Genomic DNA, 144,179 nt, shown 5'->3' on the forward strand with positions numbered 1-144,179 from the left:
AGAACTAAACTGTAGAACCATGTGCTGAGAGGCAGTAGCACTAACCTCTGGAAAATATTTCTACTCCAAAAAAGAGACATTTTCAACTCTAATAGCACATACTTTTCACTTAAAACAATAAAGGAAAAAGGTAGAAATCCCATAATTGTCCATTAACAGAAAATAAAATACATAGCTGAAAATCCCATATTGGTCCATTAACAAAATGCACTAGAAAACAGAGATGATGCGATACATTTTATTGGACCAGCATAGGTTTACATTTACTCAAATTTTCAGACTAACATAATCCCTTTGTGAGGAACTAATAAGCTGCTGATATCAGATACAGTGATTTAATTCCCAGTTGTATCTGAAAAGGAAAGAAGACAGTTCATCATTTCTTTCCTATTGGCTAAACCAAATACTTTGAAAACTTCCAGTGGGAGAAAAAATCAAGCCATGGAATTCAGAGACAGAGCCTTCTGCACACTGGACTTTGCTTTTGTAGACTATTGTGATACAAAGAAGTGAGCTGTGATACTCACTAAGGGTCCATAATTCCTGTCCTGTTTTCTTGAATGACACACTAGAGGTCCTGGTGTATTAATGTATACCAGGTGCTCCTCTGCTCAGGACAGACAGATAACTCTGTTTTGCCTAGTAGCACTGCGGACCAATACTGTATAGGGTGGCATTGTACTGTGTACCTATCATACCAAGTAACTGCAGTACTTTCGATATAAACCTCACTTTCAGTACTCATAAACAATCCCAAGCTAATAAAGTCCTTTCAGAACTGATAACTTCACACAAGATTTCTAACTTACTTTCCCTTCAAACCAGACTGACTGCAGCCATAAATGTCCTCCTTCCAAGATGTGAATATGATCTTCCAATCACCGCTCTTTGCTCTTCTCTCATTACTGTAAGACTTTAAACCACTGAGAATAAAATCCTCAAATTCATTCATCTAGCTTGTAGGAGCACCATCATATCACTCTAGAGCATAATAACTGGCTACTCATCTCCCCTATAACCTCTTCTTCTTAATACCCTCACTTTTAAAATTCTTCACAAAAGGTACTGTCCCTCACTTCTCAATAAACTCAGTTATAGAAATCAAAGTTACTCCCTCAGGGAGAACAGTGGACCACAACAGCTAAGACCTTCTCACACTCTTTCCCTTTATGAGACAGCATTCTCTAAAATCACTCCTGCCTCCTGAAATGGCATTCCTGAATCAGTAATTCAATAGCGTACTATGTTGAAGAAGTTATTCAAAGAGCATCTTCTTAAAGTGAATACATGACAATGGTTGAACTCTGTAACACTCTGCATGACATGCAGATAGTCAGTACCTGTTCTTGTTCCTCTACTACCAGAAATATGTTTCTTCTAAATTCATGGCCTTTGTACTAAAGACCATTGTTATATATAAATATCGGGTATGCCTATTTTAAGAATATAGAGCTTAATGCATTAATCACAACCTGGTGTTTTTCTTTATGTCAGTTTGATTATTTCAGGGAACTTGGAAAAATAAACCACTGAAGGAAAATGCAGGCCATCCCAAAATTGAAATATATCTGTACCTAGTCTGCTTCAAGAATGATCTGGAACTGGGTCTGCTGGAATCTCTTCCTTTGATTTATTGTTATGATGTTCACTACAGAAGGCACAGCTCTGTACAGCTTGTTCAATAGGAGTTCACAAAACTGCTCAATGCATTATATCTGCCATCCATTTTTGCACTTCAGTATGTGTAGATTTGATTAATGCATCCAGTCCAGCATTTATCTCCTGATCAATTAGGATTTGTAGTTTTCTAAGATTTGAATGTCAAAACATAGCTATATTTTATTTTTCTGTGACTGAAAGTAGGGCTTTTTTCCTTACTGATGATTTTGTCTATACTATTGTTTTATTGCAATGTGTTTTAGTACCTGCATTTTTATATCAGTGGTAGTACATCTCTGAAATTATTTTACTTTTTCCTCAGTTGTGTGTAACTGTGGTATTTCCAAAAGAGTTGGTAGTTTATCCTCTAGCAATTTTTCATGCATTTATTTCATTGGCTTGCTTGTTTTTCTCTTTCAGGTCATAATTCTGTAGTTTAACTAACTTCCTCTGCAGTCTCAAATCTGCCTTGAACAGGCTTTGTCAATATGCTTGCATGAGTCTGTATTCTGTTTCATCTTGAAGTTCTTTATGAATTTGTCATAACCACACAGTAATTTTACTTGTTTATTTTCTGTTAAAGCTGTCACACTGCCAGCCCAGCTATCTAGAATTTTGTAAATAATTCTATGTAATTTGTAAATATTGATATGATTTATACAGAACTGCATGTTATGTACTGAGATTCAAGAATATAACCACATCATACCCTGCTGGAATATAGAAGATTAACTTGCAAAACTTAAGAATAATTGAGTTTAAGTTACTTTATAGCTGGGGTATAAGCAAAAGATGTTATCTCTCAGCTTCAGTACAGTAATAGACACAATGTCTAAAGCTAAAAGTTTTTTGTATTGTCTTGGAGAAAAGTAATTACTAGGTCAAAAATGTAAAAGTATTTTATTGTTTTATGACTTCTAAGATCTGAGCAAACATCTGAGAGATGTATATTTTTAACACAGAGATGTTAAAATTCTGTTTGTTTCTAGTTTACCTTGGGAACTAAAGTCAGGTGACAAAAGGTGATGTCATCCAAGCTAACCCAGCAGTAATATTTGATATTGATTTAAGAACTCTCTCAGAGAGAGACTGTGCATTTTGTATTTTGTCTTTGACCTGGAAACATCCATTCATCATCACCATCTGCATTTGCTTTGCTCTGTAGGTAAGTTTCTTAGGCCAAGTAACTCTTTTAGATATAGATAGAAATATAGTAAAGATTAGTTTAGATTTATTTTATTTATTTATTTATTTATTTATTTATTTGCAGTTTGTTTGCCAGGATGGTCCATTGGGCCACTAGGAGCTCATTTTCACTGGAGTCCTGGGGAGAAAAGCTCCAGTAAAATCAACAAATACAAGTTAATTAGAAAGCATGTTATAACAATTGATAGCACAGTAATACGGGTAATAAATGGCATTCGTGAAATGCAAAAGCAGGCATTCTTTAAAAAAGAAAACAAAAGTGTTATACAATCATATCTATATACAAAATCTGTTGATTCCAACAGATATTTATCAGAGTTAAGAAATCATAGGAGGAAGTTTGCAGGTGTACTGAATCCTGGGGAGTAGCTTAAGTTGGGGGACTTTATGCAGGATGGGAACAGGAGTATTTCCATTGGGATGTTAGGTGAGAGTGGAGTAAAGTTTTAAAGGAAGACAGGCTGCTAGTGGTACAGATTAGTGGAGGGAGAGAATTCCACAGGCGAGCTAGGGAGAAGGACAGAAGATGTTTGCCTGGTGGACAAGACGGTTTGTGTAATTCAATCAGATTTTGGGAGTTAGATCTTAGGGATCTATTGGGTAGATGCATTTTAAAGGTGGTGGCAAGGGAGAGGCAGAGAGAGGGGTTAAAGACATGTTTGTGTGCATGGGTAAGTTGAATATAGGTGAGGTACTTGGTTAGTTCTAGCCAATTAAGTTTGTGAAGGGCAGTGAAGTGGTGTGCAGAAGATCTGTGGCCTGTTGCAAATATTGAAATTTTATTGTAACAGGAGGAGAGTTTAGCTTTGAGGGAGGATTGTAGGTTAGTGAGGAGTGGGGCTTCATATAGGAGGGATGGGATAAGGTATGTTGTAGAGAGTAATAGTTTGATGGAGGGAGAGATATACTGATTGTGGCAATAGAGCATGCCAAGTTTCTTATGTGTTTTACTAATATTTGCTTGAAGGTGGATATCAAACTTGAGCTGGTCATTGATTAGGACTCCTAGTAGTTTTGCATTAGATACTAGTTTGAGGTGTGTGTTATTCTGGCTGGTGATAGTGAACGGGTTTTTTGTCTAGGATGGTGGTTTTTGAAGGTGTAAATAACATAAGTGTAGTTTATGTGGTGTTCAGTGCTACGTGGTTGTCTTGCATCCATTGTTCCATGAAGGAGAAGACATTTTGGGTTAGTTTAGTCAAAATGGGAATGGAGGTGGCAGAACAGACTATAGTGGAGTCATCGGCAATATTAGATGAGATGAGTGTTAGGGATGGTCTGATAGAAGTAATTTATGAAAATGTTAAATAGTAGAGGCCCTAGAATGGAACCCTTGGGTACTCGTGTGGGAGTATTGAGGAATGGGGAGGTAGTTTTTTTCCATCTGACTGCTTGTTGCCTGTTTGATAGATAACTGGTAAACCAGTTGGGGATAGGTTTAGTTTATAGAGTTTGGTGAGGAGAAGTTTGTGAGAGATGGTGTTGAAGGCCTTAGACAAGTCTAATAGGAGGGTGAACACAATATGACTGGAGCTGTGAGCTTTGTTAGTTTTTTTGAAGGAGAGGAGAGTGGTGGTGGTGCTGTGGCCAAGCCTGAATCCATGTTGTGTGGGGTTAGCAGTTGGTTATGTATGAGATAGAGTGTGGTGGTGGTGCTGTGGCCAGGCCTGGATCCATGCTGTGTGGGGGTTGGAAGTTGGCTATGTGTGAGGTAGGGTGTGATGGTGGTGCTGTGGCCAGGTGTGAATCCATGTTGTGTGGGGATTAGGAGTTGTTTATGTGTGAGGTAGGGTGCAGTGGTGGTGTTGTGGCCAGGCCTGAATCCATGTTGTGTAGGGGTTAAGAGTTGGTTATGTGTGAGGTAGGGTGCTGTGGTGGTGCTGTGGCCAGGCCTGAATCCATGTTGTCTGGGGGTAAGGAGTTGGTTATGTGGGATGTAGGGTGCAATGTTGGTACTGCGGTCAGGCCTGAATCCATGTTGTGTGGGAGTTAAGAGTTGGTTATGTATGAGGTAGGGTGCAGTGGTGGTGCCGTGGCCAGGCCTGAATGCATGTTCTGTGGAGGTTAGGAGTTGGTTATGTGTGAGGTAGGGTGTGATGGTGCTGCTGTGGTCAAGCCTGTATCCATGTTGTGTGCGGGTTAGGAGTTGGTTATGTGTGAGGTAGGGTGCAGTGGTGGTGCTGTGGCCAAGCCTGAATCCATGTTGCATGGGGGTTAGGAGTTGGTTATGTGTGAGGTAGGGTGCAATGGTGGTACTGTGGCCAGGCCTGAATCCATGTTGTGTGGGGCTTAAGAGTTGGTTATGTGTGAGATAGGGTGCGGGTGGTGGTGCTGTAGCCAGGCCTGAATCCATGTTGTCTGGGGGTAAGGAGTTGGTTATGTGTGGTGTAGGGTGCGATTGTGGTGCTGCGGTCAGGCCTGAATCCATGTTGTGTGGGAGTTAGGAGTTGGTTATGTATGAGGTAGGGTGCGGTGGTGGTGCTGTGGCCAGGCCTGAATGCATGTTCTGTGGGGGTTAGGAGTTGGTTGTGCATGAAGAACGGTGCAATGGTGCTGCTGTGGTCAGGCCTGTATTCATGTTGTGTGGGGGTTAGGAGTTGGTTATGTGTGAGATAAGGTGCAGTGGTGGTGCTGTGGCCAGGCCTGAATCCATGTTGTGTGGTGGTTAGAAGTTGGTTATGTGTGAGGTAGGGTACAGTGGTGATGCTGTGGCCAGGTCTGAATCCATGTTGTGTGGGGGTTAGGAGCTGGTTATGTGTGAGGTAGGGTGCGATGGTGGTGCTGTGGCCAGGCTTGAATCCATGTTGTGTGGGAGTTAGGAGTTGGTTATGTATGAGGTAGGGTGCAGTGGTGGTGCTGTGGTCAGGCCTGAATCCATGTTGTGTGGGAGTTCGGAGTTGGTTATTTGTGAGACAGTGTGTTGTGGTGGTGCTGTGGCCAGGCCTGAATCCATGTTGTGTGTTGGCTAGGAGTTGGTTAGGTGTGAGGTAGGGTGCGGTGGTGGTGCTGTGGTCATGACTGAATCCATGTTGTGTTGGAATTAGGAGTTGGTTGTGTTTATGGTAAGGTGCGGTGCTGGTGCTGTGACTAGGCCTGAATCCATGTTGTGTTGGGTCAAGTTGGTTATGTGTGAGATAGGGTGTTGTGGTGGTGCTGTGGTCAGGCCTGAATCCATGTTGTGTGAGGGTTAGGAGTTGGTTATGTGTGAGGTAGGTTGCAGTGGTGGTGCTGTGGCCAGGCTTGAATCCATGTTGTGTTGGGGTTAGGAGTTGATTATGTGTGAGGTAGGGTGTGGTGGTCGTGCTGTGGCCAGGCCAGAATCCATGTTGTGTGGAGGTTAGGAGTTGGTTATTTATGAGATAGGATGCGGTGTTGGTGCTGTGGCCAGGCCTGAATCCATGTTGTGTGGGAATTAGGAGTTGGTTGTGTGTGAGGTAGGATGTGGTGGTGGTGCTGTGACCAGGCCTGAATCCATGTTTGAGGGGGTTAAGAATTGGTTATTTATGAGATAGGATGTGGTGGTGGTGCTCTGGCCAGGCCTGAATCCATGTTGTGTGGGAATTAGTAGTTGGTTGTGTGTGAGGTAGGGTGTGATGGTGGTGCTGTGACCAGGCCTGAATCCATGTTTGTGGGGGTTAGGAGTTGGTTATGTTTGAAGTAGGGTGCGATGGTGGTGCTGTGGCCAGGCCAGAATCCATGTTGTGTGGGGGTTAGGAGTTGGTTATGTGTGAGGTAGGGTACAATGGTGGTGCTGTGGCCAGGCTTGAATCCATGTTGTGTTGGGGTTAGGAGTTGATTATGTGTGAGGTAGGGTGTGGTGGTCGTGCTGTGGCCAGGTCTGAATCCATGTTGTGTGGAGGTTAGGAGTTGGTTATTTATGAGATAGGATGCGGTGGTGATGCTGTGGCCAGGCCTGAATCCATGTTGTGTGGGAATTAGGAGTTGGTTGTGTGTGAGGTAGAATGTGGTGATGGTGCTGTGACCAGGCCTGAATCCATGTTTGTGGGGGTTAAGAATTGGTTATTTATGAGATAGGATGCGGTGGTGGTGCTGTGGCCAGGCCTGAATCCATGTTGTGTGGGAATTAGGAGTTGGTTGTGTGTGAGGTAGGGTGTAGTGGTGGTGCTGTGGCCAGGCCTGAATCCATGTTGTGTGGGAGTTAGGAGTTGGTTATGTGTGAGGTAGGGTAACAGTTGTAGGTGGATGCATTTTTCTAGCTGTTTGGAAATGGGGGATAGGATGGCAATTGGTCAGAAATTTGAGATGTTATTGCTGCTCCCACCCTTGTGAAGTGAAATAATAAAGGCCTTTACCAGGATTGGGGTACCTGACCTTCTGTGTGAGTACAGGACATTTGGACCCTGCTGATTCACCCCTGGACGATTCACCTCTGACCAGTTTGACCCTGGGTGGTTGGACCCCAGTAAAAAATGTAACATAAGTGAAGCTGAAGCACATCAAAGCAAAAATAGAAATGAAAGACTGTCTAAACATTCTTAAAATTGGTTTAGAAAGTATTTCTTTTCTATTTATGTGCTTCGACTACACTTACTTTAAACTAAGTGCAAATTGAAACTTTAATTATATATACAAAAACAGTAAGTGCCAAAAAAAAAGTTTGTTGACTAATCCGGAAGTTCACGGCATCAACTAGTCTGGAGCTTCCGTATAACGATAACGTCATTATTACATAAAAATAAAGAAAATTAGTGATAAAACAAGTAAGGATTAAAAATAAATGATATTTAAAAATGAAAACATAATGGGCAGTCATTTTGACAGATGTCTGCTTTGCTGTTCTATTTGTTTCCCTGCTGAAGTTAATGGGCTGTGGGTGTAAGCTGTAGAGGCACTGAGCATTGTGATAGTGAAATGGATGTTTGGTCCTAGAATTGCACTTCTAAGCTTTGAACTACTGGTTGATACTTTTTACAAATAAATTCTTGAGTCCTTAAAAACAGTGTTTTACTTAGGAATGTTTGTGCACTGTAGATAGATTAGACTTATTGTGTGTATGTTTGTCTTTGCACTCTGTCCTCTGCAGCACTGCACACCGTCAATGTTGCTGGAAATCAAGAGTGTGTGCATTTACTCGTACATCCATATCCACTTTCCCGAGGTTCTGATGTGCTTTGATGGTAGACGGTGGGAAATGGTTTAGATTGCATGTTGCTGCTTGAGCTTTGGTGGTGGTATAAATGTTTAAGATGAAGAAGGCATATTAACCTGAATAAAAATTGATTTCATTTAATTTTAAAGAAATTTTTTTATAGTAGATAATAGATTAGTTAACATAGCAACATAATATAAAATAAAAATATATATATTTAATTGATGGAAAACATATGTTATAAAGTAACAGTAGTCATAATATGTTAAAACATAACACTAGTTATTATATGTTAAAGATTTAAATGCTATATTTATACTAACCAATGTAATAATTAAATAAAAATATTAATAAAAATATATTTACAATGAAAATTTAACAGTGTTATTATTGAATAATTGATTAATTAATAACTTAATCATAAAGTACTTAAAAGAATATATTTGGGGTCAAATAGTCCGGAGTCATACTGTCCACTTAACAATCACATATACAATACATATAAATTTATACATGCAATTGTATAGAAATGCATTGGGGTCGAAACATCCGGGGTGAACAGTCCGGGGTCGAATAGTCCTGCTTCCTTCTGTGATTGACCTGATTATTAGGATACAGATGGGAAGGACTATGGCTTCTGAAGATATCGATATCTTTAAGAAGTAAAAGGGAATTTGGTCTGGGGCACTGGAACACGGTTTCAGCTTTTGTAGGAGTTTTTTAATAGTAGAGATAGAGATGGGTTGTATGGAGAAGGGAGGGAGTTCAGAGGTGAAGGTACTTGAGAAAGAAGAGGTACTAGAGGAGGAAGATGTAGGTGACTGTAGGGATATGAAGGTAGGATGGTTAGTGAAGGAGCTTGTTAGTTTGGCTATGGAATCAGTGAAGAAAGAGTTGAACTATGTAGCTAGGTCAATGTTGGGACCATTTGGGTCAGGACTGGGGTTTTCTTTTTTTACCAGGATTAAGGAGAGGAGATTCCATTCCAGAATTTTTGGGGGTTTGTATTGTGATTAGTTTGTATTGTAGAAAAATAAGATTTCTGATCTGAAGTAATTTGTTTTTTTAGTTTGTTACACAATAGTTTGTATTCATTAAGGGTGGTGGTAGTTTTGTTTTTCAGGTAGCATTTCCAAGCTTTGTCTTGGAGTCTCATAATGCCTAAGGTGTCTTTAGTTAACCATGCGATGGATTTACTTTTAATTTGTTTTGTTTTCAGGGGGGCCAGGGAGTCTAGCAAGTGTAGGAAAGTTGTACTGAAATAGGTAACAGCATTATCTAGGGATAAAGTTTTTAGTGGGTTCCAGTTTGTTTGTTTATGCAAGTTTGTAAATGTATTGGGGTTAAAGTTTGTTAGAGACTGGATAGAGATATAGGTATGGGTTGAGATGTAATGAGGATGAGATTCTAGAATCCAGTCAAGGGTACTTCCAGTACAGAAGTCCTTGAAAGGTCTAGCTGTGGTATTGATGAGCTGAGAGAAATTGTAGAGGTTTATATTTAGAGGGTTTGTGGGAGATTGAATAGTAGTGTCCGAGTTGATGTTTACATCACCCAAGAAGATGGTCTTGCTTTCTGTATTTATTTGAGACTATTCTGCAATGTTGTTTTAAAATATTTCCTCTGATTTTGAACTCTAAAGTTACTGTGTTGATTGAGTATTGTTTTGTTCTTTTATTATTTATTATTAAATATATTTAAACCTATCTTTGTGGCTGATATTTGTCAGACATATTTATGCTCTTAGTGTACTTGCATTTGTATTTGGTGACACTGTACAGGCCACTCCTAAATAGCCTTGCAAGTCTTGGTCAAAACTACCATTTGGATTAATAGTAACATTACACAGTAGGATTGTACACCCTTTGTAAGGGCATTATAGTAGCTGATAAGTAGGGGTTCTGGTGGCAGTGATAACTACCTTATAGTCTGGGTAGAAAGGGGCATAGCTAGTAAACCTGTACCAGCCATCCCCAAGTGTGTGTGTGTGTGTGTGTGTGTGTGTGTGTGTGTGTGTGTGTGTCTGTGTATATAAAACAAATCTCAAAGTGTGCGTGTCAGCTACTTGGGCAGGGACACGAAGCACTGGTTGGACAGCGAGAGTGTTGGAGGACTTGACTTGGAACTCTGGCTAAGGAGTCAACTCTATAGGTATACCAGTGGGGAGTCTTACTGGGGATCTGGAGAAAAAGGCAGAAACCAGCCCTAGACTGACTGTAGTCTATGTGCCCTCTTAAGAGAAATTGCACTTTACTGTGTGTGTACTTGTCATCCTCCCAGTGTGTAATCCCCCTAGCTGTTGCCAGTGGTGAGGATTGAGGCTCCTTGATTACTGGGCCAGTGCTGGGGCATCACAAAAGAATATCTGCTTTGCATTCTGTAAATCTCTTAACACAGGCAGCATCTATCCTTTTGAAAGATCACAGCTTCCATACCATTCTGAAATGCATCTACTTCCATCACAGCTAGCTTAGTCATATAATTACATTTTAATGTTAATGTACCTGTAACTAGTTTATTGAACATTTCAGAATATTTTTCCTATCATAGCTCAAATTCCTGGCTACATGTCACTCTAACAGCTTTTATAAGATATTAGTAATATGAATATAAATGTTGCACAATACATCATCCTTCCTAGAAACCAATGTATTGTCTACTTGTCTTCTTGTTTTGGCATTTCTACAGCTGTTCCCCATTCTTCTGCATCACGTTTCACTCCTTCTAATATTAGAATACAACACAGTCATTTCAGAATTATAATGCTGACTTCATGAGTGGAGGGCATGTTTTAAATATAGGTGAGTTAAGCTTCTCATCTTTCCTGGGAAAGGCTATGCCAGGAAACTGCAAAGGGGACTTTCTAATAGCTGACATCCTGATTCAGGAGAAGCAATGAGTCAATCAACTATCTGTGCTTCCACAGACATTAGAGAGTTATGGATGTTTGTCAGTGTTGTCTACATATGTTTGGCAGATATGGAAAATACATATGGTGTACACTCAGAACACCTTGTGGAAGATATTACAACAGCATGGAGATCTAAGGCATACCTCTCAACTGTCCAGATTTTTGTAGAATGTCCAGATGTTTGCCTTATATCTTTTGGTCTGTTCTGTATAAAATTTGTGGTTTTCTGCCATAGCACTGGGATGATTGCAGGACTGAATTCACTAAATAATTACATACATTTGATTTTCAGACTTCAAATCCTTCAGTACATGTATCTTAACACAAACCTTGTTATTCTAGCACATTTCTAAGTTTAAAAGAGCACATATGTATAATTTGTCCAAATTTCGGGGTCATTGTCCCCACATTATGTTTGGCTTTGTCCACGTTTCTTGAACTAAGAGGTTGAGAGCTATGACCTAATGGCATCACTGTTCACTATTCAATCCCTGCATCTTGAGAGCAAGAGTTGTGTCTGCATTGTTGATACTAAGTCAAGTTTGTTCACGGTGAGCATAGGACACTGCCAAAGATGTATCCTCTTCCCTCCTGTTTGTTATTTTCATGGACATAATGGCACAGCCAATTTCTGGAGAGTATCCAGTTTGCACACGCAAGTGCTGTGCCTTTGTTGTTTGCATGCAGTATTATCTTTTTGAACTCAAATGGCTATTGTCTCCAGCATGCACTACAACCGTTTACTGCTGAGTTTGAAGTGTTTAGGATAGTAATGAGCAATTCTAAACCAGAAATCATGACTTTTATTTTCCCCTAAAAGAGTGTAGACTGCATGGTAGTGGGGCATCTACCTCAAGCAGATGTGTTTAAGCATCTTGTGGTATAATTCGGAAGTGAGGATAGAGATTATTTGGAGAGGGACCAAAACTGGAGTGCAGTGGCATCAGTACTACAGGTATTGTACTGACCCATGGGGGTGAATAGCAGCTGTCTCCTAGGGAGAAGCTTTCGGATTACCAACCAGTCTAGGCCTTTTTCCTTTGTTATAGCCACAAGCTTAAAGAAAGAAGATACTACAGATATTAGTGGCCGATCTGAAGCTCATTTATAGGGCTTCTTGGTCTGAAGAGCTTGTAATCTGATGACCTGAAGAGCTTGTAATCCGAGAGGATCTCAAAATGTAGTTTACAAATATACATGCTGCAATTTTCTGTTTTTTGAGGCTGGTATAATGATTCCCACTTTTAAATTACACTTCTAAATTGCACTTTCTCGATGCAGGTTTTCTTTCTTACATAACAAAGATATTTTTATATGGTTTGCAAATGTTTGTGTGATTTTGGCATAGATGCAGTATATGGTGAATTATAGCACACATTTGCTTCTCTTGTCATTATGATTATGACATTTTCATCCTGAATTTTGCATTGAGTGTTCTTACATATTTTCCTTGGCACAGTCTGTTTATATATTGCCTAGCTTGCTTGGCTCACCATGTTCTATATTGTTAACCAGCTATCTACCTTAGTGTGTAACAGCAGTCTTTCTATTGGCTTTTTCCCATTTCCTTATGCATTCAGGGCTGTTCAGAGCTTCAAGGAAAACCAACATCTGTGGAGTTCTCCTTTTGTGACATTGTCTAGAGCTCTCTGAATTCATCCCATATAGGAAAGGTAAGCTGAATCAACATTATGTTTGCATCAGGGAATATAAATTATGACCCTTTAAAACGTATCAGTCCATCTAAATCATGTAGGAAATTCAAAAGTTAATTATATTTTGTCATGAAGTCTTCAACTGTGCATTTTACAAAATATTTTGATAAAGGTTAGTAATGTACTAGCTGTGCCTTTTTTAGGTTAAAATAATAAAGTCCATCTGTGCTGTGCTCTATGCAATAATCTTTTGCAGTTTTAGCTGACAGTTTTTGTATAAATTGGTATATATTCTTATTTTATTTTATTTCATTTTATTTTATTAATAAATGTGGTTTAGTGATGACCAACATCCAGAAGTGAAGCTATGTTGAAAATTATCACATTTATGTATTTCATGTTAATGGATTTGTAAAGTATTAATGACAACTTAATTATGATGAAGTAGTCATTTCATATCGATTTACTTCATGTATATACAGTTTATAAACCAGTTGGCATAATGGTTAAGGTCTTCTCCTCCCAGGAACAAGGTACAAGATTTGATCCAGCATGTTCACTCTGTGTCTCTGTGGGGTTCTTCCCACTTCCAAAAACAGGCTGTTTCCATCTCAAATCTCACCAATGACTGGAGGTGTGAGCAGCAATGCAAGACATATTAACCAATGTTGCCAAATGGGCATGGGTATTTGCTGGTGATAGCTGAGGACCCAGCCTACTCCAGCCTACACAAGGGACCCATGGTAATGTTGGGGGAGTGTATGTGCCCCTATTGGCCAGTGTGTGCCCACTGAGCAGTGTCCAGTTGCCCAGGGATAGTTCTGTTGCACGAAAGCTGGATGTAAACCAATCAACCTGCCAAACATGAATTAAGAATTGCTGCATTTGCTTTAGGTTCACTGACAGGTTGGAGCTTGGAAGTGGATAATATGACGGTATGGAGGAGGCTAGACATCCTATGTATGCAAAATGGAAGAGCAGCAAAACCACTTGTATTGGGAAACAGAGTACACTACTCAGGAGGAGGACAGGCTAGAAATTGTGTGTGGATTATGAGGAGAGAAAAGCTTCTGAAGGCAGTGAGGGATGTCATCACAATTAGTGACAGACTCATGGCAATCAGACTCCAGCCTAATGACAGGACAGTATTCATAATCCCAGCCTATACCCCACAGCAGGATTGTGATAGTGAAGAGAAAAGAAGACTACATTCGGACAGCAGTTGCAGGACCAGGTCAACAGGAACTGGTGTTGATAATGAGTGACCTGAATGCACATATTGGGACAGACAGAACAAGATATGAGGATTGCCTGGGTCCACATAGGTGGGACAATAGGAATAAAGAAAGAGAGGCTATTCTAGACATCTGTCTGGCAAATGGCTTGATGGTAACCAACACATGGTTCAGAAATAGAGACGGTCACAAGATTACATACAACAGTGGCCAATATGCAACTCAGGGAGACTTCCTCCTAGTAAGGAAAGAGCACTTCGGTAGAATCAATGGTTGCAAAGTCATCCTCGGTGAAACAGTCTGCTCTCAGCATAAACCAGTGTTTGCCACAATCAACTGCAACCAATGGTCAGAGACGGCTCTATGGTCAACAGAGGCCAGGCTGAACAGTTTAATGAATTACTCAAGACTCCAGCATCCTAAGAAGAGGAGGAAATATGTGGAGATGAAGAAGAATGGCAGCATCTCAAAACAGTATGTGTGAAGACTGCAGGACAGATATGTAGCCGAGCCAGGTATGAAAATAAGATACCTACGGAAAGTTAGTTGTGAAATGCAGACGTCCAGGAAGTCACCAAAAGAAAGAAGGAGTGCAGAAATAATGGGAGATAGAAAAGATGGACCAGGCTAAGAAGGAATATTGGTTTGCAAGACTTTATTGGGGTGACTACCTTTCCTTTAGAGGGGAAGTTAGAATAGAAAACATATTGTAAGCATTATGTTGTTGTGTCTTTCGGCTTTTCCCGGTTAGGGGTCGCCACAGTGGAACTCCGGTCCGCTAATGATTGGCAATAGATTTTTACGTACCGAGTTGCCAGTTCTGATGCACAACCTTCAATGAAGGTACGCCCATTCATGCATGTCTCCACACAGAAGACGCTTTAGCTGAGAATCGAACAGGACAACGTCTTACTGTGAGGTGACAACACTACCGCAGCACCACCACCGCAGATATTGTAAGCATTATATCTTCCTAAAAATGCTTGATACTCTAGCCCCTGTACGTACTAAAAGAGTTTTAAAAAAGTACTGCTCCATGGCTAACAAAACAATAAAAAAACTTATGTAACAAACAGACTTAGGCTTGGATACTTGGAAGCAAAATAAAAGTGAAGAAATCTCATCCATTTTATAGAACTATGCAACAACATAAAAAAGTTAGTGAACTCTCACCCTCAAAATGAACAGAAATCCAGTCCCACAAAATTCTGGCACTCCATATCACCCCTTCTTAACCCATACACAAATAAAGAACACTGCCCTGCACCACGTGCCCCCTCCATCCCTAGCAGCTGAAAACTTCAACAAGCACTTCATAAAATCTATAGGAGACCTACTAGCAAACAACTCTAATACCAGATCCTCCCACTTCACTAATAATTCCACCACCAATAGTTTCTGCCTAGTCAACTACACTCCTAGCCAGGATAACAGACATAAAGCCAATAATGACAACTCAACCACCTTCTCATTTCAGCACATACCTACACCTACCATTAAAAGACTACTGATAAAACTAAAACCCTGCTCCACCTCAGCGGGTAATCTCCCACCACATTACATTTAACTAGCCTCTGAATCCATCCCCTACCCAATCAGTATCCTAATCAATAGATTTATATCATAAATTCTGGTTTCTAGCATATGGAAAATGTCCCATATCATACCCATCCACAAAGGAGTGAACTCCACAGAACCTTCCAATTTCCACTCTATATCCATTCTGTCTCCTATTTCTAAAATACTAGAAAGATGTATACACCAAAAGCTAATGCAATACCTTCTGCAAAACAGTCTACTCACTCCAACTCAGCATGGTTTCCAACCTTATCATAGCACTTCAACTGCTTTAATAATGTTTACAGACACCATAAACAGGGATAAAGAAACAGGGAAGTATGTATGTGCAGTATTCTTCGACCTCTCTAAAGCCTTTGACACAGTTTCTCAACCCTTACTGTTAGAAACACTCTCCAACTTAAAACTTTCCCATAACACAGTACAGTGGTTTCAAAGTTACTTACAAAATTGGAAACAAGACATAAAATGGGAAAACAAACTTTCCGCCTTTCTCCATAATCCTACAGGAGTCCCACAAGACTCCATCCTCAGTGCCCTACTGTTTATTATATTCATAAATATTCTGCATACTTCCTCAGGCCCTGGAACTCTCATTCAATATGCAGACGATTCCACTATTCTCTGCACCTCCCGCACACTTTCTGAACTACTCTATGACACACAAAAGTCTTTTACTGCTGTTGAAACCTGGCTTACAAATACTCAACTATTCCTTAACCCTAAGAAAACCAAACTCAGCCTCTTTCACTGAAAATATCCAACTTCTGATATAAACAAATTCAAAATACACTCATCAGATAATACTACTATTTAGTACAGCATAACAAACTCCTTGGAATCATTATGGAAAATTCACTGAAATTTGACCTCCACATCTAGCACAATATAAAGAAAACTTACTAGAAATTAGGACTTCTCTACAGAAATAAACACTTCCTAAGCACTTCAAGCAAAATTACCCTGGCTAAAACTTTCCTGCTGCCCTTCCTTTTCTGCGGTGCCACTATTCTTACCAACCTACAAATTTCCATTATAACCAAGTTGGAACAGTGCTACAACATAAATACCAAACACATCACTGTAAATCACTAAAATAACTAAACTGCTTGAATTCTCCAACCAAGTCCACTATATCCAACTACAAACAGTGCACAAATTAATTTACAAACCCTCTGCCTGCCCAGCACTAAACAAATTAATTCAACTGTAGCAGCCTAAACAGAACCCTAAGATCTGAGGACAAAAAATTGCTGACAATGTCCAAACCTGCAAAAAAATCAGGACAGTGTCTCTATTCATACTCTGTCACCAAAATATGGCATTCTGTGCCCCCAGCTATTAGATCAATTCCCAGCCTACCAGCCTTCAAAGCTTCATTAAAACAATATCTAAATGACACATGGCTGTGCTCCTGTTATACCCCTGGCTAATCTTAACTTCTACTTCATATTCCATTCACTTGTACTGTTAAACTGATATATAGTATGCTTTTTTGTCTTGAGTCTGAACATATGCAATGATACTGTAAATTATGAGTGTTTTGCTTAATTACAAGTGTTATGCTTCAACGTCTTTTACATATATCTACATTTTGTCTGATTTTATTCTGAATTTATCTAGTGATACTGTAAGATATGAATGTTATTAATATATTGCCTGTTCATGGAACTTTTCTCCCCAGGCCTCTGCTGAAAATGGGTTCTGCTGACCCATTCAAACTATCCTGGTAAACAAATGTCAAATAGATACTACTGTAAATAAATAAGTAAATAAATATCTTCTTACATATTAAACTCCAGGATGATTTATATGATGGATTTTAGGGGTGAAGGGGTAAAGTGGCATGAGAATGGAAAAGGGATTGACTCAGCATAAAATGGAAATACTTCCATAATGAAATGTTGGGCAATTCACATACTTTCTGTAGCCCTTCAAAGGAGCCAAATATATGGTCACCCTCTACTTTCATAACTTAATCTGAAATACATTGAGGAGTTTTTTCCCCCAACTCAATGTCAAAATAGGGGGACCTTCTAGTAAGAGGTGTAGATTCCCCCAAAGAGGCATTGCAGATCCCATATCTCTGGCCAAGAAACAATTTTTTGAAAGAGTTTCAGGAGCTACATGAGTTTGTGATATACAGTGTCACAATTTCAAGTACTGAGGGAGAAACTTAGTTTTCCATATGGGGAAATTGAATGAAGTATTCTTCCTTCGGTTAAGGCCCACAAGAGGAGAGTTTCATGACTGAGACAAAAAGATGTGAAAGCATAAATGCTTTGGAATATAGATCCGCATCAGGAATCCCCATGCCTTAGAGCACTCTTTTATAAGATATAAAGTATTTTGGAAAGTAACAGTTTTCCTTAAAGAGAACATATACATTAAGAATACATTTCCCCTACCCAAAATAAATATTCACTCTTTAATTTTGTGATTACCAGCTTAATCCAGTTTAGGGTCATGGGGGAACTGAAGCCTACACTGGCAGTAAATGGGCACAAGGCAGAGAAGCTAGTTTTAGATGGGCAATGACTACAACCTATCGCAGGTTACTTAAACACATGTACACACACACACACACACACACACACACACACACACACACACACACACACACACACACACACACACACACACACACACACACATGTGCACACACACACACGTTGTGCACACAAGTGCACACACTCACACACATGTATGCATGCACACACATGCACAATCATGCCCATACATGTATACATGCTTTTACACACACACACACACACACACACACACACACACACACACACACACACACACACACACACACACACACAAACACGTGCATGCACGCATGGTTCCACTTAAAACCATCGAATGTTCAGAACATCGAAATTCTGATCATTGAGACCAGAACATCGATGTTCAGAACATTGAAGGTTCAAAGTGGAAGTGCCAGGTAAGTACAAATGTAAACTTTTGGGTGTGTATGCAGGGCAGCAAGGTGTCCTGCATGTTGCATGTGTGTGTGCCATCTGAGTGTTGGCATTGCAGGTAGTGTATGGGAAATCTCCTGTTTAGCGCTACCGCATATAGCGGTAACTGGGAGATTTCTCTTACCTACTGCAGTGTGATCTCGGAGTTGGAATATTAAAGTAGGGGGGTGTGGAGGCACAGCCCCCCACATAGGGGGTGCAGGGGGGTGAAGCCCCCCTGCATAAAATAGTTTTTGAAAGTTTATTTCTATTTGTGTGGTCCACTTTGAACCTTCGATGTTCTGAACATCAATGTTTTGGTCTCGATGATCAGAACTTCGATGTTCTGAACATTCAATGGTTTCAAGTGGAACTGTGAGAGCACGCACACACATACACACACACACACACACAATTGTAAAAGTCGCAACAGGGGAACAAGTGCTACACACATGACTGTCGGTATATTCATAGGAACCCGTGTAAATGCATGTGAAGATGCATGTCTATACATGTATGTTCTTTTTATTTTTATTCAGTTTTTATCAACAATCACAATATAACAAAACAAATATATTATTAAACATATAACTAGAAACTATTGGCAATCATCGATATCAAGGTTTTTAAGAATTAATACAAATATTATTTTTTAAGTAAATCACTCAATTTTTCCATGCAATATACTGATGTGTGATGTTAGGAGTTCTCATCTTAATGGCTAACAATTCTTTTTTTGTATGCACTTTTTGCTAAAATTAATTCAGAGAATAGTATGGCATTTTTATATTTCTAATTTAAAGTAATACCTTGCCTTGCAACTGCTAAAACTGACCATAAAAGAAACACTTGTGTTTCTGGAATAACTTCTGCAATTGGAGCATTAAACAATATTAATGGGTTCTTTATTATACATTTATCTGACCACAGTGTTTGTGAAAAAAATAGTCACTATTTCCAAAATGGAAATATTATTTTACATACTAATATCATATATAGCTAGTCTGCTTCTATATAATTCTCACTTCTCCAGAAATTAACATTTGATATTTTGTTTATTATTGTAACTTTATTGGTAATTATAAAATATCTATGCAGATATTTCCAAGTAAATAACTTCCCAGTAAGTGAAGATGTTTTATTAATTTAAGTAATGCTGTTTTATTCACCACAGAAAACTCTGCATTATTAACTCTTGTAGAGTAATCCCAAAATTTTACTTATACAAAGAAATAATCCATTATTAATATCCTATATATTTTTGATATATATGACCTATCCTTACCTATATTACTATTGATTTTAAATACAAATTCTAAAATATTTGAGACACTTTTTACAAGTGAGTATAAGGGCACTTTTAATTTATCATTTACAAAATCCTTACAACTTTGCAGACTTCAACCAATTATTCTTTTGGAAAATATACCTGGCTATAAATAATCAGCTGAATGTGTTTTATTACCAATTATAAACTGGTGCCAAAATATTAAACTACTATCTTTAAAATCAAGCATTTTTCTTAGATTTTGAGTTGTTAAACATTCAATAGTACTAGAGTAAATAATAAGAATGCAAGATCTTTTATTTTATAATTATTATTTGCATAGCTTCTAAATATTGATACAAGATAATCAATCAATGAGATAGAAAAGCATTTATTTTCACTACATAAACAATAATCTTTAATATCCAATAGAATTTATTGTAAACAATTTGTACACTTAGATCAATCACTAATTTATTATTACTTAATACTTTTTCTTGAATTAATGTCTACTTAGAATCATATGAATTACTTAACCATTCAGCTATAATTTGAATACTTGATGCTTTTAACTACAAATCAAAATTAGGGGAGCTAATACCATTGTCTTGTTAACTTTTCATATGTCATTCTAGTGAAATCCTATGTTTGTTAGGGAACCATAAAAATTTACGTAACATATAATTTATTTTTTATAAAAAACTTTTATTTGGGGATATGATTAAACACTGAATATAAAACAACATTTTTGGTAATATTATCATTTTTATTAGCATAAGTCTATTTTCCATAGTGAAGAATACTTTATTCCAACTAGAAGTTAGTTGTATAATCTTATTAGTTATATCGGTGTAGTTAACTAATATTATTTCTTTACTAGTAGAAGTTATAGTAACTCCCAAATATTTTATTTAATTTGATTGCTATCCTATCTAAAATTGCTATAGTTGTTTTAGGTCTTATTTTAAATATTTGTTAATTAACAATGTGTTTGTTTTGTTATGATTGAATTTCAATCTAGAAATAGGTTCAAAGCATTCCATGGCTTTGATTATATGTTGTAATGATGTATCAATATTACCAATAGTCAATAATATATCATCTGCAAATAACTGCATTTTAGAGGAGTAATTCTTGTTGATTGAAAAAGCTTTCATGTTTTTATTTGATCTGATGTGATTTGCAAGAGGTTCAATACATAAAGCAAATAGCAATGGAGAAAGTGGGCATCCCTGTTTTGTACCATTTAAATTCTAAAAGATTTAGATAAGAAATAACCTATTTTGATAAATGCAGACACATTATTATATAACATCTTGATTAAGTTTATAAATTCTACAGAAAAATAATATTCTTCAATAACTTAAAAAATAATTCCAGTATACAGAATCAAATACTTTATCCAAATCTAAACACAAAATTGAAAGTTATTTTTTCCTTTTGTCAGCAAAAACTATTAAGGTGTTAATTCTTATAATGTTATTATACAATCTCCTGTTTAATATAACGTCTTTTAGATCATTGTTAATTTCCTCCAAAATAGTATTTAGTCTCTTTTCCAGTGTTGATGTAAACATTTTATGATTTGTATTTAGAAGTGAAATAGGATGATATGAAGAACAAACCTTAGGGTCTTTATCTTGTTTTATTATTGGTGAAACAAGCAAAAATCTCCAAGAAAGGGTGCAGTTGATGTATATTTAAAATCATTAAATGCTTTCACCAAAATCTTTAATATATTTTCTGGCAAGAATTTGTATAGTTCAGGGATTAGTCCAGCCAAACCTGGGGTTTTATTTATTTTAAGATTTTTAATTTGATCATCAATTTCCTTATGTGAAAAATATTTATCAATGCTAATTCTTTGTTGTTTAGTTATCTTATTAGTAATTTTATTTTCAAAAATTTGCAAGAATATTGCTATTTATCATCTTACTATTATTATTATTATTCATTTGTTCATAATGATCCCTAAAACATTCTAATGTATCCCCTAAATCAGCAACTATTCTATTTTTGCTTCCATATTTATATGAAATCTCCTTGATATGATTTAATGTATTCATTTTATTCAATCTAATGGCTAATATGTGTAAACTTTTAGAATTTACTGAATGAGATTGTAATTTTATTTTTTCTAGATTTATAGAAATCTTATGACTAAGAATATCCACAATATTTGTGATTTAATGTTTTTAATTCTAAATTATTAGTTTGATCATTTGGTGTAGATTTTGTCTTTAAAATATCTTAGTTTATAACTTTTTAGTTACCTATCCCATTCTCTTCTTTTACATGCATGCCAGTTTTTAATTTTACTGTTTAAATGTGCTTTCAAAGAATCCCAAAGAATTATCTCAGTAATTTCTCCAGTGTTGTTAAACTCTAAGAAGGTGCTAATTTCAATAATAAACCAGTCCTTAAAACCCTTAAATTTTATTATATATGTAGGAAGTCTATTACATATTATTAGATTATCAGACTTCATTGTGAGATTAAACATGACTGGGTTGTGGTCAGTCAGTGGACAGGAAATAATGCATCTTCAGTTTTAGAGTATAAGTCAAATGAGACAAAAGTCTTGTATATATTAGTTTGAGTGCCAAATCTGAAAAATTAATGTACAAGTAAGAGATTAAGATAGTATTAAATCATAGATGTTTCTCAAGCTCATTTTATTAATGAAATGATTCAGATGTTTTGCAACTGATGACAACCTGTTTTCTGTTAGCAGTGATGTCATTTTCTGATAGCACACAATTAAAATCACCTGCTATAATTACGTCACCCTTCATATAAAGAGCTATAGTTCCTAAATACTTTGTAGAGACTTTTGCTCCAATCCCAATGATTCAGTAAGAGTTAACTAATGTATACTTTTTTAATTTCTATTACCACCAAACTTAACAACCATTCTTATCTAAATAGGAATCAATCACTTTTGGCATAGTCACTGAAATTTTCCATAATATGTGTGTCTCTTCTTTTTGTTCTAAGTGAGACCCAGCTAAGACAGAATAATATTTTAAAAACATTCTATCTACATCTTTGGATAGCAAGTGTGTTTCTTGCAAAAATTCAATATCAACTTTTATGAAGTTTCACGTATTTCAAAAGTCTACTTCTTTTTACTGGGTTATTTAAACCATTAATGTTCAATGACATACATTTATAACCTGACATTTATACTAGACAAAACTTCATGTATTAATATGACTGTAGATATAAAACAGATAACAATATTTCTATTTATAACATACCTTGACATGGACAACAACCTAATGACTAAAACTAAATAACTAATACTAAGAACAAAACTACCCCATCACAAAATAACATATTCTTACTTTGATGATGTAATCATACAAACTCCTCTTTAGACTTAACATAAACTATCTAACCTAAACGTATTGCTACTACTTCTAAATTAATGTTAACATCAATTTAAAATTATATATTCAAACTCACTCATTTTCAGTTAGTCCAAACGTATCTGCATTACTTCTGCATATATGTCTACTGTAGCTTAATGTGCTTAAAACTGCAAAATTACTCTTATATATAATATAAATATTATTCTATATCTACAGAAACCAAATGTATAAATAAGAATATTGTATTATTATTATTAAAGGATCTTTGGTATCACTAGCATGAAACATATAGGCTCGTTTCCTTTGCATTACTATGTTGTCAAAACCTCTTTTTAGATAATCATACAATGTAATCATAACATATTAGCTTCAGATCCTGAATTACCATTTGTAAGTAACACAGTCTTTTTCAACATCACAAAACCATGATTTCAGAATCTCATCTTATCTAATGGTACTATTCTGTTTTTTTTTCCTTTGGACTATGTAATTACCAGAATACCTGCAACCAAAATCATGGGAAATATAGAATTTATTACGATATAAAACCATAATGTGATAATCTCAGCTCTTTGAGACAGGTGTTAACAACTTTGAACAGATTACAAACCTTTTTTGACAGACATCAAACTATTTAGGAAGTTTCCCTATGTTTATGAAAAAGTGTTCTTTTTATCCATAGAGGGTATTGTGATTTAGCAATCAGGTAGCCAAGAGTCTGACTATGGGTATTAATTGTTCAGGATGTGATTTCCCTGCTCTCAGTGTAGTTTATACATTTTGAGACTGCCCTAAATTTTTTAAATTTTGGGTTATTACTGTTGGATGGTTTAACCACTGCATGGAAACATTGTTACTGTTCACTAAGCAGGTCTTATGGGAATGTATACCATACATTAAGGGTCTTCTGAAGGATAGCATGAAAATCTGACTACTACAGGCCACTTCTGTGGTTAGAGCATTTATTGATTGAGATTGGAAAATACCTCACTTTTGGTAGAAGGCATAAAATGGAGGTTTATCCACAAGGGTGGATGTTTGAACTGGCATATTTTAGGGAATATAGGGAGGGTTAAGGTAAAAGTAACTACAAGAACCATTAGTGGTACCACCTCTCCAGCATCTAAGTTGGTAGATGTCTTACAGTGATGATTACTGATCCTAAGGATTTTTATTAGATATCTGGATCCTGGCATCTGACTCTGAACAGAAAGTCGCATTATTTTTCTTTTCTATGTGGCAATGCGTAAATGCATATTGTGATGACTATTTTGTCTAGTTTTCCTTCTTACCCACGTACTCACCCACTCCATTAAGTTGTAAGTAGTTTATCAAATTGGACATAGTTTATTAATCTAATATCTAGTTGTTATCTAAGGATGCACTTTTTTTTCTTACTAATGTTGTAGTACATATTTGATATGAACTTGGTTTTCTCTCTGTGTTTGGTTATGGTTATATATGCATTTTTTGTTCTATTCATGTAAAATTAACAAAAACCTAAAAAAACACTTGTATAAAGACATAATTTTTGTATGTTTTGCGAACATATGTACAGCAGCATTTTAAATTCAAATTCTCAGACTTTTTCAGCCGTGTTTATGAATAAACAATCCATTATTCACACCGTGCTTTCTTTGGAAATATAAAATGAGCGAATGAACTTGAAGAAAAGTTATAGGAACATGTATGTATGTGAATAGTCTATAAATACATTTTTATATTAATTGTCTGTGAATTCTGTTATCTATCATCCCTAATCAAAAATAAATATATGACATCAAAATATATGCAAACATTAATGTTAGCAATTTTACTGATTTGAAAAGCAGTTACCCATACTTATGATGCATTAACAAAAATAAATATATTGCTGATTATAATACAGCCGTATGACAGCATTTTAAGGTTGTCGATTTTACACATTTATTGAGGTCAGAGTGCCTTTGCAGTATAGCTACACAATGGCAGACTGGTCATCTGCATTATTTAATAATGCAGTTTTTGCTAACAATAATCAACTGCTAACATATGAATGAAACTTTTTCCAGCCATCTATACTGTGACAGATAAAATCTTCCCTTCTGTGGAAAAGGACTGGTGGACTTGGGTATCTTTCATAGACCAGTGTAAAGCATAGACCAAACTATTCAAATTTCTCAGTTAAACAAACTTGGATTTTGGACAAACCCTCTCACCTGGTTAAATTTTTTTTGTCAGAAAGAACATGCCTAGTTCGGTCAGGCAACTTATATACAGGCACGGTTACTTTCTTGGCTGGAGTCCCTCATGTTTCCATTCAAGGTCCCATATTATTGTCTGTATGATAGTGACATGACCAACATAATCCATTTTGGTAGCATAACTTTATATGCTGATGACATCCACCCAAACTTTATTTCAGACTTATGTTCTCTTTTCAGTTTGATGACATGCAACAAATTCATTCTGAATGTCACCAAGACAAATCTTTATGCTTTTAGTACACAACACATATTCTTTTCACACCCCCTATCAATAAGAAATATAAACAGTGGCCATAGTTTCAGAGTAGTGAAGTACAAGCACATTGGCATTATTTTACACTGGTAACTATCATTTAAATACTACACTGACCTAGTGATTGCTAAAGCATCCACATAGCTCAGAGTCACTTATTCCATGTCAAATCACCTTACCAAGAAAGCCAAGCAGATCCTTGTTAAAAAAATGTAATCATAAAGAGGTAGAAATATGCACTCCCCATCATATCCTGCCACTCAGCCCACATTACCCTCCACATTCAAACAGCCATAAATTCCATCTATAGATTTATTATCCTGTCTCCCATTTGAACATTAATGATTACATTACAAAAGGCCAGCTGACTCAGTTACAGCATGATCCACCTTTCTCCCTCACTTACATTTACAGTCTAAAAATAACGCCTGCCTATCTGAAGCAAACTGCAAATCAGTTGCTCCCCATACATACTTAAAAACATGACAGTGATATGTTAACATTAGTCATATCCCCTTTTGGGCAGCCATCCAAAGGGGAAAAAACAGCAAAATTATGTGTACAAACTGGAACCATCTTCCAAGAGAAATTAGACAGATGATAAAATATTCAATTTTCAGGAAAAAGCTAGCAGAATATTTGAAAATAACAATTATTTATTTACTTGTTCTTTGTTGACCAGGTTAGTTCTATTAGGCTAGTAGCTTCTTTTCAGGGGAGACCCAAGGTGCTATTTATACCATTAGGAGAAATTTAGCCAGAGCATCAGGAGGAAGTTTCCCCCTACTCTTTTCAATAGGTGCCATGGGATCTTTTATATCCACCTGAGCTACCACCAACTCAAGCAGATTGGGTCTTGGTTTAAAGACACATGAAGGATGACATGGTCAGAAATGCAGCATTCTTCTTATGCTAGACTGCAGTGTTAGTAATCGATCTACCTGGTGTGGGAATAGAACCTTCAGCCTTCTAAACCAAAGGTGAGTGTGCTATCTATTGCAGTGCTGACATAACCAGTGTCATGTATGATACAATATACAGTTGTATATGTTTTCTTGACAAGGGCTAATCTCTACCCTGCATCAGTTGTCTGTGAAGTATTAACTTTTATCCCACCTTGTAGTTCTAAAATAAAGTATCTTCAACTAACCCTCGCACAAAGGGGAAATTCTCTTTCTGCAAATATGTTGTGACTTTTTATGAAATGTTAACAATGTTGGCTCGGTGGAATATCATGCATCTTTGTTATAACAGATAATCAGGAATAAAAAGTAGATTCACTGATAATATAATATGTTAGACAAAGTGAATTTACTTAATGTATAACAGTTGTTTTCAATAATGGAGATTTTCTGTATTTGAATTTTCATTTCTGTAATTGAATAAGTCTCATAACCAGAATTGTGGCTGAAAATGTTCCTCAGAGCAGCCCAACCAATTTGTCAACAAAGTTAAAATAAAATGAAATAACATAAATTAATTGTTCATGAGGATTAATTTTCCAATTGCTGTGTCCATTTTATAAGTATAATAGTGTGAGATGTGAGTTGTAGCCTCATAAAAATATGCATCCATGTGAAGCAGAGTTCCTCTCTAACCCAATTCAAGTGCAACCTGGACAATTGGATAGGAAACTGGAAATTCATCCCTGGTTTGGGACATATGTCTCTCATGCAAACAGGTAACCTATAAATGGTTCATCTACCAGGCCCATACTTATAATTATCAAGGGTATTAGAACTTGTCAGGGATTTGGGATGCATGGCTAGGCTTAAAAAGGCTCTTGTGGTCGTTAGCCTAGTAAAAACCTATGAACCTATGAACACATGGGTGTAGAAGACATTGATATAAGTGTCTTTTCTCTTAGAATGCACCTAGGCATGACATCATCAGGACATAACGCATACTCACTGACAGTTATTTCAGGGTCTACATCATATACTTGAATGATTAGCTTGTCGAACACTTAAACATCGACGGCTAAACAGTGAAAGCTTAAAACGACGTAGAGCCACGTCTGCAAATTCTTTCATAGGGAAAAAAAATGTTTGGCCATGGGACACTAAAATAAACTTTCAAACCCTAATTAAGTGGGGGTCTTCACCCCCCACACCCCCAATGTTGGGGCCTGTACCCCTTACCCCCCTAACTAAATATATCAACTCCGAGATTGCCCTACATTGGGGAAAGGGCAAATTCCTGATAATGGCCAAGCAATTTTTTTCCCTATGAAAAAATTTGCAGAAGTTGTTGTTCGCTGTTTAGCTATCATTGCTCAGGTGTTATACAAGCTAAGCCTTCAGTGCTCTAATATAAACCCTTATTTCAGACTATCCAACCAAGCAGGTGCAAACTGCTTTCAATTTATAACTTAATTTTACTATTGTAGAGGTATCCATCAAGGAGAACAAGTCGGAAGAATTTGCTCTGTATGTTCATAGGTTCATATGTGGTTACTATGCTAATGAAGTCAGGGTGCTTTTTAAGCCTAGCCATGCTTCCCAAGAATCAAACCCTGTACTTTGTGACTTTACGATAAACACCCTAACCATTATGCCAACCCTCATATGTTTCTGTCAGTAGAAACTCCCGTTGTCACAAAAAATAGAATATTTCACTCAAATTATATCCACCATCTCCCTTCCATTCAGAGAAATACGCCCAATTTCTTCTTCCCACATAAAATGTCTCCTAACTGCAAATATGCAGTTTTTCTCAAGGAGATTTATTTAGCTGTTAAAATGTATATCATTTACAACTGAATGAAATGACTGCCTCATCAGAGTCATATTGCCATTATCTATTACTTAATAACGCCATAACATGAAATATCGAAGTGTGATCATTTTCATAATAGCCTCACTTCTGGTAAAGTGCTATCATTAGCTTGCATTTATTTACAAATAAATCTAAAATTAGAATATATTCCAATTTATAGAACAATTGCACAGCTAAAACTACTATAATTATTACATATAATATAACATAGATGGATTTACTTATTTTTAGTCTAAAAAATATGCATTGATATATTACTGACTAGTAGCAAAATATTTTGTTAAATACACAGTTTAAGACTTCATGGTGCAATATAGTTAATTTTAAATTCCTGCAGTATTTACTCAGACTGTTAAGTTGTTAAGTTTTAAAAGTCTACAATTTATATTCTTTGATGCAAACATAATCATGATTCAGCTTACATTTTATTTATTTTATTTTACATTTGTTAACCAGGCTAGTCTAACTGGATATATTTCATTTTCAGTAGAGGCCCGGGGAGAAAAGCTCTGGCAATTATAGAATTACAACATTAAAAATTAAAAATTTAAAATTTAAAGAATTAAAAGTAGAAATTAACAGAAAAGATTGTAATAAAAATAAATTTGAAAACCATCTATAAATATTTATGATAGCCAGAAAAAACTGCAGGTAGGGGATGCAGTGTAGAAGTATAACATAAAAAGGATAAATCATTATAACAATCCAAGTCTTAAACTTTCCAGCCACCCAAGTATAAAGGCACAGGCATACTTACATCAGCAAACAACTTTATAAGACCTCCAGAATCCCCCTCCCCCCATTGCAAAGTGCACATGCGTAGCTACATTATGAAATAGTTCTAAATTGCCAAGCACCACTTTCTGTCATAGTCAGTAAGGCCAGTAGTCCTGTGAAGTGGCCTGCGTTCTGCCACTAATTTCAGCCATCTCTGCTGTCTTCTATCCATGACCATTGCTAAGGATAGGGATGTAGACTAGAGATCTCAGTCATTTGAGTACAAGAAGCTAAACAAACAAAATAAATAAGCAAAGAACAGAGATGCAGTCCTGATATCTAGAAACTGAATACTCTCCAATTCATGTCCGTGCCTTGAAAGCCTGTTCATGAAAATCATAAACAGGAGAGAAGAAAAGACATACCCTTCACAGAGTCCTATGCACATCTTGAATATATTTGCCTTCATAACAAAAATCCAAACACAGTTCTAATCCCTGTGCAGTTGCAGTACCTCCTGCAAGATAGTCTTGGATATACAGTCATATGCCTTCACCAATTGAACAAAGCACATCTAGACAGGACTGGAAAACACCCATAACCTCTACAATATCTGTGTAAGGACAAAGAAATGGTCCACTGTTGGACAGCCATGCTGGCCCATGGCCAGACTGCTCCATTGGCAGGATGGTATCCGCTTTGTTCCTCCTGAGTCAGGGAATTAACTGTCAGAAACTATTCTCCTTCCAGTACCAAAGACTAGGCTTTCCCAGGAAGAGTGAGGAGTATGAGCCATGTGTAATAAAAACTCACCCTCTTGTCTTATAGATTCATAGATTATTACTAGGCTAATTGCCCTTGCAAGCCATTTTAAGCCTAGCCAATTATCCCTTGGGAGACTCAAACCCTGCACCTTGTGTTTGTAAGGCAAACACCTTAACCATTAGGCCATCCTCCCACCCTTAGTTTTGGAGATAGGAACCGCCACTCCATGAAATCAGTTACAAGTCAAAAATATGTGCTTATGTGTTAATATCAAAAATATCATGACCTGATGCAGCAAAAGGGGAAGGAGCTGTGCAAAAGCCAACGTCAGAAGTACAGCCAGCCTTATAGTGATTTCTAGAAGTGGTGCAGTATCATAAAATGTTTATATTTATATTTCTGACATAACAATAAATCTAAGAAAACTGTTAGAACAATATACAGCCAAAGAAACAGATGCCAGCCTACCTAGTTCCAGATCATGCATGCTTTGGAATGCACAATACACTAATTAGAGTTGTGTTAACAATAAAATAAAATGATGTGAATAACATAGTTGTTTTACAAGGAAATGACATTCAGAAAGGTATAATGTCTATAATATTTCAGGAGAATTAACATTTACAGATGTATAAAAGAGGTATGTACCTTCAGTTATGAGAAAGTCCAAGAATGTGCCTAAGGTACAAAAAAGGTAGAAACAGACTACAAAACCCTCACAAAGCATATTCAGAAATATACAGAAGTTTGATATGAAAATAAAATATAAAAACAAGGAAAGAAGCTGCATGTATGATGAGCTGCTAGAGGAAGAACCACAGACTCTTTCAGTAATGCTACAGCTATCAATTACAAAGGAAAAAGTAAATGAACTTAAGAAATGTACTGCTACTGCTGTAGAAATGCAATTGCTGAAAGACATCACAATAAAATGTTTTAAGCAAAGTGAACAGTAAGGAAAAATGCTTCAATGAAAAAATAATTTGTACCTACAGTTTAGTGCTCAAAGCTAACACGACTATACTTTTCAATTAACTGAGTAAATAATGCTTGACAGTATATATGGTCTTAAAACTTCGTTGATGCGCTCAGTCACAATAATTTCCAAAAATCATGAAACCCAGGTAGTGTTCCAAAGCAACAAGCCTTTATTTGTCAGACAAGCGATCCTCAGTAACAGAAAATCAGAAATATTTTAACAATATTAAAGACATCGGGCAGGATTCACGAAGCCTCCGTGTAAGAGTTACAAGGCTTACACGGAGGCTGCAGTTAAACGGTGTGATGTCAGCATGTCATGCATATGCATAAGGGCATGCTGAATCACACCTAAGGCTTACACGGTCCGTGGAAGACAGTAGGGGGCATGTCTGTAGGCCGAGCCCTGCAAGCAGACACGCCCCCAGAAGAGTAAAAGTGCCTAAAGTAAACCCCCACGACAGAGTACATGGAAATGTGAATAAACATAACACAACACATGCCCCCACAGACTATGAACATAAAATTATATAAATGAACATGTTATATTTTTTTTAAATTGTAAAGATGTTTGCCCGTGAGTGTGCTCATTTGCGCGGGCGTGCCCATAGCTCAGCCACAGTTAGCAGTCAGTGGAAAAGCATATGAGAACTAACTATGCAAAGTAAGCCAAAAAGCAATAGCGTAGCAGTAGAGACAATGGCTAAAGAGCAGGCAGACATGGTTCGAGCCCCCACAACATCAATTTTTATTTTTACTGAAATAAGCACGAAACAAGTCCCTGACATATATGTACACATATAAAATTATATTTTATGTAAAATGTAATGAAATAGGCCATTTATTTTGAAGAAATGTGAGATAAAATAATAACAAATGCCAGATGTGCCTATAGCTGAGCTACAGTTTAACAAGGAGAGTGCATGTGCCCGTAGGTGAGCAGTGGTTTAACAGGTGCAAAATGAGTGCCCGTAGGTGAGCAGTGGTTTAAAAGGTGCAAAATGAGTGCCTGTAGGTGAGCAGTGGTTTAACAGGTGTAAAATGAGTGCCCGGGGTTGAGCAGCGTTTTAACACGCTGAAACTGTGTGCCTGTAGCTGAGCTGAGCGTAATATGTGTGCTAACAGCCAAATGAGGTGTAAACCAGCGTAACCCATTTGTGCGGAGCTGTGCACCGCGCCAACAAGCTAACCGACGGGCAACGTTGAGCAAGCTATAACAAAACTGCCTTTACACAGACACACCACATAGCCTGTCTAGACAGTCATAAAATATAAAAAGCAGTGGCCAGGTTTGAAACCAGGATACCATGCACCATAGTCAAGGTACTGAACCACTAAGCCATGACAGCTGTACTTAGAAATGCAGTAATAGCACATATATAGGAATGAATAGAAAGAGGAGCATGACAAAGCAGGTTTTGTGAAGCTGATACAATTCCAAAATGGCCAATCACAGATAAGTGCAGGAAAAACGGCATATATAAGCCCCATAGGTGGGAATACACAGCATAACCGATTGTAGAACTAACTTGCAGCCAGAATGTCAGGAGTAGGTGAGGGTAGTTGCTTCCGAGCACAGAGGTGGGGCATTGAGGAGTCCAGATATATGGTCTGGCTCCTTGTCCACAATCATGAGGCCCAACTCATGCAGGGCCAGGTCCTGTGGGGAGCATATAGGGCTGAGGCGTGGGACCGGTTGGCTCATGATATCACCAGTGCCACAGGGATTCCAAGGACTGGTGAGCAGGTCCGTCACCACCATGCGGACCTGAAGAAATGTAAGCAGGACCAACTGAACCTTTGGATCCAGGAGGCCTGGCAAAACATCTAATTATGTATGTAAGAAATTAACTTAGCTGATATTATGGAGATGTGTATTCCAATATTACTTTATTTATATTACAGCTGCAGTTGTTCATTCTGCGAACCACAGAGCCTATGGCGATAGGCTGATGCAGTTGCGCCACCAGACAGATCAGTAATCCTCTCCCTGTAACTGTAAATAAATATAAAAGTATGACAGTTTGCAAAAGAGTGCAGTGTAGTCACTAAGTAATAAAATATGCAAGTAACAGTGTAAGAGTGTTTGCAAGTATTGCTTGATTACAAAAGTGTGTTGCAGTCTGTAATCCAAACAGAAAAATGAAAATGTCTGAAATAAAGTCTGAAATAAAGATGACCCACCTGTAATATAATAGTACACAACCTGCAGCAGGCTGAAAAGTACAGCTGCAGAAGATGAGCAAATCACATGTGTGAAATATATCCCTGTTGAAATACTGAAACACGACAGAAGTGAGACTGTTGGAAAGGATTGTAATAACTACAGGTAAAACATGTCAATAAAGCCTAGAAGTAAGTACCATCCTGCATTGTAAAAATAAAACAAGTGAGAGAGTGTGAGAAAGAGTTATGAATCCACCAATAAAGTAGTATTAACCCCTGAATAAAGTATACTGCAGTCAGTACAGAATGAAATGAATGTGACAAGCAGAACCAAACTGCTACATGTGTTCAAAATGTTCCTGCAGCTGGAATGTGTACCTAAAACTGGATATGTTGAAATCAGTCTGCAATATGCAGATAGTATGATTGTCTGAAATACTAAACATCCACGGTTGTCTATAGTTATATAAAGCAAATGTAGCAGGATGATGTAGCTGAACAGAGCCAGATATGAACGTGTATGAATAAAAATAGATATGTATATTGATGTAGCAGTAACATTCCTATCACCAACTTGAAGTAGTTATCAGATAGGAAACTGTAGGCAGAACTGTAGTGTGTATATATCTGCAGCTATTAGAAATGTACAGCATATGTATTGGTATTTGAAGGTGTTAATTATATTTTCTTCACACTACCCTATAACCACATATAATCCATTCCACGCGAAATTGGTATGTGCAACACAATTAACACCCATGGACATTTGTCCTGTTGGGTCATACATATTTGCATGTACATTGATGCATCTGCCCTGTTCATACATCCAAACCTGATGGCCTGTTGCCATCAATCAACCCTGCATGTTTTGGACTATGTATTGCTGTTCAAATTATGCATGTGTTATGCTCGCTGTTCAATGGTGTGAATATCTGGGTGTTTGGTTAATGGGAATACTAATGCATGCTGTTACAACTAATTGCGAATGGTATTGTATGTTACTAACCCAAACTGTCATGACATAATGCAAAACATAGGACGACAGGGAAGGTGGGTTCCAGCAGACCCACCTCTCCCACCTCAGCTGGCGAGTGCACCTGGCAGTAGTGCCCAGTCCAGACCCTCCTCCGGTGGCCCTGTGCCACCTGCAGGTGGAAGCACTGCAGGGGATGGGGCTCGTCCCCCTCTGCAAGTGTGGCCAGAGGAGAACCACCATTCACCCTCCGTAGCGTCCGGTTTGTGGTGCGTAGGGAGATCCAGGAATCTGTTCTTGGGCCCCTATGCCAGCTTGAGGCACAGGTGGCACAACTAACGGGCATGCCTGTTGTCCGGCCTACACAGCCCCCAGCACAGTCCCGTCCTGGGCAGTGAAGGCACAGTGGCAACTGCCCATGGGTGGGGATATCAGTTCCACTGTTGCCATCTGTGGGCTCATGGGCTCTAGATATCCAAATATCCGTCCCCGTCATTTGTGTAACGCCCCACACGTGTCATACACCGCCCCTGTATGCGTCTTGTTTGTCTTGTCTGTTGACCTACCCAACCTACTTCCCCAGCTATACCAACTTCCTTTACTTGACATACCACTCTCACCTGAAAAAAAAAAAAAAAAAAAGGGCACGCTGTACCCACAAAAAAATTACGCCCCATACATAGCTGCCCATTTCGCACACATGTCTGCTGGACATGGAAACTGTCAATTACAACTGGCTGTACAACAAGTATTATTGTTGTCCTTACACCTCTCTCAGGGGTGGAAGGTTTCAAATGTCACACCAAATTACATACATATGCACAGCTGTTGCTGATGAAGAAATGGGCAGCTATGGGCCTTACCTACATCCCTCCTGCAAAACCCAAGCTTGTTTCCCTACTGTCTTACCCTCTTTGTGACCCCTTTTTCACCACTTTCCTTTCTCCCCATTTTCATTTCTTTCAAAGAAAATAGCGCGGGTGTGTGCATGAGTAAGCACTTTTAAGTGGTTGTAAGCAGGTGTGCGCGGAGCTGAACGCCAGTGCGCATGTGGGAGCTCCGCGCAAACCAGCACTAACCCAGTTACAACTGCATAAAAGTGCCTTAGTCACTCTGAATGACAGGTCCTGTAGTCAGTTCAAAAGCAAAATAATATCCCACTGTCAGTCCCGAACCCAGGAAACAGTAGTTTGCATGACTTACCACTAAGCCATGACTGTCATATAAGAACATTGAGCTACAATAAATATATCATGTAATAGTAGGAATGAATGTAAAGGGAATATAGGATGTGTAGTACACAAAGCATGTCATGTATATTTACTGTCAAATCTAGTGGATTTCTATAATAGTAGTGTGTGAACAGAAACAGCCATGCTAGTTGGTAGCTAGTAGGTAATAATGTCACTGTAGTACCTTGCAAGCCACACACCACAAGTCCCACAGGAAAGCACACACACCCATATTAACAGTAGTAGTAGTAGTTGTAGGTGTCAGTTTACATACACACTTAGTACAGGAAACAGGAAAGATGAATGGAGAAATGTTAATCTACAACACAGCCTGAATTATGAGAGAGATACTAACCTTTACACTCACAGAACAGTGTCCACAGCATACCAGCATGGTCCCCGCCCTTACAATCTGAAAGGTCAACACCTATCTCACATACCCTTTTATAGCACTGTCCTGAAATCACAGTGAGAACTGCAATCAGCACACAACTGGTTGCATGCACTCAGCAAATGCTGACTAACAACTGGTGCAGAGGCCATCACATGGACATATGCAGATACCTACAAAAGCATCCTGTACTTCCAGTCCACGCATGCAATACATTCATTGCACCGTCTGGAGGCAGAGAGAGAGAGAGAAAAAGAAAGAAAAAAAGAAAATAAAAACACAAACAAAAACTACACTTAAGAAAACTAAGTTGAAGCTGTCATCAGTGACAGTATCAAGCTGGGCTAGCAGCAGCAGGAACCTATACAAACAGTAACGCAATCAGCTGGGACAAACACAGGTAATGTAAAGTCACAATTTAATAGTCTACATACTGTGAACCCTCCATATGTGTTATTGGTCTGTATCTATATGTATGTCTATGTGATAAGTTGTGTGTATGTTGTTTTACCCAAAGGGGATGACTATACATTTCATGCCATTCAGTGTTAGGCCATGATTCTGGCACCAGTTGTCCGTTTCAGTGTGGCCTGTCTGTAGGATGTGTGTATCAGCTGGTGTATCGACTATGGCGACTAGTTTTCAGTCATCTGGGAACTTTGTCATCCACAGCCCGCCCATGTTTGCTTTCACATCTGAGAAGTAAATGCCAAACAAGAGGGGTCCTAGGACAGAGCCCTATGGGATACCACTTGTGACTGGCTTTGAGTCTGACATGGCTCCCGCAAGTTTGACTATATGGATTCTGTCGTTTAACCAGTTTGCAACCCATCATGTGACATATGTATTAACATTTAAGCTGATAAGCTTGTCTATGATGCCTGAGTGGGGTATTGTGTTGAAGGCCTTAGGCAAGTCCAGGTAGGCTGTATGGACTGCTTTGCCCTCATCAATGGCTGTAGTGACTGTTTTGAAAAGGTCAACCAGGTTCAAAAGGCAGGATCAGCCCTTCACAAAGCCAAACTGGGTGGGATCAAGTGTCTGTAGGTCCCCAATGTCGCTGTATATGAGTCCCATAATGAATCTTTCCATAGCTTTGCAGACCAGGCTGGTTAAGCTTATGGGGCGGTAGTTCCCAGGGTCTGTAGAAGTGCCTCCTTTGTGGAGTGGGACCACTGTTGCTGTACACCAGTGTTCAGGTACATATCCCGTAGTAAGGCTAAGGTGAAATATCACTTTTATATGCGGTTGTAGCTCCTCTTGGAGTTCACGTAGCACACATCCAGGGATACCATCAGGTCCCATTGATGCTGTGTGTTCTGCTTTGCTGAGGGCGGCCCTCACCTGGACATCTGAGATGACAGGGAGGTTACATTCAGATGTGATAAGTATTTCTTCTTTTGGGGGAGAGGGAGGGGGGTTATTTGCACTGAACCTGTCTGCCAGAATGTTGCCAATATCTGTGGGTTCATTGAATTTTATGTAGTTGCGTACTAACTCTGAGCATATATGAGGCTTTTGGTCCATGTTTCTAACAAAACTGAAGAAGGCCTTGTGGTTATCTTTAGTGTCCTTGGCCATTTTCCTCTCAGAGTTTGCCTTGGATGTTGTTATGAGAGAACTTATAGTGTTCGTGGCCATTTCCCTCCCAGAGTAGGCCGTGGATGTTGTTATGAGACACCGTAGCTTATTACCAGTGCTGACCACAAATGCCTTCCCTTTATGTGATTCTGCTCTGTCTTGCAGTAGCCTCCTTCTATCGTTATACAATTTGTCTTTGGCTGGGGTCCACCAGACAGGATGCTTAACATTTGTGCATAGGGTCTGGGTTAGAATTGTGTGTGCATGTTCCATGCATTCTTGGTGATGTCCGTGGGAAGCATTTGCAAAGGGGTCAGCATTGTGGGTTGTGGCTTCCACTGGCCCAGTGGGCTGCATGGATACCATCTCAGTCCTAACAAGTGAAAATCTGTCTATTCACATATATTTCAAAGTAGTCTACTGTGCTGGTGGTGGTGGTGGGATATGTATATCCAGGCCGATTAGTTTGTGTCCAGATCACACTAGTGGATGATGTTCCACATACAGTACCTTGTTATGAACCCCCAGAGTGAGGTGGTGCATTGGACCTGTCTCAGTGTGCTGACTGATGGGGCTTGGTACTGTGTTGTATGGAATGTGGCAGGTATTGTTGCACAGGTGTCGGCTGAGCACTGATATCTGGCCATGTACATGTGTATCCACCAAGAGACACACACGTGCTACATATGGGAGTAGTAGTATATCACTACAGTTGAGTATCGTGTATAGTATGTATGCCATATTTTGCTGTCATAGTTTGCTGATATCCTGTTTGTGTTCTCTTTTCAGGGACATGGCATGTCAGCGAAATCCTGCCTACTCTGCTGTAGAAGATGAAGAGATACACCAGAGCCTGGTGCGGGATTATGACATACTGTTTTCCCGCACCAGCCAGAATCAGCAGGAGAGGGCTGCACTGTGGCAAGACCTTGTCCGTAGGGTAAATGACATTGGCATGCATAATAGGACATATGAGCAGGTACGACATCACTGCAGTGATTTAATCAGAAATGTCCGTCAGCATGTGTCGGATATCCACAGGCAACAGGTCGCCACAGGAGGTGGGGTGGCCACACATCCCCCCTCACCAGACTGGAGGGGCTACTCCTAAGTGTTGTGGCTCCAGCCCAGGAACAACAACAGCAACACACCTGCATTATGATGGAAGCTGGAGCCACACAGCAACACGACATGGAGAGTGCAGGTAATATGCCATATGTACACTTGACTGTTCTGTACAATGTTAGGGTTGTGCAGGTGTGATATTGCCAATATCAGCAGCTGACATGTGAAAGGCAACTGTTGTACTACTGAACTGTATCATATGCAGTATCAATGGCACAGTTGTGCCCACTGACATTAATCCCCTCATTTCTGCAGGTCCCACCAGTATTACAGCAAGGCAGCCCATCCATGCTGGTGAGTGTGTATTAACAGTACCTATAATAGTCTTGACAGTGCTAATAATAACAGTGTAACTCAGTAGTGCTCTGTGTGTATACTGTGGGGTGTGCATGTGTGCATGTGTGTCCACATGTGCATGTTTGTGCATGTGTGCATGTGTGCATGTGTGCATGTGTCCACGTGTGCATGTGTGCATGTGTGCATCTGTGCATGTGTGCATGTGTGCGTGTGTCCATGTGTGCATGTGTGCACATGTGCACATGTGCATGTGTGCATGTGTGCATGTGTCCACGTGTGCATGTGTGCATGTGTGCATGTGTCCACGTGTGCATGTGTGCATCACTGGCAACATTGTGTAGACATAGTAAACTGTGTTTCCTGTCTTCCTCTCACAGGTTCTGGTGCTGCTCTGGTATCCTGCAGCAGGGAACCTGAATCTGGTGCCACAGGAACTGATAATGATGATATCTGTGTAATGGCACAGGAAGGTGTGTCAGGTCCATCATTGGTCAGCCAATTTACAGTACACAGCTGTCAACCCCATCATTGCGCACAGTCATCCTGCCAGTACATCCTATGTCACCAATGTCCCTAGGTGATGGACAGGATACAATGGGCATTGACCAGGGTAATGTGGTATCTGTGGCACATGCTTCCCCACACAGCAGCCATGGGCAGGGTCCTGAGATGGTACCACACAGACAGTTGCCCATGGGTTCTCGTGGGAGCATCCGTGTGCATACTGCCTCTGGCAGATGTGCCCAAAGAGGTCTGTCCTCAGCTATGTTTCGGGCTGTCATGCAGGCACAGTCACATATGGAAAGGTACACCAGACAGGGTCTGAGGGAGCTGAGAGCATGTCGCACATCCATGACTGACAGTATGCGTGACATTGCAGATGCTATCCGTAATTTCACCGATGTCATAGACAGACATTGTGGGGACTTATTACAGCAGTTCCACAACTACATGTCCATGAGCCAGGGCAATGGTGGACGGTTGCGGCGTCAACGTGGCCATATGCCAGCAACAGCAGCAGCTGGCAGTCGGTGCGGACGTCAACAGGCCCGCAGACTCCCCCATAGTGCCAGCAGCAGCCCCAGCAATGCTGGGTCTGTGCTGTCATCAGACCGCCCAAGGAGACCACGTGCAGGGACCTGTGTCCAGTGTCCAGTAAATGAACACTCGCTTCTGATGACAGTACCCAGTCTGGCTTAGTACCGGATACGGTCCGTAGCACCCCTGCCAGGCACAGGTACCGTGTCCGTGGCCACAGACCCTGATCTGTATGACCTGGCAGGTGCAGTCTGTGACTGTCCACAAACTCCAGTATATGGCAGCCATGAGGTGGAACTGTGTGCATGCATACACACATGGGAAATGTTAACACCTAGGGCCACCACATACATGCACACACTGCATCAACAGTGCCCTACCCTGTACTGCTGTCCCTCACCTACACACATACACATACATGTCAATTGGTGGTATCAGTGGCAGACTCAGGCATACCTAGTTCACACCCTGTGCATATGATGAAACTGTGCCACCTCCTGCAATCTCTAACATCAGTGCAGGAACAGGTCAACATGTTGCTGATGCACAGGGTGACTACATAGACGTGTATTAATAGTATCATGTTGGTAACAGTACAGTGTGCTGATATTATTGTGTGTATATCCCTGCATGCCTGATGCAGTAACTGTATGACTGTCCTGAATTGTTATCTACACCCATAGTAAGTACCATAGTGTAACAGCTGCACATTTTTGCATACTGGTGGTAAGGATGTCAACAGATAGCCACATACATAGGTAGCACAGGGGAGAAGGTAATGCAAGTAGTGATACTCAATGATGGACATGTACACTAATGGTGGCATGTTGCCCACAACGACTATGCAATGTGGATGTTTGCGCATGTTAATATGGGTGCAGCACCAATTTAATTCAAATTAAATTAAATTTTAAATAATTTCAGCTTTACCATGGACATCTGAGCTGTGCATTCCTGGGTACATGTTTATAGTGCCTGCATATTTGCACTGTTACCTACTGGAAGTGGTACCCCTTCTTTGTTGTACAATGGACTACTTCCAGCCCTGCTTACTGTAGCTTTGTTTGCATGCATGTTTGCTTGAGGTTCCCTGGAACACTGATTCCACCTGCAATGCAGATTTACAGAGCTTCTGTGGATTCCTAGTGACATCTGCATAGCTTACTATACGTATGTCAATGTCTCACTTGACAGAACGTCACTGTCTGTCCTGTTCGCATGTACGTTGCCTGTGACACATTGCATATGACTTACCTGGCATTTGCCCACGTGTGCAGTCATAAATGCCAGCGCTATGAAATCAGAAGCAGTACACCCACACATACTCACCTTCAGTATGTTGTTCCCCATTGGCCCTATGTGTTCGTAATCACATTGGCAATCGCACTACTATGTTAGCATGTGCAAAGGTAACTTGTGAATCACCTCTATAGTCCAGTTGTGGAATATGTGAGTCATGTGGCAATGTCACAGCTGCCACATGTATGCAGTCAACCCTCTCCCCTGGCCAGGAACGTACAACACATGTGTGAGATGCAACCACATAGCCAATCTGGGGACTGAGCACTCTGAACCCAGTACTAGCATACCCTGTCAGGTGGCATGACATACTACAGTGACTACAATACCAGTCTGACATAGACCTGCACTGACAGCAATCCAAACACATGAACACACTGGGGCATACTTGGTGCCTCAGAATAGCATCCTGCCTGAGCATCACACACCTCCGCAGCTGGCACACAGGCATACATTACGTCGGAACAGAGCACATGCCACACATGGCACACACAACCTGTAGGGCTACACAACACACCTGCAACAGATGTGTCAGGTACCTCTCTTGGCCGGTTCAGTGGGGTCCCGCTCAACAGGCTGTACATGGTGAAGGTCACAGTGATATGCCCGTGGGGCACTATGGTCCACCACATAACACATGCATACAGGTCAGTCAGAGGCATGGACACATATGACTCAGTCATTGTCCATGCCACTATGGATGACCTGAGATGTACCTCCCTGGACTACATGATAGGGAACATAGAAGGGCTCTCTCAGCATGTGGCACGGGCTGGTATGAGCCTGGCCTTGGTTGCCATCATACCCTCACCAGGTATGCTACCACAATATGTAGGAAGGGTGTTCTATGTCTACATTTTGCTCAGTCTCCAATGTCATTCATAGGGTATCCAATGGCTGTCAGCGTGTGCTTGCATGCTAGGGAAGCCACAATGATTTGCGAGGGGCAGCTTGCACGTGTCACCCATGGGCCATTGTATATTGACAAAGCGTCTTGATACACACATAGTGCCTTTTGATGCAGGGCTCAGATTACATAGCCACCTCCACAGGTATCACACGGAATAGGACACTAACAGTAATGCTACACAACACCAGCAATGTACACCGCAAGATGCATGCATTGGACACTGTCCTCAGCATGGTAAACTGCAATATCTGTGCAGTAGCAGATTCCTGATTCACGGCTCACAGGTGCAACCCATCACTGCCAGGTTATACCTCATACCATGCCTGTCGTCCCCTACACATGTACCACACATGTACAGGGGAGAGGTATCTCAAGGCACCACAGATACACACACCTCCAGGTTGTTGGCACAGCACAAAGCATCAGGGCCTATCCATGTGCAGCTAACAGTGTGTTGGACTGCCTTCTGGTTCATAGCCTGGCACACACAACCCTCCCATACACAGGAAACCCACCTGTCCTCCCTAACAACACTGGGAATATGACGGTCTCTACATATGTCTTTATATGTCTGGACTGCATCCATCCGAACATTGTGTGTGAGCATTACTGTAGCTACAACACACTAGCTGGAAGGTTCCTAGCATGTAGTCACTGCATTGCAGTGGAACAACATGTTACCACTCCCACAACAGGTGGGAACATGCAGCACCTGTTCATCAACTACATGTAGACTATATGGCCCAGACCAGATGTGTATCCCCCGCTGTTAGGATGATACCATATACAACTCACACTGTATACACACATACCGCATGCAGCCCCTGCACAGTAAGACACAGTCATAATGTTATGCAGTGCAAATACCATTTATACACTTGAGGCATGTGTCAGACATGGGAACTATTGAAGGTCACAGGTATATATGTGTATGTGGCACACACATACATCATATGTGCATTGCCATTGCTGGAATGTGTACCTAAAACTGGATATGTTGAAATCAGTCTGCAATATGCAGATAGTATGATTGTCTGAAATACTAAACATCCACAGTTGTCTATAGTTATATAAAGCAAATGTAGCAGGATGATGTAGCTGAACAGAGCCAGATATGAACGTGTATGAATAAAAATAGAAATGTATATTGATGTAGCAGTAACATTCCTATCACCAACTTGAAGTAGTTATCAGATAGGAAACTGTAGGCAGAACTGTAGTGTGTATATATCTGCAGCTATTAGAAATGTACAGCATATGTATTGGTATTTGAAGGTGTTAATTATATTTTCTTCACACTACCCTATAACCACATATAATCCATTCCACGCGAAATTGGTATGTGCAACACAATTAACACCCCTGGACATTAGTCCTGTTGGGTCATACATATTTGCATGTACATTGATGCATCTGCCCTGTTCATACATCCAAACCTGATGGCCTGTTGCCATCAATCAACCCTGCATGTTTTGGACTATGTATTGCTGTTCAAATTATGCATGTGTTATGCTCGCTGTTCAATGGTGTGAATATCTGGGTGTTTGGTTAATGGGAATACTAATGCATGCTGTTACAACTAATTGCGAATGGTATTGTATGTTACTAACCCAAACTGTCATGACATAATGCAAAACATAGGACGACAGGGAAGGCGGGTTCCAGCAGACCCACCTCTCCCACCTCAGCTGGCGAGTGCACCTGGCAGTAGTGCCCAGTCCAGACCCTCCTCCGGTGGCCCTGTGCCACCTGCAGGTGGAAGCACTGCAGGGGATGGGGCTCGTCCCCCTCTGCAAGTGTGGCCAGAGGAGAACCACCACTCACCCTCCGTAGCGTCCGGTTTGTGGTGCGTAGGGAGATCCAGGAATCTGTTCTTGGGCCCCTATGCCAGTTTGAGGCACAGGTGGCACAACTAACGGGCATGCCTGTTGCCTGGCCTACACAGCCCCCAGCATAGTCCCGTCCTGGGCAGTGAAGGCACAGTGGCAACTGCCCATGGGTGGGGTTATCAGTTCCACTGTTGCCATCTGTGGGCTCATGGGCTCTAGATATCCAAATATCCGTCCCCGTCATTTGTGTAATGCCCCACACGTGTCATACACTGCCCCTGTATGCATCTTGTTTGTCTTGTCTGTTGACCTACCCAACCTACTTCCCCAGCTATACCAACTTCCTTAACTTGACATACCACTCTCACCTGAAAAAAAAAAAAAAAAAAGGGCACGCTGTACCCACAAAAAAATTACGCCCCATACATAGCTGCCCATTTCGCACACATGTCTGCTGGACATGGAAACTGTCAATTACAACTGACTGTACAACAAGTATTATTGTTGTCCTTACACCTCTCTCAGGGGTGGAAGGTTTCAAATGTCACACCAAATTACATACATATGCACAGCTGTTGCCGATGAAGAAATGGGCAGCTATGGGCGTTACCTACATCCCTCCTGCAAAACCCAAGCTTGTTTCCCTACTGTCTTACCCTCTTTGTGACCCCTTTTTCACCACTTTCCTTTCTCCCCATTTTCATTTCTTTCAAAGAAAATAGCGCGGTTGTGTGCACGAGTAAGCACTTTTAAGTGGTTGTAAGCAGGTGTGCGCGGAGCTGAACACCAGTGCGCATGTGGGAGCTCCGCGGAAACCAGCACTAACCCGGTTACAACTGCTTAAAAGTGCCTTAGTCACTCTGAATGACAGGTCCTGTAGTCAGTTCAAAAGCAAAATAAAATCCCACTGTCAGTCCCGAACCCAGGACCTTGGAAACAGTAGTTTGCATGACTTACCACTAAGCCATGACTGTCATATAAGAACATTGAGCTACAATAAATATATCATGTAATAGTAGGAATGAATGTAAAGGGAATATAGGATGTGTAGTACACAAAGCATGTCATGTATATTTACTGTCAAATCTAGTGGATTTCTATAATAGTAGTGTGCGAACAGAAACAGCCATGCTAGTTGGTAGCTAGTAGGTAATAATGTCACTGTAGTACCTTGCAAGCCACACACCACAAGTCCCACAGGAAAGCACACACACCCATATTAACAGTAGTAGTAGTAGTTGTAGGTGTCAGTTTACATACACACTTAGTACAGGAAACAGGAAAGATGAATGGAGAAATGTTAATCTACAACACAGCCTGAATTATGAGAGAGATACTAACCTTTACACTCACAGAACAGTGTCCACAGCATACCAGCATGGTCCCCCTTACAATCTGAAAGGTCAACACCTATCTCACATACCCTTTTATAGCACTGTCCTGAAATCACAGTGAGAACTGCAATCAGCACACAACTGGTTGCATGCACTCAGCAAATGCTGACTAACAACTGGTGCAGAGGCCATCACATGGACATATGCAGATACCTACAAAAGCATCCTGTACTTCCAGTCCACGCATGCAATACATTCATTGCACCGTCTGGAGGCAGAGAGAGAGAGAAAAAGAAAGAAAAAAAGAAAATAAAAACACAAACAAAAACTACACTTAAGAAAACTAAGTTGAAGCTGTCATCAGTGACAGTATCAAGCTGGGCTAGCAGCAGCAGGAACCTATACAAACAGTAACGCAATCAGCTGGGACAAACACAGGTAATGTAAAGTCACAATTTAATAGTCTACATACTGTGAACCCTCCATATGTGTTATTGGTCTGTATCTATATGTATGTCTATGTGATAAGTTGTGTGTATGTTGTTTTACCCAAAGGGGATGACTATACATTTCATGCCATTCAGTGTTAGGCCATGATTCTGGCACCAGTTGTCTGTTTCAGTGAGGCCTGTCTGTAGGATGTGTGTATCAGCTGGTGTATCGACTATGGCGACTAGTTTTCAGTCATCTGGGAACTTTGTCATCCACAGCCCGCCCATGTTTGCTTTCACATCTGAGAAGTAAATGCCAAACAAGAGGGGTCCTAGGACAGAGCCCTATGGGATACCACTTGTGACTGGCTTTGAGTCTGACATGGCTCCCGCAAGTTTGACTATATGGATTCTGTCGTTTAACCAGTTTGCAACCCATCATGTGACATATGTATTAACATTTAAGCTGATAAGCTTGTCTATGATGCCTGAGTGGGGTATTGTGTTGAAGGCCTTAGGCAAGTCCAGGTAGGCTGTATGGACTGCTTTGCCCTCATCAATGGCTGTAGTGACTGTTTTGAAAAGGTCAACCAGGTTCAAAAGGCAGGATCAGCCCTTCACAAAGCCAAACTGGGTGGGATCAAGTGTCTGTAGGTCCCCAATGTCACTGTATATGAGTCCCATAATGAATCTTTCCATAGCTTTGCAGACCAGGCTGGTTAAGCTTATGGGGCGGTAGTTCCCAGGGTCTGTAGAGGTGTCTCCTTTGTGGAGTGGGACCACTGTTGCTGTACACCAGTGTTCAGGTACATATCCCGTAGTAAGGCTAAGGTGAAATATCACTTTTATATGCGGTTGTAGCTCCTCTTGGAGTTCACGTAGCGCACATCCAGGGATACCATCAGGTCCCATTGATGCTGTGTGTTCTGCTTTGCTGAGGGTGGCCCTCACCTGGACATCTGAGATGACAGGGAGGTTACATTCAGCTGTGATAAGTATTTGTTCTTTTGTGGGAGAGGGAGGGGGGATATTTGCACTGAACCTGTCTGCCAGAATGTTGCCAATATCTGTGGGTTCATTGAATTTTATGTAGTTGCGTACTAACTCTGAGCATATATGAGGCTTTTGGTCCATGTTTCTAACAAAACTGAAGAAGGCCTTGTGGTTATCTTTAGTGTCCTTGGCCATTTTCCTCTCAGAGTTGGCCTTGGATGTTGTTATGAGAGAACTTATAGTGTTCATGGCCATTTCCCTCCCAGAGTAGGCCGTGGATGTTGTTATGAGACACCGTAGCTTATTACCAGTGCTGACCACAGATGCCTTCCCTTTATGTGATTCTGCTCTGTCTTGCAGTAGCCTCCTTCTATCGTTATACAATTTGTCTTTGGCTGGGGTCCACCAGACAGGATGCTTAACATTTGTGCATAGGGTCTGGGTTAGAATTGTGTGTGCATGTTCCATGCATTCTTGGTGATGTCCGTGGGAAGCATTTGCAAAGGGGTCAGCATTGTGGGTTGTGGCTTCCACTGGCCCAGTGGGCTGCATGGATACCATCTCAGTCCTAACAAGTGAAAATCTGTCTATTCACATATATTTCAAAGTAGTCTACTGCGCTGGTGGTGGTGGTGGGATATGTATATCCAGGCCGATTAGTTTGTGTCCAGATCACACTAGTGGATGACGTTCCACATACAGTACCTTGTTATGAACCCCCAGAGTGAGGTGGTGCATTGGACCTGTCTCAGTGTGCTGACTGATGGGGCTTGGTACTGTGTTGTATGGAATGTGGCAGGTATTGTTGCACAGGTGTCGGCTGAGCACTGATATCTGGCCATGTACATGTGTATCCACCAAGAGACACACACGTGCTACATATGGGAGTAGTAGTATATCACTACAGTTGAGTATCGTGTATAGTATGTATGCCATATTTTGCTGTCATAGTTTGCTGATATCCTGTTTGTGTTCTCTTTTCAGGGACATGGCATGTCAGCGAAATCCTGCCTACTCTGCTGCAGAAGATGAAGAGATACACCAGAGCCTGGCGCGGGATTATGACATACTGTTTTCCCGCACCAGCCAGAATCAGCAGGAGAGGGCTGCACTGTGGCAAGACCTTGTCCATAGGCTAAATGACATTGGCATGCATAATAGGACATATGAGCAGGTACAACATCACTGCAGTGATTTAATCAGAAATGTCCGTCAGCATGCATCGGATATCCACAGGCAACAGGTCGCCACAGGAGGTGGGGTGGCCACACATCCCCCCCTCACCAGACTGGAGGGGCTACTCCTAAGTGTTGTGGCTCCAGCCCAGGAACAACAATAGCAACACACCTGCATTATGATGGAAGCTGGAGCCACACAGCAACACGACATGGAGAGTGCAGGTAATATGCCATATGTACACTTGACTGTTCTGTACAATGTTAGGGTTGTGCAGGTGTGATATTGCCAATATCAGCAGCTGACATGTGAAAGGCAACTGTTGTACTACTGAACTGTATCATATGCAGTATGAATGGCACAGTTGTGCCCACTGACATTAATCCCCTCATTTCTGCAGGTCTCACCAGTATTACAGCAAGGCAGCCCATCCATGCTGGTGAGTGTGTATTAACAGTACCTATAATAGTCTTGACAGTGCTAGTAATAATAGTGTAACTCAGTAGTGCTCTGTGTGTATACTGTGGGGTGTGCATGTGTGCATGTGTGCGTGTGTCCACATGTGCATCTTTGTGCATGTGTGCATGTGTGCGTGTGTCCACGTGTGCATGTGTGCATGTGTGCATCTGTGCATGTGTGCATGTGTGCGTGTGTCCATGTGTGCATGTGTGCACATGTGCACATGTGCACATGTGCATGTGTGCATGTGTGCATGTGTCCACATGTGCATGTGTGCATGTGTGCATGTGTGCATGTGTCCACGTGTGCATGTGTGCATGTGTGCATCACTGGCAACATTGTGTAGACATTGTAAACTGTGTTTCCTGTCTTCCTCCCACAGGTTCTGGTGCTGCTCTGGTGTCCTGCAGCAGGGAACCTGAATCTGGTGCCACAGGTACTGATAATGATGATATCTGTGTAATGGCACAGGAAGGTGTGTCAGGTCCATCATTGGTCAGCCAATTTACAGTACACAGCTGTCAACCCCATCATTGCGCACAGTCATCCTGCCAGTACATCCTATGACACCAATGTGCCTAGGTGATGGACAGGATACAATGGGCATTGACCAGGGTAATGTGGTATCTGTGGCACATGCTTCCCCACACAGCAGCCATGGGCAGGGTCCTGAGATGGTACCACACAGACAGTTGCCCATGGGTTCTCGTGGGAGCATCCGTGGGCGTACTGCCTCTGGCAGATGTGCCCAAAGAGGTCTGTCCTCAGCTATGTTTCGGGCTGTCATGCAGGCACAGTCACATATGGAAAGGTACACCAGACAGGGTCTGAGGGAGCTGAGAGCATGTCGCACATCCATGACTGACAGTATGCGTGACATTGCAGATGCTATCCGTAATTTCACCGATGTCATAGACAGACATTGTGGGGACATATTACAGCAGTTCCACAACTACATGTCCATGAGCCAGGGCAATGGTGGACGGTTGCGGCGTCAACGTGGCCATATGCCAGCAACAGCAGCAGCTGGCAGTCGGTGCGGATGACAACAGGCCCGCAGACTCCCCCATAGTGCCAGCAGCAGCCCCAGCAATGCTGGGTCTGTGCTGTCATCAGACCGCCCAAGGAGACCACGTGCAGGGACCTGTGTCCAGTGTCCAGTAAACGAACACTCGCTTCTGATGACAGTACCCAGTATGGCTTAGTACCGGATACGGTCCGTAGCACCCCTGCCAGGCACAGGTACCGTGTCCGTGGCCACAGACCCTGATCTGTATGACCTGGCAGGTGCAGTCTGTGGCTGTCCACAAACTCCAGTATATGGCAGCCATGAGGTGGAACTGTGTGCTTGCATACACACATGTGAAATGTTAACACCTAGGGCCACCACATACACGCACACACTGCATCAACAGTGCCCTACCCTGTACTGCTGTCCCTCACCTACACACATACACATACATGTCAATTGGTGGTATCAGTGGCAGACTCAGGCATACCTAGTTCACACCCTGTGCATATGATGAAACTGTGCCACCTCCTGCAATCTCTAACATCAGTGCAGGAACAGGTCAACATGTTGCTGATGCACAGGGTGACTACATAGACGTGTATTAATAGTATCATGTTGGTAACAGTACAGTGTGCTGATATTATTGTGTGTATATCCCTGCATGCCTGATGCAGTAACTGTATGACTGTCCTGAATTGTTATCTACACCCATAGTAAGTACCATAGTGTAACAGCTGCACATTTTTGCATACTGGTGGTAAGGATGTCAACAGATAGCCACATACATAGGTAGCACAGGGAGAAGGTAATGCAAGTAGTGATACTCAATGATGGACATGTACACTAATGGTGGCATGTTGCCCACAACGACTATGCAATGTGGATGTTTGCATGTTAATATGGGTGCAGCACCAATTTAATTCAAATTAAATTAAATTTTAAATAATTTCAGCTTTACCATGGACATCTGAGCTGTGCATTCCTGGGTACATGTTTATAGTGCCTGCATATTTGCACTGTTACCTACTGGAAGTGGTACCCTTCTTTGTTGTACAATGGACTACTTCCAGCCCTGCTTACTGTAGCTTTGTTTGCATGCATGTTTGCTTGAGGTTCCCTGGAACACTGATTCCACCTGCAATGCAGATTTACAGAGCTTCTGTGGATTCCTAGTGACATCTGCATAGCTTACTATACGTATGTCAATGTCTCACTTGACAGAACGTCACTGTCTGTCCTGTTCGCATGTACGTTGCCTGTGACACATTGCATATGACTTACCTGGCATTTGCCCACGTGTGCAGTCATAAATGCCAGCGCTTATGAAATCAGAAGCAGTACACCCACACATACTCACCTTCAGTATGTTGTTCCCCATTGGCCCTATGTGTTCGTAATCACATTGGCAATCGCACTACTATGTTAGCATGTGCAAAGGTAACTTGTGAATCACCTCTATAGTCCAGTTGTGGAATATGTGAGTCATGTGGCAATGTCACAGCTGCCACATGTATGCAGTCAACCCTCTCCCCTGGCCAGGAACGTACAACACATGTGTGAGATGCAACCACATAGCCAATCTGGGGACTGAGCACTCTGAACCCAGTACTAGCATACCCTGTCAGGTGGCATGACATACTACAGTGACTACAATACCAGTCTGACATAGACCTGCACTGACAGCAATCCAAACACATGAACACACTGGGGCATACTTGGTGCCTCAGAATAGCATCCTGCCTGAGCATCACACACCTCCGCAGCTGGCACACAGGCATACATTACGTCGGAACAGAGCACATGCCACACATGGCACACACAACCTGTAGGGCTACACAACACATCTGCAACAGATGTGTCAGGTACCTCTCTTGGCCGGTGCAGTGGGGTCCCGCTCAACAGGCTGTACATGGTGAAGGTCACAGTGATATGCCCGTGGGGCACTATGGTCCACCACATAACACATGCATACAGGTCAGTCAGAGGCATGGGCACATATGACTCAGTCATTGTCCATGCCACTATGGATGACCTGAGATGTCCCTCCCTGGACTACATGATAGGGAACATAGAAGGGCTCTCTCAGCATGTGGCACGGGCTGGTATGAGCCTGACCTTGGTTGCCATCATACCCTCACCAGGTATGCTACCACAATATGTAGGAAGGGTGTTCTATGTCTACATTTTGCTCAATCTCCAATGTCATTCATAGGGTATCCAATGGCTGTCAGCGTGTGCTTACATGCTAGGAAAGCCACAATGATTTGCGAGGGGCAGCTTGCACGTGTCACCCATGGGCCATTGTATATTGGCAAAGCGTCTTGATACACACATAGTGCCTTTTGATGCAGGGCTCAGATTACATAGCCACCTCCGCAGGTATCACATGGAATAGGACACTAACAGTAATGCTACACAACACCAGCAATGTACACCGCAAGATGCATGCATTGGACACTGTCCTCAGCATGGTAAACTGCAATATCTGTGCAGTAGCAGATTCCTGATTCACGGCTCACAGGTGCAACCCATCACTGCCAGGTTATACCTCATACCATGCCTGTCGTCCCCTACACATGTACCACACATGTACAGGGGAGAGGTATCTCAAGGCACCACAGATACACACACCTCCAGGTTGTTGGCACAGCACAAAGCATCAGGGCCTATCCATGTGCAGCTAACAGTGTGTTGGACTGCCTTCTGGTTCATAGCCTGGCACACACAACCCTCCCATACACAGGAAACCCACATGTCCTCCCTAACAACACTGGGAATATGACGGTCTCTACATATGTCTTTATATGTCTGGACTGCATCCAGCCGAACATTGTGTGTGAGCATTACTGTAGCTACAACACACTAGCTGAAAGGTTCCTAGCATGTAGTCACTGCATTGCAGTGGAACAACATGTTACCACTCCCACAACAGGTGGGAACATGCAGCACCTGTTCATCGACTACATGTAGACTATATGGCCCAGACCAGATGTGTATCCCCCGCTGTTAGGATGATACCATATACAACTCACACTGTATACACACATACCGCATGCAGCCCCTGCACAGTAAGACACAGTCATAATGTTATGCAGTGCAAATACCATTTATACACTTGAGGCACGTGTCAGACATGGGAACTATTGAAGGTCACAGGTATATATGTGTATGTGGCACACACATACATCATATGTGCATTGCCATTGCTGGTTTAAGCAATGTCATGCATTGTTATGAACAACAACCTACACATGGGCATTTTGTGTGACACAAACACACGTGGCAGTTGTGGGTTACCAAAACATACCTAACTGTGCATGACAGTAGTAAGAGACCCAGTAGCGGAGCTCACTATTTTCATTACTGGGCGATTTGCCCTGTTTGGCTGTACTTGTAGTGTGGTGACATCACATGTGTTTACTGGGAGAATATGCAGCATCTGGTGTATTGTAGTAGTTGCCAAAAGGAACTGTTTTCTCACACTTGCAATTACACACACCCTACTACCCCCACACACACACTTGTCATTTGCAGAATTCATATCCCTACCTAACTATGTTATGACATTTGAGAGAGATGCATTAGCCGAGAGCGCTATTCGAATTACTGGGAGATTTCTCCGGCTATACTTATAGGGTGCTGACATCATCAGTGTTTGGAAAGGGGAATGTGCATCATGTAGTGTGTTCTCCTAGTTGCCAAAAGGGACATTTTTTTCATACAGACTTGCACACGCACTAACCCCTCTCCACACATACTGGGCATTTGCAGGATTCAAACCCCTACCTAACTATGTTATGACACTCGAGACGGACGCACTAGCAGAGCTCGCTATTCACATTATTGGGAGGTTTCCCTTCTCCTGCTGTACTTATAGGGTGCTGACATCATCAGTGTTTAGAAAGGGGAATGTGCATCCTGTAATGTATTCTCCTAGTTGCCAAAAGTGACATTTCTTTCATACAGACTTACAAACACACTAAGCCCCCACCACACACACTAAACATTTGCAGGATTCAAACCCCTATCTAGCAATGTCATGAAACTCGAAATAGACACATTAGTGGAGCACGCTATTCACATTACTGGGAGGTTTTCCTTCTCCTGCTGTACTTATAGGGTGCTGACATCATCAGTATGTAGAAAGGGGAATGCACAACCTGTAGTGTGTTTTCTCAGTTGCCAAAAGGGACATTTCCCTCACACAGACTTGAACACACAACAACCCCACTCACCCACACTGAGCATTTGCAGAATTCAAACCCCTACCTATCTATATTATGACACTTGATAGAGACACATTTGCAGAGCGCACTATCCGAATTACTGGGTTTCTGTTCTGCACCTGCAGTATTTATAGGGTGCTGACATCATTATTTCTACAGAGGTATGTACATCTAGTACTACCTGTCAGGTGGGGGATAGCATATATATGCATTTGCAGTCACCTACTTCAGGGTCAGATATGCACTTCGCACTGGCAGGTATGTTCTATACCATGCTTCATGACCACAGGACCTGTAACACACAACACAACCAGTCCAGACCACCCCTCCCACATCCTGGACACACACTTTGCTTCCCTGGGAACAGTGCCAGGATATGCAGGTGTTCACATACACCATTCCAGTTGTTAATGTCAGGTACAGGCATATTGTGTGTGGGAACTACTCAGGCCTCTACAACATTACCCTACAGCCGCTACAATTTGTGAGTCCATGTGCTATGGCAGAACCACTCAACACAGCCACAAGGGGGAATACATATTGCACCTGACCATCTGCAACATGGGTACTCACTGTTCCACACCAGAGGTAGACCACCATTGTTGATATCTGACCAGACCCACCTTTCCCTGGACATCCATTTCCCATCCCCACCCCCAGGCAAAGTTGTCACTGCAAACAAACTGTATTTATCAAAAGCAGACTTTACACTTGTGAAGACTGGGGTGGAAGACTTCAAAGGACCCATGCTGGGGGAGTATACAGGCCACTCTGCATAATCCTTGACAATTGCATTCTATGAGCATGTGGAAGGTTTGCATTGATTATGCTATCCCAAATATACCCATGACTGCTCCACAACAGGACACCTGTCAGGTGTACACCAGCCATATATGAGCTGTCCAACAGACAGAGTGAGCTGATACATTGCAGAGCAGTAGCCCACAGAGGGAGGACATCTCTGAACAGTACCGTCACATCACTTCAATCCCTCATAATCATCACGACACAGTGTTGACAGTGAAATTGTCCAGACAATGCAGATAAGGCTCCCCTCAGTCTGTTATTGATGCCCACTTACTGTTAGAGGTCCTCAGCAACCCTCTTCCAGCACACACCAACAACATGGATGTGGCTTAGCAAATTCAAACCCTGGGATCTCCACTGTGTCTCTGCTTGACAGAGGCACAGCACACTAGCCTCACACGATGCCTTATGTGACCTACTTTACAGTGGCACAGCAGCCTACTGTACTGGGGAGGCAGACGCCAAGCACACTCTGGCTAAGCTGTCATTCCCTAGGGCAAACAGCCTAGTGTTGACCTCTACACCCATATGTTTAATTGTCAGATGCACATTATTTGTTGCTGATAGACTGTTTTCAGGTCTTTATTGCCATAGCATTCCCTGTTTGTATGAACAACTTGTGTATCTGTGGAAGATGTTTGCATATGGGAGGGATCCACTATATCACGTCTCTGTAGTCATTTAACTGTGTGAACTAGGCAGATTGCTGTAATGTGGTTGGTTCCTGGCATAACACGTACAAATACCAGATATGTGTGGCCAACTGCTAAACTGAGATTTGGCCTAAGTGTGTGAGCATGCCCAGTTCAGCCTTCCCATGGCATGTTGTCTGACATATGTCTCATTTATCAAAGTGTGTGAGCATGCCCAGTGTGAGCTTTCCATATGTTGAACTCTGCAGCCCACCACATTTGTGGATGAGTGTGAACTTCAACAATATCTCCCATTTATGGTTGTGTGTTGTGTGTCATGTTGTGTAGTTACTGTCCAACTGCTTTGTGTGTGAACACAACAGGGATTATACTGTGCCTGCAGGGTTTGCATGGGATACTTTGCATACAGTTGTCAACATCCTTTCATACTGACCTAACACTGTAGTACCGTATAGTGTACTGGTTCAGTACTTTCACTGTGGTGGACAGTATCCTGGGCTTTAGTCCTATCACTGCTTTACATTTCCATAGTGAGCACAACAGCCTGGTTAGGGGCCAGTTGTGCACATCTGACCATGTTGCATTATGTTCAGATATGAGCTACTTAAACCAGGCTTGTCCAACATTGGTAGTGTATTCCACAATATAGGTGTACATTGGCAAACACTAGCGATGTGCCCTAGGCCATTTCTAATGCTAGTCGGAGAGTGTGTCTGTCCTTCGAAACACATTGTAAGTGGAGTTTGCCATGACATATGTCATGGTTAGTATACTGTGCCTCCATCTACCTGTAACATAACAGTGATACCCAGGGTAAACCTACCATCTCCCATCCACTCATCAAGATTCCTCTTGAGGAGACTCGATGAGTGACTCTGGATAATCTGTACTGGAAGTTTACTCATGAGTGGGGGTGGCTTCTGTGTTATGGATCATGCAGTACATCCTGTCCTATGTATGTCAGTGCTGGGGTTCAGATCTCTCATGTGCATAGCACACTGCCATTCAGATTGTACAAGGTGCAGCATGTTCATTGATTCCAGCTTGGACATGGCTTTATACATCAGGCACAACTTGCCTCTGGGTGGGCAGTATGGCAGTGTGTGGAGCTGCAGTTTGTTTAATCAGGCAACACATGGCATCTGTTCAAGCTCTTTGATACTCCTGGTGAGGTACTGTTGGGGACTTTACAGTTGATGGAGGTGTCTGCTGAGGTACATCCCACAGGGGCTATTGTAGTCAATTGTAACGCTGATGAAGGATGACTGCAGAGCCACAATGACCTCCCCTTATCTAGATCTGACAACCTTCATGATTAGGTGGGTATATGGTATGTTTCTGTAAACACTACAGCCACATGTTTGTCCAATGCAGGATATCTATCACCTTGTGTCCTCAGGTCTCTCATTACATGTTAAGTACGTAATGGGTTAACACCTATGTGGTAATTGGTGGGCACTTACTGTATATCCACGGGGGTTGACTATACAGTTTTCTGCAATTAGCTTGCTGACATGGCTATGGCACCAGTTGTCTGTTTCTATGTAGCCCTTTTGTGGGATGCTTGTGTCAGCTGGAGGGTCAGATATGGTGGCCAGTTTGTAGTCCTCTGCATACATGTTCAGACACAGTCCTTCCATGTTGGCTTGTACCTATGGGACATATATACCAAACGAGGGAGGTCCCAGGACCAAGCCTTGTGGGATGCCAGTTATATCTGGTTTGTAGTCTGACATGGCTGCAGCATGTCTGACCATGTCAGTTCTGTCCTTGGTCTGGTTTGCAACCCCTCTACTGACATAGGGGTTTATATTTAAGCTGGTGAGCCTATCTATAATGAACTTGTGGGGTATTGTATGGAAGCCTTTGCAAGGTCCAGCTACGCTGTGTGGACCACATTGATCTCATAAATGACCTTAATGACTGTTTCAAATGAGTCAAACATGTTTAAGGGGCAGCATCTGCACTTAAGAAAGCCACACTGGGTAGGGTCCAGTGTCAGTAGGTCCCCAATAGCTTTATGTCTGCGGTACATGCTGATCCTTTCTATAGCTGTGCAGACCAAGCTTGTCAAGATTCTGGGGTGGTAGTTTGCAGTATCCATTCAGGCAACACCTTTGTTGGGAAGGACCACTGTTGTTGTACACTGCTCTTTGGGTACATATCCTGTGGTAAGGCTGACATTGAGCAGTAGTGTGATTTGGCATTCCATTCTTCTTGGAGTCCATGCTGGACTCAGCCCAGGACACCATTTCATACCATTGCTGCTGTGTGTGTTTTGCTTTATAGATGCTGGCTGTTACCTCAGCATCTGCAATGTCAGGGGGCCAGCACTCTGCTGAGATAGATATTTTGCATTCTGGGGGGGGGGGTGGTTTGCACTGCACCTGTCAGGTTGTATGTTGGCAATATGTGTGTGTGTTTGGTATATTGTTTGTAATATATGAGTGATTCAGAGCATATCCGTGAATTCCCAACAAGGTTCCTACCATCAGTTGAGACAGCCTTGTGATTATCCTTAGTGTCCTGTGCAATTTGTATCTTCATAGGTTCATAGGTTCATACTAGGCTATCCACCCTAGGCCATTTATAAGCTTAGCCAGAGTGTGTGCGGCTTTCGCCACCCCTTGCTATGTGAATATTATGGCCATTTATGATTTGCTTTACTGTGCCTCTGTCTGGACGTGACACAGTGAAGACCCCCAGTGTACATCTATGATCATCCATCCACTTGGCAAGATTCCTGTTGAAGAGTGTCAGTGAGGGGCTCTGCCTAACATGGAGTGGGATTCTGTTCCAGGATGTAGGGAGCCTCTGGATTATGTATCTGTTCCTCCAGCACATCCTATTTCATTATGTGTTGAGGATGACATCTCTCACTCTCACAGCTCCGATGGCTTTGGGTTTTCTGGGGTGGAGCATGTCCATTACTCCTGTGTTGGACATGGCCTTGTACAACAGGCATACAACGCCTCTGTGTAGGCAGTATGTGACTGCATTCAGTTGGGGTGTCTACAGCCAGGCCGCATATGACATATATTTGAGACCCTTTATCCTCTTGGTGAGGTACCTTTGAGGTCTTTGTAACTGCTGCAGGTGTCAGGTAAGGTACATCCCAAATGAGGCATTGTACTAGATTATGGGTCTGATAAGAGAACAGTACAGGGCACAATGACCTCTGTTGACGTAGATGTGAATCCTTTCATGATACGGTGTCCAATATAGACAGTCTTCCTAGCCAGATTGGCAATGTGAGTGTCACATAACAGGTTACTGTCCAATTATGTCCCTAGGTCCCTGATTACTCCTTCCATACATAATGGTTTACCACCTATGTGGTAATTTGTGAGTACCTTGTTTGGCATTTGGTGGGACATTCATACTGTCCAGTATCTTCAGGACGGTTGGATGGGGTTCCTGTGTGTGAGAGTGTGGTCTGTAGCATGCTACCGACTGTACAGCAGTTTTGTCTATGGTTAGGTGCACATGGGTGGTCTCTGATTCTTCATGCATTGTCAGTTACCTGGACGTATGGGTGTCTGTGCTGAATATGGATACTCCCCCTCCTTTTATGTTTTGGTCCAGGTTTTGGGGCCATAACGCATGATATGAGGTATAACCTGGTAGTGCTGGTGTGCTGTCAGGAGGCTTGCAGCAGGTTTCTGTCACTGCACAGACATCGATGTTCTCCATACTGCGGAGGGCCTCAGGAGCATGCATATTGCGGTTTACATGTCTGGCATTGGTCAGCATTACCCTTATGTTTCTTACCACTTATGTTTTCTAGGGTGGTGGGTTAGTCTTTTCAGCCTTGCCTACGTAAGGCTCTATGGAGGTGGCAAAAGCCTTATCCAATATCCAGATGCTCAGGGGTAACAGGTGCAAGCCATCCCTGGAACAGCAGCATGGCTTGTCAAGCATGACATCCCAAGCAGACAGACATTAGATCCTCTTGGAATGACAGCAGTAATTGTGCCACTTGTTAAAGCTGATCATTCTGTGTTTGTACTGTGGCATCATTCTTGGTGAGGGTAGGATGCTGCAAACGGTCAGTGTCATACCGGCCTGGAGTACATACTCAGAGAGCTCATCTATGTCTCTTTTCATGTAGTCCAGGGAGGTACATCTCAGGTCATTCACGCCAGCATGGACAATGACTGCATCATATTTCTACTTGCTTTGGGGTGACCTGTGTACTTGTGTTATGTGGCATATTGTAGCAGCCTGCAGGCAGCTTACTGTACCCTTTCTCTTGTTCAGTCTGGTGAGCGGGACAGCAGTGTGTCTGACTATGGAGTCACCTATTACAACTGTATCAGGCATGTTGTTTCTCCTTCTGGCCTGTGACTGTTTGGCACACCAGCTTTGTGTACTATGTGTTGCATGTGCTATGTTTGGAGGTTGTGGTTGCTTGGGGGTCTGCTTTGGAGGCCTCTGTTGGTGTGTTGTGTTTGTAACTAGGGCCTCCGGGAATGTTTTTCTGTGTTTATGTCTTTGGTTTGCAGTTGTGATAGGTCTATGTGGGACTGGGTTTGTGGTGTGTGTGGTTACCTTCTCCTCCTGACTAGTTTTGACAGTACTGAGTTGAGGGAGCTCAGCCTCCGTTTTGGATAAATGGTTGCATCTCTCACATATATTTGTATTTCTAGGGGGGAGTTGAGGGTTGTCTGTGTACTTGGGGCAGGTGTAACATTGCCTTAGGATTCACAGATTCAACTTGTTGTAGCTGGCCTTAGTGGATTGTATGTGTGGACGTATTTTATTGCCATACTACTGATCAGTGATTACTTCCCTTTTTATGTTTGCTCTATCATGTAGTAGCTTCCTCATTCTCTTGCATGGTTTAGTAATGGCTGGAGTCCAGCATGCCAGATGCCTGCCTGTATGGCATTGTGTCTTATTGTCATTTGCGATTGCATAATCCATGCATTCCTGGCTGTGTTCATGGAATGCTTGTATAACAGGTTCTGAGGTGTGGCCCATATTTTGCACCTGCACAGGGCCTTTAATGGATTCCACATCAGTTTGGAGGAGTGCAACTTTTGCTTTGCACATGTTTTTCACTGTGGTTTTCTGGCCAGGGACTGTGGTCAGGATGTGTATATCCAGTGTGATTACTCTATGGTCTGGTCTTACCAGTGAGGGATACAGTTCTCATCTTGCCATCCAGTACCAATGTTGCTGATTATCACATCCAGTATGCTTACCCCTCTTGTGGGAGTGGTATGTTGTTCCTGGGCATTTTGGTTAATGGATTCTAGATACTTTTCTCCTACAGTGTTTGAGCTAGTATAATGCTCCCAGTCTATGTCTGGGTATTTTCAGTCACCCAATATAATGTGGTTTGGGGGGCTTGATATATTCATGTATTCCAACATAGGCCAGGTGCAGTTCCTGGTGTTAGGACAGTAGTCTGTAGCAGGCTATAAACTGGTAAGCAGTTTTAGCCACTGTTACTTGACCATGGCTAGTCCATGCTGCTTCTTGTTGTGGTACCAACATGGGGGTGTGGTTATCCTTGACAGTTATTGCTAGTCACCCTCCTTTTGTAGCTTGTTCCATGTTTTGAAGGTGTACAACATAGTATGAGGTGTAACCTGGTAGTGTTAGGGTGCTGTTGTGAGCCTTGACCCAGTTTTCTGTTGCAGGACAGATATCAACATTCTCCATACTGGGTGGGTTTACACTGCACACATCTTGCTGTTTAGATTTCTGGCATTGGGTAGCATTACATCTAGGTTCTTATCCCTTGTGATACCTCTGGAGGTGGGTTTGTGTTTTGAGCCTTACCTATTCAGGGCATGCTGTGGGTAACGACAGCCTTTGCCAGTATCCATACGGCCTGGACTGATAGGTGCACGCCACCCCTAGCAGGTGGAGCATCATGTCATGCTCAGCATGTCATCCCAGGCTGGCACACATTGGATCCCCTTTGACTAACTGCAAGACTTCAGCCAATTATTGCAATTGATCATCCTATCGTCATATTGTGGCATCATGCTTGGTGAGGGTAGGATGTTAGTCAGGGTCCTCAAGTGTGCATATAGTACATGGTGTTACATTACTTAACACATGTATTCATGCCTCAGGTGGTGCTGCAGGGCTGCCTCTGTCGGATGCACATATTACACTCCCTGTACATGTTTGAGAGCAGGTTATGTCATTTTAGGCATCCATGTTATTATATGAGTGAGTCAGAGAGGGGTATCATTCCCAGGGTTCCTACTGAGTCAGTGTATGTGCTATGCATTGCCTCTTTGCCAAGGCCAGGGCATACTGGGCACACCTCCTTCTGCCTACTGGGGCAGGCTCAGGTTGTTCCTCCTCTGAGTCACGCTCTGCCTGTGATGGCCTTGGCAATGGTGGGGGGCTGTTTGGCCCGGCCCTATGCTGGTCCTGCTGCAGCTGTTTTCGCAAGATCATATTATGTAGCATAGCACATACCATGACAATTTGGGTACATGTAGTTGGTGAGTACTGCAAGGCTCCACCAGATGTGTCCAGACACTGGAACCATGACTTGAGCAGCCCAAACACACGCTCTATTACATTACGTGTTTGTGCGTGTGCCTCATTATGGCTTTCCTGTTCAGGTGTGTGTGCATTTCTGATGGGTGTCATCAGCCACAGCTCCAGTGCATAACCTGCATCCCCCACTAGGTGTCCATGTGGGATGTCCCCATTGGCAAATGTCTGGTACAGCTGTGTCAAATGCCAGATATGGGAATCATGGTAGATCCCAGGGCAGCCAACACACGCATTCATTATTATGCCCTGGGCATCACACACGACCTGGCAGTTGATGGAGGGGAAGCCCTTGCAGTTAATGTAGGCCCTACCCCACTCACCGGCTGGTGCTTTGATGCGTATGTGCGTGCAGTCTATTGCACCCACTACCTCAGGGTATTCCGCTATTTGCTGGAAGAGATGCATATTGCTGGCCAATACCTCACGGGCATTGGAGAAATATACATGATCACCGACATGTGCTGACATGGCATCCAGGAACTGGTGCAGTACCCTGGAGGTTGATGCCTGTGATATCCCCATCATATCACCAGTTGGTCTCTGGAAGGTACCTGTTGCTAGTATTCTTAGGCCAACACATACCTTGGTTTCCACTGGGATGGGTTCCCCTCTGCTGGTTCTGTGTATGAGGCATGGCCTGCACAGCTCGACAATTTGCTGCAGGAGGTCTCTGTCCACTCTATAGCGCTCTACTATCTCCAGCTCATGTAACCCGTGGTAGGTGACCCTGGGCCTGTACACTCTTCTCCGTCTCCTCACTGTGGATTGTCTGGCACCATTTGCATTGTCACCACCCTCAGCATGTCGCCTATGTCTCCTTATGACAGCTATGGCAGCCCCTAGCATTTCTGCTCTGAGTTCAGCTTTTTCAGTTTTCACTTCTAATAGCTTACTCCTGTCTTGCAGTGTCTCTTGAGAGAAACATCTTGCACTGCTGTTTGCAGAGTTTTAAGTGCTTGGCTGAGCTACTGTTCTGCCTGTGTAATTGCCTGCTTCTAATTGTTTTCACCTGCTAGCTCCAGCAGTATTCCCTGTTATCTTCCTACTAATTCTGTTGCTTCCTTTTTCCTTTCTGTTTCCTCAGGGGAGAGCAATGTGCATTCCAGCAGAAACACACTCACAGTGGCTTACACGTGTGCACACATGCTTACACAGTTCAGAATCTACTTATTCGGGTTAAAACGCGCGCACACCAGTGCAAACAGTCTTACAAGTCTGCCAACATGCTCCCACATGCTCAGTCTGCCTTACACGTGCACACACTGCCCTACTCGCGCTTCATGGCGCAAGACATGTGATGAGCCCAGCAAGAAACTTTGGTGTAAGTAACAGTGTACACCTTCCATTTCTTGACTTTCCCATGCTTATCTTATGCACTCCTCTTTCCCTGATCTGTGTATAAGTAACAGTGTACACCTTCCATTTCTTGACTTTCCCATGCTTATCGTGAGCACTCCTCTTTCCCTGATCTGTGTATAAGTAACAGTGTACACCTTCCATTTCCTGACTTTCCCATGCTTATCTTGTGGCACTCCTCTTTCCCTGATCTGTGTATAAGTAACAGTGTACACCTTCCATTTCTTGACTTTCCCATGCTTATCTTGCGGCACTCCTCTTTCCCTGATCTGTGTATAAGTAACAGTGTACACCTTCCATTTCTTGACTTTCCCATGCTTATCTTGTGGCACTCCTCTTTCCCTGATCTGTGTATAAGTAACAGTGTACACCTTCCATTTCTTGACTTTCCCATGCTTATCTTGCGGCACTCCTCTTTCCCTGATCTGTGTATAAGTAACAGTGTACACCTTCCATTTCTTGACTTTCCCATGCTTATCTTGTGGCACTCCTCTTTCCCTGATCTGTGTATAAGTAACAGTGTACACCTTCCATTTCTTGACTTTCCCATGCTTATCTTGTGGCACTCCTCTTTCCTGATCTGTGTATAAGTAACAGTGTACACCTTCCATTTCTTGACTTTCCCATGCTTATCTTGTGGCACTCCTCTTTCCCTGATCTGTGTATAAGTAACAGTGTACACCTTCCATTTCTTGACTTTCCCATGCTTATCTTGTGGCACTCCTCTTTCCCTGATCTGTGTATAAGTAACAGTGTACACCTTCCATTTCTTGACTTTCCCATGCTTATCTTGTGGCACTCCTCTTTCCCTGATCTGTGTATAAGTAACAGTGTACACCTTCCATTTCTTGCCTTTCCCATGCTTATGTTGTGGCACTCCTCTTTCCCTGATCTGTGTATAAGTAACAGTGTACACCTTCCATTTCTTGACTTTCCCATGCTTATCTTGTGGCACTCCTCTTTCCCTGATCTGTGTATAAGTAACAGAGTACACCTTCCATCGCTTGCCTTTCCCATGCTTATCTTGCGGCACTCCTCTTTCCCTGATCTGTGTATAAGTAACAGTGTACACCTTCCATTTCTTGACTTTCCCATGCTTATCTTGTGGCACTCCTCTTTCCCTGATCTGTGTAAGTAACAGTGTACACCTTCCATTTCTTGACTTTCCCATGCTTATCTTGTGGCACTCCTCTTTCCATGATATGTGTCTGACATCTGTCATGTTACACTGACCTCCAATGAACTGCATTTCTTTCTACCATTCCCCCCTGTGATGCCACCTATCTCCTACTCTATTCCTCCCCCTTATGTATCTCTTACACTACTCAGAATGTGCTCATTTGCTATGTGACAGTGGAATTCAGTATCCTAACGCTCATTTACATCAGATTGCCTACTAATGCTTAGTTACATCTCTTAGACTCAGCTTCCCCCACTAGCAACCACTAAACGGTGGCCATGTTGTTTTTGGTCTGCTGGTCCCTGTATTGTAAATCCATGTATTGCATAAAACCCACATTTGTGGGTTTATAACCTTCATTTTTATGTTTTATACAGCGCAACCCGTTTGTGCGGGGCTGCGCTGCGTTAAAACATTTTTTCATATTTGCATCGGGGTATCTTGCCAATGGCCACATATTTGGCCATTGGCATGCTGCCTGACACATATGCACCCTTTATTTGGTGCTGACATGGCTCCATTGTGATTTTTGCAGAGACATACTCAGTTGTCAACTGAGTACATTTCTGCAGCTAAAACGGCTCTTACACGGGCTGCTTTCTGCTTCGTGGATGTTACTCTACCTCATTTGCATGACTTTCAGCTGCAAGTGAGGTATTTTGCATATCCACGCCCAGTCCGTGTAAGAGACGTTTTAGCTGGTCTCTTACACGGAGTTTCGGGCTGTTCCTGGATCGCGAGGCTTGCATGGAGTCTTACACGTCTCTTACACTCCATGCAAGCCTTCGTGAATCCTGCCCATTACCTTTTATATACATAGAAGTAGGTGTGAAAAATATATGTATTGTTTTATTTTAAACGAGTCTATTTATGGCAAACAATATAAACAGAGACGTAAAAGTGCATTTTGCAACAGCAAGTAACCACCTCCACACACTACTACTGATTGGATAATCCTAGTTAAGGAAAACACTACCTATTTGCAACCCTAAATTCCAAGATCAGTCATTAACAACAGTGTAACATATACATAAAAAGATATACATAAAAAAGACTTTTAACTAAATCACTTTTGGCTAACTAATGCAATAAAGGCTTTATCAGGTCTGTGACAAGAACTAAAATAAAGAAAAAACACATAGCTGTCTAACAATAAACAAAATCAAACTAGATCACTATAAATACAAAAATATGTCTGTGTAATAATATCTAGTAAGTATCCATCCATGTGTATTAGTGTGCATAAAAATAATTTATTAACAGCTCAGAAAAAATGTCAATGCTTTGCAAAAAAAAATGTCATGACAGTTTTCATGTTTACAGCCCTAAAACATGTTTATACAATAAAAGGTAGTAGAAAAAACACACTAAATACAGAAAACAGTGGATAAAGCAAACTAGTAATGTATAAAACTGTGCAGGTGTTTACATGTGTCCACCAGTATGGTAAATGAGGGAATTATACCAATATTACATGGTAATAGCGTCATGAAAAAATGTGTTTTGAATTTACCATTTAAATCTCTCGTGTGATGCAATATACCTAATCAAACCTAATCAAAGCAGAATTGGTGTGAGGTTAAACTAACTAAACACACACACACACACACACACACACACACACACACACACACACACACACACACACACACACACACACACACACATACACACACACACACACACACACACACACACACACACACACGGGTCTACTTCATATAATCGACAGACCATTTGATCGAAATTCATTTGGTCCACAGCTCATTTGATCGACAACCAGTATTCAAGGCACTTAACAGGGAATTGCCCGCCTCCCCAATATTGTGCGACCCTGGAGTTGATATATATAATTAGGCATGGTATGGGGGGGCACAGCCCCCCACATTGGGGGGTGTGAGTGGCAAAGCCCCCACCTATTTTCATTTAAAATGTGTAGTTTTTGTTGTATTTTCATGTTTTAAACAGGAATAGGTGGGGGTCTTCATCCCCCACACCCCCACACCCCCCTAACTATATATAACAATTCCAGGGTTGCACAACATTGGGGAGGGGGGCAATTCCCTGTTTTTTGTCTTAAATACTGGTTGTCGATCAAATGAGCTGTCGACCAAATGAATGTCTGAATTTTCATCAAATGGTCTGTCGATCTTATGAAGTAGACCCACACACACACACACACACACACACACACACACACACATATATATATATATATATATATATATATACATATATATATATATATATATATATATATATATATATATATATATATATATATATATATATATATATATATATATATATATATATATATATATATATATATATATATATAGTGGATATTTAAAGTTTACACACCCCTGTTAAAATGCCAGGTTTTTGTAATTTAAAACATGCTACCACAATAAATCACTTCAAAACTGTTCCCACTTTTAATGTGACCTATAACCTGTACAATCAATTAGAAAACAAATAAATCTGTTATGGGAAAAAAAAAATCTAAAAAATAAAACAAAAGTACTATATGCTGGTTGTAAGTGTGCACACCATTAAACTAATACTTTGTTGGAGCACCTTTTGATTTAATTACAGCATTCCATCTTCTTGGATACACACCTGCCATCAATTAAAGACACTCTGATTAACCCCAAATAAAGTTCAGCTGTTCTAGTAGGATTGTCCTGACATTTACTCAGTTGCCTGCTACAGCAAAAGCCATGGTTCGCAGAGAGCTTACAAAGCATCAAAGGGATATCATTGTTGAAATGTATCAGTCAGGAGAAGGGTACAAAATCATTTCCACAGCATTGGATATACCATGGAACACAGTGAAGACAGTCATCAAAAAGAGAAAATATGGGACAACAATGATGTTGCAAAGAACTGGACGTCCCTCCAAAATTGATGAAAAGACAAGAAAAAAACTGGTCAGGGAGGCTGCCAAGAGCCCTACAGCAACATTGAAGGAGCTGCAGGAATTTCTGGCAAGCACTGGTTGTGTACTACATGTGACAACCATCTCCCGTATTCTCCAGACTCTCCCGTATTCTCCATATGTCTGGACTATGGAGTAGGGTTGCAAGACGGAAGCCTTTTCTAACATAGAAACACACCTAGGCCCAGATAAAATTTGCAAAACAATACATCAAGTCTCCCAAAAGCATGTAGGAAAATGTGTTATGGTCTGATGAGACCAAGGTTGAACTTTTTGGCCACAATTCCAAAAGATACATTTGGCACAAAAACAACACTTCACATCACCAAAAGAACACCGTCCCCACGGTGAAATATGGTGGTGGCAGTATCATAACCAGACCTCCCAACCATACTGAATTACTCATTTTTTACCAAGTTTTGGGGTCCAAATGAAGGGGTGCCACGATTCCCAAGTGGCACCCCTTCATTTCCAATTTTTTTGCTTTGTATTTTTAATTTTATGCACTGTCGAAGCTGATGTCATCGTATGCACGATGACGTCGGCTCCATCAGGCTACAAGCCAGTCAGAATTGAGCTCAAGGAGCTCACATCATCATTTCCAGCCAGTCAAGCTTGAATTGCAAGCGGCTGGAATGGGGAAACAGCAGCACATGTTTACAGCAGAGGAACTTGTTTGCGAGCAGGGATAATGGCAGAATCGCAAAGCTGGAATGGCAGAGGAACTACTCATTTTCAGGGTAAGCTTTGAAGCAATTGCAGCTGAAACAGCAGAGGAACAAACTCGTTTCAGTGTGTGTGTGTGTGTGTGTGTGTGTGTGTGTAAATGCTCCTATGTATACACGTGGTGGCCAGAGATATTCAGACTCAAACCCTGTACCTTTGGTACAGGGTAAAAAGAGCCCATTGTCCCTAGCCACCACCATTTCCAGTTTTGCCCAGATTTATTTTGTGCTAAGAGTTGAGAGCTATGATGAGAAGTGAGAAAAATGTTTTTTTTCTGCTAAGAGTTGACAGCTATGTTCTGAGCTTTGTCCAGATTGTTTTTGTACTAAGAGTTGAGAGCTATGATGAGAAGTGAGAACATTTTTTGTGCTAAGAGTTGTGGGCTATGATGAGAAGTGAGAACACAATTTGTATTCCCCCATTATTGTTTTTGTGCTAACAGCTCAGAGCTATGGTGAGTGAGAAGTGAGAAATGAATTTGTATTCCCCCATCACTGGCTTTGTTGTTTGTCCATATTTTTGTGCTAAGAGGTTGAGAGCTATGTTGAGAAGTGAGAAATGAATTCACTAAATGATATCCATTACATTTCAGTCTTCCTTTTTTTCAAGAGGCTGCTGATTTGGCATAGTGATATGTTGTTCTGACTGTAGTGCATAGGGTCCTGGGTTCAAAACTTGCCAGTGAAGTGCATGGTGGTAACACAACAATTTATTCTAGCAACTTTACAAATTATACAAGCAATGTTTAAAATGTGTCCCTGGTTTTTGACCTATTGTCCCCCTCCCCCCCAAAAAATGAAATTGAAAATAAGTGCGGGATGCTGTGCAAGATGCCTATGGCTTACACTACTGTCATTTCTGTTTATAGTGTGGGTGTGGAAGTAGACTTTTATGATGGAAAAGTTCTGAATTGTGCAGTTTTGTCATCATTGGTTCATGTGTTTTGTTTCATTGCCTACAGTACAGCTTACTGGTAAAATGTTCAAACAATAAATTTAAAATGCGCTCTAACAAGTGTGTTGTATTATACAAGGAATATAATTTAATAAAGTCAGGAAGATGTATCAAAGAAAAGAACACATGTATGTTTCTTGTTTTGTGTGCAAGGGGCCAATGATTTGAAAACAGTCCAAAGGTAATCTTTATCCACCAGTGACCAGATGCATTTCATTTGGATGTGGTGTGGGTTTCAATGCTGTTTCAATGAATGTAAGTTTCAGGGGCAGAGATGTTTTAATGTCAAGCCTATTTTCATTGTGAGATAGTATTGGTTTGTTTACCAGATGATGTCTATTAGTGTTACTGCATTGTTGTGCTGTAAAATGTAAAAATAAAATCCAAATAATCACTGTAGATGATATATATATATATATATATATATATATATATATATATATATATATATCCACACACGATGCCCAGGAAATATATCAACAAACACCCCTCGACTGCAGCAAACACAGTTAAAAGTCCATCCAGTTCAAATATCAGATTCAGAAATTCCTCTCCTTCAATATAAATCCAAAAGTACGATATGTAATAAAAACTTTTTATTCGGAACACACAGACAAAACGTAAGCGCTTTCACAGATTCAACCGCTTCATCAGACGTAACAATTTCAAAAACTAAGCAACCATTATTTAACTAAATTTCAAATGCTTAATTGGATAATTATTATATCCCATTTAAAGTACCACTACATGGAATTGCTCACGTATGCATAATAAACCTTCATATTTCATATTGTAACCACATAAAATATACATAAATAATTAAAAACTCCTAATACTTTAATAATTTAAAAATATTTTATAAATATATTTTAAAAATTAGTGTGTATGTTGTGAACAATTATCTCAGATGTCTGGCTCTCAGAATAGGCTTAATAGATATCATATAATTTAAGCCATAACCCCTGTGCTCACCTAGCCTAAATATCCATTCTAACTCAGCACATTCTGTATCATTTGTAATATTCCCTAATCTTAAATTAATGTACTGTATGTGTAATATTTGGAAGTGAAATATATGAGTTGGACCTTCCTTATTAATGTATTGTGCTAGTGCATTATAATCTTCCTTCCTAGCTATGCTATAATAATGGTCTCTAATACGTTCTTTTAGTGTGCGATTTGTTTTGCCCACATAAAACCGAAAGCACTGTATACAATAAGCTATGTATACTAAATTTTTAGAATTACAGGAACCATTAACTCTAAGCTCCCATAGCCGTCTAGTCTCAGGATGTCTATAATATCGTGACTCATCCACATATACACACTGTTTACAATTATTGCATTTTCTAGTCCCATCAAATCTTGCTACTAAATTCATATCTAATCTAGGACTCATTACTTTCCAATAACAAAATTGCTGTTTCATTGTCTTATTATTCTTATATATAAAACTTGGACTATCACCTAATAATTCCTTAGTTTTATCATCCACCATTAAGATGTTCCAACATTTCCCTATGGCTTCTTTTACTTTGTGGATATTATTACCATAAGGTATTACAATACTAAGGTCATGTTCTCTTTTTTTAACTTGTTGATTCTTCCTCGACACATTGTTCGAAAAATATGGTCTGGCTTGCAGATTCCTTTGTGCGAGAACTTGTTTACAAATAGTGACAATATTACTTGCCTCATAACCTCTAGATATAAAGTCAGTTTTTAATCTTGACAATTCCTCAGTCAAAATGTTGTCGTCACAACACAACCTGGATAGTCTATATGCTTGCCCTCTAACTATATTATTAAATATAATCGGATTATGCATACTGGTACGATGTAAATAGGTAGGACAATAGCAGGATTTCCTATATACACTAGTGGCAATTTTACCTTGAACTATATTAACTGTAACATCCAAATAATTGATGGAAGTATCTGACTTTTCCATTGTAAATTTAAGAAATTCACTTGAAGTATTCATTTGTATTAGAAATGTATTCAAATCTACATCACTGCCTTGCCAAAGCAAAAAAAGATCATCCACAAACCGTCGGTGGAATAATATATTCGGATGATTCAATAAATTTTGTTTCTCCCATGCTACCATTATTAAATTGGCATAGGCATTAGCAGCTTGTACCCATTGCCACGCCCCTTTTTTGTCGGTACAATTTGTCCTGAAATAAGAACAGATTATTATCTAATACAAGCTCCAATAAAAAACATATAACGTCTGCCTTCAAAGTGTCCATTTTGCCATCTGCCTCTAACAACCCTTTAAGTATAAGCAAACCTATGTCATTGGGAATGCTTGTGAATAGTGATTCTACGTCTAATGTTACTAAAACTAAATCCAAAGGTTTATCATAAGCCTGTATAAATATGTATAAATCTTGCAGAAATTGTTCTGTGTCTACAAGAACATGTCCATATGAAAATAACTGCTGTTTCAATTGTTGATCTAAATAAATCGAAATACCTTCCATGGCCCAGCCTTCTCCGGCAACTATAGGCCTAAATTTTGGAAGTGTTGGATGTTTGTGAATTTTAGGCAAGCCATGTAACTGTGGAATAATCGGGAACTCAACTGAAAAATAATTGTATAAATCTCTAGTGATAATTTGTAAATTCAAACATTCAGACAATGCCCTATTTATATTTTCTAGTACCACATAGACTTCATCAAATGCAAGTTCCTCATAAGCTTCAGTATTTAACATCTCACACATAGTGGCTACATAGTATGAAGAATCCATAATTACCGTAGGCTCCCCTTTGTCTGCTGGCCTTATTACTATGCTGTGGTTGTTCCTGAGATCAGAAATGGCCTGTACTTCTAACTTATTCACATTACGTTCAAAACATCTTGTATTAAAATTACAATCACTGTATACTTCATTTTCAACAGCTTTAATGAACAAATCTATATTCACCGGTAATGTGGGCAAAAAGTCACTTTTCTTTTTTAACACAGTTGTAGCATTTTCATTAGACCCTAGTGATAATTTCAATGCTGTCCTTCTAGCAAACATACGAACAGATATTAAAAAGTCACTTACATCAATATTAGTGGTAGGTATAAAACCCAAACCCTTTCTCAATATATCCTTTTCTACATCTGTAAGTGTATAGGAAGAAATATTCCACACTAAATCTTTGGTGTCCACATTTTTTTGATAGTCTGCAACTGCTGGGGCGCTTCCTTGCGCTTCTGTCCTCTCATGGTATCCATCTCTATAGAACTCTTTTGCCCTGCCCGTATTGGAAACAGAAAAACCGATGAGGCATGTTCATCCAGCAAGATCTTCCTCCTCACATCCACATTCCCTCTCATGTTATTTGTTTCAATGACTGGTGCCTCCAAAGGAGTTGAGTATACGGAGTTACTTGCTTCCGGTGAAATTAGCGTATCTACACCTGCTACCCCTTCATTAACACAATAATTTGTGTCAGCACGCTTAGCGTTGGACTGATGTCTATCAGTAGTTTCTCCCTTCTTTGCTGGATCATGACGTACTTCTGTACTCACATTACCTCTCTCACGTTGTCCTCCTTGCAACCGTTGTGAGTAGGTTGCCGTATTCTGTCTCGCACTAACAGCGTCATCTCTCGGCCACATAAACACCTGTTGTTTTGAAAAATCAGTGAGGTCCCTTGCTATTTTTTTCTTTTTGTATTCAAGTAGCCTTGCTTCATAACGATTCACCCTCTCAACAGTTTCCTGCATATAGATCTCAGTCGGGCCATCACCATTAAGCTCAACTAAGTCATTTTGTTGCCGCATAATTTTGACTCGTAAATCATTTTCTATGGGTTGAAAAAATTCAACCAATAGATTCATATAAGCCCTACTCGTATTTAAATTAATTTTTTGCCACTTGATTAGCAAGTCTGTATAGACAGTACCATAGGTGGGCATATTTAAAACCCTAAGACCCCTAGGTACTATATTTAATTTCAAACATGCTTCCAAATGGAAGCGCTGACACTGTAGGCGCTTAAATTTATAAATGTCATTCTCAAGATTCCTCTTGAGTTGCAAGATATCTTGTTTGCTGCCATTGACGACTTCTTGTACATTGTCAAAGTTACTCACATCCATATTCAGCAACGGATTAGTTGTAGCTGACAACAAACCACATAGTCTTGTATTAGTAATAGAACTTGTTTCATTCATACTGATAGTTGTTCCTGCTGCTGCCGCTGTCAAGACTTCCATAATGTATATCTATCCACACACGATGCCCAGGAAATATATCAACAAACACCCCTCGACTGCAGCAAACACAGTTAAAAGTCCATCCAGTTCAAATATCGGATTCAGAAATTCCTCTCCTTCAATATGAATCCAAAAGTACGAGATGTAATAAAAACTTTTTATTCGGAACACACAGACAAAACGTAAGCGCTTTACACTACTGTCATTTCCATTTATAGTGCGGGTGTGGAATTAGACTTTTATGATGGAAAAGTTCTGAATTGTGCAGTTTTGTCGTCATTGGTTCATGTGTTTTGTTTCATTGCCTACAGTACAGCTTACTGGTAAAATGTTCAAACAATAAATTTAAAATGCGCTCTAACAAGTGTGTTGTATTATACAAGGAATATAATTTAATAAAGTCAGGAAGATGTATCAAAGAAAAGAACACATGTATGTTTCTTGTTTTGTGTGCAAGGGGCCAATGATTTGAAAACAGTCCAAAGGTAATCTTTATCCACCAGTGACCAGATGCATTTCATTTGGATGTGGTGTGGGTTTCAATGCTGTTTCAATGAATGTAAGTTTCAGGGGCAGAGATGTTTTAATGTCAAGCCTATTTTCATTGTGAGATAGTATTGCTTTGTTTACCAGATGATGTCTATTAGTGTTACTGCATTGTTGTGCTGTAAAATGTAAAAATAAAATCCAAATAATCACTGTAGATGATATATATATATATATATATATCTATATATACAGTGGATATAAAATGTGTACACACCCCTGTTACAGGTTTTTGTGATATAAAAATGAGACCACAATAAATCATTTCAAACTTTTTCCCACCTTTAATGTGACCTATATCCTGTACAATTCAATTGAAAAACAAATCTATTGGGAGAAAAAAATATAAAAAATAAAAAACGTACAATAAGCTGGTTGTATAGGTGTGCACACCCTTAAACTAATACTTTGTTGAAGCACTTTTTCATTTAATTACAGCATTCAGTCTTCTTGGGTAAGAGTCTATCAGCATGGCACTTCTTGACTTGGCTTTATTTGTCCTCTCTTCCTTGCAAAAGTGCTCCAAATTGGTCAGATTGTGAGGGCATCTCTTGTGCACAGTCCTCTTCAGGTCACCCCACAGATTTACTATTGGATTTAAGTATGGGCTCTTGCTGGGCCATTTCAAAACTTTAATTTTCCACTGGTGAAACTATTCTTTTGTTGATTTGGACGTATGCCTGGGGTCTTTGTCATGTGGAAAAGTGAAATTCCTCTTCATCTTCAGCTTTCCAGCAGACACCTGAAGGTTTTGGGCCAAAAGTGACTGATATTTGGAGCTGTTTATAATTCCGTTCACCTTGACTAAAGCTCCAGTTCGAGCTGAAGAAAAGCAACCCAAGGCATGATCATACCTCTCAACCTGGAAACATCACAAATATGGACAAGGCCCATGAAAAATAGGTACAAAGCTGTATGCTGATTAACATATAATTTACATACAATATTACATAACCCCACCCACTCCAATGGAATTGTGGGATACCAACTTTCAAATGCAAACTGAAGAACAGACAACCAAAATATGGCACCAGAGTCTCCCTGCATCCCTTCCAATGTCCCATTACCTGGCTATTTCACCCCATTTACCATAAACACTAATGTATGCATACTGCTTTACTTCTACAATGATTATTGATTACTATATAAACAATAATGGAACACATGTCCCAACATTAGGTTTTGAGAAAAACATACCTATAGTATATGAATAATAATTAGTGATGCAGATGAGGGGTGGGGGGAGAGAAGAAAAGTCCATTAACAACTGCATATGCTTATATGTTTCACAGCAGTACTGCTCAATACTCTAGAGGTCATCCCTCACTTTATGTCTACCTATGGCCCATAGCTTGTGTAGCACATACATACATGTTAAACTGTCAACCTGTAATGGTATGGGGCAGACTGTGACAACTAATGGATACATTACTAGAGGGGGCTTATACATGTTAGGGTTACATATCTGACAAAGAAGGGGTACCCTGCACTGCTGTTGTGTGTGTCTGCTACTGGCATACTTCCCTGGATTCCTATCTGTGTCCAAGGTTATTGGTAGCAGTGACCACTAGCTGTGACAGCATGACACTTGAGAGAGATATATCTGGGAGAGGGCATGATGCATTGTACCTATCCTGCTGTACTTTGCAGCCATATGGGGGTTGGACAGTGGAACAGTTGTACATGGTGTATTAGTATACCCTTCATGCAGCTACTACACACATTTCTTTACCTGTAAGACATGTAGAGAAAATATCTGTTAACACCTTCTGAATGTTTCCACAAATATTCAGGTGTATTAATATGCCATTTATACAGCTACTACACACATTTATTTACCTGTGAGACCTGTGGAGAAAATATCTGTTAACACTTTCTGACTGTTTTTACACATATTCAGGTGCATTAGTATACCCTTCACACAGCTACTATACACTTTTCTTTACGTGTGAGACCTGTGGGGAAAATATCTGTTAACACATATAGTTAAATGTTTGCACATGTCTAACTAATATATCTTGGAAAACCACAACACCATAGCACATTTGGGAAGGCAGATCCCGGTGGATCTGCCTGTCCCACCCCATTTGGCCGTGGCACTGGGCCCTAGCACATCTGGGACCCAACCCGGAACATCCTCCTCCGCTGGTCCTGCACCACCTTTAGGTGGAACCTCTTCAGGGGATGGGGCCTGTCCCCCCGGGTGCAGGCACGGAGAGGAGCCTGTCACCTGCAGAATGTACTGGGATATGGTGAGCAGTGTCATCCACTTCCAGTTGGGTGGGCACCTGTGCCATATGGAGGGCCACGTGGTGCACCTTGAGAGACAGGCTGCCCCTCTTGTCCACCCAACACAGCCACCTTTGGGGCCGTGAAGGTGCAGTGGTGACTGCCCATGGGTGGGGACCTCAGTCCCACTGTATCCGTTTGGGTCTCATGGGTCTCTGATTCCCAATCACCATCCCCGTCCAAGGTGTTTACACCCATGTGTCATATATTGCCCCTGTCTGCTGTCTTGTGTGTCTTGTCTGTCTGCAAATGCTACCTATCCTACCTAACTTACCACCCCAAAACATACCTACAGCCCTTCTCCAACATCCCATTCTCACCTTAAAAAAAGGGCATCTGTCCCACAAAAAAATCATTGCTTGATACAGAGTTCTACATTTTGCCCCATATACAGTGAAATTAATCAATCTACCCACACATTAGTCTACAAATGTTTGTTGCCAACACCCCTCCCTGTGGAATGTGAGGCTATAAATTCCAAATTCTACAAATTATTCACAGCTGTTGCTACAGAAGAAATGTAAAGCTACGGTTCTTTCTTACACCCATCCTGCACACCCCTAGCTGCTTTTCCTAATGTTTTACCCCCTGCTTTCTCCCATTTCATCACTTTCACATCACCCTTTTTTCTTTTCTTTAATTAAAATGAGCTCAGGTGCAAGTGGGAGTAAGCGGTGCTAAGTGAAGCTAAGAGGGCCTAACCATCTGTTAGCATCGCTTAGCTCTGTGCAAAACAATGTAAACCCGCTCATAACTACTTAAAAGTGGCTTAATCACTCTGGCTCCATCAGCACCTGTTCTGCCCAGCAGAAAGTCATCAGCACTACCAACTCACAAACCCGGGATGCCCTGCACTACAATCACAGCAATGTACCACTACACCACCTGAGCTGAGAAAATTTGCAATGCTTTTACAAGCATATCATGCATTCTGGTCATTTTTCATTAATGAAAAAGGCACTGCTTCCAAGTCTTGAACCCAGGATCCTGTGCACTACAATCACAGCAACATACATCAACCTCATGTGAGCTGAAGGAGTTTGTAATGTTTTTACAAACATATCATGCACTACAGTCATTTAACATAAGGGAAAATATATATCCATAATACTCTTATATATATATATATATATATATATATATATATATATATATATATATATATATATATATAAACCTACATATAAACACACACACACATATATATATATATATATATATATATATATATATATATATATATATATATATGTGTATATATATATATATATATATATATATATATATATATATATATATATATATATATGTTTACTTATATATATTTATACATAGATACATATATATATAGATAACTAACCTCTTACTGCAAGGCATCTGAAAAAAGCCTGAAGTGGGGAGATAAAGGACAAACAATAGTGGCATCTTTGAAACATGGGTGTTGTAAGCATAGAAATCTGCTAGAGTAGTATGGTTTGATTTAATATATATTTCCTGATAGATTCCAGGTCTGAAACACACATGATTGTCATTATTTACTGATGTCAATGCTCACATCATCCCAGTGATTTGTCAGAAACCCACAACTGTTATGGGGAACAGGCCAAGCATATGAGCCATGCATCTGGACTGTGTCTAGACATCTGGACAGTGGAGATGTATGACTTTGGTCATGTAACAGAAGAGAAAAAACATTGAGAGCTGCCAACCATTTCTCTCAGCACCTTCTGAACCACAGTAAGACCGATACAACACTACCCCATATCAGGTCTGTAGAATTAGCCATGTATTTCCAAATATATCATGCACGAAAGGGATGGAACTGTAGGGAAAACCAGTATTTGCAACACAGTCACAGCAACATACCAGTACCCCAAATGAACTGTAGAGTAGAACAACTGCTTGAGCAAACATATCCTGATTGCCAGTCACACACTACACAGACATATACTGGCCCAACTCACAGTCTACTGGGAATCCTGAGGTGTTACAGGACATTTCTCAGTCTGCCTCTACAAACATATACACCTGATAGACCACCAGCAACTGTAGCAGCATGCACAGTCAGATAGAAAATGATTTATATCACTCACATCTGCTACTCTCCCAACTCAACCCAACAAACATTTACACAACACTGCTACACAATCTTGGCAGTCTGTTAGCAATGGACAGACATACATAACTCTTAACTGTACATATTTCTACAGAATGTCCAGGGTGTGGGACCATATTTATGGCCACTGCCGCATACAACATCCAGGAGTCTGCTAAGTCACTGAGATGATACCAGGAGTGCAGTAACTAAATAATGATATACCATACCTCTGAACCTCTTACTGTAAGACATCTGGACAAAACAAAACATACTTGGGGGACAGGGGGCTGGAAAGATGGACATATCCCACATAATGGTGTTACAAATTGAAACAGTTGCTGGTAGTTGCTGGTGTTACAGGGTTTGTTGTAACATAACATTCCTGAAGGATATGATGTCTGAAACACTAATGGATGTCAACATTTACTGACTACAATCCTCACATTATCCTAGTAATTTCATGAAAACAGAAGTTGTCTGAGGAACAGACCAAACATAGCAGGCAAACCTCTGGGCAGTCTGTAGACATCTTGAAAGTTGAGAGGTATGTCAGAGACATATCACTGTCAGACGTCACACAGAAAAATGCATGTCCAGACAAACACTGTTAATCTAGAAATCCTCTATGTGTATAACAGCAATACTTACTTACAATCTGTACCCAATTATGGAGCTTTGTTCCCCATGTTGTTGGGCTGTCTCCACATGTCTTGTCCTGAGAGGTATTTCCACCTACTGTCTGTGAAGCTATAGCCCCCACACCTCCATAATGTCCTCCACACAGGCAAGGAAAAGGGGCAAGGCCCACATGAAGGCATGGCATTGGCTAATGGAGAGACAACACAGCTGTTCTGGATACAAGTAGCAAGTGGGAGACACCAATGTGTGCACAGGCCATCACCTGCTCATGAGTGTTACCTACAAAAGGCAAGCTGCTGCCTATGCAAAACTGTTCTGAACCCATCTTCACGAAGACAGACTGTGACTACACAAACCTAACTATTTGCATTGTTGTGAGGAAACTCTTCAGCACTATAACAGGTATGTCAATCACGTAAGCTGGTAATGGAATGCAGAAGGGGGGATGCAATAATGTCAAATAGGAAGTTAAACACTAGGTTGCAACAAGACCTGCTGGACTCACATGCCGCTGTTCGGCACCTATGGCCATTCCTGCTTGCCCTGTCTGCATTGACATGGATCACATCTCTGGCCCCTGAGTCACCCCAGCAAAGGTGAGCTCATGTATGACTACTACTGGAGTATCTGTTGTCCAGTACTAAGTGTGGCACTGCTAGGCCAGCTATATGGGATGTCGTAAATATTCATATGTCACCTGCGAATGCTACTGTGATACATATTCTTGTCTTACAAATTATGTGCATAGTAAACAACAGGCACAGAAGTGTGTGTTGAACTCTATGTGATATACTGACCCCATACCTGACAACTGTCCAGAGTTTTTTAGACTGACCACATGTCTGCCTCGTATTTGTAGTCACTGCTTCATACAGTTGTGTATTGTCTGGCACATCACTGGCAACTCATTAAAGACTGAAGTTATAACATAATAGTATACATTTGATTGTCAGGTGTCATATCCTGTGGAGTAGACCTGTGAATGTGACGCTGTCTTTGCTGGCAACTAAGTGTGTTTCAGCTAGATTCGTAAAGTGACACCATTTTCTGGCTCCCCAAAATTCACAAAAATTGTGTTATTCCGCCTATGAAGCCAATAGTATCAGGAGCTGGATGGTTTACTGAACCATTGTCTATTTATATAGAGAAGACATTACATCCTCTATTAGAATTGTGTGACAGTGTTTTGAAGGATACGAAAACTTTCCTTGAGAGGTTGTATGACAGAATTTCGACCATCACTGTTAACTATGTGCTTGTTGCACTTGACATAGAGTCATTATGTACAGTCATCCCCAATGACTGGGGCATAAATAATGTAAGGGAATTCTTACATGGTAAGGAAGGCTTTTCTGATGATAACATAAAACTTATATGTTCCCTATTAGAGATTGTGCTGGAAAATAATATTGTTCTATTTGAACAGGATTTTTTTCTGCAAAAGGTTGGCATGGCCATGGGCACTGCCTGTGCCAATAGCTATGCTAACCTAGTTTTGGTGCAATGAGAACAACATCATTTAATATATTTGCAGAGCACCTTCTTTGCAATGTCCATTTTGTTGATGATATTTTTATGTTATGGGGTGGCATAGATGATGATTTGAACAAGTTCATGAAGTACATGCATAGTACCACCTCCTTTCTGAAATTTACATGTGTACACTCTTTTGAACATTTAGAATTTCTAGATGTCAAAATAGACAAAGCAGACTTTGATTCTGTCCACACCATTTCATATAGAAAACCTACACGCAGGAATGCATATAATCCAAGCATATAATGAGAAATATGCTTAAAGGACAGGTATATAGAATACTTAGGCTTCATAATGATGATACAGTTGCACACAAAGCTCTTGAATCTTTGAACAATTATTTTTTTAGAAAGGGGCTATCAAAAACAGAAATAGATACCTGCATCTCTGAAGCTTGGAAGCAGAGATTAGATAGATGCAGGCCTTATTTTAAATCAACTACAAGCACACATGCAGTAGGACAACAACAGGACTCTACTAGTAATATTTTTAGAGTGCCTCTACAATAGTCTAGTGATATAAGTCAATATTGTGACATTATAAAGAATAACTGGAAGATACTGAACAGTGTGCCTGAGTTAAAAGACAAGATAGGAAGTACTCCACATTTTTCTTTCAGAAACAACAAATCCCTCAAGCAACATCTTTGTTATAAGTTCAATATGCTAGAGAAAGGGAACCCATTATCTGACAGGATTGCTACATTTCCTTGCAGAAGTTGTTCAGCCTGTAAATTTATTTTTACCCGTCTGTCATACACACACCCAGTTTTAAGATTCACAATTAATGTTGATTTTTATACTGACTGCAAAACGCGTAACCTTGTATATTTTTCTTTCTGTCAACTATGTCATGCATTTTATGTTGGCAAGACAAATAGACCCTTTAAGGAAAGGATCCTTGAACATCAGAGAGACATAAAGAATAAAAAATATAGTAATGCCTTAGCAGCACATATTATGAGCCATGGTACCACACACTCATTTAGGTTCTTTGTATTGCAAGTTTTAGACACTAATTTAAGAGGAAGCGATTTTAAAAACCCCACTGAAACTATAGAACAGAAGTGGATTTTATTGTTAAATGCAGAAAAAAACACCTGGTCTAAATGTTTTTTTTTCACTGAAACCCTTCCTGAAAGGACGTAGACTTGGAAATAAATAATACGATTTATTTTTATATATATTTTATACGTGCAGTATGTTTGCATACATTTTTATAGCTGTTTTTATTCATGATATATGAATGTGTTTTCTGCAGTAAGTTTTCTTTTAAAAAAAATGTAACTTTTTGATTACATCATAATTAAGGGCTTTTTTATATAAATGACTTGTATTTCTTATTTAGTGTTGTCTGGTGAAGCAGTGTGGTCACCTTGAAAGCGCTTACCACTCTTTTGGATACATCTATTAAAGTTCCTGCATTTTAGCCTGTTGATTTGGTATTTCTTCATTTATTTTATTCTTATTTCTGTCTTACCAACCTTTATCCTGCTATCATATATATTTTTTTACTTTATTTTCCAGCTTTTGCCCACTAGTGATGTGTGCCTTTGTACAGATGTCTTGCTCTAACAGGAGCTAGGTGTCGTAGCATGAAACCCATGTCAATGCAAGTGTTCCTTGTCCTGTAGGATGCTGACATTTGTGCAGTCACTGACATCTGCTTTGTAGCTGTGGAGAGCACACTAACCTTGCCAGGTAACTCATTCCATCATACATTTAGACCCCAAAGGGTGGGCTGCAAAGCCACAGGAGGTGGAGTGTTGAACACTAACATACACATACACACCTCCAGGTTGGCCAAACAGTATGATGCACAGGCCTCCAACCATGACTATGGACATCCACCACACCTATTCGGACTTGCTGGAATCTGTCAGGATTCAATCGTCTACCTTGCTCCTGGGTGACTTCATGACCTATGCCAGCTGAATATGAATGCACAGAGATTCCTCGGACTTGTCAGTGGCAATGCAGTGGATCAGCCAGTCAACACTCCTATGACATGTGGATATATCCTGTACTTGGTGCTAAACAACATGAGTAGCCACTGTACCACTCCTACAGTGTCATCCTCCTTGGTAAGATCTGACCACATAGCCATCACTGTTTAGGTCACCATATCCCTGCCCCCCCCCTTGTCAGGGTCAAACAAAATTAACTTTACACAAATTAATATAAATCTCCTCAGAACAGGTGGAAGTAGCTTTACAGCCAACAACCCATCAGTTGTAAATAGCAGTAGTGTCCAGGCCCACACCACAATATTATCTGGGCACCTACATAGCTATATGGACTCAGTAATACCTGACAGGACAACAGCATCTCCCTCAAGGTAGAGTAAACATCTGTGGTGGACAGCAGCAGTACACAAATACCATAATAGGTGGAAATAATTGCTGGACAGGGCCAAGAAGTAACAGATGCCTTATTGGAAGCAATGTCACATTGGTCTGCACAAGCAAATAAGGTCACACGTGAATTACCCTAAGGATATCTTTGAGTGCAAATTGGACATATCCACAAAGACCAATCACTAGGACTTCCACACAAATGTCTGCAATCCCAGCAGCAACACACATCTGCTCTGTAGTGGTGGTCAATAACACCACATACACATACGGCATAGATATAGGCAACCGGCTGCAGACAGGTGAAGTATAAACATCACTCCACTGTCCCCCCATTGGTACACATGTGCATGCACAGCACCTGCCCCCCTCCTCTCATCATCAGGAAGCAGATCTGTAATGCCCTCTCAAAGTCAACACACAGAAGTCTCCATAGGCCTGATACCATCCCTGGCTGCATCCTACATGAACACAGGCATGGGGTCACAAATTCATTCTGCACTGTAGTCAACCAAAACCTGAACACCAGTGTCATCACATCTGCACAGAGGACAGCCACTGTCATCCTTATGCACAAAGGCGGAGCAATCTACTGATCTAGCCAATCATATGCACATCAGCCAAACTAGCCTGCTCTGCAAGGGCATGGAAGGCAATATCAAGGACATTATGAACAGGGACATCAGCAACATCAAAATGCCTGAACCCACACAGCATGGTATTGTCAAAGGGAGAGCAGGTCTGTTAAACCTGGTCAACCTCTCTGAAGTGGTCAACAAACACAAGGATGAGGGGAAGATGGTGAACAATGAATACCTTCACCTAGCCCAATTCTCTCACAATAATCCCCAGGTGGCCAGGATACATATGCCTACACAGCTAGGCATCAACCTGTATGTTACCAGATGGGTAGCTAACTGACCCAATGATAGAACCCACTTGGTCAAAGTAGTGGAACCCACCTCTAGTAGTATAATCTTCCAAAGAGGTGTACCCCAAGGATCGGTCAGGGGACCTCTCTGTTTGAGATATATTTATCTGAGGTACAGAACAAAAGCAGTGGTCTGTGGCTGACCAGGTGTACAGATGCTTGCAAGCTGGCCACTAACTTACATTCCCCTACTGATGTGACCATCCCTCAAGAGGCCCTCACCCAATTAATGACAGGTGCAAGAAGCATTTCTGCAAACTAAATACCAGGAGAGGCATTATTCCCCCTGCTGTGGCAGATGTCATCTACACTAATTATGACAGTAATAATGTACTGAGCATGCAATCAGGTGTGAGGCGAGTTGTGCACCAAGGTCAGTAGCAACTTGACAGTTTCCCACCATCTAGACACCATTGTACTGAAGGCTGTCTACATGGCACACCTCACAAATACGGGTATGTCATCCAGGAACCAGGAGGCCACAACATCCCTGTACTCTACCCTTATCAGACACATTACCAAGTACAATGGATCCTTTGGCATGTACCTTACCAAGCAAATGCAGCAGTTGCAGAGACCACAGAGGTTGATGACCAGGCAAATCCAAGGTCTGTAACACCTATCCAATACAGGTAGGCTGAAAGCCCTGTCCCTGTACTTAGTTTCATACAGACTGATCATGGGTGACCTGTGTCTGGCATACAAGGCCATCTCCAAACCAGCATTGATGACATTTCTGCATATCTGTAAGACAAACCCCACTCATGTATCATGCACGCAAGGCCCTCACCTGGTCTGTGACATGTATAGTACTTGTTGGCGGGATAGTGTAGTGTGCCACACAATACACTGTCTGTAAAATACACTCCCTCCCCATGTCTAGCAGAGTACGTGTATAGCCCTCTTGAAGAAGAAGCTGGACAACTGCATGTGAAATGGATGAGGCACCCCTGGAATCCCACTGGTGTATCAGCTGGACAGGGAAAACAGGTGCTGGCTTGGAAGGGACATGGGCGAAAGTCTAGGACAGGCTTATGAGGGCATCAGGGCCAATAGCCTGGTATCATCTTATGAGACTATGCACCTAGTACTTTACATGTTTCCTGTATGTATTGCAGACTGTCCTGCAATGTTGTCTGAAATGAATCCCTGTGATTCTTAACTGTGTAGGTACTGCAGTGATAGTGTATAGTCTTGTCCCTTCATCAGTTATCATCACATAGCATTACACCTTGTCACTGTGTGTGGTCTGTATAGCAGTAAGTCAGCTCTTACAGTACATGCATATGTACTTGGTGATTCTGTATAACTCACTCCAGTAGCCTTGGTCTTGGCCACAGTTACCATTCTGCTACTAGGCCCATCAGACAGTAGAATTTGTCACCCTTTGTTGTGGGCCTTACAGTAGCAGAGAAAGAGATAGATTGTGGCAGGCAGAACTACCGTAAAGTCTGCCCTGAAGGGCCCATAGGTGTCACAGCTGTGCCAGACTGTACCAGGAGTGTGTGTGTGTGTGTGTGTGTGTGTGTGTGTGTGTGTGTGTGTGTGTGTGTGTGTGTGTGTGTGTGTGTGTGTGTGTGTGTGTGTGTGTGTGTATGTATCAGCAAACATAATACTGAAGGGTATTAATTCACATATGTTGTCTTCCTCTCGCAGGTGAACACAGGGGTTGGTGCCCCCCTCACAACCTGATGTCAGTGTCTTATTGGACTCCCATGATGATGGTGGTCATAGTGAGGCATAGGTGGAGCTGTTGGTGCCTGAATCCATGCCATTGTTTGCTTTCCCACATTTCACCCACCATGTCTCCACACACAGTCAGCATGCCCAGACATACCCAGTCCCCAGCAGCCATGGATAATGGACAGGTTAAAAGTGGTGGCATGGAACAGGCTAGTGTGTTGAGAATGGTGAGTGTGAGTGTAGACACCAGCCATAGGCAGAGAGCAGGTGAGGTCACACACAGGCAGATGGGCAGGGGTGCTCAAAAGAGAACTGCTGCCCATCAAGCCCCTGTCACAAGTGCCACAGCAGGTGTCACCAGATGCATGTTATGGTCCGTCATGGAGGCACAGGTGTGTACTGACTGCAACACCAGACAGATGCTCAGGGTCATGAATACAGCACTCCCTGCCATGTGTGATGACCTCCACAGCATTTGTGATGCCATACATCATCTTGCTGATGTCGTGGATAGACAGTGGGGTGAGACATTGTCACTGCTCGACTGTGCCATGTCTGTGCTTGAGCATGTGGTGGGAGTAGGGCATTGGCCAGGTGGACGTAGGTCAGCAACATGATCATCTGTTACCCCACATGTCTGTGCACATTCACAGTCCTGTAGTGGCAGTACCAACAGCACTACCAAAGGGAGGGTGCTGTCCACACAATACCAGAGTAGGCCATAGGCACATTATCCTGGCTAATCCCATCAGAGACACAGATACAGCAGGCAACAGTCACCTTCAGGGAGTAGTACAGCATCTGTCCTTCGGCCTGGCTGTGCCAGTGATACTCCTGGCAGAACCAGTTACTGCTTCCCTGCCAGGACATGGTGAAGCATACATCTTGCCATGTATGATCGACATCTGTCAAACAAAGCCCTGTGTTGGGCATCCAGATCACTTGATGGTGTATAGATAAATACTCACATATCACTATCACAGGCCAGTCAACACCAGACACACACAGCTCCTCTGCAAAGCCCAGTTGAACATCACCCCTCCAGACACACACACACACACACACACACACACACACACACACACACACACACACACACACACACACACACACACACACACACACACACACACACACACACACACACACACACACACACACACACACACACACATGATGTCAGCCATATGGCCCAGCTTAAGCCTCTGGCAATCCAACACCACACCCTGTGTATGTGATGATACTTGTACCACAACCCTATTATCCATTCCATCAGTGCACGGACATGCTCATATGGGTCTGATGCATAGGGTGACTATGCTACAGTGTATCAATGTCATGTTGTATAAGATGCTGTGTGTTGGCAATAGTTATGGGCACACATCGAGATGTATGTACCTTGTTAGCCATGATGCACTATTGCTGTTAGTACTGCTGACTGACTGTATTGTCACGTACTGTATTCTGGTAGTGTTACAGGTGTTTGTGTGTCTGCAGGATGTGGGCCTGCTGACAATAGCAATGATGAGCAAGGCGAAGTGGAAACACAGTGACCTTTTCATAGCCAAGGTACAGCTGTATATGTACACATTTACCAAGTGTATTTACATGCAACAGTGTGTGAGGGACAATTGTGGCAGACAGTGTGACCCTAATACGTACCCTTGACACAGCCACCAAGCTTTCATACATGTCATCAGGGTGTCCTGTAGGACTGCAGACTCACACATACAGAGGAGGTTACTTGTGTACTGGCACTAAGTCCCTCACATGCTTAGCCATTACTTTAACTGCAACAAATTCAGTTATCAGCACCTGTTGTTCCTGCCATTTCTGTCACATCCAGTCAACCATCATGCAGTTGATGAGGGTATGCCTGGTACTGTGTATTACAGGTTTGGGGTATGTATTCCTGACATAGGTCAGCCTGTGTTAGTCTAACCTGACAATCACAAGCATGTGTGTCTGCTATCTCATATGCATGTCTGCCTCTCATTCTGGTAGTGCACACAGAGTCACAGTCCTGTACATGTGGCAGCTGATGCAGGACTGAGGACAGCCCCTACCTGCACAGTCTTATGAATGATAGCACTAGATACATAATACAGAAAGCACATCTGTACTGTAGTGTGGCAGTGTCTGCCACTACTATTGAAGTGAGTGACAATTGCAGAGGTTGTTAGGATTGCCAGTGGTAGGTTCAGAAGCCTTTAACATGTTAGAGCCATCTGACACACACTCACCCACACACACACACACACACACACACACACACACACACACACACACACACACACACACACCGCTGCATGGGGACATGCATTGAGACACATATGCACATGGAGGTAACACTTATCAAAGTAGATGACCTATCCATCTATTAATGTACAATGCACAGTGATATGACCATTGCACCACAGTTGCTTAGTGTTAGAAACTGTGTAACTGTGCTTGTACTGTGGATGACATCTGTATGGGCTGACACTAGGTTGGCAATGTGGGAGTTTACAGGGTAGAAGAGGCACACAAAATGGTATAGCCATCACATAAACACACTGAAGACAGCCACAGAGGTTGTGCATACAGAAACACATATAAAGTTGCCAGTATACATATTAGTAACCCTTCATATTCAATTGCATGTACTATACTGCTGCATAGACATGACATGCTCCACATAGATTATATACCTGGGACATACACCACAACCTCATACAGCATGTAATCTTGTGAATGCCATCATGGATGTTTTTATAACCCTCCAGGCATAGTGATGGGTCTCGTTTATTGCTCCTACAAACCTGCACAAGTGATAGAGTGACAGACTTTGTATCAGCATAATGTGTCAGTCAGGTACGATGTCTGATGCTGGCATGTGTGTCAGTACAGTAACTGTGACATATTTGCCAATGATATCACAGGAATGCTCATTGTCAGGTGACAAAGACCACATATAGGTTGCAAACATGTGGATATCCCATGTACCAGATGACTGGTATGGGCTGCATAATGTTACATGGTGCATGTGAGGTAGATGCCATTAACAGGGTCTTTAAAGTAGTCTCATGGGTAGAGGGTCAACAGGCCTTAAAATGGTATAAGCTACACACACAACAGCCACAGGGGATATGGTTCACACACACTTCTATAGTTGTCGGTATTGAGATTAGAATTCCTACCTAAGTATTTCCACTATAGTATTAAGCAGTTATTGCACATGCCCCAGAGCTTAGAGGGTGGACAAGTGTATACAGGTACATCTAAGGTGAATGACATCAGCACACCATGTAAAGTAGGGCAATGGGACATGTACTGGATGGTACAACCCACACTCCCAGAGGATATGATTCACACCCAAACACACACACGCACACACACACACACACACACACACACACACACACACACACACACACGCACACGTAGGGATGATGTGAGTCTCACACACATAAATACACACACACAGTATCATAGTTGCCAGTATTCAGTTTAGAATCCCTACCTATCTAGTTATGTGTACTACACTTTTACGCAGTTATCACACTTGCCACAGAGCTTATAGGATTTAATAGTGTCACAAGGCATGTCTAAGGTTATTACATCAAGAGCCTTTGTAAAGTATGGCAATGAGAAATGTTCTGGATGGGAAGGGCATCAAAATACATTACTCTACAGACATACACACTTACAATCACCTTTACACACACACACACACACACACACACACACACACACACACACACACACACACACACACACACACACACACACACACACACACACACACACACACACACACACACACACATTTGGCACAACTGAGTGTAGAACCCTTGCTTGTCTAGTTATCTCTACTATACTGTTACTTAGTTATTACATGCACTATGGAGCTTATAGGGTTAAGTGCTGTTCAAAGGTACTTCTAAGGCCAATGACATCAGCAGGACTGCTAAAGTGGGGCACTGGGAAAAGTTGTGGGTGGGAAAGTCCTCAAAATACTTCAGCCTACAAACATACACACTTACAAACTCTTGTATATACACTTAAACACACACACACACACACACACACACACACACACACACACACACACACACACACACACACACACCCAGACAATTTGCCAGTCCTGAGAATAGAGCCCCTGCTTATCTAGTTATTTGTACTATAGTGTCACACAGTTATTACATGTGCTACAGAGCTTACAGGGCTGACAAGTGCACAACAATACTTCTAAGGTGAATGGCATCAGCAGGACTGCTAAAGTGGGTCACAGGGAAGGGTTGTGGGTAGGAAAGTCCTCAAAATACCTCTGCCTACAAAAATACACACTTATCAACTCTTGTACATACACTTATATGCACACACACATTTGCCAGACCTGAGAATAGGGCCACTGCCTATCTAGTTATTTGCACTATAGTGTTATGCAGTTATCACACACACTACAGAGCTTACAGGGCTGACAAGTGCACAAAGGTACTTCTAAGGTGAATGACATCAACAGGACTGCTAATGTTGGGCACTGAGAAGTGCTGTGGGTGGGAAAGTCCACAAAATACCTCAGCCATACACTTATACGCACACACACATTTGCCAGACCTGAGAAGAGAACCCCTGCCTATCTAGTTATTTGTACTATACAGTTACGCAGTTATCACATGTGCTACAGAGCTTACAGGGCTAATAAGTGCACAAAGGTACTTCTAAGGTGAATGACATCAGCAGGACTGCTAAAGTAGGGCAGCGGGATATGTACTGGGTGGGAAAGTCCTCAAAACACATCATCCTACAATCATACACATTTACACACACATTTGCCAGAACTGGGAACAGAACCCCTATCTATCTAGATATTTGTAATATAGTGTTACATAGCTATTGCATGTGCCACAGAGCTTATAAGGCTGGGGCTGTGAAAAGGTACTTCTAAGGGGAATTACATCAGCAGGACTGCTAAAATAGGGCACTGGGAAGTGTACTGGGTGAGAATGGCCTAAAACTGTTTCTCCTACAAACCAACACCCACAAGCACTTATATTTTCCAGGACTGAGATTCAAGCCCCCACCTATCTAGTTATGTGTACTATAGTGTTACACAGTTATTGCACATGCTACAGAGATTATAGGGATGAAAGGTATCCAATGGTACCTCAAATGTGAATGACATCAGCAGGAGTGCTAAAGTTGGACATTGAGATGTGTACTGGGTGAGAAAGTTCTCAAAATAGTAAAAAATACAGAATACCAAATAAACTATGAAGTATACCAAGGAAGAACCAGGAATCCAGGACACCAGTTACTATTTAAAAACACTCCATCTTTAATAACCAAAAAGTTTTAGCGCTTTCATCTCTGAATTAGAGACTTCATCAGAAACATTACATTCTATTGGTCATCAATTTTTATAGTATACCAAATTAAGTGACATCACAAAAACAATTAAATATTAAAAATATTTAAAGAAATAAATGCCATAAAAATGAACCCAGAAAGAACATTATAGGTATAAAAAATGGCTTGAAGGGTCCAGTGCAATATTCATTTGTATGATACACTCAGTGTCCTGAAATGTAAGAACATTTAAATGCATTTCTTAAATATATATATATATATATATATATATATATATATATATATATATATAAAGGAGTTGTTTATACAAATTACAGTAAAACACACACATTAATATAAGTGTATTAGAAGTGAATCAAAATATTTTAAACTCTTTTTGTTACAAATTGACTTCTACATAAAATCATAAATTTTAAACCTTAATAAAATACATACTTAAAATGTCAAAGAAGTATGAAAAATAAATTATATTAAACTGAAACCTTATAAATTATTTGATCTTTCTACTAAGAAAGGAAGCAAAGAAACTGTTTCATTAAGCCCAGGGGGGTACATAGAAGCCAATCTAAACTGTCACTGGCTTTCCTTCTTTTTCAATACATTTTTCCAGTCACCTCCCCTGGTATCAACTTTAACCATATCAAGTATGCCGAACACAAATTTATCAAATCCATCACATGTTACACTGTGTTTGTAAAGTGCATTAGTATTTTTGCAAATTCTCATTTCATAAAGATGTTCATATATTCTGTTTTTTAAGAGGTGTTCTGTCTTCCCAACATAAAAATATTTACATGTGTTACATATAGCAAGGTAGATGACCCCTCTAGTATTGCAATTACCCTTCATAAAATGCACTCTACTATTCACTATGTTGTGCAACACTACAAACGGTTCAACATTTATATAGGGGCAATAATGACACATACCGCATCTTTTTGTCCCCTCATTGTTCCTTGTAGTACTCTTCGGCTTAATTTCTAAAAGCTGTTTCAAATTTTTACTAACCCTAGTAACAAAAGTCGGTTTAGAGCCAACTTTTTTGTATATAACCTCATTGGTTCTTAAAATATTCCATTTTTTTATGTATATATTTTTTATAACTGGTGTTCTTGTGTTGAAAGTAAGAATACATGCTGTATTGTAATTATGATTTGAAACACATGAATTCTCTGTTATATTTTCCCCCAATGGTTTCAAAAAGGTACCTGTACCCAATAAAGGTAAATATTTCTGTCCCCACAACCTATTTATATCACATAAAATAGAATTAATCAAATCCAGTGGATAACCTCTCTCTGTGAACATTCCCCTAAGTAAACTAAATTTGCTATCCAAATCCTCTTTATTTGAAGTCATCCTAGCAATTCTAATTGCTTGGCCCTTAATGATGCTTATTTTTTGTGTCAAAGGATGATTACTTTCGAAATGCAAATAAGCATTACAAAAAGTCTTTTTCCTAAATATTTTAGACTTAAAACATTTATTCTGAATATCCTTAATTATAAGCGTATCCAAATAACTAATATTTACATGACTATACTGAAAAGTAAAGGCCAAGTACCCAGTACTAGAATTAATGTGCTTAATAAAACCAGCTATTTTGTCTTCTGTATCCCCCCATAGGATGAAAATATCATCCAAATAGCGGAGATATAATTTTATGTTTGACCAATGGGGGCTTTTGAAAACATGTTCAATCTCCCAGCCCAGTAAAACAAGGTTGGAATATACTGGTGAACAGGCTGCTCCCATTGGGACACCTGTTATTTGCTGGTAAAATTCCCCTTCGAACCACAAGTAGTTATTATCCAAAACTATGTTCATGAGTTCACAAATAAGTTTCACCCTATCATTGTCCAAATCTGAAAATGTAAACAAGACTTCTTCAAATAAAGCCAAACCCTCCTCTTTAGGAATGCATGTAAATAAGTCTTTTACATCAACAGTTAACAATATGATGTTTTTCTGGAACAATTCCTGTTTAACACTCTTCAAAAAATCCCAGGAATCTTTCAATAAATGGGGAGTCTTTTGAACTACATGTTGAACATGTGAGTCAATGAACATAGTAAGTGGATGTACCTTGGACCCACTAGCTGCCACTATGGGTCTAAAGGGCGGTTTAAAAACATCCTTGTCTATCTTTGGTATACCAAAGAATACTGGTATGATGGGAAACTTTCTAAAAAGAAATTCATACTCTGTGGGGTTAATTCTTCATTCCAACAAATACTCATCCAAATAGCTGTCAATTCTGGAATAAGAAATATTGATTTCATTTTTGGAGGTATGGCTATATGTTTTGTCATCAAACAATAATTCCAACATAGCATTGGAATAGTCCATACTATAATGACTATACCCCCACCTTTATCTGGAACCATAATCTGAATATTGTCATCCTTTCTTAAATCACATAATAAAGTGTATTCATCCTTGGATAGGTTCCACTCATTCCTCCTGTTGTTCCTAAATTCCTCATATAAATCTTCCAACACCAGTTTTTCATATGTATCCACCAGGGGATGTAAGGGTGGATTATAAATACTTTTCTTTTTCAATTTATTATTATCCATAACAGTATTGTGATCATTACTGTTTGAGGGTTCCATTAATATAGCCAAATTCAATTTCCTTGTGTATAATTTTAGAGCCTCTATGTTGTCCACCAAATCTCCTTTGTTAGTGGGGATAAATTTTATACCCTTAGAAAAAAGTTGAAAATAAACATCCGTAATAATTCTGTCTGAGTAATTATAAATAGTAAAACCTGCCTGCTGAAATATAACCTGTTTGTGAGGTTTAGAGGGGTTAACAAAATCATTCCTATTTAATAACCATGTCGATATTGAGGTGCTTGATGTTTCTTCTGTGGGTAATAGTTTCTGTTGTATTCCCCCTCTTTGGTACAATACTGTGCCAGTCTTTCTGAGCGTCTGAGGGGGGGGGGGAATCCTCCTCAGCATGGTGTGGAACTTCCCCATCCTCATGGTGCCACCCCATATCATATCCTGTGTTAGTTAAAGAACGATTTAAGTCATGCCCCATTTGACCCACTCCTGTATCCTGATGATAATTGACATTAAAGTGATGTAAAGACCTGTTATGTCTAAACCCATGGTTCTGCCCACTATAGTTTTTATTCACATATACTACTTTGTCTTGATAGTCCCTATGATCCCTGTTAATTTTTCGTTTTTTCTTTTGAAAAATATTAAAACATCTATTCTCAATCCTATCCAACATTTTGAAATATAAAACACTGTAATGAGAAAACAACAAATCCTTCTTCATTTTACTATCCAAATTCTGAACTTCCTTCAGTACACTTTCCCTTTCCATCTCATAGTAATGCACTGTTTTCCTCAAAAGACCCAAGCCAATGTCATTGAAATAATTACTAAAATCAGCAAGTATTTCCTCATTATAGTTGATACCAAAGGGAAATTTAAAAATCCTCAGTCCCAGAGGTACTATTTTCAAATCAATACACTGTTGAAAATAAGCAATATCAATTTCCAAACTCTTACATTTGAAAAGTCTCTTTTCCAGTAAAAAGATTAAGTCTTTTAAAGAAACATTGTCTCTCTCTTTATTTTCGGTAAAAAGAGGTGTATCGCTGTTATTAGTACTGTCAGTCTTGTCGAAACAATACTGTTTAGAACACAGTCTTTCAAATCTAGAATTAGCCTCCAGCTGCGACCCAGCTGGTGGTGTAATGAAAACAGTACCTGTTTTAGGACGAGTCCCTGCATGGTTATGTTCCAAATGACTATTGTCTGCTCCAACAAAAATAGGAGAGGGGCCAAGACCCTTAGAACTGTCGTTTTGTCCGTGAATTAATCCTTTAGGTACAGCGTTGTCGGAATTAAGAATCTCAACGCAGCTGCTTTCATGCCGTGGAGACTCGCCATTACTGTTAGCCACCCTACCTCGTGGTATGCAGTTTGGTTGCGTGTTCAAAAATCCTGCAGTGTTGGTTGGCTGATAACCAGCATAGCCTGGAGGTATGAAAACTGCGCGCTCACCCATGAAGGAAGGAGCGGATGCTCCACAATAGTCTTTCTGTGTGAGAAGCTCCACCAATCTAGTTAGTTCACCCTTCAGGTGTGAAACTTCTCCTCGTAAAGCTTTGAGTTCCGCTCCTGTGTCCTCGGCGAGCCCAGTACTCGACAAGTTTAAGTCCCCAGAAATATCCATGGTTCATCCAAAAAACGACTAGTAAAAAATACAGAATACCAAATAAACTATGAAGTATACCAAGGAAGAACCAGGAATCCAGGACGCCAGTTACTATTTAAAAACACTCCATCTTTAATAACCAAAAAGTTTTAGCGCTTTCATCTCTGAATTAGAGACTTCATCAGAAACATTACATTCTATTGGTCATCAATTTTTATAGTATACCAAATTAAGTGACATCACAAAAACAATTAAATATTAAAAATATTTAAAGAAATAAATGCCATAAAAACGAACCCAGAAAGAACATTATAGGTATAAAAAATGGCTTGAAGGGTCCAGTGCAAAATTCATTTGTATGATACACTCAGTGTCCTGAAATGTAAGAACATTTAAATGCATTTCTTAAATATATATATATAAAGGAGTTGAGAAGATAAGCCCTGTCTGTTTAGTTATTTGTACTACAGTGTTACACAGTTATTGCATGCACTACAGAGCTTATAGGGCTGACAAGTGCCTAAAGGTGCTTCTAAGGTGAATGACATTAGCAGGACTGCTAAAGTAGGGCAGTGGGAAGTTTTGTGGGTGGAAATGTCCTCACAGTATGTCATCCTATAAAAATACACACACACACACACACACACACACACACACACACACACACACACACACACACACACTTGTCAGAACTGGGAATAGAACCCCAGCCTATCTAGTTATTTGTACTATACTGTTACATAGTTATTGCAGGTGCCACAGAGTTCATAGGGCTGGGGTATGCAAAGGTACTTCTAAGGGGAATGGCATCAACAGGACTGCTAAAGTGGGACAATGGGAAGTGTGCTGTGTGGGAATGGCCTAAAACTGTTTCACCTACAAACAAGCAAGCACACACTTACATTTGCTAGGACTGAGATTAGAACCTTTACTTGTTATTTGTACTATAGTGTTATGCAGTTATCGCACGAGCTACAGTGGTTATAGGGCTTATAGGTGTCCAATGGTACTGCTAATGTGAATGACAGCAGCAGATCTTGTGAAGTAGGGCAATGGGAAGTGTACTGAGTGGGAACAGCCTCCTAATACTTAGATCTACAGAGACACACACACACACACACACACACACACACACACACACACACACATACACACACACACACACACACACACACAGGCAGGTGATGTGATATTATAACCCCCACCTCAGTACTATTACACAATGGAGCTTGCCTTCATGCTGGCACGTGAGACTGCTTGCAACCAGTATGCCACTGCCCTCAGCAGGACATCACTCTATGCCATTCAGGGTGTCCATGTGTGTGACTCACTCTGTGTGTGTCCCCCTGTGTCTCTCTATCTATCACTGTCTGTCTCTGTCTTCTCCACATCTATGTGTGTGTGTGTGTGTGTGTTTATGCTGGACATATTGTTATATGTTGCCCATATATATGTATGTGTATCACATGCAACAGATATACCACATATGGCCCACCTATAGCTAGCTGGGGTAATCCTGTCTGATCGGTGTGTGTGTAGGGACAGTTAAGGTGTACATAGCTGTCTGTATGCAAAGACAAATATGCACAATACAGTTATATAATCTGGTGTGGGTTCCAGCATGGCCTGTGATTTCCTAAGTGTAGGAGCATGCCCACTGTGACCTTCTATAGTGAGAGTGGGACTCCATTCCAGAGATAGGTGTACTCCGGTCCAAGGTTTTGTGTTACAGCCATACCTCTCAAATGTAAACAGGAATGACATTAAAAATGAACTCTAAATAATTAATGTGTAACTTTATACTTTATTAATTGAATATTATAAATTTTTATTATTAATTTCATATATTTTATTCATTTTTTCCCTCCTTTGTTCAGGTCAGTTCTACATAGTGTATATAAAGGTTTATAATACTTGTTTATTGATGATTGTATTGTTAAACATTATATTATTTGAAAAATAAAAAAAAATGTTTGAAAAACAAAAAGTAAATAGGACTTTCCTAGAGGTACTGGATTTGTTATAGCAGACATTTTCTGACATATTTGAAGTGTGACACTGCAATGTATTGTGCCATTACCTAGTGAAAAACATCCTGAGGTCATCACAATGCTTTACCAGAAGGATACAAGATGTATGATGCACAGACCAATATTATGAGTCCAACTATGTACATTCCTGCCCAAAAAGGCCAGTTGAGAGTTGTGGCTACAGCTGATTGACTGATGAAGCTGTGTAAACAGTCCAGCAACTTAGTGATATACTGGATGGAGATCTCCTGCTTGTGTGGTATTCTTCTTACCTGAAAGGTCATATGGTGGTGTGGCCATACCTCTCAACTGTACATATTTTGGCAGAATGCCCAGGTGTTTTTATAGAGGTTTCATCCAGTCTATACAAACTTATGTTTTTATGGCAAGTTAGTTGCATATAATTGAAGACTGACGTTACAAAGTAATGACAGCCATTAGTGTTTCAGACTTCATAATCTTCAGACAATTCCTGCTAATGCAAAACACCTTATTCTACCAATTGTCTCAGTTTGTATGGGCAATATTTACAGCAAGTGCCTATCATTGTGCCTTTGTCCTACTTTTATTTATGACCTTTTCCAGATGTTTTGCTGTCAGAGGTTGGGAGGTATGGGTGTGGGTACAGAGTGCATTCTACTGTGCAGGAATGTCCATTATATATGTAGTATATTCCACATAGCATTGTGACTTCCAGGTATGTCAGTGACAGAGCAGTGCAGAGTAATGTGGTGAATCACTGACAGACAATTGTGTATAGGTTGATAGTTGCTATGATATTAGTAGGGTATTGACCCTGAAGCCCGTATAACCCATGCAGATGCGAGTGTAGCCCATGTTACGACATCTCAGCACACAGAGCCCCTGTCCAGCAGGGACACAGGTGTGATCAAAGGGCTGTATTTTGTATTTTTCATGCAGTTATACAGGGAGCAAATCACTAGGGCTATTGAGGCACTTGGCTTGCTGTTAACAGGGAGTGTATTCCACAGATTGGGGAGTGTGTGGTATACGTATCTGTCACACCAACAAGCCATACTGATATCACAGCCCAGATTGATGCTGTGCCTACAGGTTGATGGAGTGGGCCTTGAGTTCCAGATGTGCAACAGTCCCATCAAAGCAGGATTTAAATTGCTTTGTATGCCAGACAGGGGTCACCTCAGCAGAGTCTGTATGGAACAGGGTAGAGGGACAGTGCTGTTAGCCTATCTGTGTCGGGTAGGTGTTTGTGGTTTGGGGTAAAGCCTTAGTGTTTGCAAGACCCTGGTGTGTGCAGTCTACATGGTATGTGGTGTGTAGGTTTGTGGAGTTCTCATGTGATTTTGCCTTTGAGGTGTCCATTGTTTGGGTTTTGTTTTGTTGCAGACCTCCATTTACATGGGTGTGTATTGTGTTTTTGCAGGTTATGATTACTGACTCCTTAAACTGCATGGCACCTATGTTACTACATAATCTGTTCTGGTGTGCACATTCTCCATTTGTCTGGCCAGTGGTTCCCCTTCCCCTTATGTGTGTCTCTATGTCCTTCTGTAGTCCAGTTGCATGCTTTGGCCACAGTGGCTGCTGTTATGTATTTGCAATTCTGATGTGGGCAGAGTACATGCCGTTACATCGCACACAGGCTGCCTCTCTCGAGGCACTCCTAAAAATGGAGAACATCGATATCTGTGCAGTAACTGAGACTTGGTTCAAGGCTTCAGATAGCACCCCTGCAATACCAGGCTACAACTCTTACCACACTTTTCGACCACAAAAACCAAGACCGAAACACTAAAGGTGGAGGAGTGTCTATATTCACCAAGGATATTCCCACCTCCAGGTAGTTGCCCAACATAATGCATCTGAAATTCTCCAGGTGCAACTAACACTAGGTAAGACTGCAATCCAAACTGTAGCTTGCTACAGATCCCCCACCATGCCACAGAATTCTCACTATACCTTTCTAAACATACTGGAAAACATCAAGATACAACAAAACACCCTAATACTGGGTGATTTCAACTACCCTGCCATTAAATGGGAAAACTACTCGGGTACCAACTCCTTTTCCCAACGGTTCTTGGAATTCATAAATTCCAACGCCCTGGCTCAACTAATTCATTGTCCCACCAGCGGCTCCAATATCCTAGACCTGGTCATTACCAACATAGGAGATAGATGCTCCCCACCATTGGTCACCCCCTCATTAGTCAGGTCTGACCATAAGCAAATCACCTTGACGTCCACATCCCACCCCCACCTCCCAGTAAGGAAACTGCCTTAAAAAACTTCTGCAAAGCCAACTTCATGCTACTGAAGTCAGAAGTGACAAACTTCATGACACCCATGCAGACTGGATCTGAAAGTTTGACTGCAGAATCTTACACTAAGGCACTGTACGAGCACATCCGCTCGTGCATGAATCGTGCCATCCCAAATAGAACCAAGATGCTCTCCTTCAAAAAAAGGAAGCCAATCTGGTGGTCCCCTGCTATAAACAAACTATACAACAGAAAGAAGAAACTGTTGCAGAAAAGAGGAAAATCCCAGGATGAAAAAAACTTCCTCACCAGCCTCAGTAAGAAGTTGAGATCCCTCATAAAATCCTCAAAAGCTAGTTACGAAAATAAAATTGCCAAATATTCCAAAGACAACCACAAGGCATTCTATAGTTGTCAAGAATCTAAATTGCAATGCTCAGATCTGCTCTGAGCTTCAACAGAATGGCATTAAATATACTGATCCCAAGGATATTGCCAATATCCTGGCAGATCGATTTAGTGCCAACTTCATCCCCCTCTCACCCCCTAAAGGACCCATCTCAATACCAAAAGATTGCCAAATTCCGGTAATCACGGCCACACAGGTAGACACCGCACTCTCCAAAGCTAAGAATACAGCATCCATGGGACCAGATGACATCCCAGGCCGTGTGCTACATGAACTACAAAATGAACTGGCACCTCAACTAAGTGTATGTTTAATCATAGCCTCACCTCAGGCTTCATGCCCACTGAGTGGCGCACAGCTACAGTTATCCCACTCCACAAGGGGGGATCCACCTTGGTTCCTGGGAACTACCATCCCATCAGTCTGACGAGCCTGATCTGCGAGGGCATGGAATGCATTATCATGAAACTTATAAACAAAGATATTGGCAACCTTCAAACACTGGACCCCACCCAGTTTGGGTTTGTGAAGGGCCGAACTTGTCTCCTGAACATGATTGACTTCTTTGAATCAGTCTCCAGAGCTGTGGATGAGGGTAAGGTGATCCACACAGCCAATCTGGACCTTTCCAAGGCCTTTGACACCATCCCCCACTCTGGAATCATAGATAAACTTACTAAGCTGGGCATAAATCCCTACTTTACTCGATGGGTTGCCAACTGGCTTACTGACAGAACCCAGACTGTAAAAGTAGCCGACTCCAAATCCAGCTCCAGACAAGTGACAAGTGAAGTACCTCAGGGTACAGTCCTGGGACCACTCTTGTTTGGCATCTACTTCTCTGAAGTACAGGCCAACACTAAATAACTCTGGCTAACAAAGTTCGCAGATGACTGAAAACTGGGAGCCATTATTGAATCCCCAAATGATGTGGATATTCTACAAAAGGACCTTACAGAAATAGATGTCTGGTGCCAGAGCCATGGGCTCAAGCTTAAGTTCAAGAAATGTATAGTTATCCCCTTTGGAAAAATCATGTACCCATGAATTACCACATAGGTGGCAGTACACTAAACATCGAAAGTGTGATGAGAGACTTAGGGACACAGGTGGACAGTGGTCTCACTTTCCATAACCACATCACCACAACAGTCAGGAAATCCTCTGTGTACACCTCATCACTAAGGGCTTTTCATCCAGAAAAAAGGAGGTCATTGTCCCACTGTACTCATCCCTCATTAGACCCATTATAGAGTATAATGCCCTGTTTGGTGTGTACCTCACAAGACATCTGCAACAGCTGGAAAGGCCACAGAAATACCTCACTAAAAGAATCACAGGTCTAAAGCAGATGCCATATGCTGACCGTCTAAAAAAACTCCAGCTATACTCTGTGGCATATCGTCTACTCAGAGGCGATCTCTGCTTAACATACAAGGCCATGTCAAACACTGAGTTGTTGGACATGCTCCACTTAAAGAAATCCCAATCCCTCAGAGCCAGACGCTCCAGGGATTTAAACCTTCTCATCACAATGAGCAAAACATGCTGGAGGGATAGGTTCCTGACCCAGAGACACCCCATCCTTTGGAATAGACTGGCCATACATGTCAAGCAGAGCACCTCCTTAGCCCTCTTCAAAAGGAACCTTGATTATTGGATAGGAGATAGGAAATTCAACCCGGGGATCATGTCAGTCGCCCTGCTAGACAGAGGTCCAGAGAAGTAAATATTGTGGGAAGAAATATCCAGGGAATTGTTATGGCTAGGCTTGTATAGGCCCTAGAGCCGATAGCTTAGTACCAGCCTATGAACCTATGAAGTTATGGACTTCACACCTCTGAGTGTGCCTATTTAGCAGGTTGTCCATCATTGCACCACTCCATTTGCTGTGGTCTTTATACAGTTTGTGTTGCTATATGTTATGTATGAGGCTACATCTGGGCCTAGCTGTCACCATCACAGACTGACATCTACAAAGACCCAAATATGACAGTCAGACAAAGACCCACACAGGGGGACAGGGTGTTAATATGTTCTGCTAAAGACAGACAGTTGGGAGACCGGTTTGGTCATTGCTTGTTTGCTCTTATGGGTCTGACATCTGCTTCCCCACTGTCTACCATTGCTGTTTTGACATGACCCTTTCTTGTTTTGCAAATAGTTGGCAGGCAAATGCAATGTTAGGACAAGCAGAACAGATATACAAGGCATACTTGTGCTCCTTCTGTGACAACCTGTGTTATTCCAGGGGTATGGCTGTTGGCCAGTGACATGTTGTCAGTGCTGACACAGAAAGGTGGCAGCCTTTTATACACTGGCAGTACACTGACCTTCAGGGACCTGCTGTTTTACTAGGCACCATAGCTCTCAACTTCTGAGAGACAGACAACTGGACAAAGCCATAAATGATTGGGGGACAGACACCTAAATATAGGGACCATTTATAAGTATTGCCCTTATAAACCTGGAAAAGTGATTCAATAATGGGTTTTGCATTACCATGCATGTTTCTATAGGGTATGAAGTCTGACACTACAATCTGTCATTACTTTCTGACCTTAGTCTTGCGTGATTTGCCAATGAATTGCCAGACAACCACCATTTCATGTTATATAGACCACATTTACGATGCAAACCTCTGGACATTCTGCAATAGGTCTGCGCAGTTGAGAGGTATGGTAGGCACTGTGTAGGTCACTCCAAGCTGTGTACTGTCCATATGTGTGGCCCCCTGTCCATGACTTGTACAGCTTTCCTGGATTAACAGATATTGACATCTGGATATTGTATACAACTCCTACCATAGATGTAGCTGACATGCAGAATATTTGGCACTGCAGTTCTTGGAAAATGGCCCTGTCAAAGACAGCGCTGTAGCTAGATCACTATGACACAACAGCTGCGAGTAAGTGCTGGCCACATCCTGACAGTATTAACCACACATATACATAGCTCATTGACCCCTGCATATTGTGGACATACAACAAGTTATCATGTTGATTGGGACAGCCCTGGCAATGTGTGCCCTGCTGCTATTTCCCTGGAAACATACATGTTATTGCATTTCTATTGTAATATGGGTATGGGGGCACACCTGTCAACTGTACACATTTGCACAGACTGTGCTGATATTTGCTTTACATTTTGGTTCCATTTAGCATAGTATTGTGCCCTGTCTTGGAGACTAGAGGCATATCACTAAAGATCACAGGTCAGATTGTAATGGCATACATATGAGTTTTAGACTTCTTACCCTTCAAAGCCTTACTGCAACTGCATGACCTGCTGTGCTATCACTGTGTAAGTCTGTAGGGAGGTATTTCATCATTGTCACCATTTGTGGGCCTTTGCCAGACATTTCTTTATGGTTTTCTATGGCTGACGGGTGAGTATGGGAACCCCACACTGACATCCATGCCTGTGACCTACGACCCACCAGTTAATTGGCCCCCCAGATATACTGCAGTGGGATTTATCATCTTGGGTACTACTGCATAATGTGGGGAGTCCAGTATTGGGCAAACATTTCCTGGTGTCCCACATAGCTATCAGTTGTCTACTGCTATCACAGTAGGCCACCCCATTCCTTTGCATGCATGCATGCAGCAATACCATAGATATACTACCAGAGCATACTAATCCTAACAAACATGTTAGATTTACACCTAATCAACCTAGAACTCCCAAGAGGAAAAGGCCCAGGTCCATTCTTAGGAATTGAACTACAGACAGTGGTTCATCTACTGATAACCCATCATCCTGTACAGACAGTGACATACACTTAGCATCAGACTCACTGAACCCTAAAAGGATGCAGGGATTTGTCCCTTTAGGACAAGATATAAACAAGGGGGGAGGAAGCACAAGAAAAATCAACAACATTCCAAGTTTGTTGAAATTAGCAATGCAGAAATAAACAAGAATGTAAATGTTTTAAACTTATCAGACTTTGTTTTGTCACCTACCCATCTGTCTATTCTTAATAAAGGTCTTACTTTTATTCCTGGTTTTGTGGTATCTGAGGATGTCCTGGCACAAGATGTCATGTCTTTTTGCAGAATTCTAAACATTAAGTTGCAGTTTGGTGATTCGGATAGTAATTATAATCATGATAGATTTTTATATCACAAATCACGATACCTTCCTCCCATGCATCCCATTGTACACCAGTTCCAGAGCAGTATTCTCAAAGATCTGCATTATTCTGGCTCTGATACTTGCTTCAAACCCAATAACTTGTCATTGGTTGAGAAGCAAGCAATCACTGAATTACAGAACAACAGGGACATAGCCATCATTTCTGCCGACAAAGGAGGGACGGTAGTAGTCATGAATTGGTCCGATCATGACAAGGAGGCCAAGAGACAATTTTCGGACAGATGCTACTACTCAGAAATGTCAATCAACCCCACTTGATTTAAGAATCAGATTGATGACTTTTTATTAATTGCTAGGGACGAAGGTATCATCACAAAAAATGTGATGCAGCAGCTAACGATTCAGGATTCTGCCAATCAATACATCTACTTTCCACCTAAGATACACAAGGACCCACTTAACTCACCAGGTAGACCTATTTTGTCAGGTAGAGGATACATCACGGAACCACTATCTATATTCCTCACCAGATATCTGAAGTCTTTGCTATCATGGGTACATTCTCCCTTACAGGACACTACCGAATTTCTACAAATTATTTCTGATACACAGTTGGAACGGGGATGGCTAATGTGCACACTTGATGCCAGTGCTCTATATACTAACATTCCTCATCAGGTTGGTTTGGAAGCTCTTGTCCATTGGTTAAAAGTGGCTGGTTTATATCAGCCAGATTCCAATTCCTTCCTGGTAGGTCTTGCAGAACATGTCCTTACTAATAACGTCTTCTTTTATCAGGATACTTGCTACTGGCAAACCAAGGGTACAGCGATGGGGGCGTCCTTTGCCCCCATCTATGCTGACCTATTTATGGCCTTTATCGAAGATCAAATCATTTATGACAACAGCCACAATATCTATTTGGATGAAATCGATATCTGCAGACGTTATTTGGATGACTGCTGGATGGTTTGGAGGGGAGATGTGGAGTATCTAGCTGAATTCATATCTTATCTCAATGACAACAAATGGGGTCTACAATTCACAGTAAATTATCATGTAAGTACTATCACCTTTCTCAATGTTCTGATCAACAGACTACCTGATCACACTTTAAGCACCCAGGTTTTCAGGAAGTACCCCGAATATAACACTGTCCTCCATGCATCCAGTTTTCATCCTCCTCACATCGCTAGAAATATCCCCAAATCTCAATTTATAAGAATGAGGCGGATTTGCTCTCATGAATCCTCTTTTCAAGAACACAGACAGGACCTGACTAACAGATTCAGATCCAGGGGATATCACATGGGGCATGTTCTGCAAGCCAGTAATTGGGTCAACACACTTAAAGGGAGGACTTATTAACTTATAAACCACACAATAGGGAAGAACCCCAACCCATTAGGTTTGCAACCATTTATGCTAGAAATTCTGATTTATTAATCAACAGCATACATAGACACTGGAACATTTTACAATGTGATCAAGAACTAGCCAACATAATACCAGACAGATGCCTGTTTTCATTTCGCAAAGGCAAGAATTTGGCATCTTGCTTTAATCATTACAAACACACTCATGACATCAGCCATTCTCACTCATTACAGACGACTTTGACTGGTGAACCTTTGACTGGTTGCTTCCCATGTGGTCACTGTATCAACTATGATAAAGTAACCAAGTCTAAACAATTCACAAGCAAAAATTCTGCCATGGTTTATGACATAAAATTTGTTGGCAATTGTAGCAGCGATTGGTTAGTCTATTTGGCAACATGCACCTGTGGTTCCTTTTACATTGGGCAAACATCTCATCTTCTCAGGCTGAGAATCTCTGAACATGTAAGTAATATCAAAAATAAAAAAGTTAACAATGCTTTGTATAAACATTGTTTGGTACATAAAACTGCAAAATTTACTTTTATGATCATTGATGTTGTAAAGGGTAACAAATCAAACAAAACTGGATGGCATTTTATCTTAGATTCTAAAGAAAAGAAATGGATTGTGAAGTTAGGTGGATTATTCCCACCTGGCCTCAATGAGCAATTTTGAAAATGAACCAATGGAGTTTAACTTGAACGTATTTAAACAGCAGCACTTGACTTCTCTGGTTTACACTGATGAAAGCTGTGTCTTTTACCAGCCGAAACTGGTCTGGTTACTTGTTTTCATGCTCTTATAATTAGTAAAAGTTTTTTTCCAAGTCACAGTTTGCTGGCTCAACATGTTTTTTTGGATTGATTTTGTATTTGGAGCCGTGCAATAGTCCTCTTGCAGGAGGTTGGTTTTTGGAGGCCAGTATTGGGCAAACATTTCCTGGTGTCCCACATAGCTATCAGTTGTCTACTTCTATCACAGTAGGCCACCCCATTCCTTTGCATGCATCCAGCAATACCATAGATATGCTACCAGAGCATACTAATCCATTAATTTATTGTTAAGAAGACTGACTTACCTTGTGCCTGTGGCAGTTGTGAGGACAGTGCTTGAGGGCTGCCTATGTCATATGCACACAGTACACTGCCTATACATGGTAAGGTACAGGTAGTGTGATGTGTGTGGCATCTGTTTTACTGTGTATGTGAGTCAGAGAGAGGTTTCAGTCCCTGGGTCCCTACAGTGTCAGTACGTGTGCTATGCGTTGCCTCTTTGCCAAGGCCAGGGCATACTGGGCATGCCTCTGTCTGTCTACAGGTGCTGGCTCAGGGGGTTCCACCTCCAAGTCTCTCTGTGCCTGTGGGGACCTTGGCAATGGTGGGGGGCTGTGTGGCCCTTCCCCATGCTTTTTCTGCTGCAGCTGTTTCTGCAGGATCATATTGTGTAGCATGGAACATACTATGAACGTGTGCACATGTGGCTGGAGAGTACTGCAGGGTTCCACCAGATATGTCAAGGCAGCGGAACCATGACTTGAGCATCCCAAACTTGCTCTGTGCTGTGTATGATAACACCCATTAGAAATGCATCCTGATTTGTGTGTGTGCCTCATTATGGCATTCTTACGTGGGTGTGTGTGCATTTCTAATGGGTGTTATCATACACAGATCCAGTGCATAGCCAGCATCCCCCACCAGATGGCCCTATGGGATGTCCACCCTGACAAATTCCTGATACAGCTGTGAGGAATGCCAGATGTGGGAGTGGTGATAGCTTCCAGGGCTGCCAGTACACACAGTAATGATAATGCCCTGGGCATTGCGCATGACCTGGCAGTTGATGGAGTGAAAGCCCTTGCAGTTTACGTAAACCTTACTCTGTTCACCGAGTGGTGCTTTGATGTGGATGTGAGTGCAGTCTATTTCACGCAGTACCTCTGGGTAGTCTGCTACATAGTGGTAGAGATGCATATTGCTGGTCCTCTCCTCATGGGTGCTGGGGAAGTAAATGTGCTCACTGGCATGTGGTAGCATGACATCCAGGAACTGGTGGAGTACCCTGGATGCAGATGCCTGTGAGACCCCTATGATGTCCCCAGTAGGTCTTTGGAAAATATCTGTAGCTAGTATTCTTAAGGTTACACATACCTTGGTATCCACTGGGATGGGTCCCCCTCTGTTGGCTCTGGGTCAGAGGTGAGGCCGGCACAGCTCAATAAGTTGCTGAAGTATGTTCCTGTCCACCCTGTAGTGCTCTACTATCTACAGATCATGTAGCCCCTGATAGGTTACCCTGGGTCTGAACACTTTTCCCTCCTCCTCAGTCTGGGGTGGTTGCAAGCATTATCCTCACCACTACCATCAACCTCTAGCACATACTGATGTATCAAAGCAGCCCCTAACATTTTGTTGGTTAAAATTCCCCTGAGTGGGTACACCACTGGTGCAGAGTTTGTGGGAAAAATCAGAATGAAAGGTGTTTGCACAGTTTAGACTTGTGCTGCAGATAATGCCTGTATGATTGGCTGGCTAGGATGCTTTCCGCCTGCCTGATATTTTATTTGTGCTTGATTGCTTTTATTCTGCTATTTCTCTTTCTTTTTTTTTCCTTTCTCATTTCTGCCCCTTTTAAGCCCTGAGGCGCGCTGTGCAAACCTGCTGCCCAAATGTAAACAGTTCTGCTATTTCTGGATTTTTTTTTTTCTAGACTTGGTGCACACTAGGGAAACCCATTTAGCTAAACACTATGCAGGAGAAATGGCCCTCCCCTGGATATCTATACCAGAGGATTGTAGTCCCCCAAACATCTCAAATGCTCAGGTGAGAACTGCTCTCTCCAAGGCGAAAAACACAGCATCCATGGGACCAGATGGTGTCCTCGGTTGTGTGCTCCACGAACTCAATGAGGAATTAAACCCGCAGCTAGGGCAGCTGTTTAATCTTAGCTTCACCTCAGGATGTGGTCCCACTTCATAAAGGAGGTGCCTCCACCGATCCCGGAAACTACCGTCCCATCAGCTTGACAAGCCTGGTCTGCAAAGCTATGGAGAGGATCATAATGGAACTCATAAATAAAGACATAGGGGACTTGCAGACTTTGGATCCAACCCAGTTTGGCTTTGTCAAGGGCAGATCATGCCTTTTAAACTTGGTTGACTTTTGAAACAGTCACCAAGGCCATTGACGAGGGCAAGGCAGTCCACACAGCCTACCTTGACCTGGCCATTGAAAAACTCACCAGCTTAAATGTAAACCCATACATCACTAGATGGGTTGCAAACTGGTTAAGTGACAGAACCCACAGGGTCAGAGTTGCTGGCGCCATGTCAGACTCCAAGCCTGTCACAAGTGGTGTCCCACACATCTACTTTTCAGAAGTACAAGCAAACACAGGAGGATTATGGCTGACAAAGTTTGCAGATGACTGCAAACTGGGCACCATAGTTGAAAACCCATCTGATACAGACATCCTTCAGAAGGGTCTCATAGAAATGGATAACTGGTGCCAGAACCATGGCCTAAAGTTAAGCCAAAAATGCATAGTCATACCCTTCGGAAAAACAAGGTTACTAGTTACCATATAGGTGGCAATCCACTAAGCGCAGAAGAGGTTATCAGGGATCTGGGGACCCAGGTTGACAGTAACCTTTCATTTGACACTCACGTTGCCAAAGTAGTTAGGAAGACCTTCTACATTGCCCACCTGATCATGAAGGGATTCACATCTAGATCAAGGAGGTCACCTGTACTCATCACTCATCAGACCAATGATTGAGTACAATGCCCCATTTGGAATGTATCTGACCCGACACCTGCAGCAATTGGAAAGGCCTCAAAAGTTCCTCACCAAAAGGATAAAGGGTCTCAAAAATATGTCTTATGCTGCCCGACTGAAGGAACTCCAGCTCTATTCAGCAGAGGTGACCTGTGCTTGACATACAAGGCCATGTCCAACCCGGAATTAATGAACATGCTTCACCTCAAAAAATCTAAATCCATCAGAACTACAAGGGCAGGAGACTTAAACTTCAGCACAGCTATTAATAGGACGTGCTGAAGGGACAGATTCATCACCCAGAGACTCCCTATGCTGTGGAACAAAATCCCGGTACATGTGAGGCAGAGCACCTCGCTAGCCTTGTTCAAGAGAAATCTTGACCAATGGATGGGAGATCGCAGGTATACCCCAGGGATAACCTCGGTGTCACTGCTTGACAGAGGCACAGCAAAATAATGGGCATAGTATCCTTCAAACTAAAGGGGTGGCGAAAGCCACAAATCTCTGGGCTAGGTTTATAAATGCCCTAGGACAGATAGCCTAGTATAGCCTAGTATGAACCTATGTGAACACACTCTTCATTTCATAGAATAAGTCAATACAGCCTCAGACACACCCCCTTGTTTAGCTGTGTTTAGCTAAGCTCAAATGGGAGCTGTGGATCTCCAATGTGCTTACACCAAGCATGACACATCCCATTTTCATGTCAGCTGCTTCTCTTGCTTACACCACTTCCTAATAGCGCCTACACAGTTAGGTGCAGCCAGAGAATGGTCTCCCATTTAGTGATTCAGTAAAATTTGCCTCCCCACTGCCTTAGTCCCTGGTTACACCACTATACCAGAGCCTTCCTCCTTAGCAACCAGTGTTACTTGTTATTGTTTTGATTCGGCATGCCATACACTATAATGGCAAATGCATATTTCACTTAAAATTTTCTTTTCACAATTTTTTTTTTATTTTCAGCATGATCCCATTTGCACGCTGCTGCACTATGCTTAAACTGCTGAAATCAGCCAAAAAAATAAACTTTGACTTTCATATTTTTGCAACACTTTTCCATGCCAATGGCCATATTTTTGGCCATTGGCATGCCTAATGGTTTTAATACATACTTTACTTTGAACTGTCATACCTCCGTTTTGATTTTTGCAGAAATGTACTCGGTTAGTAACGGAATAGATTTCTGCACCTCACACTGTTCTGGCATGGATACCTGCCTGCTTACTGAATCACTAATTCAATTCATTTGCGTGGTTTTCACCAGCAAATGAGCTAATTAGCATTATTCAGTGGTGTCTGTGCCAGAATGGTGCTGGGAAGCTCGTGCACGCTTATTGAATCCCGGGGTACAGAAAGTAAATAAAACCCAAAAAGTTAGACGTTTGACTACACAAATGAACACAGTAATTAGGACTGCTCATAGAAATTCATGTGATATAACAGAAGTAAATACTGTGTGGCTAAATTAATAACAGATAAAGTCTTACCACAAAAATACAGGGCCGTAAGGGAAAGGAAGGGGAGAAATTGAATACCATTATGGAAGTATCGAATAGAGAAAACTATAAAGCAATTAAGGCACGAACTGTCACTGTTAGAAGAGTATAGAATCCTATTTTGATTTTGGATACTCTTACCAGTCCCATCTCCTCTGCAGTGTACAAAGAGAGCACTTGAGAAGGGCATTCCCCTATAGTATCTTAATCTGCAATGTTTCCTCCATCTCAAAAAAAAAAAAAAATGTTGCACTTCATCTGCCTTACTATATTTGTATTTCTTCCTACTTTATTACCTTATTTTGTTTTTGCCTCTTTTAACATTTTAAAGTGGAACCTGTGTGTTGAGAGACAGCCTTACAAGACTATTTGCAAATATATAGAGCTGAGTATATTTTTCAGTATTATTCTGTATTATAGAGCTAAATTGTTGCTTAGATATCTGTTGTCTTACTGTTCTGCAAATATACAGAGATCAGTATATATATTTTTTGGTTTTATAATTTGCACTCTGATTCCTCACATCTCTGTTGAAACTGGTTTCCCCATCCCCCCCCTGTTCTTGGTTGCAGTTTAAATTTGGTGGCTTTTGCAGTGCCCGTCCCACTGTAGATTTGATCTAGGACAATCCCCCAGTCCAATCTCTTTACCGCATTCTACCTAATAAACCCTTTCTGCACTTGCTTTTAGTCCTTTTTAATTTAATTACATTTTTTCAAACTGTGTGTGGACTAATATTGCTACATACTCAAGTGTGCCAGCTTGCACTGCATGTGAATTGTTTTTACTACTGTTTTTGCTACTTTTCTGAAAAAAAAAATATCTGCTTTTACTGTATTTGTGTTTCTTCCTACTTTATTTTGCTTTTGCATCATCTTAAAAGTACTCAATTATATTTATTACTGCTTGCTGTATCTCGTTCTAAGCCTTTTAGTTTAAGCACTTGGGCTTCAGACCAGTTGTTTTACATTAAGAAGGTTTGTGGTCTGCACTGTGGTGGCAGAACGGGTAGCTTACATCCTTCTAAGTTGGGAACTGCTGATTGAGGGCTCAGTGTCTGTTATTCTAAAAGTGTATTAATTCTGGTTTAAGCACTTGGGCTTCAGGCCAGTTATTTTACATTAGAAGGGTTCGTGGTCTACACTCTTGTGTGAGGAGAGGCTGGACTCTGCCCTTCTGAGCTGGGAATTTCTGGTTAAAGGCTTATAGTGCCTGTATATTTGAACTGCTTCTTACTGAAATTGGTACACATTGTTTGCTGTAGCATAGACTAGATCCAGGCCTGCTGAATCTAGCTTTGATTGTATAACTTGAGCACTAATCCAGGCATTCTTTAAAGTATTCAATTGTATTTATTACTGCTTGGTAGTAACTTGATTAAAGTGCAGCTATCATTCTAAGTCTTTTGGATTAAGCACTTGGGCTTCAGACCAGTTGTTTTACATTAGGAAGGTTTGTGGCCTGCACTGTGGTGGCAGGACAGGTAGCTTACATCCTTCTAAGTTGGGAACTGCTGATTGAGGGCTCAGTGTCTGTTATTCTAAAAGTATATTAGTTCTGGTTTAAGCACTTGGGCTTCAGGCCAGTTATTTTACATTAAGAAGGTTCGTGGTCTGCACTCTTGTGGGAGGAGAGGCTGCACTCTGCCCTTCTGAGCTGGGAATTTCTGGTTAAAAGCTTATAGTTCCTGATATTTGAACTGTTTCTTACTGAAATTGGTACACCTTGTTTGCTATAGCATAGACTAGATCCAGGCCTGCTGAATCTAGCTTTGTTTGTATGCTTGTTATTTCCCTGAAACGCTAATTCCACCTAAAACGTGGCTTTTCAGCGCTTCTGTGGATTCTTAGTGATATCTGCATTGCTTACTGTACTTATTTCCTTGTTTCACATGAAAGAAAGTTACTGTTTGTCATTTTTGCATTTAAGTTACCTGTAACACATTGCATTTAAGTTACCTGGCACTTGCTCAGTAAAGCAATTATATAAGTCAGCACTAAAAAATTAAAAGCATTACACCCTCACAAACTCCCCTTGAATACCTTGTTCCCCATTAGCCCTTTTTTTCAATTATAAAGGAATTCCCAATACTATTCTAGCATGTCCAAAGGTCAGTTGTCAATCTCCTCTCCGGTCCAGCTGGTGAATCTGGGAATCTTGAGGCAATGTTACAACTGCCTCATGTACACAGACAACCCTCTCCTCCTCCCAACAAATTCCAACACATGTGAGAGATGCAGCCATATAGCCATACTGGAGGCTAAGCTCTCTCAACTCAGTACTGGTGTAACCAGTCAGGAAGAGAAGGAAACCACACTCACTACGATTCCAGTCTCACATAGACCTACCGCGACAACAAACCAAACAGATAAACACACAAAAACATACTCGGAGGCTCTAAATAAAAATCTGCCTAAGCAGCAGAGACCTCCAAAGCAGACACCCAAGCAACCGCTACCCCAAAACAAAACACATGCAACACATAGCTCACAAAGCCAGTGTGCCGAACAGTCACAGCCCTTAAGGCTAAACAACACACCTGATACACTTGTAATAGGTGACTCTATCGTCAGGCACACTGATGTCCCGCTCTCCAGGCTGAACAAGGAGAAGGTCACGGTGAGCTGCCTGTCGGGCGCTAGGATCCACCACATAACACAAGCACTCAGGTCACTCCAAGGGAAGTACAACTATGACTCAGTCATTATTCAATAAAGCAATTACACCCTCAATAAATCAAGCACAACCACCCAATAAGTCCTTAAAAACATAAAACTATTAAATTTCTAACCATAAAATAATATTTAAAAATATTGCATGTTCATTGTGATGCATAAAACATTTGTATAATAATTAATATAATAATACAAATGCAATAAATTGAATCTTAAATCACATATGATTTTTGCCTCAAAATTGGTTTTAAAGATATACAATCATTTAAACCAGGTTGCTTCATTGCTGAATCAAATTCACTGGCCTGTCCAACAATGTAAAACAAATGCAGCCCCTCACGAGCTGTAACAGTCCCAGTTAAAAGAATGATGCACTGGCACACTTTAGCGTTAGATGATAAAAATCCTTCTTTAATACGAATTGTTAAAACATAATAGCTTCACAAACTGGTTGAGCGCTTTCATCTACTCCTGTAGATTTCCTCAGAACCATTTGAAAGTGCTTAATTACATATTATATAATCTCATTTCTCCAATAGCATCATCACATTAATTAGTTAAAAACAATTAATGACTAACCATGTAAAGCTGTTTAAAGTTTGCTTCATTGCATTAAGCCTAAGCTGCCACTCTGCTTCACGAAGCGCAACCTTGTTACCAATATCACCACCTTGATCGGTGACCACCCGATCAATAATGAAAAACACAAATGTCTTAAAACTAGAACATTTAACAGAATGAAGATATAGGGCACTGTGAGCATCTTTGTTTTTCACAGATCTAACATGCTCTAAAACCCTATCCCTTAACCTACGGGTGGTCATTCCAACATAAAAGAGGTACATGAAGCTACATAAATGATGTTTTTACTATTGCAGTTACATGTACCTGGGCATGCTAAAGTATGCCCATAACTTGCCACACAAATATAAGGCCCTTCCTCCACAAACCCACATGCACTACATGTTCCACATCTACCCATCATAGACCTTGCTGGCTTAGAGACCCTTTCAAGGATACTCTTCAAATTCGGTCCCTTACTAAAAACAATCCTAGGTTCAAGCCCTACAATGGCCTTAAGTTCGGAACTCAAACTATTGTCCCATGCATGCTTCATCACAATACACATTTCTGAAGCTTTTTCACTAAAATTTAAAACAAAAACTAGACCCACATCAATCCTCTCTGTTTCATTGAGACGTGCACCCTCAATAACCCTGTTCAATCCTTTATCAACCACATGTTTTCTTAAAATGGGGGAATATGTTGTTCTCCTCTTTTTGTACACATCTTTCTTAATTTTTAACAATAAATTCAAGGGGTACCCACGATCTAACAACATCCCAATTAATTTATACATCTCCTTTCTAAACACTTCCTCATCACTGATCAATCAAACCAAGTTTTCTTACTATTGACATTATCAACCTTTTTACGGTCATTCCACATGGAGAAGGCTTGGATATGTTTTTTGAAAGTCTTAACACCAGTGATAACATTGATAACAGCAGAGTGAATCTTTTGTATGATTTGATGGAGATTGTTTTGCAAAACAATTTCATGAAGTTTGAAGGGGAGCTATTCAAGCAGTGTTCTGGGGTGGCAATGGGTGCCAAATGTGCTCCGGTTTTTGCAAACCTGGTACTTTTGGCTTGGGAAAAGTTATTTGTGTTTCCATCTATGTTCAATTCTAAAATTGTCCTCTATAGTAGATTCTTGGATGATTTACTCATTCTGTGGGGTGGTGATGAATGTGAGGCAGTTCAGTTTGTAAACTATTTGAATGGAACTACAAAATTTTTAAAATTTACTCACACGTGGAGTAATGAAAGTGCCAACTTTTTGGACATTACTATCACCAAGAATGGGGATGGGTTATCAAGTACAATTTTTAGAAAGGAAAACTATTCAAACTCGTTGCTTCATTTCAGTAGTTGCCATCCCTTTCATCAGAGAAAAGGGGTGGCAAAGGGACAGATGGTCCGGACATCCAGATTGGTCAGTGATGAGGAAGTGTTTAGAAAGGAGATGTATAAATTAATTGGGATGTTGTTAGATCGTGGGTACCCCTTGAATTTATTGTTAAAAATTAAGAAAGATGTGTACAAAAAGAGGAGAACAACATATTCCCCCATTTTAAGAAAACATGTGGTTGACAAAGGATTGAACAGGGTTAATGAGGGTGCACGTCTCAATGAAACAGAGAGGATTGATGTGGGTCCATTTTTTTTTTTTAAATTTTAGTGAACAAGTTTCAGAAATGCGTATTGTGATGAAGCATGCATGGGACAATAGTTTGAGTTCCGAACTTAAGGCCATTGTAGGGCTTGAACCTAGGATTGTTTTCAAGTAAGGGACCGAATTTGAAGAGTATCCTTGAAAGGGTTTCTAAGCCAGCAAGGTCTATGATGGGTAGATGTGGAACATGTAGTGCATGTAGGTTTGTGGCAGAAGGGCCTTATATTTGTGTGGCAAGTTATGGACATACTTTAGCATGCCCAGGTACATGTAACTGCAATAGTAAAAACATTATTTATGTAGCTTTATGTACCTCGTGCGACGCATTTTATGTTGGAATGACCACCCGTAGATTAAGGGATAGGGTTTTAGAGCATGTTAGATCTGTGAAAAACAAAGATGCTCACAGTGCCCTATATCTTCATTCTGTTAAATGTTCTAGTTTTAAGACATTTGTGTTTTTCATTATTGATCGGGTGGTCACCGATCAAGGTGGTGATATTGGTAACAAGGTTGCGCTTCGTGAAGCAGAGTGGCAGCTTAGGCTTAACGCAATGAAGCAACCTGGTTTAAATGATTGTATATCTTTAAAACCAATTTTGAGGCAAAAATCATATGTGATTTAAGATTCAATTTATTGCATTTGTATTATTATATTAATTATTATACAAATGTTTTATGCATCACAATGAACATGCAATATTTTTAAATATTATTTTATGGTTAGAAATTTGATAGTTTTATGTTTTTAAGGACTTATTGGATGGTTGTGCTTGATTGATTGAGGGTGTAATTGCTTTATTGAATAATTATTATATTATTTAAACTTGGTGTCTTTGTATTGTAACTATTGACTCTGAGGATGCCACAGTTTGTTGGTGAAAGCGCTAAGTCTTGATTAAAGTTTTGGAACTACGCATTGGCTTTCCTTGGCTTCGTTTTGCAGTGGTCTGAACTGTTTGGCATTTATTCCTTGTTTTACCCTGTATTGGGCTTCTCTGTCAGTACTTTGTACTTTATGACTCAGTCATTGTCCATGCTGGTGTGAATGACCTGAGACATACCTACCTGGACTACATGAAAAGAGACATAGAGGAGCTCTCTGAGCATGTAGCCCAGGCCGGTATGACCCTGACCTTGAGTAGCATCTTACCCTCACCAAGAATGATGCCACAATATGAAGACAAGATGATCAATTTCAACAACTGGCTTAAGTACTGGTGTCATTCAAAGAGGATCCAATGCCTGTCAGCCTGGGATGACATGCATGACAAGCCACGATGCTTCACTAGGGACGGCTTGCACCTGTCACCCCTGGGCTTTCAGATATTGGCAAAGGCTCTTGCTACCCCCATAGTGCCTTTTTTAGGCAAGGCTTAAAAGACAAAACCACCTCCATAGGTATCACAAGGGATAAGAAACTAAGAGTAATGCTACTCAACGCCAGAAGTCTAAACCTCAAGATGCATGCACTCGAAACTCTCCTTAGCATGGAGAACATTGATATCTGTGCAGTAACAGAAACATGGTTCAAGGCTCCTGAGAGCACCCCAGCACTACCAGGTTATACCTCATACCATGCTTTTGGGCGCCAAAACTTGGACCGAACCACAAAAGGAGGGGGAATATCAATATTTGTCAAAGATACCCACACGTCCAGGTTGGTGGCACAGCACGAAGCATCAGAGACTATCCATGTGCAACTAACAGTGGGTAAAACTGCCTTCCAGTTTATAGCCTGCTACAGACCACCCTCCCAAACCCAGGAACCCCACTCGGCCTTCCTGAGAACACTGGAAAATATGAAGGTCTCTCCAAACACCATTATATTGGGTGACTTCAACTACCCAAACATAGACTGGGAGCATTACTCTAGCTCCAACACCCTAGCCCAAAGGTTCCTAGAATTTATAAACTCAAATGCTATGGAACAACTTGTTACCACTCCCACAAGAGGGGAAAACATACTGGACCTGATCATCACCAACATGGGGACTCTGTGCTCCAGACCAGAAGTGTATCCCTCATTGGTAAGATCAGACCATAAACTAATCTCACTGGATATTCACATCCCAACTCCACCCCCTGCCCTGAAAACCACAGTGAAAAACTTCTCTAATGCAAATTTCACACTCCTCAAAACCGAGGTGGAATCCTTCAAAGCCCCTGGGCCTGTGGAAAATATGGCCCAGACCGCAGAATCCTTTATAAACGCATTCTATGAACACCTTCAGGAATGCATGGATCATGCAATCCCAAATAAAACCAAGTCCCAATCCTCCAAAGGCAGACGTCCTGTCTGGTGGACCCCAGCCATAAACAAACTATACAATAGAAGGAGGAAGTTACTACATGATAGAGCAAAATCCCAGAAAGGGAAGGCATCTCTGATCAGTATTAGCAAAAAACTATGGGCACTCATAAAATCATCTAAGGCCAGCTTCGAGAGAAATATTGCACAGGACACTAAGGATAATCACAAGGCTTTCTTTAGTTATGTTAGGAACCTGGGTGGGAGTTCCCAGATATGCTCAGAATTAGTCCAAAATGACAAAAAATACACTGAACCCACAGACATTGCCAACATCCTAGCTGACAGGTTCAGCGCAAACCCCCCCCTCCCCACCAAAAGGACAAATATCTATCCCAGCAGAGTGCTGCCTCCCTGACATCTCAGATGCTCAGGTAAGAGCTGCCCTCTCCAAAGCAAAAAACACAGCATCAATGGAACCAGACGGTGTCCCAGGCTGCGTCCTACATGAACTCCAAGAAGAGCTAAACCCAAACATAAAACTACTGTTCAGTCTCAGCCTTACTACAGGATATGTACCCAAAGAGTGGCATACAGCAACAGTGGTCCCTCTCCACAAAGGTGGTGCCTCAACGGATCCTGGAAACTATCGCCCCATAAGTCTGACTAGCTTGGTCTGCAAAGCTATGGAAAGTATCATCATGGACCTCATAAATAAAGATATTGGGGACCAACAGACACTGGATCCTACCCAGTTTGGCTTTGTTAAGGGCAGATCCTGCCTCTTAAACCTGGTTGATTTCTTTGAAACAGTCACTAAGGCCATTGACGAGGGGAAGGTGGTCCACACAGCCTACCTGGACCTCACAAAAGCCTTCAATACAATACCCCACTCGGGCATTATAGATAAGCTCACCAGCTTAAATATAAACCCCTATGTCACTAGATGGGTTGCAAACTGGCTCAAGGACAGAACCCACATGGTTAGAATTGCTGGAGCCATGTCAGACTCCAAACCAGTTACAAGTGGCGTCCCACAAGGCTCAGTCCTGGGACCTCTCTTGTTTGGTATATATTTCTCGGAGGTACAGGCCAACACGGAAGGACTGTGGCTGACCAAGTTTGCAGATGACTGCAAACTGGGTGCCATAATCGACACTTCAGCCGACACAAGCATCCTCCAAAAGGGCCTCATAGAAACAGACAACTGGTGCCAGAGCCATGGCCTCAAGCTAAATGCCAAAAAGTGTATAGTCATCCCCTTTGGCAAAAACAAATTGCCCACAAATTACCACATAGGTGGTAATCCATTAAGTACAGAAGAAGTAATTAGGGACCTGGGGATCCAAGTTGATAGCAATCTCTCATTTGACAACCACGTGGCCAAAGTGGTTAGAAAAACATTTTATATAGCCCACCTAATCATGAAGGGATTTACATCTAGATCAGGGGAGATCATTGTGCCTCTTTACTCATCCCTCATCAGGCCCATAATTGAGTACAATGCCCCTTTTGGGTTGTACCTTAGCAGACACCTGCAGCAACTGGAAAGACCCCAAAAGTACCTCACCAAGAGGATCAAAGGGCTCAAACAGCATATGCTGCCCAGTTAAAGAAACTCCAGCTCTACTCAGTGGCATACCACCTACTCAAAGGCGATCTGTGCCTGACGTATAAAGCCATGTCCAACCCAGAATTAACAGACATGCTGCACCTCAGAAAATCCAAATCCCATCGAGCTACTCACTCAAGAGACTTGAACCTCAGCACTGAAATAAATAGGACATGCTGGAGGGACAGATTCATAACCCAGAGGCTCCCTTCACTCTGGAATAAAATCCCAGTCCAGGTTAGGCGGAGTCCCTCATTGACTCTCTTCAAGAGGAATCTTGATGAGTGGATGGGAGATCATAGGTTTACCCCGGGTATCACTTCTGTGTCACTGTTAGACAGAGGCACAGTATACTAACCTCAAAAAAGGGCATAGCAAAATTAATTTAAAATGGGTGGCGAAAGCCAAACACACTCTGGCTAGGCTTATAAATGCCCTAGGGCAGATAGCCTAGTATGAACCTATGAACCTATAGAAGAGGAAACAGATCAACAAAAATACTCAGAAAGATAGACGTGATAAAAGCAATGTCCAGTATCAGAACACCTGTATCTATTGTACATTATAGAAAATAATAAACAAATACTTTCCTTCTCTCTTCCACTCCTTCTCACCTTCCTCACTACTTCTTCTTACTGGCTTCATGCTACAGTGTTGGAAACTCCTCAGTTGACTGCCATCTGGGGCCAATTTGTTCTGCAATTTAAGCTTGCTAAAAACAAATCCATTGCAGACACGTACTATTTCTTGTGCGTTTTTTACTTGTCTTATGACCTTTTGCAATTATTGTTTAATTAATGTGGAGCTTTTCTCCCCGGGCCTCCGCTGTAAATGGACCTTGTTCTAGTCAGACTTTCCCGGTCAAGAAATGTAAAATAATAAAATAAAATAGAATAAAATAAATAAATAAACTAAAAATATCAGCACAGCCAGAAGAACATAGACGATATGCAGCTAAATATAAAGGAAAAGTACAAAATAAGCAATTTATTGATGACCCAAAACAGTGTTATAGTGAATTGGGAAACAAGGCAAAATGAATTGAAACACCACCCAAAATGAAGAAATAGATATATTTTGGATAAATATCTATGAAGATCCTTTGGAACATAATACCCACTTTCTCACTCTCTCCCATGCCTACCTCAACCATACAAAAACTTCTTCATAAACTAAAACCATGTACCAATGTGCCAGATAACCTACCTGAAGAATTCTTACAAATATCACCCTCCTCTATAGCTTACCCCATCAATATTCTCATCAATAGATCCATTCAGGACCTGATATTTGGAATCTATAGGCCTGAAAACATCTCAAACTTCAGACCTATTGCCATTCTTTCCCCCATCTCAAAAAATACTAGAGAAGTGCATTCACACTCAGTTCCTTAGTCACCTGGTTAGTCATCAGCTCCTTTCCTCCACTCAACATGGCTTTAGGCCAGGACATAGCAGTAATACTGCCCTCATTTCTTTCCTGGCCACAGATCATTCAACACAGTTTCCCACTCCCTTCTGCTTACTAAACTCTCCATCCTTGGCATCTCTCCCTCCACCCTTCACTGGTTTTCAAACTATCTCAGCAATAGGCAACAATCTACTGTTTGGCAACACTCCTCCTCCCCTTTAATCAGTACTAATACAGGGGTACCCCAGGGATCTATACTGGGTCCCCTTCTATTCAGTATATTCAGCAATGACTTCCACACTTCTCTTACCCAGTATGCTGTTATCCAATAAGCAGATGATTCTACTATTTACTGCTCTTATAAATCTGCCTCTGTACTACAGTAACTTACCCAAGAAGCATTTACTTCAACTGAAACCTGGATGTCACAGAACCATCTCGCCGTCAACCCCAATAAAACTAAACTCTTAATATTTACCCCAAAAAAATCCAGCCAAGTCGACAAGTCTGAATTATCTGTTCATTCTCAAAATAATACTGTTATTGAAGCTGTTCCTAGTACCAAATTGTTAGGTGTCATCAATGATGATAATTTAACCTTTGACCTTCATATCTATAGTAGTATAAAAAAAAAAACATCAAAAGCTAGGTGTCCTTTATAGGCACAAATACTTTCTTAGCTTCTCTGCTAAAAAGTCTCTTGCCTTATCATTCCTGCTTCCAACTCTCTTATACAGTGCCCCCATCCTCATCAATATTCAGTCCTCCCTTAAAACTAAACTCGACTCATGCTACAACAAAGTTGCCACATTTGTTACAAATGCTAAATTCTCCACCCACAACTGTTCCTCTCTGCATCAACTGAATTAGTTTGAATTCCCCCACCACCTCACATATCTACAGCTAACTGCTGCCCATAAACTCATCTACTACCCAGCAGCCTGCCCATCCCTCTCCTCCATTCTGAACATGTACCATCCTAATCAACACCTTAGGTCTGAAAACAAAATTATATTGAAGAATGATAAACCTAAGTTCTCAGCTGGCCAAATGATGTATTTTCTACTGTCTCCAAGCTATGGAATAATCTCCCTCCTTCACTCAGGGCTATCGGTAATCCTACTTCCTTTAAAAAATCCCTCAGACTTCATCTCTCCTCACACTAGATATGCACCTGCACCCCAACAGACAACCCCAAAACCTGACCCCCTGTCAGAATCCTTACTCTTCTCCACTCAATAACTAGTCTATCTTCCACTTCTCTCTACCATACTAACTCCTTCTGCTGACATTTCAGCCTGCGTTATCCCTACCTTAGGTCTTCTGTCTCCTTTTTTACCCTTAAAGTTAATTTCTTCTGACTGCTAATAATTTTACTTATATATTTACAATTTTTCTGTACACACATTCCAACATGATTGTAAAGTATTCTTCACTGTTATCAAATTAATTCCATGTTATTGTCAAATTATTCTATGTGGTTATTATTTTATTTTAATGTACTACTACTGTTCAATACACTCTGTAATATTGTGTAAAATTTTCTTGTATTTAATTAAAGTGGAGCTTTTCTCCCTAGGCCTCTGCTGTAAATGGGCTCATTTTAGGCACAGTGGACTTTCCCGTTAAACAAATGCAATAAAAAAATAAATAACAAAGATGCTGAATGGATAAAATAAGCAGTTCAAATGTACAGGATGTGAAATAGAATGACGTAACGACTAGAGAAATTGAAACAAAATTAAGAAAAGCTGCTAATTGGAAAACCCCAGGCCCAGATGCAGTACCTATCTTCTTGCTAAAAGTATTAATATCTTTACGTGTAGATTTAGCCATGAGTAAGAACTATTTATATGCACACCCCAGCCGAACAAAAGCCAACCTGGTTAACAACAGGAAAAACAGTAGTGAACTATGCACACATTGATTTACCAAGTCCATTTACCATATGGGAGAAACAGACAAATGTAGTTTTTGTAAAACAGAATTGGAAACAACTGCACATCTTGTTGGTGGTTGTGATATACTAATGGCAGAAGGACTTTATACTGAAAGGCATAATAAAGTGGCAAGACTGTTGCATTCCAGATTGTGCAAACATTATAATACTGAAGTAGCTGAAAAACATTGGAAACATGAGCAGCAAAGCATTATAGAAAATGATGAAGTTTATATCACATGGGTTCACCCACTGCCAACAGTTCAAAAATAGATGTGATAAAACCAGACATAGTAGTCCATGAAAAAAAGACAAAAGTAGCATTGATCATTAAAATTACTACACCCAGTGACTACAGTGTCTTCTGTACAGAGAGACACAAAGTCATAAAATACCAGGATTTGGAGGCAGAAACGAGGGGAGTGTGGAAGAAGGATAACCAGACAGTTACATCAGTAGTAAGAGCAATGGGTCTCATAAAAAAGAATTTACAGTCATAAGTAGATATATTACCGATACATGTAGGTCTGTATGAATTGAAGAAAGAGGCAGTTCTGGGCGCATTGCTGGTGCTGAGAAGAGCACTTCTGGCTAACATCAAAGATTGAAGCAATACTAATTTCATGAATTTTAATCCTACTTTGACTTAAGAATGGGGCCCATTCCTGTCATGGTATTACCAACCCAAAAGACTTTCAGAAATTAAATAAAAGAGATACCATTATATCTATTGTTTACTATGTCGTATACATACAGGGATATTCCTCAAGATTGGAGACATGTGCTTATTAAACCTGTCTTTAAAGGAAAAGGGAGTAGGACAAACCCAGACTCATATAGACACTTAAGTCTACTTTCATGTTGTGGAAAAATAATAGAGAAGGTAATATTGGATAAGTTATTGCCAGAACTTTATAGAGTGAGACTTGAAACCATATATCAGCATGCATATGTTGAAATTAGATCTATTACCACCTGTAATATGATGTTCTATAACAATATAATAACAGCTATGAATGAAAAATTGTGCAGCGATGTAATTATATAGATTTAACTTCAGCATTTGACAGGGTCATACACAAAACATTGATCAATAAATCAGACAAACTAGGTACTGGTTTACTCTTGATAAGATGGATAGCTGCATGGCTTATAAATAGGACATGGCAAGTATTATACAGAAATTGGACAGGTGAAATCCTTGGTTACAGTCGAGTTGCCCCACTGGGCTCTGTCCTATGCCCTTACTTGTTTAGATTGTATCTTTCAGACCTAACTTTTTCATCTGAGGTGTTCTACTGTCTATATGCACATGACCTGAAATTGGGTAAACTGGTTACATGTGTTACAGATAAGGCATGTCTGCAAAATGACTTGACTAAATTGACCATTTGGGCACAGGAGAATAATAATGCTGATAAATACATCAAAAACTAAGCATATCAGATTTGGGAGACACAACCTGAAAGGTGAATATTTAATACAGCACACCGTGATTGAAACTGTAGATTCGTTTAAGGACTTGGGTATATGAGTAGATCCAACTTTTGAGTTTTTGTAATCGTCAGCCAATTGGTTAATGATAGTTATAGAACTATGGGTTGTAGAAAAAGTTTTATAAAGTCTGGGAAATTATAAATGATGAAGTCATTACTTGCTAATTATGTTAGACCCAAACTTGAATATGGAATAACAATATGAAAACATTATAAAAAACAAGCATGAGTAAATTGGAATGAGTACTGGGAATTATATGAAAGGGCATCCATGGATGTGAAAATTTAAGTTATTATGAAATACTAAAATATCTGAACTTGTACAGTGTCTCTTATAGATATCTAGGAGGAGATCTTATTCAGGTTTATAGGGCATTTAGAGACAACTACCTCTGGGAATGTTTGGGGTTATCAAAAAGTACTAGAGAATCATCAGACAACCTATGCAGGAGATTCTATACGATTGAGAAGTGTACTAATTGGTTCTCTGAGAGAGAGCAGCTGATACATGGAACAGACTACCAAATTACATTAAAGCAAGTAGTAGTTTAGATATTTTTAAGAACAGCCTGGTCACTTATTGTGGGAATAAGTGTTTTGGTATATTGGCAAGCTAGAAGGGCATTAATGCCTGTGCTTGAAATATTTGTATGTATGTATGTATGTAGGTATGTAGAATACACTGAATAAAATGATCTTCATGACCATTAAGCTTACATTAACTAATATTTTAATTAAAATGTTAACAGTGCATAATATTTACCACTCTCTTCTATTAATAAAACAAAACTGTCAGTCTTAAATAAATCTACAAGTCTTTCAAATGCTGTTAATGTTCTGATGCAGCTGGCATTTTGGATTCATTATAAAATCATCATAACATTAAGCATTACAAGTATAAATACTTTTGTTGCCCTTGAGTAAACCTGTCATGTGTCCATTGTTTATTGCAACAGATGTAAAGTTCTTAGGTATTATAGTGTCTGGGGCTGAGGAATGCAAACACATTGCACAATCTTGTTTGCAGCTAGGTTGCTCAGCGCATTTTGCCAGAATGATTCAGAGACCTCTAGAGTGCTACAGCAATAGGAAGGCCATAGCATAGTGCTATGGCAGAAGCTGTACGCAATTATGGCAGTCTAGGGACACAGCAATGAGTTAGCGAATCAGACTGCTCTTTCTATAGAAAGAGAGTGCTTAGATCTGGTTCCAGACATAGCAGAAAAACACGCAATCAAAACCTTCAATGGACTTGAAAAACTATGATGTTTTTATCACAGTCAGTACATTAAAATCTGTCTGATCAGTAGTGAATTCACTTATTGCTGCAACTTTCCACTGATCTACTCCACCGATCAATAAATCTTCATGTATAGTATACTTTTCTAATTTGTCCTAAATTTTCAAAAGTAGTATCTTCATCACAAGGAACAAACTATTTATTTATTTATTATTTATTTTACATTTGTTGACCGGGATAGTCCAACTGGATACATGTCCATTTTCAGCGGAGGCCGGGGGAGAAAAGCTCCAACATAATAATACTCATTGAACATTTAGTAAATGCTAGTTTCAAGCAGATTACAGTCATAAGCAATACCAGCATTTAGCACATATAGTACTTATTATAAAACACTTTACAAAACATAACATTATTTTCAATGTTAAATATACATAACATTACATTCAGGTTTAAGACACACTGAGCAGCAATTATACAATTGACCCTTCCTGAAATGGAGTGGTATAAAAAAGTTAGAAGTAGTTGAAGGGAAAGCACCTAAGAAATAGAGAGGCCACTAGTGAGGGTTAGTGCAAGGACATAACCAATACATTTTGAAGTATTTCTTGAGTTTGTTTTTGAATTGAGTTAGTAAGGGTTCTAGGGTCAAGTCATCTGGGAGTCTGTTCCATATTTTTCCAACAGACTTGGCAAACAGAGAGTCCCCAGCTAAGTAGTTGGATTTGTATGTTTGATCTAGGAGTCTAGTGGATGATCACAGTGGCTGGGTGCTGGTGTAGGGGCTGATAATATTTTTAGTGCAGGTGTATTTTCTGGTTGGTAAAGGACTTTATGTGCCATTATTAGCTGGTTGACCTGCAGTAGGCTTGGCATTTAGGTTGTGACAGGGGTGTGTCCGGTAGGCTGTGCCAGTAGCAAATCTGGCAATGTGGTTATAGCAGGATGATAGTTTATTAATTTATTTTATTTATTTATTTATTTAACATTTGTTGAAAGATCTGTTTGTTTAAGTTGGAGAATAGAGGTGAGGCATAGAGAACAGTTGCTAGCAGATGGGAATGGGTAATTGCAGTTCTAGCAAGTAGGGTAAGGAAAAGTTTGATTCTGTAAAGAAAGTCAAGTTTTTATTAATGGTTTTGATAGTTTGATTGATATGCACATCAAACTTCAGGTTGTTATCAACTATGACACCCGGTAGTTTAGTTTGGGCTTCTGGGGAGATGATAGTGCCATTGTTAGCAGTTATGTTGAAGACTGGAAGGGGTGTCCTGCATGTGGGGGAGAAGAGGAGCAACTTAGTTTTGTTGGAGTTTAGGATTAAATGTTGATTGGAGAGCCATTTTTCCACTGTATTGAACTACTAGGTGAATATAAAGCACAGCTGCACACAATGAATACCTTGTTCTTAGTAGGCTTAATAAATAACGCAGAAACACAGTGAATGTGACTAGACTGCATGAGAAATGTACTCAGGCTAAACTTTCCTTAGAAGAACTCTGCATCACTTGACACACAAATCACTGTAGCTAGAGCATTAGCATGAGGTCTCTGTACCCAAAAGATAAGAGCCTTTTTAAAAATGAAACATATTTCTCTGTGTGGATGCATGCATTATATTATAGTATAATCATATAAAATTAGCCTTAATTACACACCAAGCAGGTGATCTGTTTATAAAAAAAATAAAACATTTCACATATTTAGAGAATATTTTAGGTGAGCTAATTTTTTCATTTATTAGACTGATTCCCAAACATTCCATGTCTGTCTGGTTTCTTCAAAGTCTTCCATATTTGAAACATTTAACACGACCATTTACACTGGAGATCTTCTTGCTTTAATTAAACATGACTTCAGGAGTAACTCTTTGCAGCCCTTGATTATCAGGGTTTTTAACAATCTTTATTTTCTGGCAGTGTGACTGGTTGTCTTATTTCTTCTTTGCCATCTTCTTTGGATTTTGATTTCTGTCCAGCTCTCCAGTCCCCATAATTAAAAGAAGATCTTGGTTTGGCTGTTTCATCAATTACATCAGCTTCCGGTTATTAACTTTCCTAGGCTCTTTGGGCTCCTACTTCCCCCAGGATTCATGAAGCTTGCACAAGGCGCTGGCATAGCGTCGGTGATCTTGCGCCAAATATGGCCACCGAGCGATTCAGGTACAAGCTGTTTCCACATGCACTACCAGTGTACGCCAGAGCTGCGCAGCTCCCGGTGCATGTATGCTAATTTCCCCATGTGCAGCAGTGTAGCATGCAAATGAAGGTATATAGCGATTCTTGAAGTGGTGCAGGCATAGCGTAAGCATGAAGAAATGTAAACCAAAAAAAAACGGTTTACATTTTTTTCAAACATAAAATCGGAGGCATGAAAGCGGACCAAACTTACGCATTATAATGTTAATATATGCCAATGGCTACATATATAGCCAATGGCGTAAAAAAACATGCACAACACATTTTTATTTATTTATTTAACATTTGTTGACTGGGAAAGTCCGACTAGGTTCCACAGATCCTGTTTTCAGCGGAGGCCTGGGGAGAAATGCTCCAGAAGCATGTCTTTAGAAATGTGGGAGGAAACCGGAGTACCCGGAGGAAACCCACGCGAACACAGGGAGAACATGTAAACTCCACACAGAAGGCACCCCAGCTGAGAATCGAACTGGAGAACCTCTTGCTGTGAGGCGACAGCATTAACCACTGCACCACTGCGCCGCCCATAATAAATAACATTTAATGTCATGGCCACACTAACGCAAAGTAAAACCGCAGTGCATCTGTGCGCAAACGGGATCACAAGGAAAATATATTTAGATGTCATAAAACTGCAATGTAACACAATTCATGAATTCCCCATAATAGTCAATGGCACACATGCTACACCACAACCATGGTGCAAGGGTTGCTAAGGTCTGTGACAGTGTTCTGTGTGGTAACTAGGAATTAGTAGTCAAAGTCATGCAAATGGGTCAAGTAATACTGAATCGCAAATGCCCTGCCGGCGTAAGGATGTACCACATGGCATGCAGGAGTGGCCTGGAGGTAAACATGACATCAAGAGAGGGGTGCGCCACCGTAGCTGTAAGCACATTGGATCATTGCTAATCCGGGTTGCCTGTTGCTAAGCAGAACCCAGGATAGGGATGTGGAAGTAACCATAGCTTTGCTTAGCTGAGAGCACACAAGGTAACCAAACGTGCATGTGAACATGGATGAAAACGTGCTCAAAACCCGGTAAACGGCTGTGCACAGTGCGCACCACAGCTGAAACAGGAAGGATATGGGAAGACAATAAGGAAATGCTGCAGCATGGTAATTGGAGTACAAATGAGTAATTAACACCTAGGAACTCACAGTGGGCCATAGACAACAGCTAACAAGGCTGCTAGCAGCTACCTGCAGAACAGGAAAGGGGAGATGCCGTACAGCAAAGAAAAGAGAACTGTCACAGCAGAACAAAGCAAACATGCAGTAGATCAGCTACATAACACATTTCCCAACACAATCCTGGGTTGTGAAAGTACAAAACAAGAAATCTGGCAGCTGGATGCATGCCTGCCAATGGGAGGGGAATTGTGTTGAAAAGTGAAGTAAAAGGCAATAGATGAATCATGGCAGCCAAGGTAAGTCAACACCAAAGACCCCACAATAGCAGTACCTGCTGTAAAACCAATAATTAAGATACCCTGCAGCTGGAATTGCACAGACACACCCAATTACACCAGCATCATCCATTGCACAATAGTATAAGGTGTAAAAATCCCACACACACACTTGTGCATTCCCAGACACTCTGCACCATTGGTGTATACAGAAAGGGAACTTTTAATATGTACATGTTTGGGGCTGCCATAGCTTTGATTCACCCGCATGTATTGGAGACTGACGGTGGTGTGGAGGACGATGCTGACAACCATCTCAGGCACCGGAGGAGGAGAAGAGTGTTCAGACCCATGGTAACCTACCAGGGGCTACATGATCTAGAGATAGTAGAGCATTACAGGTTAGACAGGGACATCATACAGCAAATTGTTGAGCTGTGCCAGCCACGCCTCAGAGCCAGAAGTAACAGAGAGGAACCCATCCCAGTGGACACAAAAGTATGTGTAAGCTTGAGAATACTAGCCACAGGTACTTTCCAAAGTCCAACTGGGGGTATCATGGGGATCTCATAGGCATCAATATCCAGGGTACTCCACCAGTTCCTGGATGCCATGTTACCACATGCCAATAAGCACATATACTTCCCCCAAACATAGGAGGAGTTGGCCAGCAATATGCATTTCTTCCACCGTGTGGCAGACTACCTGGAGGTACATTGCCAGGGAACCCACAGGCACAGAGAAACTCAGACCATGAACACCCTGTGCTAGCCCCAGTAGGCATACAGAGGTGTTCCCTGTATGCCCATGCCTTGGCAAAGAGGGAATGTATTGCACACACACTGACAGTGTAGGTACACATGGACTGACACCCTTCTCCACCTGCACACACAGCAAGCATTGATGGCAGACACACATGACCACCTGTAAATTGTCATGTATAGGTGGTCTACTGTGTGCATCCTACATAGGTAGCCCTCAACTATTGTACAAACAACTGCCATTGGCACAAGGTAAGTCAATACCTGAACAGTAAATTAAGCGATCAGCATGTGTCCATAATGTATGTAGAGGTTCATAGATACATAGATAGGTACATGCCCAACTGCCCGAGGCCACTCATAAGCATAGGCAAAAAGTGTCTGCTGTCACCACCCCATCAATTAACTAACTGTCCCTCTGTGGAGCAGAGCCAATTGCGGGATCCCTGGGGTGTATACACTGTTCCCCACCCACTCTGCAAGGATTCCCTGGAGTGTTAGTGAGGGGTTTTCTATAATGTAATCAGTGATGTAGTTCCAAATAATGGGGAGTATCCCTGACAAGAATCTTCTCAGATGTTTTCATGTTACATAGTATACCTTAAACACAGCTTGCATATATAGGTAGTATTCCACAGAATAATAAACATGTGGAACACACAACCGCTGAAATGTGCATCAATCACCTTTGTACTACCAGTGCCTGCTCTGACAGGTAAACGACCACTGCCAGGATTAGAACACGCAACCATGTACACAATCTTCACAATAACATACCACTAAGCTACCTGAGATGTACCAATGGTAGTTGTGTATACTGACAGGATAAAACACAAAAGGTAGGAATGTGTGGAAATAGGACAAACCGGCATGTACCCAATGAAAGGTGTATGTTTCATATATATATATATATATATATATATATATATATATATATATATATATATATATATATATATATATATATATATATATATATATATATATATATATATATATATATATATATATGTACATCATCATATATAGAGAGAGAGGGAGAGTGAGAGATATATGTCGATATATGGGGATATACATATATATATGTAGATATATAGATAGGTTAATAACATCTGCATAACCATGGAGATACATATAAATGGGATACCTACCACATACCGACTGCTTGACATACCAACACACGTAATCCCGAGGCTTAAGGTCTGAAACAATACAGTACCGAAACACCAGATGCACGATGTTTAAAATCATGATGTTAAGGGACAGTTAGTCAGTGCTTCTGGTGTTGCGGTTCAGGTAGGTTTCTGAGGGCTGTAGTGTCTGTAAGTGTGTGTTCTGAGTGTGGTGTGTGTTCTTGGGGGACTGTAATATGTGGGTCTGGGTTAGCTTTGTGCGTCTGCATGATCTAGGAAGTAGAATATTAAAGTAGGGGGGTGTGGGGGGTGCAGACACCTACATGGGGGGTGTAGGGGGGCTTGCCCACCTTCTCATACGTAGTGTAGGATGGTTTGTTTGGATGTGGTGGGTAGCAGTGTGTCTGTGTGTGCATGTGTGTGTTCCATGTTCGTGTTACTTTTGTGAGTTACTGTCGCTGTCGGTAATGTGGGGTATTCGAGTCTGGCCCTGGTACTGTGGGCGTCGCAACTGTGTGGTTTCGGGATTCCATAGGTATCCCATATACAGCGGCTGGTGTTCATATATGAGTATAACATGGACCATAGCAATCACACATTCTGTCACTACCAACCTTTATGAGCAAAGGGTATGGAGAGTATATGCCTATACACTATTACAAATATGTGCTATGGACATGAGACTTTGAGATGGACAGTCCCTCTTTGGACGGTTGTGTCCTGACCAAATATATTAAACATGGCAAATGTCCTGAGATTGTAGGACATAATTATGTCCCATATGTAATGTAATAGTTGCATACAGTAGTTCTTTCTGTATCTAAAATACCTACATGTTACAAGAAACAGGATAAGCAACTAAACTACTACAAGAATAAGCTTATATTTAGCCAAGAAAGGAAAGTTCTATCCCTTGTACTGACCGTGGGTTTGTGTCGGCCTGTAAATTCTGATGTGTGTCCCAAAAATGTCCCACTATGGCCATATGAAAAGGTGGCAACCCTAGCCAAAGAAGGTCAGTCACCAACACAACTACAATGACTGCAAATACCTATGACAGAAATACACAGCTTTCATGTAGCAACATTTTATTACATTCTGATGTATTGCAGAAAGGAATCAAGGACTAACATTACCTGCATGCTATACAGGAACCACTTAACAGTGCCTTAATGAATCAGCCTGTAATTACCCTAGTATTGGTCCACTAAAGGATAGGTGTTCAAATAGGGAAGGAATCCTCATGCACATATCGATTATGTATAAAAGCAGTTCCTACACACCTGCATCTCCTATGCACACCCGCCAACATCACCCCCACACCCAAACAAATTATAATACAAACTGTAATAACATCACACATCATTCACTCACTGTACGACATTAAAGTAGAGGGGTGTACGACATCTGCAGAAGCCTTAACATAACTTGTCAGAGACACACTAACATAGCCCTGTGTGAAATAGTTGCTGTTATATAATGGAACAGCTGCTGATGTTACAGGGTTTGTTTGCACTAATCCCGTTTCAGCGAGTTGTGTGTACACCGGGATGTGTTACCAATTACTGAGTGACAGCACAGTATGATACACATGTACACCAAATCAAGGATGTCTGGTGAGCACACTGTAAACCACATAACAGTTCATGCATAGCCATACAGCCTTAAGCTGCCCAAACATCCTTGCCAGACTTAAACATCTGCAGAAGTATCAGGTACAAACAAACCCTGCATAAGTAGCAATGATCTGAAATATAATAGCTGTACTCACATGTAGAACAAAATCGTCTAGCCATTAAACACAATCCACGGGAGTCATGAAGCTAATATATCTCTGTCTGTCTCCATATAGCTGTTGAAATACATCACAAACTGCATCCAGGCCATCTTCCTCAAAAGTAAGGCAAACGGACAACACCCAAAAGGAGTACTCAGTTATACACCACTGTTGCCATGGTATCGGCTAATGGAGTAGCTGCACAGCTGATGTGCATCTAATTAACTACTTTGGAACACCAATTGGTGGTCAGGATACCACATGTTACCAATATGTAACTAGAAAAGGATGGCTTATCACACATTCAAACCATCTTTATATACCAGCAGAATGTTACAAAGAAGATTGAAACACAAACTGAAAAGGACTGATACAACAGTCAACGACACCTCGGGTTACTAACAAGGTATGTAGAACAGTCAGTATGTCTGTGTATTTAGTACCTGTTCTGTAATATTTAAAGTGCACGCAATCCATATAGTGGAAACAGTTGTCTTGTAGTGATGTATTGTTGAGCATAGTAACGCTTGTAGTATTTATGTGTGTACTGCTGTAGGTCACAAGGCCAACACTGCATACACAACAATGGATGCTATATAAGGGCTTTGAACACAAATATTCCTCACCAGCCACTGTCAGTGGCAGAGCTGGTCCAACAAGTATGTGCTATAACAGGGGATAGTATATGTGGATATATTGTAACTGTAGCCATATGTATGGGTGTATTACTGAGAATAACATGCCAAAGGTTGGCCCACTGTGCAATTATGATTTGCATTGTGGGATATTGTGGCAATAACTGTGTAATGTACATTATTGTAGGCAGATATGTATTATAAGTTACATAGCATTACTGTTATGTTAGGCAAACATTAGTTATGTCTATTAGCATTTACAATACACAGTAACAGGATACATATGACTTGTAGTCACCCAACAGTTTATCAGCATGATAGCAAAGTAAAATGGAAGAGCTAGTTAACTATCCATGCACATGAGACATGTAATAAGTGCAAAGGTAGGTACTAAGCTGTCTTACCAAGGGTATTTTTAGGCCTAGCTAGAGTGTGTTGGTTTTCACCACCCCCATAGGTTAGTTCCCTGTGCCTCTGAATGGCAGAGCCATTAGTTCCCTGTGTCTCTGTCTAGCAGAGCCACTGCAGTGATCCTCGGGGGTACATGTCTGTCTCCCATCCACACGTCAAGGTTTCCCTTGAAGAGTGCTAGTGAGGGGCCCTTCCTGATGTAAATTGGAATAATGTTCCAAAGCATGGGGAGTGTCCGGGTCAGGAATCTATCCGTCCAGCACGTCCTAGTCATCATTGTAGTTAGGTGTATATCCCTAGAGCATGTGGCTCTCAGGAGCCTCTGTTTAGGTGGAGCATATCCAGCAATACTGGGTTGGACATGGACCTTGTATGTCAAGCAGAGATCACCTGTGAGTATGCAGTATGCAACCGAGTACAGCTGGAGTTTCTTAGGTTGGGCTGCATAGGTCATCTTTTTGAGGTCAGTAATCCTCTTGGTGTGGTACTTTTGTGGTCTTCCAAGCTGTGTCAGTTGTCTTGTAAGGTATATCCCAAATGGGGTGTTGTATCCTTTAATGGGTCTAATAAGTCATGAGTAGAGAGGCACAATGGCCTCCTCTGATCTGGATGTGAATCCATTAGAGATTAGGGGGGGCCATGCTGAAGAGTATTCTAGCCACCTTGTCATTATGGGTATTGAAGGAGAGATTTCTATCTACTGGTACTCCCAGAGCCCTTATTACATTTTCTGTATGCAGGGGACTAGCACCTATGTGGTAGTCCGTGGGTAATTAGTTATATCCAAAGGAGATGACTATGCACTTTTTGGCATTCAACTTGAGGCCGTGATATTGACACCAGGTATCCGTCTCAGTGCGACCCTTCCAGACGGTGTCTGTAACAGCTGGGGAAACAATTATGTTCCCTATTTTGCAGTCATCTGCAAACCTTTTCAGCCAAAGCCCTCCTGTGCTTGCCTGTACGTCAGAGAATTATATACTGAACATGAGGAGTCCTAGGACTGAGCCCTGGGGAATGCCACTTGTAACTGGTATACAGTAGGACCTAGGGTATGCAACTCCCACTGTGTGGGTTATGTCCGTGAGCCACTTTGCAAACCATCACATGACCTAGGGGTTAATGTTCAGGTGGATGGGTATGTTGATAATACCAGAATGAGGAATGGTGTTGAAAGCCTTTGAGAGATCTAGGTAGGCTGAGTGGACCTCCTTACCCTCATCTAATGCCTTGGTAACTGTCTCTAAGAAGTCCACCAGGTTTAGGAGGCATGGTCTGCCCTAAACAAAGCCAAACTGGGAGGGGTCAAAGGTTTGGAGGTACCCAATGTCTCTGTGACTGAGATCCATGATGTGCTCCATAGCCTTGCAGACCAGGCTACTCAGGCCTAAAGGGCAATAGGTCCTGTGGTCTATTGTGGTGCCACATTTGTGGAGTGGGATAACTGTTGATGTGCGCCATTCAGGGGTTCACTAAGCCCGATATGAGGCTATTATTGAAAATGGTGCATAGGTGGGGAGCCAGTACATTCTGACATTTATGTAAAACACAGCCTGGGATGTTGTCCGGTCCCATGGATGCTGTGATGTTGGCTTTAGAGTGTGCAACTTTGAAAGGGAGGGGGGAAAGGTAGTAGCACTGAACCTATCTGCCAGGATGTTGGCAATATTGGTTGGTTCTGTAATGTTCATGCCTTTGTGCTGTAACTCAGAGCAGATCTGGGTGTTGACATCGCAATATTTTACATAGCTATAGAATGCTTTGTGGCTGTTGTTGGAATTAGTGGCGGTTTTGTTTTCATAGCTAGCTTTGGAGGATCTTATAAGGGATCTCAACTTCTTACTGAGGCTGACCAGGGAGCTCCTCTACGCATGGGATTGTACTCTCTTTTGCAACAGTTTCTTCCTCCTATAGTACAGTTTGTTTATGGCAGGGACCACCAGAATGGTTTCCTTAATTAGGAGTATAGCATCTTGGTTCTGTTTGGGATAGCACAATCCATGCACTTGTGTAAGTGCTTATAGAGTGCATTTGTGTAGGATTCAGCAGTTGTAACAGTATTGTCCATCTGCATGGGTGTCACAACATTCACCACGTCTGTCTTAAGAAGCATGAAGTTGGCTTTGTTGACATATTATACTGTGGTTCCCTTAATGGGGGGTGGGGGCGGGATGTGGATATTAACGGTGTTCAGCTCATGGTCAGATCGGACCATTGAGGAGTTGACTTCAGGTGTGGAACACCGGTCACTCATGCTGGTAATGTCTAGGTCTAGGGTATTGTTGCCCCTGATGGGTGTGTGGATATGTTGATCCAGGGCATTGGTGTTTATGAATTCCAGAAAGCGTTGAGCTAATGAGTTGGTACACAAGTAGTTTTCTCAGTTAATGGTGGGGTAGATTCAGTGAGACTATGTGATGAGTGTGGTGTGGTGCGAATGTTTACCTCCTCCACATGACTGTCAGGGTCAGGCTTGGTCAGAGAGAGCTTTACCTCAAGTTTGGCTAGATAAGTGCATCTCTTACAGGTTGTAGTGTTGAGTGGTAGGTGGAGAGGGTTGTCTGTGTACATGAGGCAATGTGTACATTGCCTCAAGATGTCCAGATTCATCAGATAGACAGGAGAGAACACTGGCAGCTGACTCTTGGACATGCCTGAATATAAAACTAATTTCTCCTAGATAAGTGAAGAAAGTGAGTACATGAGCTATTTTACTCTAAGCAAGTGCAAAAAGTATGTACAAAACCTGTTTACCTCTAGGTAATGAGGAAGATTGAGTGCTATAGTAATTAGTAGCTTACGTAGTGCTTACAAGTTCTGAACAAGTGCTGAGCATGACTAAGCAATCCAGATATGGTCTTGGATAACATAAACACACTGCCCCCCAACAGGTACACAATCATATATCCATGTACACTACAGGGCCCCTGTACCCACAACTATGCAGGTGCAAGCTGCGCTCAGGCTGCATGTGACCTGTCCACATAACAGGTTGTATCATACACATATGGCAAAACAAGATGCTCTCCATGCACACATCATGTAAAACATAGCTCCATGTCAGGCTGTGTACACACTGAATGGTGCACACCAACAGGTATCACAATCCACAAAGGGGGAGACACCACTAATAATGGGAAGTACTGCACTACTACCCTGCTGAGTCTGGTCTGAAAGGCCATGAACCTTGATCAAATAACTGATGTCAGCAGTACAGATGTAGATGACAGTAAGGTTGATTTCACACTGTATATCATAACCTTGCCAGGTCATAGGACATCATCACCCATACTGTGTTCCACCTACAACTCGGTATACTAGATGTACATTCCTATGTCATAGGAGTGTTTTGCAATGGGACTGCTGGCAGAACTAACACTACAGAAGGTGTCAGAATAATACATGCTCATCACACCAGTGGCAGCTACAGTAAGACATGGTTAATTAATTGTATTCCCCTCATTGTAGTCCATACCTCACAGACAAACAGAAGGCATCTGCCTATTGAAGTATGCCAATGACTATGACCCAGGAGCAATAGCCGACTCAAGAGTGTTGTGGACAACATACAGAAGGTGCTTTGTGGGTGAGGTGTGTGTGAAATATGGCCACAATTTGACAGCTACATATTGCATTGTCACCCCTATGTTAATAACCCTGTACCCATGAACTACCACCTAGGCAGCGGTCAACACAATGGACACATGTGTAAGGAATGCAGCTGGGCATTTGTCTTTCCTGTGATAGCTACGTCACCACACCTGTCAGGTAGTCATATGTGGCAACCCTAATAATGACAGGGTGCCATCCATGAATATAGACATCATTGTCCAGCCAAACACAACACTCAAGTGACCCATATCAGATAACATATTTCCTTTAAGGGGTATTGGCCATGTGCAGATGGCCTACACCAACCTTCCCATTCCCCATCTCCACTATGTAGCATGATGCATACCCTAAATAAATCCATGTTTAACCCAGTGATGTTAGACATGCTACATTTACACATCCTGAACTCAAACACATACTTTATGGACATCTACCTTCCACATGCTGGACAGATCTTTGTCCCATACACTTTACATAGTCCTGCCATACTATGCATTCCTGTCCATCAAAGCTGCACATCGCTCCCCTCTCAGACATGGTGCGATGACCGCATGTTAAATGTATCATTAACCCTGTGGATCAGTAATGTGGCACTGCTCCACCTGGCCCCAGAGACCCACCTGTCGGCTACTGCCAGGTAACCTTTCATCCTAGATTCATACATGGCCCATGGCATATAGCCTACTAGTTGACTTTGACTGTACATGCTATAGTTGATATCCATCCCTGCAAATACCATCTGGCTAGCCAGTGTCCCATGTGTATCACATGTGCAACACAGGTGATACATGGCAGGATGGTGAATTGCTGTACAGTGCCATGTAGATGTATTTGGCAGAAGACATATATGTAAAACCTTATGTGAGCAAGTCTTCAGGGTCACAGGTCATGTCTGTTAAGGCAGTGTCAGTCCTTATATGTGACATGTGCACAGCATCAAGGTTGACTGCATTAATGTGGACACATCCAGCCATGTGCTGATAGGTAGGAAAACCAGTACAGGCAACAGACATGCCCACATCAAGACAGCATCCACATGCAGTATGAGCAAAGTAATCAGGTGATACACACACAAATATGGTGATAATATCCACTCACCATTGAGTGTCACATGTGTGTGACACAAACATGTCAGTGTCATGGAGATTTGCAAATTCAACTATTTAAACGTACTAAATGCGATACACATGTATGTTCAGCTGTAGCTCTGTATGTCTCTGTGAGTTACTGTGACCTGTCTCCATCATTATTTCTTCCAGGTATGCCACATGCAAGGCTACCCCCTTTTACCTGCTTGGAGGATGAGGCCCTCATCCCATACCTACTTGACAATCATGATATCCTGTTCAGCCATGTGCCACAAGATGCACAGTAGTGGGATGCCTTGTGGATGGAACTTTGCACAAGGCTTAATGATGTGGGTGGCCACAACCGCACATACCAGCAGGTGTGCAGACACTGTACAGACCTCATTAGATGGGTGAAACAGTGTGCAAATGAAATCGCCAGGGAACAAGGTGCAACAGGTGGTGGACCACCAACCCAGCTCCCACTCACACGTACCGAGGAGCTACTGGCCAACCTGGGGACACCTGCAGAACAACATCCACAAGCCTTAGCTAATATTGTGGAGGTGGGTGTCTCTCCACCACTGAGCCTGAAGTTGCCTGGTAAGTCAGTGCTGCACCTATAACAACTATATACCACATAGTGCATGTGTCATTGTACAATATGTAATGTAACATCATATGCAAGGCATGTATACACACATGCCACATACTATAGAATGCTACTCTGTGTACGCACACATGTGCATACACCATAGTATAGTCTAATGTGCTGGTGTATGTGTTTATATGCACATTGCACCCTGTAGCCAACATACAGGAATGGATAATGTTCATACTGCTGTGTTACTCCTATTTAGGTACTTCTGGCTTTCTGCTGTGACAGCAGCCCATTGCAGCTGAGACTGTTATTATTTATCAGGCATCGTAATGTGCAGATCTATCTGCCATATGGCCATTTACAACATGTACACATAATGTATAGTCCTGTCACAATATACAGGTCAGAACTGCAATGCATCACAATGACTACCCATGTGCAACACTTGCAAACTATGTGAATCACCTCACCGACATGAATCCTCACAAACTGTCATTGCCAGATGTGTGGACAGCTATGCATACAATGCTGGAGGTGCTGTTCACTGTAGGGGCATGTATTACAGATCAGAACTGCACATGTGGGGAATACAAACAGTACTACACAGTGGGCTGGAATATGGCCAGCCCACAGGATTCACTGGTGTGGATCATAGCCCTGCTATGAATGTCACACAATGTGATGTGCTATCTTCACATGTCCATGACATCTAGTGGCCTGGCTGCAACACTGCCTAACTAACCAGAAACATATACCACCCTTTGTCTGCATAACCCTGTCGTCCATGGAGCATATGACATCTATGGGTGTATGTTATATGGGACAACACAGACATGTGAAATAGATGCCTGTCACAATAATTTGGCCAACACATGTACACACATGGCTATGGAGGATGGCCAGAGATATGAAGCAACACACACAGTAGACATGATGTGCTTGTGTGTACACCCTGTCGTACAATGGCTACACATGGTCCAACTATGGCCTTTGTGTAATGGTTATATTGTAGATGTGGAACACTAGACATCCTACAGGCCTGTGCCCATCTTGTGTAGGCATGACCATGACATCAATCCACCACATAAGATGTGTTGAACATCTTGAGGGTGTCACAACATGACAACAGTCATCTGTACAGTATCCCCATCAGCCCACAGATGCAGTACATTCTCCTTGCTGGTGTCGGACATCAATATCATACTTGCTCCTCGTGTGTGTGTGTGTGTGTGTGTGTGTGTGTGTGTGTGTGTGTGTGTGTGTGTGTGTGTGTGTGTCTGTGTGTGTGTGCGTGTGTGGTACACAGATGTCATGTGGGACATGGTGTACTGACGTGTTCGCCATGTCTGGCCATAGTTTCCAGACAGCAGCAATATGGTTGCAGATGTGCAGGGGTGTCATCCGTATACCCTTCAGTGACCTGTGTCACAACTTTCCCATCATGGTTTATTGTGTATACACCTCAGTGATGTGGGTCACATTCCACAGTATATATGTATTGTATCTGAACACAGTCATGGCTATGAACTGTGTCTGTAACTCACACAGTATAGCAATAGCGACGCCTCACGATTTCCTGCAATGGCCATGCACATCAGCTAAATTTGCAGTATATCTGCAGAGCGGACAGACAGCACTGCATTGGGGCACCATTACCCCACTGTATATTTGACAGGACACCATTGTGTTAAACATGTATGCATGTCATTGCACACGTCAGCAGATCACATGTCATACTACATGTGATTGTCAAGGTCATATGCCATACATCAGGTAGGTGTACTGTTAACCTGTGCTGATCTACATGGTGTAACACAGGGATGCATGCTAACTACTACTATGATTGTGTAATTTGCATGCCGTCTGCAATGACACATGCATGCTGTTGTGTGCAACCCAGGGATGTATGATAACTACCACTATTATTGTCTGCGCTGCATGCTGTCTGCCGTATCACATGCATGTTGCATGCCGTCTGTCTTATCACATGCAGGGATGTATGTTAGCTACCACTATTATTGTCTGCGCTGCATGCCATCTGACGTATCACATGCATGTTGCATGCCTTCTGTCATATCACATGTGTGTGTGTGTGTGTGTGTGTGTGTGTGTGTGTGTGTGTGTGTGTGCATCTGTGTGTGTGTGTGTGTGTGTGTGTGTGTGTGTGTGTGTGTGTGTGTGTGTGTGTGTGTGTGTGTGTGTCTATTGTATAGATTGTAATGTTCAGTTCTTGTCTGCCCTCACAGGTGATGTAGGTGCATTGCCCTCCTGCGGTACATCTGATGCTAGTGTTCCCACAGACTCTAGCAGTGATGATGAACGTATGACTGAGGCACAGGCAGAGTTGTCCGGGGCTGAAACTTTGCCATTGGTTGCCATTCCAGCTATATCCCCCTCATCCCCACACACAGATCCCATGCCTGCACATACCCCATCACCAGTGGCCATAGAGACAAACAGTTGGCACATGGTAGCTTGGAACAGGAATGTGTGGGGGCTATGGAAGGTGTTCCTGCACACCATGGTGTCAGCCAACTGACTGGTGGTGCCCCACACAGGCCTGTGGCCAGTGCTGCTCATAGGAGGACCTCTAGCCAACATGCTCCTGCAAGACAGAGCACAGCAGCTGGTGTCACCAGATGCATGTTTCAGGCTGTAATGGAGGCACTGGCACATGCTGAATGGCACAACAGAGAGGATCAGAGGCTTCAGAGGGTTGTTGTCCATTCTTTAAACAACATTCAGGCAATGGTAAATGCTCAAAAGCAGATTATTGAAGCTTTGGATAGACGGTTGGGTGACATGGTTGGAGTCCTTGGCCGTGGCATGACAATCTGCGAGCATGAGCTGTCTGTGTTGGAACATCTGGTAGGAGAGAGGCATCATGCACATGGACGTAGGCCTGCTACATCACCTGTTTCAGGTCTATGTGTACGAGCTACCTCACATCCGCTCCCATAGTGGCGGTAGCAACAGCAGTGCATCTGGTGCTGTGCTGTCCACACCATGACACAGCAGGCCACATGCACATGACCTGGGATGGTCCCAACAGGGACACAGTTCCAGTGGACTAGTAACATCAGACAGTACCCAATCTGCACCTCTGCCAGGTAGTGCCCATGCAACCCCTGGCAGGCACAGGTCACATGTCCAGGGCCGGACACTGTGAACTGTAAAACCTGGCCTGTACAGTCTGCAGCTGTCAATAATACCCCTGTGTAGGCCAGACACATGGCAGAACTGTGTGGATACATATACACACACACTGGAAACATATGTAGGGCACTGCAACACACACATGCATAACATCTACACATGCCCAATTAGATCAAAGGCCCTAACCCACACACATGATGTCATCTAATGGTGCAGCCTAGACCTCTGGCAAACATTATCACCCTGTGCATATGATGATGCCTGTGCCACCTCCCTGACATCCACACCATCGGTGCAGGGACATGCTCATATGGTCTGATGCACAGGGTGAACAGACTAGGAAGATAAGTGGATAAGTGTAGTTTACAATTGTTGAGTACTATTGACAGGCAGCAGATATACCATGTACTACAGGTGTACAGTGCATTTCGTACTGTTAACAGTATGTACCTTGTGTAACAACAGTATCTGCATGTTGGTCATGATGTTCTGCTGTCCTCCTTCATGTCTAATTGCACATGCCGGTGGATGTCAGTGTTTGCAGTTAGTGTCCCATATGTCAATGTGGACTACTCACAGGTATGTATGAATATACCAACATGCACCATGTAGCTGCCACATAACAGTGAGAATGTCCCACGTTCCAAACACGTGTATTGATCCAAAAGCATGATAGCTGTGTATTAAGCTACTGTGGCTACAGACGTGACATCCATAAAGTGTGACATCACAGGTACAGTTACATGGAGTGGCGAGGTAAGAGAGCGGTCTGGCTGATTACAAGGGTAGAGGCCAGTGGGAAATGTGATGCCTCATTGAGAATCAGTAATACACATTCCCATAACAGGATGCCAACACACAACTGCAGCCACACACTCAGGTATTGACACACATGTATTCATTGACACAGTAACACACCCACACACTCACAGATTCACCAACATAGTAACACACACAGTTGCTACTGGTGAGGTGAGGACCCCTGCCTATGTGCAAATCATCATTATAGTACTGTGCACCTACATAATGAGCCACAGAGAATACACATGAACAGGTAGTCAGTATGGCCTAAGATCGGGGAGATCAACACGGATAGTAGAATGCATCGCCTGGATGGGGGGAGAGGTCTTATCAGTTCAGTATGGTAACATACATCCTCACTCCAGGGACCAGACAGCCATACACACACACACACACACACACACACACACACACACACACACACACACACACACATACACACACTGTGGCATTCAGTATTGAATACACCTATGTCACGCACATACAGATTCCTCACATGTGTGAGATACACGCCCCTGCCTACGTCCTGCTTTCTACATTGCAGTCTGTACATGTGTGTACACTAGTGTACAGGAAAGTTAGTAACAATTGAGAAGTATTCCCCACCATATGTGACATATATGGACACACACGCAGCCACACATGCCAGTACTGTGAATCAAAGACCTGCCTAGCTCATAATATGTATGACAGACTTACAGCAGTATTGCATGCATTACAAACTGTACTGATGCTTCCTTTGGCAACAGTGCTGATATATACACACGGGACATCTTAACAGTTAACAGGTGTCAAGTAACTTACCTTCACTGTCGCCCTGACCCCTGTCTAAGTTGTGTATGTCCTTCAATTAATGAAACCATTGCTTACCAGTTACACAGGTTATTGTAGGACTGCTTGTGACACACCTGTGAGCTGTCCTCAGCAAACATCCGTCTGCAAAGATGCCCCACCACTTAGCTATTTCCACACATCTGTCCATACCTGAGGTATATCTTTCCGTACAATCAGCATATCTCCATATACAGTTGGCAATGTTGAGGCTGCATTGCAAATGCATGATGTACTAGGATACATGTCACCTGCATACATCAGCAACTGCACACGCATGTTATCTGAATGCACAACACTATATGTACATGTGTGTAGGTCCTACAATCCTGTCATTTGGGCATGTTTGTAGGCATTGCAATTGGTGGACATGTGTAATGACATACATGACACATGGACTGTTGTATGATATGATAGGTGTAATGGGCGACCGGTACAGAGGGAATGTTACCTCTGTCAACAGTGATATCACACCTTATGTACTGTTAGCATTCAGCAGCCATGGACCTACATTCCATGTGCATGTGTTTAATGGCTGTAGCCACCTGTTTGCACAAAGGACAACAACAGCTATGCTATTTACATGTGTGTGTGTGTGTGTGTGTGTGTGTGTGTGTGTGTGTGTGGCATGTACATACCCAGTGCAGGTACATGTATGTCATATCCATACATGAGGGTGTGTACTGGTGTACAGCAACAGTCATCTGCTAATGCTGCAAAGTACCGAGGGCCACTGTATATGTACAGCTGACCTGGTTACAGACAGTGGTATCATTAAATTGCATAACACATGATGTAACTGTGTCAGTACATGGACACTCTCTACAGTTGATGTAGAGCTTGGAACAGTCCACTGGTCAAGGGTCGCATGGTGGTGTACTCTTATATGTCCTACACATGTCTGGATGCATGTTGGTGGTCCGAGGACATGGTGGTGTCTGAGGTTTACATCCTAGAATGCAGCATGTGACACTGTGTCCTGCACATGACTCATCTTTGATGCCTTTTGTGGGGGTACCGGTCAGTACATGTGAGTGGCCTTTATGTATGTGGGGACACCACCACCTGGACCGGTCTGTACCTGTGTTATGGCCCACATGGCTGGTTCTGAGGTATATGGTGGTAGTGCTCTTGTGCACTACAGAGCCATCAGCCAGGTGTTCCTCACTGCACAGATGTTAGTACTCCCCATTGTTGGATCTACAGTGACCAGCTGTGATTATGGATGCTACACATCTAGCGCTGGTTAGCATAAGAAAACAATGCAGTTGCCCTGTAGGTGTCAGGGCGTTATCCTGTGTTTAGGACATTTGCCTTGGAATGGCACTGTATGGGC

Source organism: Protopterus annectens, chromosome 5.part1, assembly GCF_019279795.1.
Source record: "Protopterus annectens isolate FY-2018-M chromosome 5.part1, PAN1.0, whole genome shotgun sequence".
Lineage (NCBI taxonomy): Eukaryota > Metazoa > Chordata > Ceratodontiformes > Protopteridae > Protopterus > Protopterus annectens.